The sequence below is a fragment of the Rhinolophus sinicus genome, chromosome 17 (assembly GCF_057876585.1).
Source record: "Rhinolophus sinicus isolate RSI-liver-muscle chromosome 17, RSI-T2T, whole genome shotgun sequence".
NCBI lineage: Eukaryota > Metazoa > Chordata > Mammalia > Chiroptera > Rhinolophidae > Rhinolophus > Rhinolophus sinicus.
In genome coordinates, this window is record NC_142517.1 from 130,770,756 (window position 1) to 130,914,934 (window position 144,179).

Consider the following 144,179-nt stretch of genomic DNA (forward strand, 5'->3'; position numbering starts at 1 on the left):
AAATTCATTGTCTATTCTTCTCTTTTGTATTACCACAGAAAGTAGCTGGAAAATAAATGATCTACTTTCTGCTTTTGAGTTACTTTAGAAAGCAGCTGTGGCAATAGCATAGCTAAGTGTTTTGAGGTTTTGGAATGATCTCTAGTTAATGACTAGAAAATTGCTCAAGGCCTGCATTCCACCGATACCCTCAGGTACATGGGCTGTATGGTATTACATAAGGTGATTGTCGTGGTTTTTATCCTGTCTTTTCTTCAAGTTGGGCTAATCAAGTTCAATAGAAATCAAAGCCTCGCTCTAAATCCCTACAAAGCCCACTGAGTTCCATACCGAGAGACACCAAACCCTACCACACAATGGCCACTAATCGTAATATTACATCGTTCCCCAATAAGCAGGTTCCACTCAGCAGAGGCGATTTCCTCCACACTTAAGGTCTCAAAGAGGCAGAGGACAGCATCACTCGGTCAGTGAGCGCCAGTGAGCGCCACATCCTCAACTCCCCTTTATAGCTTGTGAAGTCGCTCTCTCTGCTGCCTCCTTTAGCCGTGCCCCGGAAACCACGGTGACATTTTCCAGACATTGAGGGAGAACAGGCCTAAGAAAACTACAATTCCCGTCATGCCTCAGGGAGGTGTCGCCGACGCGCCGTAGCGGTTAGTCATCCTTCCTACAGCCTCCTTCCACTTCCGAGGCTGCCGGGCCTCAGGCCTAGTGGGCGCGCGCACCCACTGACTTGCCAACGAGACAAGGCACTGGGGCACGGTGCCGGCGGCGACGTGTGGTGTCATGTGACACGGGGCCTCTCCTCGCCCGCGCGCCTGCTGGTGTCCCTAGGGGCCGCTGACGGGTTTGCTCTCGTGCGCGGAGCGGGAGGCGGGGGACTGTGGGGGCCGCGGGGCCGGACGAAGCGGAAGGCGGGGTCAGCTCCGGGACCGCGGCGACAACACACCGAACGAGCGCCTAGGCCTGAGAGAAGCGATGCTGTGGTTCCAGGGCGCCATTCCGGCCGCCATCGCGACGGCCAAGAAGAGCGGCGCGGTCTTCGTGGTGTTTGTGGCAGGTGAAGGGAGCGGGGCCCCGAGATACGGCTGGGTCACTCCCTCCGGCCTACCTCCAACCTCAGGGGTCCCCAGCCTTTTCGTACACCGAGAAGCTGGGGCTGCCAGTCCCTGGCATTTCAGCGCCTCCCCGGTCCATTGGGCCCCGCGGGCCTGGCCCCCACTGCCCGCTTCTCCCGGCACCCGGGCAGAAGAGGCAGCGTCTCGGCCTCGCCCCCAGAGCGCGCTGAGCTCGCCGACAGCTCGGAGCTGAGGAAGGGGACGCGCCGAGCAGGCCCTCAGCCCAGCCCCGCTGCTCCCCGCCGAGCCTCGCCCGCGCCTCCCGAGGAGCTGGCGCAGACACCCCCACAGCCCCGTCCTGTGCTGCTCCATAGAGCGCTGTGTCCCCAAGGACCCACTTTGGGATGCTTTAGGCGGGGACAGGGACAGGCCATTAGGCAGTTGGGTTCGTAATTAGTAGTGGCCTCTCAGGAAGATAGCTGTGTCATCGGTAAGCAACAAAGAGAAACCACCTGATGTTCACGGTTATTGGCGTTCATATGTTCCCGAAACGCAAACATTTGAGCTTTATGTGGGTTTGAGTTTTTTCTTTTAATGATAGTAGGGGGGAATAATTGATAATATGGAATAGAATAATTGCTTTGTTGCAGGTTGATTATTTTTTCACCATTTGTTTAGAAGTAGACGTTCAGTCCTTGGTTCTTTTTTGTCTTCCTAGTCTAATATCTGCAGTTCCCAAAACGTGTATTAACTCATTTACGCTGGCTTACCCTGGGTTAATTTGCTTCGTATTTTATTACTTCCCTGTTTTTAAAAAGGGAAATTAAAAAGAAATCCTCTAGATTTAGAGTACACCTATGCCTCTACGGATTTGCTGAGTCCCATTACAGGAACTATATCAGTGTTTGTGACTACTGTTAATTTGAGGTGTATTGTTTGAAATATTTGTGTTTAATAACGGTTTACTTATTGTTAACTCATGACTCTTAGGAGACTACATAATAGCTCTATAACTTTATGCACTGCAGTAAGGAACAAGTTGTTGAAATACGAGTTTCACTTAACAAATTTAAAATTTATAGTTGTTTTAAGTTATGTTAAAATTTTAGCCCAATGCTGTTAATTTAGAAGAGCTTGAGTAGTTAATACTTTCTTATGCTGTTTTACAGGTTATATTTCACATAAACAAATAACTGCTGTAATCCTATGAAAAAACGTGGATTAAAAAAAGAAAGGATAATTAAATGATAGATACTATGCTTATTAAGAGTACAATAATTTGATGACACTTTAAGTTGTGTTTTTCACATAAAATCTCAGTTGATTTTTGTGGTAGGTAGAACAGGTTTTATTATCCCATTTTATAGATGAGGGAAATTAACATCCACTGTGGTTAAGTGACATGCACCAGGGTCACAAAAAGGATTTACATCTTGTCTTGACAATTTGTTTCAGCAGTTTCAAAAAAGTGCCTTTTTTTTGTTCCTTAAGGAAAAACCTGAACAACTGTAGACTTTATTTAATTACTGAAATTGGTGTAGAAATCAGGAAATCTAGGATTCTGGTAGTCATGTTTTTACAAAAAACACAATTGATGTCCAAATGTTCCTAGAAGGCACTCTTGGGCTAATCAGTTAATTTAAAAGAAGAAATGCTAGATATAATTAACGAATATTTGGAAACAGTAGTGCTAATTATTACAGTAGTAAAATAAAGTTATAGGTCTTTGGGGCTTTGTGTGTATATATGCATTCTTCAGTTAACGTTTTACTGATGAACACATATTATACTTTCAGAATTTCAATCACTGTTGAATGTTTGCATGAAGGCCGTTAGCAGTCTGTCAGAGAATCTGTCTGTCCCTTGACTCATTCAAAATACTGTTGGCTCTTCTAGAGTTTTAGGAAGTTAATCTCCAAGACTACCATGTTTCCCCAAAAATAAGACCTAACTGGAAAATTAGCACGAGCATGGTTTTTCAGGATGCTCGTAATATAAAATAAGCCCTAATGCGTCTTTTGGAGCAAACAATATAAGACCTGGTCTTATTTTGGGGAACTACAGTAGGGCTTATTTTATATTACGAGCATCCTGAAAAATCATGCTAGGGCTTAATTTCTGGTTAGGTCTTATTTTCGGGGAAACACGGTAAGTAGGATTAGTGTCACTTCAGGAATTTGTAGGCAATGGAGTCATGAAACTGCAAAACGTACAGGTTGTCTAGACCTTTGTTCATAACTCTGAAGAATAAAGCTAGAACTTGATTTTCTTAGATCTGAGACCTCAACATTAATATACTAACTCAGTAAAATTTTAAAAATATATAGCTGGAAGGAGTGGTCATAAGGGTATACTTTGGTTCATATAACCACTCAAGTGGGAAACATTTTAGACAACTTTATATTTAGTGGAATTTTCATTGATGAATTAAATATCATAGGTTTGATGTTAGGGTACTGGAGAGATTACTACTAGTGCAGCCAAAAAATTAACAAGGCTTTTGAAAGTATCATAGCTATGTAAATTGAAAGAGATAAAACTGAGAAAGATTTTGATTCTGTTCTTGGAAAGGTAGAATAATCTGACAAGGATCCTGAAGCAAAGGTGTCAGTTCACTGACTAGTGTTGTTAAGTGGGCTAAAATTTCCTTGACAGACGCTATTTACTGCCTTTTTGGGTTAAAATAGATCATAAAAATCTTTAGGTTTTTGACCAGTGGTGGTTTTGTAGGTTGGAATCGCTGGCTTTACTAGGGTCTGCAACACTTCACTTCTGAGTTGGTACTGTTCTCTTTAGCTACCTTTACTTTGGACAGTGTTGATAACACTAAGGAGACAATATTTTCTCCTGAAATTTTAGGCCATCCTAACTCCATATTATAGTTCTAATTTGATTAAAATAAGAAACCAAAGATACCGAAGTTGACTATTAACAACCTCGCTCAGAGAGTGTTAAGATAGCTCTCATTGAGTTAAGTGATTCCATTCAGCCTTACACCTCTTGGTCAAGCAGCTGCTGCTGACATTAGGCTGAGTCACAGACAGACATTAGTAGTGAGGATGTGACATCTGGGACTCTAACACATGGTACCACATCGGTGAGGGAGTGCAAAGCACCAACCTCAGCAGTAGCACGTCCTCCTTCCAGCGGCCTACTTGACATCCCGACTTGGATGCCTCACAGGAGTCTCAAGCCTGTCTATTTACTGTCTGAAGCTGTTTTTTCTCCCCCAGCGTTCTGCAGTCCAAGTACACGGCACCCCCTTACATCCACCTTAATAAACCCTAAGTGTGGCTGTCATCTTTCACTCCTAACTCTTCATTTTCATTTTATTTTGTGCTCCCTGTTGTTCGTGACATTCCTAATTACAGAGGCCTTTCCTTACACCCAAATTCTGCTAGTGAGCTCTTCTGGCTCTTAGCATGGCTCAGCCCTTTCATCCTTTAAGTCCTACCTTAAATGTCACCCAAAGGGCTTCACTGACCAATCTAAAGAGGTCTCATTATGTTCTCATAATTCTATTCTTTTTCCACAGCATTTATTACTATAATTATTTATGATTGTTTACTAAACAAGTACTTTTTTGTACCATTAGATTTTTAAGCTCCACTGAGGACAGGCAGTGTTTCATTTGTTTTATATTTAGTTTATAGCCCCATGCCTCACACGAAGTAAATGTGGAACAAACTCGTGAATATATGAGAGAATGAATAAATAGTATCCCTCATGCCTCACACTCTTCTCTAAGAAGTATTTGTAGTAAGAATGTTCCCATACAGCTATTTCCTAGGATGATAGTCTTGTCATTGATTTGGAAGAGATGCTCAGAATGATCTCACTGTAACTGGTACTTTTCCCCATCTGATTCTTCAACATCTAGGAGTCCCCTGATGGGCTTCTTTTTTTTTTTTTTTGGTCTTGGCCTTTAGATGCATTCTAGTCCCTATTTACTTTTCCATGGCCAAATTTTTCAAGCCCCTGTTCCTGGTATTCCTGGATCTCGTCTCACATGAAATATACTCAAATATGCAGCTTTAATCAAGTATTGTAAGCATGCCAAGACACTATACCAAAAAATTAGCTATTAATTTCACAAAATAGTTATTGAGAGCCTGCTATATGCCACTTATGCCAGGTTCTGTTGTAGGCGTTTGAGTTGTATCAGTAAATAAAAAGGAAAACAGCCCTTGCCCTTCTGAAGCCTGCCTGCTAGTGGAGGGAGACAATCAACTGTATACATAATACCGTGTTTCCCCGAAAATAAGACCTAGCTGGACCAGCAGCTCTAATGCATCTTTTGGAGCAAAAATTAATATCAGACCCAATATTATATTACATTATACCCAGTATTATGTTACATTATATTATATTACATTACATTATATAATATAGGACCCAGTCTTATATTAAAATAAGACTGGATCTTATATTAATTTTTGCTCAAAAGATGCATTAGAGCTGATTGTCCGGCTAGGTCTTATTTTCAGGGAAACATGGTATGTATGTGTGTATATATGTGTGTGTATGTATATATATACATGTACACACATATATGTATATTTTATCTTTCTTTTTTAGATTAGTTTTTAAATTTCTGTTATAGAGGACGAAGGGGGAAAAAACAGGAAATACAGGACATTTGCGAATAATCGGAGGGTGTAATTTAAAGTGGTGATTAGCGAAGGCCTCATTGAGAAGATAATATTTGAGCAAGGACTTAAGGTAGTTGAGAGTTAACCACGTAGATATCTGGGGCAAGAAAATTCCAAACAGAGGGAATAACAAGTGCAAAGACCTTAAAGTGAGTGTGTCTTTCATATTTGTGGAATAGAAAGGAAAGGAATAGCAAGAAATTAAAAGGAAATAAGGTCAGGGAGGTCACTGGACTTTGGCTTTTATTTTGAGGGAAATAGGGAACCATTGTAGGATTCTGAGCAAAGGGTTGATATGATCTGACTTTCTAAGGGAAGTTGCTGTGTTAAGACTAGATTGAGCAGGGAGACCAGTTAGGAGGTTATTATAATCACTAGGTGAGAGGTGGCAGTATAAATCAGGTGGTAGCAGTGAAAGTGGTAAGAAATAGTTACATTCTGGATATGCAGTTGACCCTTGAACAGCACAGTTTGAATTGCACAAGTCCGTTTATATGTGGATTTTTTTTTTTTTCCAATAAATGCATAGAGTCAAAAGCGATGCGGATTTTCGATTGTGTGGGCCAAGGGTTTGGCGCACCAGTCCTCACATTGTTCAAGGGTCAACTGTATTTTGGAGATAGAGTCAGCTGAAGTCAAAGGTAACTCAAGTTTTTGACCGAGAACTGAAAGGATGGAGTTACCATGAATAGATAACAGATGGGGAGGCTAAAAAGGTAGATTAAATTGGAAAAGTGGGGCCCACATGGAAAGAAAGCAGTTTCCAGAAGAGTATGTATACAATGATCTCATTTTTGTTAAATGAAAAATGTGGCCTGAAAACTTTTTATTACTAAATTGGCAAATGTTGCTCACCTTTGAGAAAACACTTGGCTCTGCTAACCTCAGAAATATTTTTTAATGACTTACTTGGGTAAGTTTCCCTCTGCCCATCAATAAGTGGTTATGCTAAAATTTGGATATTACATGTCTAAAATGGAAACAATCTCTTGATAGGTGTAACTTTTAAAATATATTGTCATTGAGGTATAACACAGTATATTAAGTGAAATATATTATGTGAACAGCTTGATGGATATTTACATATGAATACAGCTGTGTAATTGTCAGCCAATAAGATGTAAACATTTCCAGCAGCCCAGAAGGCTCCTTCCTGCTCTTTCCCAATAAGTAGCATCTCCACCAAGGTAACCACTATGCTGAATTCTGTCACCATAGATTAGTTTTGGAGCAGCATAACTTTTATGATTAGCATACCATAATAAAAAGCAAGTCCAGGACTGTAAACAGAATGTGCCTGCCTCTCTCTGTCCACCTTGGAGGAATTCTGGAGAATAAATGCTGTTCTGTGGAGGATATTGAACTCAAAAGTGCTACATAAAGAAAGAGTAGTGTACATTTATTTTCTAAAATCATGTACAGAAGGCAAAATAGTCACTATATATACATTTCTACCCATGACTTCTAATTATTGTGGATACTATTTGCATAACTTGGATGTCTTTTAGAAAATGCTGTGTATAATCTAAGTGGCAGTATTTTGTTTTTCATTTTTATTAATAATGCATATAGTCACTTTTCATTTTATGGGAAAATTCCGTTTTCAAATTTGGTAGAAAATAGTATTTGTGGGATCATATTTTATTTGAAGTTCCAGAATTCGAGGGAAAAGAATCAGCAGATACTGGCCTTGTGTTATAAGAATCCTTGAAATTTTTTTTTTTTAATTTATTGGGGGTGACAATTGTTAGTAAAATTACATAGATTTCAGGTGTACAATTCTGTATTATATCATCTATAAATCCCATCGTGTGTTCACCACCCAGAGTCAGTTCTCCTTCCATCACCATATATTTGATCAGAATCCTTGAAATGTTTTATAGGTGATGATGAGCAGTCTACACAGATGGCTGCAAGTTGGGAAGATGAGAAAGTGACAGAAGCATCTTCAAACAGTTTTGTTGCTATTAAAATCGATACCAAAAGGTTTGCTTATGTTTTCATTTTTAATATATTATATAGTCTTTGGTTGTGATTTATGGTGATGCTTGCAAATTATGAGAATGTTGATTTTTGTCTAAGGCATATTGAGGACTTAAATTCTGATTTCCATTTTCCAAATTCATCATATCGTGCTGAAAAGCTTAAGCTCTGCTAGTCTACCAAGCAGGAATACATTGGAAGTAACTATAAATCATTGAATATCTCTGAAAGTTTCACCACTCTTTTGGGGTCTTTTTTTTTTTTTTTTTTAAAGATTTTATTGGGGAAGGGGAACAGGGCTTTATTGGGGAACAATGTGTACTTTCAGGACTTCTTTTTTCCAAGTCAAGTTGTTCAATCTTAGTTGTGGAGGGTGCTGTTCATCTTCAAGTTGTTGTTCTTTCAGTCTTAGTTGTGGAGGGCGCAGCTCAGCTCCAGGTCCAGTTGCCGTTGCTAGTTGCAGGAGGCACAGCCCACAATCCCTTGCGGGAGTCGAACCGGCAACCTTGTGGTTGAGAGGAGGCACTCCAACCAACTGAGCCATCTGGGAGCTCAGCGGCAGCTCAGCTCAAGGTGCCGTGTTCAATCTTAGTTGCAGGGGGCAGAGCCCACCATCCCTTGTGGGACTGGAGGAATTGAACTGGCAACCTTGTGGTTGAGAGCCCACGGCCCATGTGGGAATCAAACCGGCAACTTTTGGAGTTAGGAGCATGGAGCTCTAACCGCCTGAGCCACCGGGCCGGCCCCCTTCACCATTCTTTTGGATCCTATTTTTAGGAATGAAGTCATTTAACTCAATAGGAAAAAGAACATTTATAGGTCCCTCATAGTACCTGATATCCACAAGTCTGTTTTATTTGTTCATCCATCCCTTCTCTGCCCCTAAATTTTTTTTTTTGTTATAGAAAATTTCAGACATACACAAAAGTAACAGAAGAATGTAATGAGTCCCCAGGTACTTGTCAGCTACTTTCGTAATTATCAACTCGTGGTCAGTCTTATTTCATCTATACCCCCACCCACTTCCACTCATCCCATATAATTTTGAAACAAATCTGTCATCGTATCACTTCATCTATACATCTCTTACTATGACTCTGAAAGATAAGCATTCTTAATTTTTTAACATAACTAATACTGCAAAGGCAAAATAATAATTCCTTAATATAAAATACCCAAATTTTCAATTGTCTGAGTCATAGTTTTATTATTAATTTGTTACAGTTTGTTTGGTTCAGAACCATGGCGGTCCACATATTGTGATGTGTTGAACTCTATCGTATCTTTTAGTCTGTAGGCTTTCCCTCTAGATGTCTCTCTGTGTCTTTTTCTTTGCAATTTATTTTGTGAAGAAACCAAGTTATTCATTCTGTAGTTTCCTACAGTATGGATTTTGTTGATTGCAGCCCTGTTAGGGTCATTTGGTTTGTTCCCCTTCCTCTATTTCCTGTAAATTGACAGTTGGATTCAGGCTAGATTATTTTTCTGCCTCAAGACTACTTCATGGATGGTGGTATGTCTTCCATTAGAAGGCACATAATGCCCTGTTGTCTCTCTTTATGATGTCAGCAGCAACCTAACGTCAATCATCAATGATCAAAGCCTAGAAACACTAATTAATTAGTAATTGCAAAGTGGTATTCCTGTCCTTTGATGTTGAGAATATCAGAATTAATAATGTTTGAAAATTATTTTCAAGATTAAAATATTCAGAAATTTACCTTTAAGTTTATAAACTTTATTTAAAAAATTTCAATATTAATAAAAACTTCATTAATTATAGTACAGCCTACCTCACAATAACTGTTACTAAACTATGTATTTATTAATCTATAATAGTTTTTTGAAAAGAATATTTTAATGTATATTGTACCATATTGCCTGTTACCTTCCAGAAGCACCTGTAATGGCAGGATGATTGTTACTGAGAATGTGGGAAAAAATGAGAATTTCAGAATTCTTGAGATTATGTACAGACTTATTTGTCTAGCATTTTTTAAAACAAATTTTTATTAGCGAATGCAGGGATATTTGTGTATAGTGATGGTTGTTTTTGTCACTATGGACTGCCTTCTAATAGACTGTAGTGTGTCTTTTAAATTATGAAAAGTAAGTTTTATTTGTTATACAACAATAACAAAATTACCTAATGTTCTAGGAACATTTTAGTGTATGTTTATTTATGAGATAGCCTGCATTGAAAATAAATCGGTAGGAAATGCATCAAAAGTTTAAAGTGGTTATTTCCGAGAAGGTAGGTTTCTTGGTAATATTTTTTATACTTTCCTATTATATTTTCAGATGTTTTTATGGTAATCATGTTTTATATTCAGAAAACAAAATTCTAGTTCTTGGACATATTAATTTATTCTTAGATTTACTCATCTACATTGATGAATATCTCTTATTCACATTGTAGTATGAAGTCTCTCTCCTATCCCTGTCTTTAACCACCCAGTTTCCTTTTCTCGTGGCAACCAAATCAAGAAAAAATATTTGTTTTCCTCCCATTTTTTTACACAAATGGTAGCGAGCTGACATACTTTTTTGTATCATTTTTCTTTTTATGATTGCATAATCAGTTTTTATTGCTGTATATTTAGGTTGTTTTGAAGCCTTTGTTATTACAAGTATTATATTATCACTTTCACAAGTAAGTCTTCTTGTTACAAGTTAAGATACTGTATTCAGGTGTGACGCCTGCTGAGGAAGCAACATGACAGATACTGAGTATTAGCCACCAAATCCAGCCACTAGTTCGTGGGGTACAAGAAAGAGTTCTTTAATCTGAAAATTATAAAACAAACCGAAAAAGGTCTGAAATAAGAATTGTATTTTTCTCTTTCTAGCTCATGGCTGTGAAAGGAACTAGTATTTTCAGAAAAATGCTTGTAATTGGTACAGTAAATTTTTATAAAAACAACTCAGTATTTTGGAAATACTTGCATTCGCTTAGTGATTTTCTGTTTGATTTTGTTTTACAGTGAAGCCTGCCTACAATTTTCACAAATCTGTATCCTTTCAATGAAGAATCTGCTCTGTATATATTTTGCTTGGAGGTTTACCTTTGTCTTGGTTGATTCGTGACATTCAGATATTACTCATTTTTATTTAGAATTCACACATTCTTGTTTATAGGAACTTTTCCTACTAAGTGTCCTTATTTGTTACAATACATTGTAACAAATGGAATCATAGGGAGTTTTTTTATTGTGAACATCTAGAAAGCAGTATGGGACAATTTGGAATGTTAGAAGTAGCTGGCAAGAGGCAAGATAGATGTAAAAGTTATGATAGAGGGGGGTGTAGTGGATGTTCTCCACTCAGACGTGCAATACAAATCCTAATTCACGTATCACATGCACTATAGGCATAATGATACAGTAGTTGAAATTATTTTGTAAATATGTTAGCTGATTATATTGTGAAATTCACAGATGATTTGTTTTGCTTTGTTGTCAGTAGTGTTTCATAAAATTATTCCCTTGTTTCCCATGAATTGTTAGACTTAATTAAACTGTACAGATCCTGTTGTGTGTGTTCCATCCAGTTTCTTTATTGGTGACAGTGGAATTCCCTTGGAAGTAATAGCAGGAAGTGTTTCAGCAGATGAACTTGTGACCAGAATTCACAAAGTCCGGCAGGTGAGAAGGAACAGAATTGTTCTTTGTATAAACATGTGAAAATGATATGCCAGGAACTCGACATTGGAATATTTTTGGAGCTGCTCTGTATATTCAGAAATCTGCCGTGTCATTAAACTTGAAAGGTAGTAAATACTCTCTTCCTGGGCTGGTTTTAAAAATAGCATTAGGAAGTTAGAGGTGCCTGTACCCAATACTTGGGTGACTTCTTATTTTTCCTTTTCCTACTTCAACCAACCACAAAATGTACATCACTCTTTGTTGCAAGAGAGTTGCTGTCACATTAAAGTACTAAGGGTATATTGCTTGGCGTGTTTTAAGGACCCTACTGTATTTCTCATTTGCATAAACTTGGGCAGGTGGCTAATGTAGCTAGTAACTTTTTTCCTTGAATTGTAATTTGAAGGAAAAGCAATGCTGTGCTTTATGCTCTTGGCACCTTGCAGTAGAATTCCATAGGATTATGTCACGTTTAGGATTATATACTTCAGACTTACCTACTTAGAAGTAAAGAGTATACCTTGACTTACTCATATTTTGGTCTCATCTACTATGTTAAGTTAGATTCTTATCTGTTATTTAAATTTCAATGTTTTCTCCCTAGATGCACTCATTAAAAGGTGAAACATCAGTGGCAAATGGCAGCCAGTCAGAAAGTTCAGTCTCTACGCCATCCACCTCATTTGAACTCAACAACCCTTCTGAAAACTCTCAGTCCAGAAATGTAGAGCTTTGTGAGACACCACCTCTTTCTCCTGATACAAAGTCAGATTCTGCAACAGGTAATTTTTAATGTACTCTTTTGGGTACAGGAGAAGTACTCCTTCACTTTATTTTAAAGGCCATGGATTAATATTCTTAAAAATAAAAATTTTGTATTTCTGTTCCTCACATTCATTTAACTTAAAATTTAAGGGTTTTCTTAAATACATGTGTTTGTCATTTAGTGGCAGAAGAGGATAAAGTCAGTCAATATGCCATTCAAACCCAAATAGGCAACAGTCCAGAAGAGTTGATTTGTAATATCTGCTACTGTACTGTGTTTCAGGGACTGTTGTTATGACAGCAGTTTTATAAATCTCTTCCCAGCCAGAGGATTTCAAACGATCCAAGTGAATTAATATATTTGGAATTATTTTATAACCTATAAAATATTATAAACAAGAGGATAGTATTTGCATTTTTAAAATTAGAATCAAAAAGTAATTGTGAACTAGAGCTTGTAGAAATAGTGGTGTGACTGAAGAGGGATTGATAGAAAAAGCAAAAGAAATTTATACTGTGTCCTGGGAATTGTGATCAGAGTTGTCTTGTGTAATGTAGTTTGTATTAGGCAACATAGGGTTAGATAAATCAAGAATATTACTATCCTAAAAGATGATCCTGCTCCATCATCCTGGGTAGATAATTATCAAGCCTCTGTCTGAATACATTTAATGACAAGAAGCTCATTACCTTGCCTAGGAAATCTATTCTATTGTTGAAGCCCTAGTTTTTAGGAAAAAACTAGTTGAAACTTGATGCCCTATAATTTTCCATTAACTTTAGTGCTTCTTATGGAGTTACACATAACAGGTTTTGAATATTTGAAGAACAGCTATCAGGTCCCTTCTCAGTAATCTCATTTTAGGGTTTTACATGCACAGATCACTCAAATTCTGGATGCGTACGGGACTGGGGGACTTATGAATGTATTCCATTTAGGTGTACAGCAGAATAGTCATCTTTTATATTTACCTGGATATTTATCATTTCCAAAATTTTTCATTCCTTTTGGAATACAAATGCTCCCTGACCTGTAATGGGGTTATGTCCCCATACACCCATCGTAAGTTGAAAATACCGTAAGTTGAAAATGAATTTAATACACATAACCTAGTGGACAACATACTTAGCCTAGCCGACCTTAAATGTGCTCAGGACACAATATCAAAAAAAACATTATCAACACAGGACACGTAGAGTATTGGTTGTTTACCCTCATGATCGCATGTCTGACTGGGAGCTGTGCCTTGCTGCCACTGGCCAGCATCACGAGAAAGTATCTTACTGCATATTACAAAACCAGGAAAAGATCAAAATTCAAAGTATGGTTTCTACTGAATGTGTGTATTGCCTTTGCCTCATCATAAAGTCAAAAAATGGTAAGTCAAACCATTTTAAGTGTGTGTTCAGTAGGAATGTGATCACTTTTCTTTAGTAATTAAAGTGAATGCCAGGGATATTCCTACCTTTATAACAGCAAAAAGTTTATCAAAACTTAAAGGTAACTTGTGGACAAGCTGAAAAAAAGTGCTGTATAACAATATACCGTATTGTGCCGTGTATAAAGCGCTCCCATGTATAATGTGCACCCACGTTTTCGGCCCAAACTTGCAGAGGAAAAAACCTTTCATTTTAATTTTTTAATTCAAATTTTTATTTGTTTACATTTAGGTGCTTGTTTTTTGTATTATAAAGGAAATTTAGCATTTATTTATTACTTTTAAATCATAAGCATAAATAAAAGAATTAAAAACATTTTTATAGATAAGTAATTAATACTACCGATGTATAATGTGCATTCTTATTTTTCCCTCACAAATTTGGGCAAAATGCACACTATACACAGCAAAATACGATGGTTAGTTGGATTTATGACTCATAAAGAAAAAGGGATAGCTGTCATACAGAGGAAGATTTCTAATGGTATGCCATAGAGATCACTGTCTGTGGAAAGGGTCGAAAATATACACTATACGGTTGTACCTTTATGGATGAAATAGCTTATTAACTTATCCAAGTGTTGCATTCAGTAGTGTGCTGGTAAATATGTTTAAAAAGGCTTTTTTTTTAGGGAAAAAAAAGCTTTTATTTGTAGTGTTTGCTGATTTCCAAGGTGTAACTACTCCTATGGCTGATTTCAAGCTGCCTAGATGAATGCAGAGGTAGGAAGAGATGTGCACCATTGGCTTTACTTAGTAATTCTAGTATTTCTACCATGGCTATGATAACTAAAGACTTACTATGTGTCAGTCTTAGTAAAAGTCTCAGCATTTTACTTCTATTAACTCATATTTCTCATAACAACTCTACGAGGTTACTTATCCCCATTTTACAGATGAGGCACAGGTAAAGTAACTTACCGACGTGACAGAATAGAACTGGAACCCAGACTTTGTTGCCCCATAGTCCTTGCTTTTACAAAGATCAAAAATGTAAAGAATTGAGTTGGTGGCGAGTAGTAAGGAAGGAAATGGCAGCAAAGGTTCTAGAAAGACGTTCCAGACTATAGCTGTCCTATACAATAGGCCAGGACAAAGTTCTATCCTTCAGGAAATTATTAAAAGAGTACTGGTCTGCAGAAGCATCCCTTAGGCTAGTGTTAAGTCTAGAGCAATACCCAGGATTAAACTTGGCCTTTAGAGCTTCACTGTTGAATACTGTACCTACAGCCACGTGTGGCTATATTAATTAAAACTAAATACAATAAAAAGTTTAGTCCCTCACCTGTATTAGCCTTGTATCAAGTGCTCGGTAGCCGACAGCATAGATATTGGACAATGTTGCTGTAGAGTGAAGCCTATTGTGTTTCCCCGAAAATAAGACCTAGCTGGACAATCAGCTCTACTGCGTCTTTTGGAGCAAAAATTAATATAAGACCCAGTATAATATATTATATTATATTATATTATATTATATTATATTATATTATATTATATTATATATTATATTATATTATATTTATTATTTATATTATATTATACCGGGTCTTATAATAAAATAAGACCGGGTCTTATATTAATTTTTGCTCCAAAAGACGTATTAGAGCTGATTGTCTGGCTAGGTCTTGTTTTCAGGGAAACACGGAACCTATAGCCGGGCATGCTTACGCTATTTTGTTGTATCCCCTCTTGACAGTTTTATATTTCTTCATGTTTTACCTTTGACCTTTATATTGGTAGGCTTCAACTGAGTAACTACCTTATTTCCTGTTGATATACTAGTATTGTGTCCAGATTCAAACTTCAGAATTAGTAATAGCTCATTTCTTATCTCTTGCTCCATTCTTAGGAAAAATATGTAATGTTTAAGAAACAAGATTAACAAATGTTGTAACCCCCAACCTTTATATCTTTTAAAAAGTGGCATTAAATGCAATATTCATATTTCTTTTTACTTAATAATTAAGGAGGAGAAAGTTCGAGTCATGCCACTCTGTCGCAGGAGCCTAATGGATGTTCAAATCAGAGATCTGCGGAGGACCTCACTGTCAGAGTGGAAAGGTTTGCTCTGTTTTTGGAGATAGTATTTTGTTAAAACAATGGTTTCTAGTTATTTCTTTAATTTGAGTAAAAGCTAAAATTACACAAATGAAGTTTCAGAATTCTGGGTTGAAATTTTTTATTACCTGACCAACTTTCGTATCCATAGAGATTACATTCTAGAAGTGAAGTTCTTCTGTATCTCTGAAATCATCAGTCATTTTTAGGTATGATCATTCTACGAATCGTTTTTTTTTAACTGGCATTTTGGTACGTGTGTGTTTCCATCTGTCACTTTGCTTTTATCTCTCTATGCTATAGGGTAAGTTCCAGATGGGCAAGCACTTCAGCTAATTTTATGACTATGTACTGAGACTGGGTTCTGCATAAGTGGATGTCTATTAAGTGTCATGTGTTATTAGATGGTCTAATAACAAAATACAAACTTCTGATGATTTCTTGTGGTTTCTAGTTGAATGTTTTTTAATGAGATAGTTATTAGCAAATCATAGTCTTTTATACTATAATTCTTAAAAGTTATATGAGTTAATGGTGTAAATGGATAAGCAGAAATATATTTAAATCTTGACATAAAACCACTTAGTGTTATACGGCCGTTAGGAAAAATTCCTAAGACTTGACATTTTCTTGTTCACATAGATAGTATGGAGAAACAAGGTTCAAAATGATTGCTGACAGTGGGTGTTTGAGTTCACTCTTGACTATAAAAATTGGCTTCATTTCAGCAAAACCGAGATTCTTGTTGTTTTCTCTAGGAGTTGGGGCAGGGCCAGGATCTTGAGGTGAAACAGGATAGATAGACCTTCTCACAGTGTGAGAAATGGTGGAAGGCTGGAAGAACAGCAGCAAGGAACCAAAGTTCCCAGGGGCTCAACCTCTTTTGTTTCCTTCTATTTCACTAACACCAAGTACACCACCGGCACCCCTCACTTGCACCACCCTGGGTTGAAGTAAAAATCAAAAATCAGAAAAGGATTTGGGTACTGGGAGGAATGAGAAGAAACACGGCAAGTAGCCTTTTATCATGGTGTGGGGTCAGGTGCTATTTAATTGCAGTGGGAATGGGGAGTTTCTGTTACCCCCCTTTTTTAAAAAATTAATTTTCAATTACAGTTGACATACAATATTATGTTAGTTTCAGGTGTGCAACATAGTGATTTATATAACTTATAAGTTTTGTGACTTATGAAGTGATCATCCCGATAAGTCTAGTAGCCATCTGACATCATACATAGTTATTACAATATTATTGACTATATTCCCTATGCTGTACTTTACATCCCCGTGACTATTTTTATAACTGTCAGTTTGCATCTCTTAATCCCTTTTACCTTTTCACCCATTCCCTCAACCCACCCCCTGTTGTTTCTTAGTAGCTTCCATTCTTATGTAAGGTAGTACCTGCTGTGTCTGCCTGTGTGGTTCTATAAATACAATATAATATACCATTTTAACTTAAAAAGTTATATGTATACTGGTGAATATGTGCTACATATAGTATAATGAATCATGAAGACACTTTAAGACATACAACAAAATGTTTATACTATCAATGAAAGAAGAATTAGGGATTTTATTTTATTTTTTTGCTTTGTTCTGAGGTTGCTAAATTTTCTTCATGGAACATTATTTTATGATTAGCATATCAAGTCAGAATGGGTCTACAGTTGTTTGAGATTCCTTAAACTGAAAAATAACTTTAATGTGCTCTTGGAAATGACATATATGCAATTTTTAAAGAAGCTTATGCTATTAGGACCGTACATTAAATATATGTGGGCTGGGATCTTTAAAAAAAAAAAGGATACTCACACCAAAATTGGATGAAATGTTGCCAGATTCTTAATAATGAAACAGTTTTCATTGGGAAACAACTATTCACTGCTTGGACAACTCTTGAAAAGTCCAGTTCATATGGTCATATAATTAAAATTGTATAAGTACTTCAAATTGTTGCTGAGATTAATTTATCAGATTCAACCAATAAAGCCTAGGTCCTGATACTAATTAATTCACAGACTGAGGTCCTGCATTTTATTCATCTGAGTTATACCCAATTAGGAATTTTGTTCCTTTTGTGGAATCTGATTCATTGACAATGACTAAAAACACCGAGCTATGTAATATTCCTATCCCAAATGTCCTCTTAGCTGAGCATTTCTATACCCTTAAGGTTGCCTTCATCTCCACTGGCCCCTGTCGTAGACTCGATCTGTTTTCATGCCTCTGACTCACTCATCCTCTACAAGGATATTGGACTCTGCAACCACAGCATGCTGCTGGTTTCCCTATCTCACAGCACTGAACTACAGTGCTTTTACTCAAACCACGTTAAGTTGGACCCATCAGTCCCTGTGGTGTATTCTGATATTTATACAGTTATGTAATACCAAGCTCTATAAAGCAAAATTCATGCATTTTTCTCTAACTTTGATGATATTTTAAAATATATTTCATGCAAATTAAAAGTTCAACCTTAAAATTTGGCAGGGCGGATTAGTAAATGTAGGATTCTCCTCTGAGGCTGTAGTATCTCTTTCTAGAGACCAAGTTTTTGGAAAACTAATTATTCCACACTAGGTCTTAGGCTTTTTTCTCATCTAGCTTGAAGGAAAAGTAATTTTGTTTGGGGAAAAGGTGACTAAACCAAATTGGTGGCAGCTCAGAAAATCATCCTATCTTATATGTAATGAGAACGTGGACTTTCTGTCTTGAACTGCCTTTTCTCAAGGGAAGTAAACTTGATTTTTTTTAAAAATGGATTGGTGATTTGTAATTGTGAGACAAAAACATTTTAATACTAATTAAAATATATACAGTGTATTATTTTTAAAGCTAAAAGATGTGAAATATAAATATTTTAGTGATTCAGATGAAAAGATACATCTTTTAGTTAAAATTCATTATTTGGTTTATATTATTATGTTAAAAAATTGGCAGGTTTATCAGGGAAAGATAATATATAGTACCATCAGTTTCCAATCTTTTATTTGGAAAGGTTTCAACCTCAAAGAGTTGAAAGAGAAATATAATGACTACCTTTTTTTGCTGATTTATTTAAAAGTTGCAGGAATCATTTTCATTTCACTTTAAATATTTGCATGTATCTCCTAATAATAAAAACATTGGCTGAGGCTTTGTTCGGCTCTGAGCAGGGGCTCCAGCCTGGGTTGGAGCCTGGGGTCTACACCCACTACCCATGCCCTGCCCCATCCCTTAGTCCAGTAAAAGAACAAGTAAGTGGTAGATTCCCAGATACAAATGTGATGAAACATTGGATTTGGTATGAAGATGAAGTGGGCTTTTCAACCAAATTAGAACAAAATTGCATCTCTTTTTCTCTGAAGAGAATTTTATAGGGGGTATGAAATTAAAGAATAGACATTTTCAGATTTTATTACAATACCATTATCACACTAACAAAACTGTAAACTGATACGGGAAGATTATCTAATACTCGATCATATTCATACTGCCCCAATTAGCCTAATAATATCCTTTATAACTTTTTTCCCCAAATCAGGATCCAATCAAGGGTCATTCATTGAATTTAGTTTAGTCTCTTTTAATCCAAAACATTTCCTTTGTTTTGTTTTTTAGTTTTTGTTTTCATTTTTCCTGATTTGGACATTTTTGAGTCGGCTAGTTGTTTCTAGAATGTCTCTTGATCTGGTCCCTGTTTCATCGTTCTAGATTCAAGTTAAACTTTGATGAGTACGTTACCTAGATAACGTTTGTCCTTCCCATTAGTCACATCAGGAGGCAGCTAATATCAGACGTATGCATTACTGGTGATGTTAAGTTTAATGATTGGTGAAGGTGGTGTCTGTTGGATTTCTTAATTAAAAAGATACCCTTTCCCCTAGTTAATAAGTTATGTGTGGGGTGATTCTTTGAAACTGAATATGCTATTCCTCAAAAACTTTCAACCAGTCGTTTTGGTATCCATTCATTTTTGCTTGGATCAGTTATTTCACTGGTACTTTAAAAAGGTGATTTTTTTTTCTAATTCTATTTTTTTTTTACATTTATTAGCTAGCTTTCATTCTGTAGAAAAGGGCTTTGATCCACCTCTTCCTATTTTCCACTTTCCCTTTTTTTCAGTCAACTTCTTATTGGACACCAGCACTCAGATCAAGAAATAGACAATTACCAGTGCACTTCATGCACTGGGGGCCTTAATTACTGCCTCCCTCTGACAGATAACCACTCTCCTGAATCCAACAGCACAGATGAGTTTTACTGTTTGTGAATATCATAATAGAATCTACCACATGCATTTCTTTGTTTGCTCTCGTTTGCGCAGCGATGTATTTGTGAGGCTCTTCTGTTGTTGCTGCCGCTGGTGGTAATAGTGGGTATGCTCTTATTGCTCTCATTGCTCTCGTTGGTCTGTTATTTGACTGGACCACAACTTATTATCCATTTTACTGTTGCTGGATATTGGAATTGTTTTCACTTTGGGGTCGTTATGAATAGGGCGCTATGAACATTCTTGTATGTGTCTTGGTGAATATATCTTTTGCGTGTATTTGTAAGAGTGGGAATTTCTGGGTCATAGATACTGGCCAGTTTCCCAAAGTTGTCATACCAACTTGTAACTCCCTTCAGCAGAAAAATGTTTTACAAATCCTTTTCATGTTACAAAATGTGTTACAGTTTATTTCTCTTATGATTCTTTTTGGTGCATAAATTGCCCCAAATTTGGCTAGTAGAATCCCCTTCATGCTGGGTCTTCTGTCCTTTTGACATATGTCTTGTCATTCTTTGAGCACCCCCTTGATTTCTGGCACAAGTTGTACAGCTGAGTTTTATAAAATGCATACGAGTACACTTGTGTAACCCAAATCCCTCTTAGAGAAAGTACCATTATTTTTTAATTGAGACGTAATTCACATACCATAAATTCACATGCCATAAAATTCTAAGTATAAAACTCAGTGGGTTTTAAAATATTCATAAGGTTGCGTGAGCATCACCACTATCTGCTTTCAGAATCATTAGTTTTTTTGTTTGTTTGTTTTATTTTTTATTGGGGAAGGGGAACAGAACTTTATTGGAGAACAGTGTGTACTTCCAGGACTTTTTTTTCCAAGTCAAGTTGTTATCCTTTCAATCTTAGTTGTGGAGGGTGCAGCTCCGCTCCAAGTCCAGTTGCTGTTGCTAGTTACAGGGGGCGCAGCCCGCCCACCCTTGCCGGAGTCGAACCGGCAACCCTGCCATTTGAGAGGACATGCTCCAACCAACTGAGCCATCCGGGAGCTCAGCGGCAACTCAGCTCAAGGTGCCGTGTTCAATCTTAGTTGCAGGGGGCGCTGCCCACCATCCCTCGCGGGACTTGAGGAATTGAACTGGCAACCTTGTGGTTGAGAGACCATGCTCCAACTAACTGAGCCATCCGGGAGGCAGCTAAGCTCAAGGGGCCGTGTTCAATCTTAGTTGCAGGGGGCAGAGCCCACCATTTCTTGTGGGACTCGAGGAGTTGAACCGGCAACCTTGTGGTTGAGAGCCCATTGGCCCATGTGGGAATCGAACCGGCAGCCTCCGGAGTTAGGAGCATGGAGCTCTAACTGCCTGAGCCACCAGGCCAGCCCCCAGAATCATTAGTTTTTAATTGATGAATTTCTTCCAGTTGGGAATCAGTTTTGGCATTGTTAGTTTTTATAAATGCTAGCCTTCAGTTTTTTGCTTTTATTTTAAACAATTTTGTACCATATTGCTTTTCGCTTCTGTGTAAGAGGTCAAGCATTTGTAAGCCATTCATTTATGTATTTGAAGATGTATATGGGGGGAAAGGAACTAATAGTCAGTAAGAGGTAAGACACTTAGAGCTGGAGCCACGCTTCTGATGGGCTTCCATGAACTCATCATGGGTTTCTCTAGGGATCAAGGGCCAGGCAGATAAATGACCACTTTTCTTTCAGGAGCTTTTTATTTGTTTGTTTCTACATTTCCCCGTTTGTTTTTAGCTAAATAAATATCCTAAATGTTTATATTAATATGATGTGTCTCAGTTAATGTATTTTTTTTTTAATTTTAAACTTTTGAATACAGATTAACCAAAAAACTTGAAGAAAGGAGAGAAGAGAAGAGGAAAGAAGAAGAACAGGTAAAGTTTGTGTATGGAGCATTGTTTTACTCTTCCATTAGATGAGGGAACATTTGATTGAGTTGGCAGACCTAAGATGGCTTTTGGTTGTAGCTCAGCGTTGCAGCACAGTGAAGGGAATTATCTGTCTTCTGTGGTACGATCATAGTGTACTTTTTTGTGTGCTTTTTGTAAATTTCTAGGAATAAATTGGTTTATCATTTCTCCGTCTGCAGTGAGTCTTACATTAAGTCTAAAGAGACTTGAACTAAAATTATTTTGGTTTAAAAAAAAATATTTTGGTTTGATGCAGATCAAATTTTTAGTTCCTTTTTATGAAAAAGTAGATTGTAGGCATTTTGCTGAATTTTTCCTCGGGTGTTGCTGCATTCTAGTGCACCATTCATTTTTCTCACCATGTGTACCTAAACTGCATCATCTCTTTCGGGTGCTAATATAGGATGGTTATCGTTTCTTCAAGCCACATAAATGACTGCCTTGTTGTCTTTGGAGGGTAACATATTTACCTTAGGAGCCAAAGACCTATATTTTGTTTATTTTCAGATTACATTGATCACATCATAATCTTAATAGAACCACTGGAAAAGATTTATAAATTGATAGACATTTGACCATTAACCCATACTGTTAAAGTCTACTGATGCCTTACGTTTTATGTAGTTCTTTTGTTCCTTTAGTTGTACCCAACACCTAGCTTTCCCTGCATACAGAATAATATCTTGGGCAAATTATTAAATTATGTTTTTGGCTCATAAAACTTACTTTCTCTTTAATTCAGAGAGAGATTAAGAAGGAAATTGAGAGGAGAAAAACTGGAAAAGAAATGTTGGATTATAAACGAAAGCAAGAAGAAGAATTAACGAAAAGAATGTTAGAGGAAAGAAACAGAGAAAAGGCAGAAGATAGGGCAGCTCGAGAGCGTATAAAACAGCAGATTGCGTTGGTAAGTATTAAGTTTATTTTTAATGCTTAACTCTAGAACATTTGTGAAATTTTTTTCCATGCGTAGTGGTTTTGGTTTATTACCAGACAGTGCACACAAAATAATAGTTTTTAGTGACTGAAAGAGAATCAGTTCCTTTTACTAGAAATTGTATATTGAATTAAAATACAGTTAAGATTAAAATTGAGATGATTTTTTTCAAAGTAATTTCTCTCTGTTACCAGTAGTCAAACAGTAGTTTTCAAAGATTCCCTAGAAAAGAAGCTAAGAATTGGTTACTTAGTAGTCAGTCTCCTCTAGTCGCAAGCATTTTTGGGGGGTGACATTCAAAGGTTTTAGACACATCAAGTAGGATCATTTTGCAACAACTGCTTTTAGAATTGAGCAGATGTAATGCATATGAAAACCATGCCTACCTTCATATTGTTTGTTCATTTGTTGATTCAACAAATATTTACCTACCATGTGCTAAACCTTGTTCCAGGCTCAGGAGGTACAGTAGTGACCAGAATCAAGTCCTTGTTTTTTTAATAATAACTCTGGTCCCTGGCAGTTGATAAAACTAAAAAAGTTCCAGATCCAGAGTGATAAAGAGAACATATGAGTGTGGCTTTAAGGAATTTCACACATGTATGTGTTTGTTCCTTGTGTTTGGAAATGCATAAATAGACCATTCTAGCAGTGAAAGATAATTAGCGTCTAACAATTGTTTTAAAGGATCGAGCAGAGAGAGCAGCTCGTTTTGCAAAGACAAAGGAAGAAGTAGAAGCTGCTAAAGCTGCTGCCTTGCTGGCCAAACAGGCAGAAATGGAAGTCAAGAGGGACGCTTCTATAAGAGAAAGAAGGTACTTTATTTCCTGCTTAAACATCTGTGTGTACGTGGCAGCTGAGGAGAACAGTTGTTGACTGTTTTTTAAAACTGATGTGTGCTGTGGCTAAAATAAGTAGTTCCAGTAGGACATACTGACCAGTTTGGCAGCTGCCAATGGTATTTGTTATTGAATGTGAATTTACAATATAACAGTGCTAAATACAGACAGACAGTCCCCAACTTACGATGATTTGACTTAGGATTTTTTGACTTTACAGTGGTGTGAAAGCGAGAAGCATTCAGTAGAAACTGTACTTCAAATTTTGAATTTTGATCTTTTACCTGCCTAGCGATGCGTGGTATGATGCTGGGTGGCAGCAGCAAGCTACAGCTCCCGGTCAGGCATGCTTTCATGAGGCTAAACACCCAATGCTCTGTATTCATTATGTTAGAGGATTTTGCCCAACTGTAAGTGTGCTGAGCACATTTAAGGTAGGCTAGGCTAAGCTATCCTGTTTGGTAGGTTAGGTGTATTAAATGCATTTCGACTTACGATATTTTCAGTGTACAATGGGGCTTATTGGGACATAACCCCATTGTAAGGCAAGGAGTATCTGTAAATGACTTTTAAAAGAGGGCTCAAGAAACCTCTTTTAAAAGACAGCAAGCACATACATCAAAATGATTATAGTGATTATCTTGTGTATTAGGAGTCTTTAGTTGTCAGAATCTCGAGTCACATAGGATGAAGCAAAAGAGGGAATCCGTGGGGTCTGCCATTGAGAGTCCCAGTGATGGATGTGGTTAGGCATAGTTAGATCCATGGGTCTAAAGGGTAATATCAGTAAAGCTTTTTTTTTTTTTCTCTCTTTTTAATCTCTTCATTTCTTTTGGTTTAGCCTCATTCTCAGAGAAACCCCTGTTAGGAGAGCCCAGGGCCTCATGGAACTTTCAGGATCTTGAGTTCCTGATCCAGAGAGGAGAGATGAACCCTTTCTCCCATAACCCATGTCATTCACCGAGGAGAATTCTGATTGGCCCTGCTTGAATGGTGTGGCCACCTCCAGACACAACTGCTATGTCTGCTTATATGGGCTGTCTGGTTGGGGTAGTTGTTAGCCCACCCCTCTGGTGAAAGAGGTGGAGGAAATGTTATTGATAATCATACCAGAATATAGCAGGGATAAGGCAGTTCCCAAAACAAAAGTATGTTACAAAGTCAAAAATTCAGATTTCCAGTACATCCTATTTGTTGGATTGTGGTTAATATTTATTTTTCTTCTCTATACTTTTCAGTATTTTTCATATTGGGAAATTAACAAGCATTACTTTCGTAATCATAAAAAATACTTTTAAAAAATTATTTCCAAAATGAATAAAATACTTATACTTAATAATATTAAGTCTTCTGATCTATGGAACACAGAATGCCTTTCTATGTATTTAGGTTTTAATTCTTTCAACAGTGTTTTCTAGTTTTCAGTGTACAAGCCTTATACTTTTGTTAAAATGACAGTACTTCTTCCCAAACTAATTTATAGATTCAACACAATCCCTATGAAAATCCCAGCTAATTTTTTTGTCGAGATTTTTGCAGAAATCTGATCCTAAAATTCATATGAAAATGCAAGGGACCCAGAATAGTCAAAACAAATTCGAAAAAGAACAAAGTTGGAAGGCTCAGGCTTTCTGATTTTAAAACTTAACTACAAAAGCTACAGTAACCAAGACATTGTGGAATTGGCATAAGGATGGACATACAGATCACGTAATAGAACTGAGTCTCCAGAAATAAACCTATGCATTTATGATCAACTGATTTTTGAAAAGGGTACCAAGACCACTCACTGGAGAAAGAATAGTCTTTTCAACAAATGGTGCTTGGACAAGTGGATATCCATTTGCAAAAGAATGAATTTGGACCCTTACCTCACACTGTATAAAAAGTTAACTCAGAATGGATCATCTATCTAAGTTTAAAAGTTAAAAGTATAAATTCTTAGGAAAAAAAAAAAAGAGGTGATCTTATGGTCTTGGAATAGGCAATGGGTTATTAGACATGACCAAATAAAAGCACAAGCAACAAAAGAAAGCAATAGATAGGTTGGACTTGATCAAAATTTTAAAAAGTTTGCTTTAAAGGACACCAAGAAAGTGAAAAGGGGGAGGGAAGACAAGGTGGAGGGGACTAAAAAGTACAAATTGCCAGTTAAAGAATAAGTCATGGGGTATAATGTACAGCATAGAGAATGTAGTCAATATCATCGTCACTATGCATGGTGACAGATGGTTACTAGGCTTATTTTGGCGATAACTTCATAAGGTATATAAATGCCTAATCATTATGTGGTACACCCAAAACTAATATAATATTGTGTGTCAACTATAATTTAAAAACAAATTTTAACAAAACGAAAATAAAGTGAAAAGAGAACCCACAGAATTCGAGAAAATATTTGCAAACCATGTATCTGATAAGGACTTATATCTAAAATAGAAGAAGTCTTACAACTCAACAGTAAAAAGCCAACAATCCAATTTAAATATGGGAAAAGGATTTGAATAGATATTTTTCCTGAGAAGATAGACAGATAGTCACTAAACACATGAAAAGATGCTCAACTTCATTAGTCATTAAAGAAATCAAAACCACAATGAGATACTACTTTATACCCTTTGGGGTGGCTACAATTAAAAAGACAGATAAGAAGTATTGACAAAAGTATAGAGAAATTAGAACCCTCAAGTACTGCATGTGGAAATGTATAAAAGTGAGTCACTCGCTGTACAAAATAGTCTGGCAGTTCATTTAAATGTTAAGTAAAATTACCATAAGATCTCCTAGGCACACACCCAACAGAAATGAAAACACACCTACACAAAAATTTGCATGCAAATTTTCAGAGCAGCACCTATTCACATTAGTTACAAAGTGGAAACAATCCAGGTACCCATCAACTGATGACTTAAGAAAGAAAAAGTGGTATATCCATACAATAGTTATTTGACAATAAAAAGAAATGACATACTGATACATGCTTCAACATGGATGAACCTTGAGATACTATTTCATACCCTCTAGGATGCCTACATTTGAAGAGATAGCAACAAGTCTTGGCAAGGATGTGCATCATTGCTGATGGGATTATAAAATGATGTAGCCACTTTGGAAAAACAATTTGGCAGTTCCTCAAAGTGTTAAACATAGTTATCATATAATCTAACAATTCTACTCTTAAGTATATAGCCAAGAGAATTGAAAACATGTCCACATAAAAAGCTGTACTTGAATTATAGCAGCATTCTTCATCATTGCCAAAATGTGGTAATAATCCAAATGTACATCCATTGAAGAATGGATAAACAAAACATAGTATATCCCATACAGTGGAATATTACTCAGCAATGAAAATGAATGAAGTACATATGCTACAACATGGATGAAACCTGAACACATAATGGTACATTAAAGAAGCCAGTTACCAAAAAGTCACACATCGTATGATTCCATCATATGAAATGCCTGCAATAGGCCAATCTACAGATACAGATGCCAGAGTTAGGTGAAAGAGAAATGGGGGAGTGCCTCCAAATAGGTTTGGGGTTTCTTTTTAGGATGATGAAAATGCTATAGAATTAGATAGTGGTGATGATTGCGGCACAACTGTTTTATTATTTTATTTTATTTTTCAGATTTTTTTGGGGAACAGTGTGTACTTCCAGGACTTTTTCCCAAGTCAAGTTGTTGTCCTTTCAGTCTTAGTTGTGGAAGGTGCTGTTTAGCTTCAAGTTGCTGTCCTTTCAGTCTTAGTTGTGGAGGGCACAGGTCAGCTCCAAGTCCAGTCATCGTGTTCAATTTTTCGTGCAGGGGGCACAGCCCACCATCCCTTGCGGGAATTGAACCGGCAACCTTGTTGTTGAGAGCTCACACTCTAACCAACTGAGCCATCTGGGAGCTCAGTGGCAGCTCAGCTCAAGGTGCCGTGTTCAATCTTAGTTGCAGGGGGCGCAGCCCACCATCCCTTGTGGGAGTCGAGGAATTGAACTGGCAACCTTGTGGTTGAGAGCCCACTGGCCCATGTGGGAATCGAACCGGCAGCCTTCGGAGTTAGGAACACGGAGCTCCAACCACCTGAGCCACCGGGCCGGCCCCGGGCACAACTGTTTTAAAAGCCAGTTAATTGTATGCTTTAAAAGGGTGGATTTTATGTTATGTGAATTATATCTCGATAAAGCTGTTCTTAAAAAATACAAATGAAAAGATCTGATGTTGTGAAAACTATTTTCATTGCATATTTTCACTTTCGTCTTCGCTAACTTTTGATATTGTTTGTGAATATGTAAAGATTCTGACTTAAATTTTCTTCTTTCATAGCACCATTGCAAGAATTCAGTTCCGTCTTCCTGACGGTTCTTCATTTACAAATCAGTTCCCTTCTGATGCTCCTCTAGAAGAGGCAAGGCAGTTTGCTGCACAGGTAAATTATGTCCTGAGTTATAATAAAGGTACATGAATAGGCTTTTAAAATGTAGGATGGAAAATTTTTCCAGCAGAATTTGAAGAATGTGACTAAGTCATGACCTGTCCCCAGGAGGGAGGCATAAGACACCTCTGGGGTGTTGAGCTTCTGTGCCACATGGGAGCAGCATGCCTGCTTGTCACGCAAAAATAGGAATTTGCTGATATTGTAGAATAGGCTCTGGAAACTTCATTGCTTGGTACGCTCCAATGGAGTAGTGAAAAGCAAGTGATTTTCCAAAGGTCTAATCTGAGGGAGCTGTCTCCTGTAAAAAGGACGCAGTTTTTCTTGGTCCTCTCCACATTTCCGGCAGGTTGCTTATAATGCTTTGGGGCTAGCCATTTTCCCACCAATCTGCCAGTTGTCTATGCCTAAAGATCAATAACCTTTATTTGGCAGCAAGTATCTTCCTCAGGAATTTACTTCCACAACGTGATGTGGCCTTACTCTGAATGGGTGTGACATTTGATATTTAGAGAATAAGCTCTGAGTAACTTTCAATTAGCTTTTATTTTCTGATTGATTCCTTACTCACAATGTATTCTAGGCAGCAGATGTCCTTTAGGATCTAGGCTCATTATATGTACCAGTATTTGTCTCACATGTCACTTCAAGGGTAAAACCAGAGTTCAGATCTTTCCACTAGATCTCTTCTCTGCATTTAGTTTGCTACCTCACCGATGCATCCCAAGAGAAGGATACCTATAAAGCTGTCTGCCTTCCTCTACTGGTGAGCTGGGCTGGACAATATAAACATTTATTTTGAGAACTATTTCATCTAAGCTTTATAGTATAACCAACCCAGATAGTTGCTTTTATTCTTCTTTTGCCTTGGAACCCCACTTGGGGCCTCCGAAGAGGGGTACCCCTGGCCTGAGTCTTAACTGCTTTTGCCACAGGTAAGTGGGACAGGGGTAAGGGGGTATGTATGAATCTTTGATTGCATCAGTTCTGTTAGAACTTCACTTCAGTAGAAGGACCTAATTTTGTATTGGGGTCTGTCCTTGTATGAGAGTGAGAACCAGGGGTATGTGGAAGACCTGCAGTGAAAAATTAGAAACAACAAAAGTATTAGTCTCTTTCTTTGGAATCTTCTGGATAAATAATTGTCTAATATTTGCAAGTATAGGCAGCTTAAAATTGCGAGGGCGATTGTGATGCTGCTCAGTGTAATTTCCTGGATCTGGGATTATATATACAGTGTGAGCTGATTATGGACCACTTACTTTTTGGGATGAAGAGGCAAAAATTCCTGATGTTATATATATATGAGAGTAATTCTGGGCTAGTCCAGATTTTTAATAAGGAATACCTATAGTCCAAATGTGTATTTGTGAGATATTAATGTAAGTTTGCCAAAGATAATTAAAACTCTCATGGTAAATTGCAGCATACTTTAAAGAGGTATCTGATTGTTCATTTTTATTCAGTTTATTTATATGGTGTTAGGTACTATATTCTTGCTATTTTATGGTCATTTTTGAGTTATAAAAGCTTTTAAATACTATTTGGATTTGACAGCTTTCAGCTACTTTTTGAAGCACAAAGTTTTTAATGTTTTTTGCGTTTACATTTAAGTGAACTTTTAAAATTAAGTCAGTTTTAATGAAAGTCATTTTGGATGCATATGAATATGGAATATCTTATTTTTAAAAGGCACCATTGTAATGTTTTTAAATTTATTGTTATGTTACAGACTGTTGGCAACACTTATGGTAATTTTTCATTAGCAACCATGTTTCCCAGGAGAGAATTTACCAAAGAAGATTATAAAAAGAAATTATTGGATTTGGAACTTGCCCCAAGTGCTTCAGTGGTACTATTGCCAGTATGTATTTTTTCCTCATATATATACTTTTTTTTCCTCACAGTTCTGTTTGTTGTACTCTTGATTGTTGCTTTTAATTAGTGGAAGGAAGGTGAAAGGTATACTATGGATAATTAAAATCCAAAATTATCCAGAAATGTTAGATCAATTTATTGTTCCATAATCCTGTGCTTTATGTATTTTGATTGCTAGTGAGACACTAAGTAACAAATAGTTTAATTTTCAACTTTTTTTCCTCACCTATTTTCATGTACAAAAAATGACCAGTAGGAGAACAAAAGAAATGCAGAGTAATCTACAGATTTAATGTCTTTTATTTGTCTATGACTCTCTTGTTTACCAAGTTTTTAAAAAACATTTAAACATAAAAATAACGTTAATTTTTAACATATTAATCCCATTTGATCCTTACAACAATATGAGAAAAAGAGGCTCAGAGAGCTTAAATGACGGCCAAGGTGCCACCTTAAGTGCTAGAGCTGGGATGAGAGAGCCTGGGTCTGCTATGTCTGCCTCTGTAGTTTTCCCTGCCCTGACCTAGAGCCCCACACCTAAAATAGTTATCCCTCTAATAATCAGAATTAATTACATTCACTGAGGTTTGAAACTTCCCGCCTTTTTTTAATTATCAAGAAAAAGATTTTTCTTAACAAAGTTACTAATTTCAGTACAAAAGTTTAGTTCTCTTAAAAATAATTGGTTCATTTCACTGAGAACTACTTTCTGGTTCTACGTTATAATTACTCCTTTTTAAAAAAAAAACCACCAAAAAAAAAACACAGAGCTCCAGGAGTCCCAGAAGTTTGTGTACATTTGTAAAACAGCAAAAGTTGGTAATTTTCCCTTTTTGAAGTAAACTAAAATCAATAGGACTTTCTCAGATAGAAGATTCACCTAGAACCTTGAGTGTGATGTGATTGGGCTGATGTAGTCTTTATCTGGGTTTATTCCTTAATTTTTAGGCAGGAAGACCAACTACATCCGTGGTACATTCTTCCAGCGGAGACTTCTGGGCCTTGTTGGGGACAGTACTCTACCCATTCCTTGCCATTTGGAGACTGATAAGCAACTTCTTATTTAGTAACCCTCCTGCACAGACCTCAGTGAGAGCAGCGGCTTCAGAACCCTCAAACCTTGCATCGTCTAGCAATTCAGAAAAAAGGTATCTGTTTTCCCCATTTGCAAAATATGTTAGTAATGCCCAATGCCTTAGGCAGAATGACGGGTACTTTGCCTTCTTTTATAAGGGAAAAAACCCAAATGTTCTGAAGAGTTATTATATCGTCTCTCTTGGGATGCTCACTTACCTGAGTTTTCTCAGCCATCTTTCTAAAACTTAATCTATGGAAAGCTACTTCACCTCTTCTGGTTTTATTATTTCATTTATTGAATTCTCTTCATCCCATAATTATAAAAATAGATTTTGTTTTTTTAGGTCCAAATAGTAATATTTTTCTTGTTAGCCATGTTTTGTCTGACAAGATATTCCATTAATTTCTCACAGTCATCTTGCATAATTTCTTTAGCTGGATTGTACTTTAGAGAATTTTAACCCTTGTGGTTCTTTGATCTGCTGGTTGACCATTTTCTCTGGGTCATTTAGAGAAGGGCCAAACTGAGGAAACTGGATATTCACTTGAAAATGGAGCCTTCAAAGTTATTTGGACTAGTCCCTTAACCAAGAGGCCTTTTATTGCACATGGCCACAGTTAGAATGGTAATACTAACAGACAACACTAATGATTTAGCTCATACTTCTGTTAAGATTTTGCATATTTGAAACAGGTTAACAGGAAATATTTTCCTAGAAGGTGAGATTACACTCCTTTCTAATAGCACAATGTTTAATAATACATACCTACTACTGTTAAAACGCTTAGGCCGTTAATAGGCAGTATAGCAAATCGTCGCACCAATCCTAAGTGATAAGTAATGAAAATCCTTGCCTCTGTCTACTATCAGAAAGGAGATGCCTAATCTTGTGTCCCACTAGTAGTACCTCTAGATGAAGATTCATGTAAATATTGTGATTGGGCTAAGTTAGCTTTTATCTTGATTTCTTTCTTAACTAGTAGGCAAGAAGACCAGTTATATCTTTAGCACATTACTCAAGTGGGGACAGTGGGAAATTCTTCTCTAGTCTTAGAACAGTATTCAAATTAGCCCTTGTTTGTGCTGAATTTTAGAACTCTTACTGAGCACTGGGTGGAAGCATTTAATTCTGAATTACTATACTATAGGATAGCTTGCTGTTGTGTGGGTTTTTTAAATTTTCAAAGAAGGAAAGAGGATTTGAGTTTGGGCAAAGAATGGGATGAATGTACATCTAGGAGTGTAAAATTTTATGTTCCACTATTCGTTTTCCTCTTTTCTTTTTGCTTTCTCTTTCCAACCCTTCAGAGTATTAGCTTAAACTTCACCTGTTTCCTTCCCATTTTCAGATAAATTCCTGTTTTTTCTTAATTGTGCAAATAAATTATTAAAGATTATAAAAGGAAGAAAAACTGCTAATTGACCATGTCTGTAAATTAGGCTATGAATGGAGCTTAGGATAGACTCTAGGGTGCTATGTAAGTTATAAATGTTTTAGTAGCTATATCAGCTTGCATAAATAATAAAGGAAAGATTAGTTGGCAGACAGTCCACTCTTCTAAAGCTTAAAAAGTCATCAAGAAATACATAGAAGTGGAAAATATGATTTGGCTGCGTTGGCTTGGAAAACAGATAAAGTTAAACTGCCAAAAAGGTATAAAGTCTAGTACTGCAATAGTAGACATAATTATCTCCCATGAACTTCCCTTATAGTTGCCTATACTCATGGAATAAAAAAGGAAACAGCTTTGTCTTACTGCTATTATTTTATGTCATCTTGTTTCTCCCTCTTTCGTTATATCAGGGAACCCGTCAGAAAAAGAATGCTGGAGAAACGGGGGGAAGACTTTAAAAAGGAAGGGAAGATATACAGATTGAGGACTCAGGATGATGGTGAAGATGAAAACAACACTTGGAATGGAAATTCTACTCAACAGATGTAGTATGATAAGTACAGTATGTGCAATAATCATTGTTTCTCTGATGATTTAATCAACTAAAATTCAACTGGAGAGGAGGGACTGCTTTATGTTTTCCAACTGATCTATAACTGTTTATTTCTGCTTAGTGGGTTAAAATTGAACTCAGACAAGTCAAGAGATAAAATAACTGGCTGCTAGGTCCTTGCATACGGTAACCAACTACTAGAAACCTTAAAAGAATCAAAAGGTCTTCCACAACCTCCCTTCATCAGCTTTCAGTTTTTCATATACCCATTAGTCCTGTGCTCTCAGATGATCCATTGTGTTTAGAGCAGTTTTGCTCCAGAACTCTGATACCCACACACAGTAACTGGTATGTCACTAATTTCATGCTAAGTCAGAGCATTTTAACTAGCCAATTAGATGATAATTTGTTTTCGCTCATCAGCTGCAAGCAAAATCTTGTAGTTTCTAATCTTAAACATTGAATAAAAAATCTTTTCCAAAAATTGTAATCTTATTTTTGCTTTTAAGTTTTGTTATCCTAGCATCTTTTTGTTGACCGGCTCTGTTGAGGTCACGTGTCTGATTTTTAACCCCCAGTACTGCCCTGGAGCTACCTCAGGAAAGTAGCTGACCACCTTACCTTAAATATCACTGAAGGAAGACATCTTCTGACACATACTGATGCTATGTTACTATCTCTCCTAATTCAGCAAAGCATCACTTTGTTTGCATAATGTTCTGGTCCTTCTTCTCATCAGATTGAAAAAACAGCAATCTACAGCTAGTCCTCACCTTTATACTGAAGTTTGGCTCTCAATAATCATACTTCAAAGACCTAAAGTACTTGTAGTATAGAACAAGAAGTATGGAATAAATTAGGCCTTTTGCTCATTTGGTTATTCCTAAGAACTTTAAAGAGTTCTTTATCTAACTTACATGTTCCTTTACCTACATGTTTTTGGTAGTGGAGTCCACTAAACTAATAGTGTTTGAAAAATGGACTAAGCATGACAGTTCCTCTTTTAACCTTCTGCTTTTAGATTGGTAGATATCACTCTTGAGTGAACATATAGAAGGACTCTATTTTGTAATGGGAAGAAGAAATTTTATCAAAGCAAACTCTCACCTCTGAAATAACACTGACTTTTAAAAATGGTAATAGTCATTGTTAGCAAGGAAACAGTGAGGCTGTGCTGGTAGCGGTCAGAATGAAAACTGGTAGAACCTTTTTGGAAAACATTATCAGAAACCTTAAATATTTTATACTCTTTGATCCAATCATTTTTTCCTAAGGAATGATCGTAAGTGCTGACAAAATTTAGGCATAAATATATTCATTAAGTGTTATTTATTTTAACTGAGAACTAGAAACCAACAAAATGCCTTGTGCAGAAATAATAAACTTTTGATGAGGAGAAATGGTACAATATTAATTCAACAATTCAATTTAATATATATTTATTAAGTACCTGTTATATGTTGGGGGGAAAAAAGCAGGATACAGAACTGTAGGTACAGTATGATCTTAGCTTTGTAAACCCAGTTTATATATAGATACTACTATGTATTACCATAATGTAAAGAAAAAAAAAAAGACACTAAACATTAGCAGTGGTAAGAGTGGTTATATGGAATTTTAGTTCTTTTTTTTTTCACCCTTACAAGTTTTCTCGATTTTCTGCAATGGTCATATTATTTCCATAATTTAAAAACTGAGCTTTAAAAAGAAAAATCAAGTAAGCATCCCATTTAAGGTTTGTCATCTTTAAAAATATGGCAAGCAATATGGGATTTAAAAACAAAATTGTCAAATGGGTGTGACCCTACTAATAACTTAGATACATATTTGCAAAAACTTGGGAGTACCTCAAGTCAGTTTACCTTGAATAAACTCAAATATACATCTTAGAGAAACATGGTTCACAATCTTTGAGTAAGAGGATCTCTCCTCAATTTTATATTTAAAAAAGTATACATAGTAAAGAAAAACTCAAAATAGTACAAAAGGCTATAAAATGAAAATGAAATCTCCCTCTTTGCATCTTACCCCCAGTTTTAGTCCTCTGAAGTAACCTGTATTAACAATTTCTTTTGTAATCTTCAGAACATTTTTATGCATAATAAGCAAATATGTAATCTTTATATTTTAAATAAATGGGATCAAATTATATATACTACTGTGCATCTTGCTTTTTTACTTTTATAGTCTTGAAGATCTTTCCCTGTCAGTACAAAGCTACCTCGTCTTAATAATGGCTGTACAGCATTTTACTTTATAAATGTACCCGAACTTATTATCCATTCTCTGGTGGTGGTCATTGGTTATTATAATTTTTTTTGCTGGTTTTTTCTATTACAAACATTGCTACAATGAATGTCTTTGTGAAGGCATCTTCTTAGCCTTGAGAATATACCTGTAGGATACATTTGTGTAACGTACTGAGTCACAGGGTGTTTGCAGTTTGGATTATAAAAGATGCTGCCAAATTGCCTGCTCTTCAGGCTCATGAGTTTACGCCCCCACTAACGTGTATGAGAATGTCGAGTCCCCATATCCTTACCAACATTGTATTGTACTTCATCGTTTTCAACATGATGGATGAAAAATTGTCTGCATTTTGAATGTACTGTGTTGATCATGAATGAAATTGAGCATCTTTTAACATTGGTCATTTTGATTTATTTCCTGAGAACTGCTTGTTAGTATTCGTTGCCAGTTTTTATTTTGTTTTCCATCTTTTTCTTACTGACTTATAAGAATTCTATGTGTATTAAGAAAATTAGCCCTTTGTCTGACATACGCTGTAAATATTTTCTCCCTGTTTATATTCTGATGAGTATGTTGTTGGTAACTTTTTGCCATAATATTTATGTGGTCATATTTATTATGTTTCTTGATGGCCTCTGGGTCTTAAGTCTTGCTTATATGAGTAAATACCTTTCTCACTTAAATTAATTTTTAAAAATTCATCTATCCTAGTATTCTCCTGGTTTCCTTATTTTTACATTTAAATCTGGGAAGGATCTGGCTCCCGTCCCCGTGCCTGTGATGTCCTTGAGCTCACTTGTTGACCCACCACCATGTATGGAGTAACCCATCCTTCCCACTGATTGGGCATGCCACCTTTGTCATATATGTAGTTGTTCCCTGTCTCAGCTCTCTTTTCCTTTGTTGGTATTTTTGTTCTCTCCTCTGTCTGCTACCAAAGTATTTTTTATAATTAGTTTTATAAAGTTTTAATATTCCCTCCCCCAGATTTATCCTTTTTCTTCGTACAAGTTTATTTAATGTGAGACTTTATACTGTTTTGTCCATGTGCCCCCCAAAAAAGTTGTTGAACTTTGATATTAATTTATGTATAATTGACTGTTTATAATACTGTCTTTCTACCCAAGAAATATCTTCACTGTCAGTTTAGGAACCACCTTCATTCCCATCTGACAAAGTTCCTGTCTATTGATGGAGAAAATTGTGCCCATAGTTCCTGACTTCCAGGTGGGGGTCCATGGCAGTGGAACATTTTCTTAGGAACTTTCTATAGATACAGCAGTTCATTTACAAGAAATAAAATTTCAAGCAGTTGAAAACTACTCTTCTTTTTCCCCAAGTTCTTTCTTATTTTTTTATTTTTCAATCACAGTTGACATTACTGTATATCAGTTTCAGGTGTACAACATAATGATTAGACATTCATATAACTTGCAAAGTGATCACCCCAGTAACTCTAGTGCCCATCTAACACCATACAGAGTTGTTACAGTATTATCGACTATATTCCCTATGTCTATTAAGGTACTCTGCCCATTTATTAATTGGATTGTTTGTTTCATTGATAATTGAGTTGTATGAGTTCTTTATATATTTTTGCATTATTAACCCCTTATCATTGGCAAATACCTTCTCCCATTCAGTAGGTTGTCTTTTCATTTTGTTGATGGTTTCCTTCACTTTGCAACAAGTGTTCAGTTTGATGCAGTTCCCATTTGTTTATTTTTTTCTTGTTTCTCTTGCCCAAGGAGACACATCCTAAAAAATATTGCTAAGAGTGATGTCAGAATTTAATGCCTATGTTTTCTTCTAGGAGTTTCATGGTTTCACCTCCTACATTTAAGTATTTAATCCATGTTGAGTTTATTCTTTTAAAGGTGTAAGAAAGTGATCTAGTTTCATTTTTTGCATGTATCTGTCCAGTTTTCCTAATACCACTTGTTGAAGAGATTGTCTTTACCCCATTATATATTCTTGCCTTCTTTGTCATAGTTTAATTGACCATATAGGTGTGGGTTTATATCTGGGCTCTCTGTTCTGTTCCAATGATCTATGTGTCTGTTATTATGCCAGTCCCATGCTGTTTTGATTACTGTAGTAATCTCTCCCATTATGTCCATTTATATATTTAGGTGGTCCTGTGTTGGGTGCATAAATGTTTACAAGAGTTATGTCCTCTTGTTGGATTGATCCCTTTATCATTATGAAATGTTCTTTGTCTTATGTTACAGCCTTTGTTTCAAAGTCTGTTTTGTCTGATATTATTGCCACCCCACCTTTTTTTCTGTTTTCATTTGCATGAAATATCTTTTTCCCTCCCTTTATTTTCAGTCTGTGTAGGCAGCATATGTACGATACAGGTCTTCTTTTTTCATTCCATTCAGCCACATTATGTCTTCTGATTGGAGTATTTAGTTCATTTACATTTATGGCAATTATTGATAGATATGTAGTTATTGTATTTTATTGTTTTCTGATTATTTTTGTTTGTTTTAAGGAGGGCGCAGCTCACAGTGGCCCATGCGGGGATCAAACCAGCAACCTTGGTGTTACGAGCACCGTGCTCTAACCAACTGAGCTAACCGGCCGCCCCCTCTGATTATTTTTGTAATTCTTCCATGTTCTTTCCTTAGTCTCTTACTCTCATCTCTTGTATGTTGATGACTTGCTACAATTTTGTATTTGGATTCCTTTTCCTTTATTTCTTATCTCATGTAGATTTTTGGTTTGTAGTTAACATGCTTCGTATATACCAAGCTGTGTTTATAACAGTCCATTTTAAGTTGATGGTCACTTAAGTTCCAACACATTCTAAACTCATTACAATTTTTTTTCACCCCCTCCCCATTTGTTTTTGTCATTATTTTTTTCCTTTGTGTGTGTGTGCGTGTGTGTGCGCTTTAATTTATTCTTGTAATTACACATGATCTTCCTACTTTGGTTTTATAACCTTTGTACTAGCTTTCCAGTTGGTTGATCCACTGCGTTTACTATTCGCCTTTGTCAGTGAGAGATTTTTTTTTCTTTCCTATGTTTTTTATCTTAAAGAAGTCTCTTTAACATTTCTTATAATACTGGTTTAGTGGTAATGAACTCCTTCAGCATTTTCTTGTCTGGGAAATTCTCTTTGATTCTAAATTATAGCCTTGCTGGGTAGTGTAATCTTGTAGTAGGTCTTTTCATCACTTTGAATATTTCGTGCCAATCCTTCCTAGCCTGCAAAGTTTCTGTGGAGAAATCAGCTGATAATCTTATGAGAGCTCTCATATATGTAACTACTATTCCCTTGGTGCTTTTAAGATTCCCTCTTTGTCTTCAACCATTGGCATTTTAATTATGATGTGTCTTGGTTTGGATCTATTTGGGTTCATCTTATTTAGGACCCTCTGTACTTCCTGGACTTGTATGTCTATTTTCCCAGGTCAGGGGAGTTTCTAGTCATTATTTCTTCAAATAAATTTTAAATCCCTGCTGTCCCTCTCTCTCCCTCTCTCCCTCTCTCCCTTCTGGTACCCCTGGGATGCAAATGTTGGTACATTTGATGTCCTAGATGGCTCTTAAGCTGTGTTCATTTTTTAAATTCTGTTTTCTTTTTGCTGTTTGTGTTGGGTGTTTTCTGCTACCGTGCCTTCCAGATCACTGATTCAATCCTCTGCTTCATCTTATCTGCTGCGATTCCTTCTAATGTATTCATTTCATGTATACTTTATTGCTGACTGGTTCTTTTTTATGGTTTTTATCTCTTTAAGTTCTCACTGAGTTTTTCTATTTTCCCCTTCAGTTCATTGAGCATCCATATAACAAGTGTTTTGAACTCTGCGTCTGGTAGATTGCTTGTCTCCATTTTATTTAGTTCTTTTTCTGGAGCTTTGTCCTGTGTTTTCATTTGGAACATGTTTCCTTGTCTGCCCGTTTTAGCTGCTTCCCTGTGTTTGTTTCTGTGTGTGAGGTAGGTTTGCTGTATCTTCTGGTCTTGGAGGAATGGCCTTATATAGTAGGTGTCCTGTGCGTGCATTCCCAGTGGTGTAGTCTCCCTGGTCACCAGAGCTGGGTGCTCCCTTGTGAAGGTTGTGTGTGCCCTCCTGTTGTGGAGCTTTGATTGCTGTGGCACATTAGTGGGTGGGGCTGACCCTCAGGCTGACTGGTGTGACTGACACCACAGAGCACGAGTGGCTTTAGCGAGGCTCACGCCAGCTGATTCCGCCTTTCAGGTGTCGCACTTGTGTAGCCGGTTGGGTGGTGCTCTGGTGTGGTCCAAAGCAGCCACCAGGTGTGTTGGTTCTGGAACCTCTTGGGAGTGGTCTGGTACAGGCCATGGTCAACTGCCACTTATGCCACACTTGGGGCCTCTTGGTAGGAGCTACAAAGTGATCTCAGTGATGTTTATTCTATAATTTAGTTGTGAAGTTGTGATTTTGATGTGGCCATGGGAGGAGGCAAGCACAAGCAAAGTCAGAAGGAGTGTCTGAATGGGCAATTCAGGGGCGCTCTCCAGTCTTAGCTGAGCTGAGACTTAAAAGGCATTTTCAGGAGAAAGGGCGTCCTAGGCGGAAGTACAAGTGTTTGCAAAGACACAAAGGAGTATGGGAGAATCAGGGACTTATATGCAGTTCAGAACTACTACAAATTGAGAGGAAAAAGGGAAACAGGTTAAGTGAACCAAGGTGAGATCACAGGGGCCCTGAAGGCCATACTTTGGGCCTTAGTCTGCTTGTAGGCAGGGGCAAGGCAGGAAGGACAGAAAAAGTGCAGTGGAATGAAGGGTCATTCGCAGGTCATCTCTCTTTGTATGTTATGGTTTCTCTGGCACAGGGAATATATAATGTAAGCAGAAAGCCTTGGTCCGGTGGGACGGCTTTGACGTCCCAAATGGCTTGTGTGACTTCGTGACCTCTGGGGAATCTACCTTCTCAAGGAGCATCATTGTAGGGGATAGGACATGTTCACTGTACCACTTGTATTTTCTGAGAAACACAAGCTGTGAGGCTGGGAGGGAGCTTGAAGAGAGGGCAGGAGGTGACACTGCTGTCCATCTAAGCAGTGAGTTGGTTTCTTATAAAAAGGGCTGCTATGGTTTTTACTCCTGTTCTGCCTTTAAAGTCTCTGAAACTGGGACCAGCCCAGTTAAATGAAGCAGCTCACAGAACCACTAGATGAGTTTAGTAAGTGCATGTTTCCATAAGAGCTGCTTGCAGGGTCTGCTGCGAACGCCCAAATGAATTCCTGATACTGGGGCAAGATGCAGATATCTCCATTTTAATCAGGGACTTGGAATCGTTCAAGATGAACACAGTCTCTAAGAGTGCAAGAAGTCTGGCAGGGGCAGAATATAAGATCCTAAAGAGTTTGTGGGCAGCAAAGGTAGATACAGGTCAACAAACGGTTTATTTTGCAGAACTGGAGGAGGTAGAAACATGGGGGTCAGAATGAAGAAATGGGGCTCAGTTCCTGGTGGCCTGGTTGTGTCTTCCGTTGCCTGGCGCGCTTACAGTGCATGTATGACAGTAACGCCACACCACAGATGCCGAGAAGCCCAAGGGAGAAGAGGACGTACAAAGCTGTCTGCGCTTCTGTCACACCGAGTGTCAGGCCCAGGAACGGCACTTTGTCCTCTCTCACGGGGCTGACGGTGGGTGCGGCGTCTAGGAGTACAGCAGAGGGCGAGTCACGCACTAGTACAGACGGAGACGGACTTACCGGTTGAAGTTCTCCTGTGTTAACCCCGAGCTGGATGGAGAAGTCGCACAGGTGCCCAGAGGGTGCGCACTGCTGGGGGCGCGTCCCTTTCCCAGAGTCTGAGCCTCTGAAGGAACTTCAGTAGTTCTATTTTTTAAACATCTCTATCAGCAGTTAGGGTATCGTCTAAACTGGGTGATTGTCTCCTACGTTGGTGTAGTAATTTATACTTTTTCAGTCATTCAGCAAACACGGCTCCTTACATTATGCCAGGCACTGTTGTTTCCAACAGTCATTATATCTGATTCTCATCAGCCCGGAACGTTTGCCTCGGGTCTTGCCCAGGCCGCACACCAGATTAGTGGTGGGACCTGGATGAGACGAGGCCTGCTGTTCCCAGCCTAGGGCCTGGTTTCTAGATGTCACATCAACTCTGAGTTAGCGCCTTTGTTCCATCCTAAGTTCATAATAAACTTTGAATGTAACAAAGAAACTAAATATTAGTTGAATGAGTGAAAGGGATGGAAAGGCAGAGAGGAGGGTAATAAACTAAGGTTGGTGCAAAAGTAACCGGTTTAGGGGTGGCCGGATGGCTCAGCTGGAATGCGAGCTCTGAACAACAGGGTTACCTGTTCAATTCTCATGTAGGCCAGTGGGCTGTCCCCTCCACAACTACATTGAGGAAAACGAGACGCTGCTGAGGGGTGGCTGACTGTCTCAGTTGGTTAGATTGCGAGCTCTCAACAACAAGGTTGCCGGTTCGATTCCCACCATGGGATGGTGGGCTGCGCCCCCTGCAACTAAGATTGAAAATGGCAACTGGACTTGGAGCTGAGCTGCGCCCTCCACAACTGGATTGAAGGACAATGACTTGGAGCTGATGGGCCCTGGAGAAACACACTGTTCCCCAACATTCCCCAATAAAATTTATTTTAAAAAAAAGTAACTGCGGTTTAAAAGGTTAAAAACAATAGCAAAAACCGCAGTTACTTTTGCACCAACCTAATAGAATACACAGAAAGGCCCTCTCGCCCATCACCCTCCGGCCTCAGTTGCGCCCAGAGCCCAGCTCACCTGGCTGGAGACAAGGGTGTGGCCCTGCCGCTGGGTCCGGGAAGCCGTTGCACCGGGTGATCGAAGCATAGAACTTGGCTGATGCTTTGGGAATCCTTGGCAGGGACAGGTCAGTGTAGTTCACAAAATGCAGACCAAACCTCTCTGCGAAGCCCGTGGCCCACTCGATGTTGTCCATCACACTCCAGACCGTGTATCCTCGAAGGTCCACCTTATCCTGCATAGCTGCCCAAACACAGGCCCCGGCGTGAGCTTCCCTCAGACTCCTGCGCCAGGCCTGCCGAGGCCGTGCCCGCCCACAGCTCCCCACAGCCGTCACGTCAGGTCATGGTGAGCTTGTTTTCCCCCTCAGAAAGCGGCCCATCCACTGCGTGCTCTTTGGTAGCTGGTCCTCTGTGATGGAGCTGCAGAGCCATCAGCGTTTTTCTACAAAGGCTCCCCTCTGAGGGGGAGTCAGATCGTCGGTAGACTAGTGTTCCTTATAGAAAATAAGTGGCCCTTGGAAAAGATTTTAGTTGGAATAGGATTTTCTAATCGTTTGTATTCACCGCTGTATTGCTCCTTCTCTTTTACTCAGTATTATCTACCTTTGCCTTGTCATAGGCCCATCCTGGGTCCTGCTGAGCTGAGAATCTCAAACTTTTGCTTGGGGAGCAAAAGCCCCTACAGGCAGTGCCCCCACCCATTCCTCCCGGCCTCTGCCCACATCGTCCTCAGGAGGGCACTGAAGGCAGGGACATCCGACATCGGTGAGCAAGGGGCGCAAATGGCTCAGGCCAGCAACTCAGGTCGAGCTGCGTCAGGGTTTGCTCGCTGAGCTTACATCGAGGAAGGAAGAAACTTAAGGCTTAAACCCAACAGGAGCAAGAAGCCTCATCTCTCATGGGGGTTCGTGGATGCAGCGCCACCTTAACTGCAGGCGTCAGCAGGTCAGCAGGTGTTTCCAACAGTGAAGGTGCATGGGGGGGGGGGGGATCATACCTTTGAGCGCCTCATTGATGTAACTGCGGAGGTAGTAGATCCTCGGAGTGTCTTTGAGGCTCGTTTCTCCCCGTTGGGATACTCCATTCTCTGTCACGTAAATCGGGGGGTTGTCGTACTCCTCCTTTATCCAGTTCAGGATCCTCCTGAAGCCAAACGGTGTCATCTTCAGCCAGGAGGAGCCAGAGTCTGGCCAAGTGCGATCTGTGATGGAGGCAACTCCCCTACCAGTTCAAACACAAGATTAGGTCTCCTTTTGTAAACCCAAGCGGCCTTTGCACAAAAGATAAAACAGGATTTATACTAGGAAAAGCCTTAGGTTTTGTCTAGTCTTAAGAGTCATAACAAAACCCAGGACAGACTGCCTCAGATTCTCTTTTCATAAATTTAGTTGCACTACTCAATGCTGGTGGACTTTGGACAAGCCCCTGAAGCTCTCTGTTGTAGCTTCCCACCTGTCCGGTGGATGGTCTCACTCATGGACCTCACCGTCCACGGGCTCACAGACCACACCGCACAGCAGATGTGGAAGGGCTCCGGGCTTCCCCAGCCAGTCTTCAGTGGGATGTGAGTGCTACGTCTGCAGAGAAGAGGCCCCGAGTCATCTGCATCTGGCCAGTGCCACAGGCACCAGCCATTTGTGCGGTGACAGAGCAGCAGGCCGGGACCTGCTTCAAGCGCCCCGGACCCTCCCTCCGTCCAGTGAGAGACGAGGAAAGGACAACAGGTTGTGCAAAGGAGTGCCTGCTGGGGGAAGCACAGGCTTGAACGTCTCGAGTCACATTTTAATAAAGACCAGTTATTTAGATACTTCTTACATCCAAACTCTTCAAAGAAAAAAAATTAGTTTTATCAGTAACTGGATTTATCTTGCTCAGCTGAACTGAATGTGGGGCATTTTGTAAGCTTGAGCGCAGGTCAGTGGAGAGACAATCCCAGGACCAATGAAGCAGCAAGAGTTCAGTGGTTGGTGCCCGAATGGGGACCAGCAGGGTCTTCTCAGCCCCCCTTCTGAGCCTGACTCTTGTGGTGTAGGCATTTGTTTTCAAAGAAACCTGGACAGTCACACCACTGAGATGCTTGTTAGAAAAGGAACGAAACTGTGTGTATATATAATCCTGGTTTTCTTTGGTAAAAAATAAGTGAATATATATGTATAAATATAAATATATACTATATGAACTATATATAATGTAAGTATACACGAGAGAGGTAGTACACCCTCCCACACACGTGTCCTTCTGAAATAACACACAAAAGAATTTCCTACTCTTGCTTTGTTTCCACCGTGAACATACATTATTTGTGCAATACAGAATGGTTTGACCTTTACCTTGACAAGGAAAAAAACCTTATTGTTACTTTAACTGAAATACACCTCGTAAGTGAAATTTGACAAAAAAAGGAAAACAAGGGAAAGTAAAAATTTTTCTGGAAAACGTTAACAATTCCAAGCACGTCTGTCTTTATGGAAAGCACCCTGGAAATCCCAGCCTGTAGCACGATGAGACTGACCGGGGTTTGATGGTGTCCCAGGAATGGCGCTCATCTTACAAAGCCCGGGGTGTAAGGCAGCAGGAGGCCGTGCAGGCCTCTAAGTAAGAAACGGGCAAAGGGGCAACTTACTGTCTTTTCCAGAGATTGTTCTAGGCGGGCCCCGCGGGGTGTCTTACCTGTCTGCATCAAAGGAAGAGATATTAGAGTCATAGTCGAGCTTGTAGGCCAGGACAGTGGTGTAGTGATTGAACCCAAAAAAGTCGTAGGTGCCTTTGATCCTCCTCTTCTCACTCTCCGTGAACTCCGGGAGCCTGGGGGGAAGGAGCCATTAGGGCGCAGGACTTGAGGAAGAGTCATGCTTCCTAGGACAGAGTCCTGGCGCAGGGCTGGGCAGCGCTGTGACTACAGGCACCGGTGGTGACGAGGGTGGTGACGGGGGCGGCTGGCCAGGAGCAAGGACGCCCTTCCAGCTGCTGCCGGAAGTACCTGCCGGAAGTACCTGCCGGAAGTACCTGCCGGAAGTACCTGCCGGAAGTACCTGCCGGAAGTACCTGCCGGAAGTACCTGAGGCTCCTCCTACCAGACCATAGACCTGCCTCCCTCTGTTACAGACCCTCCCTCTTCCTGTCAGCAAAATGAAACTGCAGATTATCTTTTTATAAGCCTCCCCTTCAGGGCCACACACACACACACACACACACAGACATATTATTTTTTATTTCCTTCAAAAATTAACATATGCAACTTCTGCTACTTACCATCTATGATAGATTTTGAAATCAAGAACATGTCTGAGGTACATAACTTCAGACTAACCCTTCATGTTTACAAGGTTATCTTTTATCATGTGTATTACCATAAGTTACTCTGTTTTTGCTGTGGTGTTGGCTTGTCTCTTTTCTCCAAAGTCTACTTTTATCAGTAGGGGAAATATTTTTACAAATTAAATTTACCGACCTTTTGAGCTTTGAACTTTTCTCCCATATTTTGCTACCGGTACACTTGTTTTTAAAAAAAACACTGGTAGGGCATTTTTCATGTCTAAGTGAAACTCTCCTATAAAATACGGTTAACAGGCACTTGCATGTAGCACTTACAGGTTCCTCTCAGCCAAATCTAACTACATACATCTCCTGACAGGGAGACCCTGGGCTGCTAGTTTCGGGTTGCCAAGCGATTGCCCTGCTTAGGCATCTGACACCTTCATCTTGACCTTTCTGTTACCATTAACCTGGGGGATCAAAACCTTCCCCACCTTAGGGTTTCTGGAACTTGCTGGCAGAACACTAAAGCCCGGTCCCTCACTGCCCTGCTCGAGAGCCAGCAGTGGCTCCTCGGGGCCCATGGCACCAAAGCCGAGCCCTGCCTGGCCTCCCTCCAGGCCCTCCACCCAGTGGCCTTGGCCCCCCTACTGCTCCCAGGCCAGTCCTGTGTTGTCCCCCTCCACACACCATCAGCCGCACAGGCCCCACTCACTCCCGCCTCTAGGTCGGTGCTCACGCGCTGCCCTTCCAATGGAATGCCCTCTGCTCTCCCAAAGGCCATTCATTGTCAAAGCCCAGCTCAGCTGATGTCCTTCCTTGACTGCTCCTAGGTCTACCTAGCCCACACTGATCTAATCTTCTGAGTTTTCTTTGCATAAAGAAATTGGGGAATAGAATTTCCTGGAGTAATGAGGGTTACTGTCTTCCTAGCTGGTGTGTCGGCAACTTGAGCCAGACTCGGAAGCTTCTCCTTCCATGGACCCTGCTGTGCTGGGCCCTGACCTGACCTGGGCACATAGTAGGCACTCGGCAAAGTGTGTCGATGGACAGGAGTGCTCACGTGCTTGTTGGAGACCAGAGTTGGCTGGTCAGACCTTTAGGCACAGCCTGCTCAGCAGGATGCCCTGACCAGGCCAGGATGGGGATTGGATTGTGGGATCCTCACAGCTTGGCTCTACGGGGGAGTCTGAGGGAAAAACTCAAAGCCTGTGTTAGGAGTTCCTGCCTTTTGAGCTATGGTACATGAGCGACCTTAGAGCTTGTGGGGATGTCCCTGTAAGCCCCAGTCCCTTTGTCCTCTTCCATACACCACACCTCTAAGCCCAGCTGGGTGACTCAACCAAGTATGGGCCCTGGAATCACACAGCCTGGGTTCATACCCCAGCTCCCTCATTAGAGTAAGATTAGATCTTACTCTAATCGTTGTGCCTCTTCTTTAAATAGGAATAAAAGTACCAACAGAAGATGGCTAAATGTTAGTTGCTGTCTATGTTGCTATTACTTCCTTCACAGGAAGAGGAGTAGGCCAAGAAGGACTGCTTTGTGCAAACTGTCACCACCTCCTGGCCAAATGACTAAAAGCTCACGTCTAGCCATCACCCACTGCCATTCACATTCACTCAAAAGGTGATAGACCAGGATAGGATGAGCTGGGACATTTGTCCTCGGAATGAGGTAGTGAGTTGATAAGAAATGGGTGCCCTTGAGGTAGATTTCCTGGCTGTTCTGGAGAATAATAACAATAACAGCCACTGCCTTTTGTCAAGCACATAGCGGTGCCAAGTCCTGGGCTAAGAGCTTACACACACGATCCTGTTTAATCCTCCCAGCAAGCAAGGAAGCTCAGAGATCCAGTAACTGCCTCAGACACACCTCTCTGACCCAAACAGCTATGCTCTCCCGACCGTGCTGTCCACCCAGGAAGCTCAGTTCCGCGCCACAGACCAAACTTCCTCCTGACCTTCTCCTGGCTGAGTGTGTGGACACCAGGACCTACCGAGACTTGTTGAGACCTGCGGCCAAGCTCCTATCACGGATCCGTGTCTTCATCACCTCGTTGTAATCTCCATTCTTGAAAATAGGATGTGCAAACCAGCCTCCCATAAACTGCGGGGGTGGGTGTTGGGGGGAGAGAGTCAGCCTCGGCATTAACAGGTGGGCACACCAGGGGACTTCTCTGCACAGAAGTCACTGACCTCAGACCACCCCACTCCCGCCCCCCACATTCTTCCCAATCCCCAATTTTAAACTCTCCTCTCCTGTTTGCATGTTGCAGCTTAAGTGCCTAAAGGTCTTTTCCGTAGCTGCAGTCTCACTGAGGACAGCTTGAGGGGTGATGAACTGAATTGCGCCCTGGCCCGGATTCAATACTGCCTTAGAAAGGTCCCACGGAAGTGGGGATAGACTCCAGGCCTCCAGGCGGCGCTCCCTCTCTTCACCACAGAGCGGGTCCTTCCCCATCATCATGTCTAAGGATCTCCAGTAACTTCCCAGGGAGGGCTGAGCTGCAAGGCTGTCCCAGAGGCCCCGGCAAAGAATCGTTTTTCATGGGCGTGGGATTCGCAACCTTAAAGTGGGAACGTTTTTATTTTCTTGAATGAGGTCTAGGCCACCTTTACCCTTAGGGAGGATACACGGAACCCAAATGCTATGATGCTGGGGTCCTGAGAGGCATCTGTCTCTCCACATCCTCCCCTCACCTGCTAGGTGATGCCCAAAGTGTGGGGTGAGGGCAGGCTTCCCTTCTCAAGCAGAGAAGAAGCTTGAAGCACACGCTCTGGGAAAAGAGGCTTCCATGCGGGCCCTTCCGCAGAAGCTGATTTTACTAGCGATGTGTGTGTCATAGTCCGGGGCTGCGATTTCACAGCTCACCAGCAGGTGTCTCCATGTAATGAAACTCCAGCCTAACATTTCCTGAGGTTTGGGGGGTTTGATTTCAGAAAACAAATTAGTGCTCTAATTCAATATGTTCTGTGAGTCTGGAATGAGGGATGCATTAAATTTGTTCCAAGACACCCCCCCACCCCGATTTCTAGCAAACAAGAAATCTAAGCGTTTACTTGCACTTATTAATTTAACCACCGTTGTCAAGTTTTCTTGTGAAGAGTTGGGCAAACCAAGGCCCTTGGTGTCCCCTCAGAATGCCACAGTCTGCAGGCTTTTCCACAGAGCCCAAAGTGGGGACCAGTCTGGAGAGAGACCCTTGCTCTCTTTCCTGACGCTGAAACATGGCAGAGGGTACCTTCTAACTCCTCCGAGACATTAATAGGAGCCATGTGCTGTGATGAGGACCATTCTCTCTCTCCTCTTTCAGGGCCCAGACTAAAATAGGGGCGGGTCATATTGTTGGCACCTACTTACTAGTGCCTCTACTTCTTAGGAGCAAAATTCCATGACCTAAAGATGCACGTCCTCATGTTAAACTCATGGAATTTGAAAATTAGGGGCACTAATAAGTTTCACAGAGTTTAAAGTTCCCAATTTAATGAATTCTTAGGCTGAGGAAATAAGATGCGATATTGACACCTAGAGGTGAGGTGTGACATTGCAGCCCGGCTCTATTAGCTGTAGAGTCAAACCAGTGATTGAAGAGACGGAATGTCTATTAGTTAGCTTCAAGCCTACGTTACACCCAGTAAGAACTACATTTATAAACAATTTCTTAAGACTTAAAGGAGGGGCAGTCAGTTAGCTCAGTTGGTTAGAGCGCGGTGCTTTTAACAACAAGGTTGCCAGTTTGATCCCCACGTGGGCCACTGTGAACTGCGCCCTCCACTAGATTGAAACAACTATTTGACTTGGAGCTGATGGGTCCTGCAAAAACACACTTAAAATAAATAAAAGTTTGGGCAAAAAAACTGAAAAGAGAACTCAACACCAACGAACTTCCATCACAGCAAACCCATGAGGTAGGTAGGTCATTTCCATTTCAAAGACGAGAAAACTGAGTCCAAAAATGTTAAGTGATTTTCTCAAGTTCACAAACTCAGATAATAGCAAAACAGGGCCTAGATCCTAAATCTTTGTTTTGCAATCTATATCCATTAGATCATGACAGGAGGGAAAAACAGGCAAGAGTAAAAATAATGCCCAGACCTGAACGTATCTCCTGGCTGCCTCCACATCCTCCTGGTTGGAGGGGTTTCTGGGCTCAGCCCAGTCGCTGTTGATGGTGATGGAAATCACACCACCTTGACTGGCGCGGTACTTGTCATTGTACAGATGCCAGGCCTCGGCGTGGGCCTTTATTAGGTTGTGGCCAACGATGTAGGGGGCCGTGCCAGGCCGCAAGGAGATTCCTGGAAACACACATGGAAGTCAACGAAGAATGAATGTGGCCAAGGGTGTCCCTCTCTGCCTGCAGGCGTCCACTATGTGTTTGGGAAGAAGGATGCAGATTTTGGTGTTAGGAAGGATGGCATTTAAATCCTGACTCTGCTTCTTACTAGTGGGTCGTGTAACTTTGGGCAAGTAATTCAGCCTTTCACTTTCTTCCTCTGCAAAATGAGCAACGGAGAGTTCTTGTGAGAAGGAAACGGAACTGTGTACGTGAGCATCCAGCAGCCCTGTCTGCACAGAGAAGGCCCTTGGTATATGGTGGTTTCTGTACTCCCCCCCCCCCCCAAAGAGTGGCCCCTGTCTTCAGCAAAGTACCCAGAGAGTGTGTACCTCAGGTGACAACCTGGCACTCTGGGGACCCGCTGTGAAAGTAAGGCTTGGAGAATACAGTTGATAGAAACAGCTGACAGAGCTGCCTCGAGGGCCAACATTGTGCGGCCGCCTCTTGTGTGCTGAAGGAATGGTGAACCAAAGCGCCAACCAAGGGCCAAGGGAGAGACCTCTGGTAACGAGTCCAAGCTGGTCTCCCCGTTGCTCTTTCCAGCTTTTACACGTGATCATGAGGGATCACATGGATGAACACAAATTTACTCTTAAGCTCAGAACTAGAGAAAAGGAACACTGAACGCTTCTGAAGGGGGAAGAACAGGCCACAATCCCTTAATCAAACCTCTTTGGGTCAAATCTGTTTTGGAATGAAAAGGCATTTGTGTCTGAGAAGAGTAATAAATTGCATAAAGGGTATGTCCCAGCCGGGCCTGGGACAGCTCTCCGTGACTAACAACATGAACGTATCTGCAGCAGAACTAAGGAACGTTCACACCGAGTGGGGTACAGACCAGAGCAGCCTCATGTTGGTTCAAGTCAGGCTGAGCTCAGGGCAGCCACACCAATTACCCAAAACTTTGGGATTTGGGAGTTGCAGGAAGCAGACTGGACCTGTACTGCCTGATGAATTGCCCTTTCCTGCATCAATTAGGCTACATCTCTGATTTCAGGGAGCTTCCCATTGGATGCAGGTCAGTGGCGCAGAGCAAGGAAATGAAGCCATTTGGAGGCACTGACACGTGAAATTCACATTTAGCAAAAGTGGTGTCAGCAGGGGAAACTGCTGCCTGTCACACACCCCTGAGCACGAGGCCGGGATTCTGAGGCACTGACCCCAGGGCTCTCGTGGCCTCCTCCTCCAGTGCTACCTGGATTTCTTGTCTCACTGGTGCTAAGAATGCCACACCCCAGAGATCTGGCAAGTTGGGCCTGGACCTTACCTGGAGCTGCTGTCCCATAGCCATAGCCCTGGTAGGCAATGACAAAGGGCTCATTCAATGTGATCCAAAACTTCACTTTGTCCCCCAGCCTCTGGAAGAGCACATCTGCATACTCTTTAAACCGCTGTACGATGGTCTCATTCTCCCAGCCTCCGACATCCTGGAGTGCCTGGGGCAGGTCCCAGTGGTAAATTGTCACCTGCAAAAAAGGAAGAGCAGTTCCATCTACCTACTTTTCATGGGAAACCAGTGATGTGATATGCACCAGCATAGATGTAGACTGCTAAAGCTGAGACTGAAGACAAAAAGGCTCAAAATGTATTTGGTGGCAGGGGGAGGGCAGCACACATGTAGATCTGAGAAGCCTGGCTTTGCGTCCCAGCTCAGCTCAGGCGCTAAGACCTCCACATGACGGAATCACTGAGGCCTAACTCACAGGCCACACTGACAGCTCTTCTGTACGTGTTAATTGCAGTTGTAGTTAGGGATCAGGACCTGCCCGCATAGACTTCTGAGAATTGGAGACTCTGAGGGTCTCCGGAGGCTGGAGCCATTCTCCTTGTAAAGGGACACCCCCAAGGACATCATCTAATGTGTCTGGAGCTTCTGCCTGTGCTGGGAGGAAGCTGTTGGTTATGTATGTGGTTCCTGTCGGTTATGTATGTGGAGGCCTTTTCCTCTCTCCGCCTTCCCCTTGATGCCCCTGACACACATCATCTTGGCCAAGCTGTGGTCTCCACTGTCCTCAGTCTGACCCAGGCCACTGACTGATGATGGTCAGTGGCCCAAGTCTTTCCCTCTGCCTGAAAAACCTTTTCCTTGCCTGCCCGCCCATCCCAGTTCTCTTCTTTGAGACCCCCTCCTCCCTGAAGCTCCCTGGCCACAGCGCTTTGCCTGTCTGCAGTGTCTCAGTGCCCTCACAGGCTACAAAATTGTCTGGCTCTGAGTTTTGTGCTCTCTGACGTTGTTCTGGATTGTTGTATGTGATGAATCTCATTGCCCACCCAAATCATGGGGTCCTGCAGGACAGCCGCTCGGCCACCTTCTCTCCCATTAATGCCTGGCACGCCCCGTAATAAACTCTGCATGGCTGGTTCATTCCTGCAGTGTTATCAGTGTGAGGAGAGAAGTCCACATAGGCTTATTTTCCCAGAGAAAAGGGGTGGTAAGAGGGGATTGTAATGTGGGGATTATGGATTGACTGCTGTGCAGAACTTCCAACCACAACAGCAGAGCAATCACATAGCTTCATAGAACCCGTGCCCCCCAGCGCTTTAACTTATAAATGGATCAGGGGAAAAGGAAAAGTGTTCTTAGTCTTTCAAGTAAAGTTTAAAATTCTTGATGGTACCAAAGTAAGCCCACAAATGAGCTTCTGTATTACGCACAATAACTCATGGCTTACAAAGACACACACATTTGTCTCAGCAATTCTGCTCCTAGGACCATATCCTACAGATAAACTTCCACCCATACTAATTGCTGTATGTCAATGGCTATTCGTCATAGTATTGGTTATCATGGCAAAGGAGGGGATATGTCATAGGGAAGAGTGCCCATTAATAGGGAAGTAATTAGAGAAGTTAGGTACAAACAATTCCACATAACAACGAACAAATGTGGAGACTGTATGGATATGGAAATACCTGTAATAAACACTGTCAAATAAAAGCAAGTACCAAACTGCATGTGTCTTATCATTACGGAAAAAAAGAGGGGAAAAGGGATATACATCCACACATATACACATCTACAGGCTTCCATACACAAAAGAAGGACCTGAAAACCTTGCAAACTTCATTGCCCATATGGAGGGGAACCGGATGATGGTGGGTCAGGGATAGAGGGAAAATCTACACTGCAGGCGCTTTTACACTTTTTGAATTCTTCACCAAGTAAATTTGTTGACAATTCAAAAATTAAATTTGAAAACAGCTTTGGTTTACACAATAGCTGTGCTCTCTGCCCAGCGGCCTCCCCCTTGTGGACAGGCCTGGCCAGGGCCCAGCCTCACCTGGGGCTTGATGTTGGCAGCCAGCAGCGCGTCAATGAGCCGCACGTAGTAGTTCAGTCCCGCGTTGTTGATGAACTTGGTGGTGCCATCAGGGAGGACACGAGTCCAAGAGATGGAAAAGCGATAGTGGGACACGCCCAGGTTCTGCAGGGCGACCACATCCTCAGCAATCTTGTGATAACTGTCACAGGCCACGTCTCCGTTGTCATTATTCGCAACCTTCAGTGGTGTGTGAGCAAATGTGTCCCAAATACTGAGTCCTTTGCCATCTGCTCTCCATGCACCTTCAATCTCAAGATGACAAGACATGGTCTAATTAATTCATGCAGTCAAGCCACCACAAGTTTCTTTCTGTCGTCAGGAGAGTTCCGAGTCAGGACGTAAGTCAGCGTCACTTCTGGGAGTTGTCAATGGCCACTCTCCGATTTCTGAATTCCTACGGCTTCCTGTACACACTTTCTGTACATCGTGGCACTGTCGCCCCACATCATGCAATTACGCACGTGCTGACTGGCTTCCCACAGGCATTGGGTCTTTCTCATCGTGTCCCTGTAGCTAATGTAACAGTGTCTGGTGTAGGATGAGTGCTCATGAAAAGTTTGAATGGACAATTCTACGTGTCCAACCCCACTCATGGCCGAACAAATACCAGTGATGCCAAGTGGGGCAGCAGCATTTCTAATCAGGACATGTGTCACTGTTTCTGTGCTGTTTTGTTGTGTTTTTGTTTTGTCTTCCCACCTATCTTAAGGGGAAACTGATTATAAGCCGCTGGGAAAACAACTGCCTATAGGCTTAGGTAGTCTGACAGGTACAATTTCTGTAATTCACTTTAAGACACTTCAGCATATATGGTGTGACATTATGTGACTGGATTCCAGGGTAGTGCTGTCATTCTGGCCTGCGCAGCCCCTGTGTGAGTGGCAGGGCCCAGGGCCAGCAGGAAGGTACCCTGTGTGGGCTAGCTGGGTGGAGGAGATGTGCTCAGTTAATGCAGGGGGATTGAGCAAATAAGTGATTATGTTGAGGATGTTAGGAGCTAGGTTTCTTCCCAGTGGAGAAGGAGTACGAATGTGGAAAACACGAAAGCCAGCATCAACCCTGTGGAGTTGGATTGGAACTGGAGGTATCAGTGTGAACTCATGGTTTTTAAGATACATAGAGATGTGGGTGGATGGAGAAGCGTATATGAGTGAGTGTGTGTGTGTGTGTGTGTGTACATGCAGGTACTTCCTAGCTTGGTGCACCGAGGGGGACTAGCAGTAAGGACCCCCCAGTAGCAGTGAGCAACCTCGCACCCAGATCTTGGCTTCTAAATGGCCTTATCCAATAAAAGGAGACAGGGCCCATTAGAACAATGGCTGACTATAGCACTGAGGCACAAAAGGTACAAGATGAGCCTGGAACACCTTGTTGTGCCAGAAAGAATAAGGGAAATGATGAAAAAATAATGGACCATGTCAAAAGAACACAGGATCCAGCTAAAAGCATGCCACCTGGCACAATGTTGGATGATTTGAACATGTAAATACATAATGATAGCAAAAGTATAACCCACCGAATAAAATAGGACTCCATAAAGCCATATATGTGTGTGTGTGTGTGTGTATATATATATATACACACATACATATATCTCCAAAAAAAGTATACAGGTGGACACTTGGGTCAACATTGCTCAAGCAGTAGTTCGCCATAACCAGAAGTATCTGGACGCTGATGGTAACCACTTTGAGCACCTCTTGTAATTGCAGAAGTCAAACGTGACCTGTATTCATCTTTTGTTTTCGGTATATATTGAGTATCACTATATATATATATATATATATATATATATATATATATATATATATATACCAAAAAAATGTATACACACTTTAAGAAAGGAAAACTGTATTAAATTGTGATAATATGTGATTATATATATATAGATAGATATGTGTACACATATATGTCATATATATATATATGTCACTCTTTGCTTTTTATTTTCTATTTTTCTGGGGAAAAGCAAAACCATCATATTTTCTGTATGAGTAAGCTTCATTCGGCATGAATAAGATACAGCATATTGTTGTTAGGACATCAGAAAAAAAAACCCAGGCCCACGTCACAGCCATTTTCAGCAAATTGCCTACTTGGAGGAGACTAGGTAAGAAATAAAGCATCCAGCCAGAACCTTCACATCTACATGTCTTGGCCTCAGGGTCTCTGCCCTGGCTCCTCCTGCCCATCTTGCCTGCTAACACCCCTCCCAGCACAGCCCTCATAACTTTATTGGTCTGCCCGAATTTGGAATGTGAAGAAGCCGGGCTGTCCAGGAAGAGGACCTCTCAGAATTCCCCCCACGGCATGTTGCACATAGACTCCCACAGTCTATGAAACTCCCCCGTTCACACCTGCCCTCCCCGGCACCACGCCCAGAGCCTGGCACATAGTAGGTATGTAGTAGATGTTGTTGAAAGGCCCTGAACTCCTTACCTGATACGCAGCGGAAGCTGCACTCCAGGAGAAGCCCTCGGGAAACTGACCGTAGAGAAACTCGTCTTCCTTGGGCAGTGGCATGCCGTTGTTAGCTATGACCTCTGTGTAGTACCTGGCAGAGGCTCTCGCTGTGCGAGGCCTATTCACATTATTGAAATCAACGTGGTACAGTCCAAACTTCACTGTGTAGCCGTTCAGCCACTCAAAGCTGTCCATCAGAGACCACGCGGCATACCCCCGAAGGTCTACACCATCGCGCCTGTAGGCTGGGAACATTCCAAAGGGAGCAGAGCAGAGATTTACCCTAGGAGATCGGGAGCCCAAGAATCCCAGCCAGGTTCTGGCCCCTCAACTCCGACAGTCGTCCTAAACCACCAACCTGTACCCACAAATAACGTATGTCATAGATCATCCTGCATGTCTTTGTTTTCATCAGCACTGATGCCCAAATAGCAAGAATTAATGACTGAGTTTTGTAAAATCCAATCCTTTTGTTGGGGTAAAGGGATGTGAATTAGAGAAGAGTTTCTTGCTCTGGGGTGAATGGAACCCCTTGAAATAAAGCTCCACACCAGCAGAAAGCTATCTGTTGTGTGCACTGCTGTTTCCCCAGCACTTAGAATAGAACTTTTCACATAGTACTTCCTCAATAATAAATGAACAGACCCATGGAAATATTCTCGTGAGGTCTGTGTGTGGGTACATTTGGGGAGATGACCATAGCTTTTGTTCAGATTTCCAAAGGGCCCTGTAACCCCAGAAAGAAAAAGAATGAAGGAGTTAGAGCATAAGAGAGAGAGTGATGGTTTGGAATCCACTCTGCCAAACCATTTCAGACACATGACATATGGATATTGGAAGATTTTGCAAGGGGGCGTGAATCCTCACATACCTTTCAAAGCTTCGTTGATGTAGGTTTTGTGGTAAAATATCCTTTCAGTATCTTCCATGTTTGGATTTGTCAGCCCCGCTCCATTTTCAGTGATGTAAATGGGAAAGCCACCGTACTCTTCCTTGATCCAGTTGAGCAGTCTCCGCAGGCCCCAGGGCGCAGCTCTGTCCATTGCTGTGGAAGGCCACGAAGGGTCCTGCTCTTCAACCGTCTCCTGGTCGTCTACGTAGGAGGGCGGGTTTAACGTGGGTGTCGTGTGCTGCACGATTCTGGAGGAGTAGGTGTTGAGACAGAACACATCAGCCGTCGCCCTGATGTACCTCTTCTCCTCCTCAGTGAAACTTGGTAGGCGGGACGTGGCTAAGTGCTGGAGTTCACTCCTGTTCCCCACTTTCCACTTCATGGCGTCAGGATAGTCTCCGTTTCGGAAAATGGGGTGGGCGAACCATCCCAGTGAGAACTGCAGCATTCGGTCAGCTGCCTCCACATCCCTTGGGACCTCCGGTGACTTGGGTTCCGCCCAGTGTGTACTGAGACTCAAAGAGATGACCCCCTTCTGCTCTGGCCTGTATTTCTCATCATAAGTGTGATAGACTCTGGCATGGGCTTTGAGGAGTGCGTGTCCAATCCTGTAAGGTGCCCAGCCTGGATCCTTCACATTTGGGGGAAAATCTCCTGAGCCGTAACCCGACCACGCATGGTATGCGGGGTCATTAAAGGTCAGCCAGAACTTGACTCTGTCACCATAGGTCTGGAAACAAAAGTCTGCATAGCTGTTAAATAACTCAATCAAGGAATGATTCTCCCAGCCTCCAATATCCTGGAGAGCCTGGGGCAGGTCCCAGTGAAACAGTGTCACCATGGGAGAGATGTTGCTTGCCACCAAGCCATTGATCAACTTGTTGTAATAATCAACACCTTTTTGGTTGATAGAACTATTTCTCCCGGTTGGGAAAATCCGAGACCAGGAGAGAGAGAAGCGATAGGCCTTCACCTTCAAAGCTCGAAGCATATTCAGATCGGCATCCAATTGGTTATAGCTGTCACAGGCTATGTCTCCAGTGGCATTATCTTGCACATTGTTCCCTGGTGTGTGGGTAAAGTTATCCCAGATGCTGGGGCCTTTGCTGTCAGCGTCCCAAGCGCCTTCAATCTGATAGGCTGATGAAGACACGCCCCACAGAAAGTCATCCCGGAACGTGCCATGGTAGAACAAATCCCTTTCAAACTTGGGTTCGTTGGAGAACTTTTTCCAAATTACTTTAGACTTGGAGGGTACCTCAGATGGAAAATTAAAGGCTCTGATTTTAGGGGGGAGGTTTGCTGTACTGGGTGGTGGCAGTCTTTTTACTACCTTGGTGAGGAAACCATTCTTTTCAATGATGCTGGTGAAAAAATAGGCAGATTTCCTGGGAGTCCTTGGCTTGCTGCTATCGTTGAAGTCAACATGGTGCAGCCCAAACCTCTGGCTGTAACCAGAGGACCCTTCGAAGCCGTCGATGAGGGAACGAGCAATGTAAGAGCGAACATCCACTGAGTCCTCCTGGACAGCTGTGGAGAAAAACAAACGAGTTATTTTAAGTCTCTGTTGCTGATGTTGCCTTTTAAAGGTTTTCCTTTTGACATGAATGTTTTGGAGAGGACAGGTTACTCCAAAAACTAGTCCTCAGAATGAAAGTGCTTATATGGGAAATCCACAAGCCCATGAGACCACATCTACGGCCATAAATCTCAGTCCAAGGGAGCGTCCCTGACTTAAAATGAATAATGGAGAGAAAGTGCCCCACCTGCTAGTGTCAGGACTCTTTGGTTTCATATAGAATATATAAATCATTTCATCTTAAAAAATGTGCTTTTGATTTTCCTTGTTCAACAATATTGACATAAAATGACCATACATTCCATGTTAAAAAAAAAAAAGAGCCTAAAGAAATGTATTCCCTGGTGTAGTGGGTTGAGTGGTGGTTCCCAAAATGATATGTCCAAGTCCTAACCCCCAGTACCAGTCAATGTAACCTTATTTGGAAAAAGGGTGTTTGAAGATGTAATTAAGTTAAGGATGTCAAAATGAGATTGCCCTGCATTAACTGGGTAGGTCCTAAATCCAGTGACAGGTGTCCTGATAAGAGACACAGAGGAGAAGGCCATGTGAAGATGGAGGCAGAGATTGGAGTGATGTGACCACAAGCCAAGGAAGGCCTGGAGCCCCCAGAAGCTGGAAAAAGAAGCAAGGAAGGCTCTCCCCTGGAGCCTGTGGAGGGAGAACGTCCCTGCTGACATCTTGATTCCAGACTGCTGGCCTCCAGAACTGTGAGGAAATAAAGACAGTCAACACGTCAACCAAGAACCAGAGTCAAAGCAAGGCAATGGCTGTGGGCTCCCACTGGGAGCCAGCAATGAATTAATCCTTGTTTTTATCAGATCACACAGCCTCTCAACAAACATTGATTGTATAAGTGGGAGGAAAAGTTGCTCATTTATTCAATAAATACTTTGTCTCCAGGCTGTGCCAGGCTCTGGAAACATAAAGATAAAGAAAAGACTCATAGGTCAGTAGGTAGAGTGAAGAGCTGAGTCAGAAATAGAAAGGCCGATGGTTCCACTCACTGGATGTTCAGATACACCATTTAATATCTCAGAGCATCAGTTTGTACAGTTGTCCCATGAGAATAATATCTGTCCCTATTTATTGCATAAAGCTGTTTCAAGGATCCCTTGAGATAATGTCTTAAACGGATTCCAAGATTATGATGATTACAGAATTGTAACCTTGATGCTGACCAGAGTACAAGTGAAGACTAAGAGAGGGTGCCTGCCCTCCCTCAGTGGGATGTGTGTCTCTATTCCTTACCGCAGTGCTCAGGGCAGGTGCCCCGTATCAACTCTTTCTCTTTGATCTACACAAGGCCTTGAAATCTTCTCATCACAGCCCTCTAGGCAGACAACTATCCACTATTCACTGATTAGGACTGACAGGAGATGAAACATATGTGCCATTCCTTTTCACTTGGAATAAAAAGACATATGAAACAGTGTGTTAGGTAAGAATGAGACTGTAGAGATGGATTAGTGAATGATATGGAATGTAGATTTTATAGCCAGGTAAAGGAGATGAAGATCAATGTGGCTGGAGCAGAGAAGGAAGATTTAATGGGTTGGAGTCCCATCTTAAGTGTCCTCATGCCATCCTGTAATGCCATTATCACCGTATATTGCAACCTTCTGTCTGTATCCCTCTGTCGACTATGAGTCCCCTATGGGAGAAGAGAATGTTTGTTCAATATTAAACCCCCATTGTCTTACACAATGTCTGGCACATTATAGGCAGTCAATAAATACTTGTTCAATAAATGCATTAAAGATGATGAGCCTTGATGAGTGACTAGGACTCAGATGGCAGAATGTAGAAGGGAGACCTAAGAATCTGGGAGCAAAGACTTGAGGCCTTTGAGGGAGAGAGTTAGGAGGCAGATGGGAAAGACTCACACTATTACTACCAATACTACTTTTTGGCTTCATTTCCTTGGGAGACTGTCTTTCTCCCATAAAACAGAACTCAGAAGACTTGAAGAAGCACCGCCCACCTCCCAACCACCAGCATATCCACCATTCTTACCCTTGAGCACTTCGTTGATGTATTGATTGAAGTAGTCTACTCTCACGGAATCATCAAAGAGATTTTCATTTTCCCCTATGGGCATGCCATTCCCAGCCAGGTAGATTGGAACTTTTCCTCTTGTGTATTCCAAGGATACAAACTGCAACAGCCTCCTTATACCCCAGGGCACCACGCGAATCCAAGGGGATGAGGTCTGGGGCCATGCAGGGTCCACATGCTGTGAGAAGCCGCCGATGGCATCATAGCTGGGGCTGCAGGTATCTTGTTGGGCCTTGCTGATGAGGCGGGAAGTGTAATGGGACAGACCCAGAAAATCAGCGGAGCCTTTTAGGAGCTGCTTCTCTGCCTCGGTGAACTCAGGGAGCTGGGCCACAGGACTGGGGCACTGTTTGTTTATCTGTTGGATCTGGGCCCTCAGGGCAGCCGGATAATCTCCATCCACAAAAATAGGGTGTGCAAACCAGCCCAGCATGAAGTGCAAGAAGCGTTCAGAGGCTCTCAGGTCTTCCAGGCTCTCTGGGGCCAGGGGTTCAGCCCAGTCTGAGTTAAGCACAATGCCCACTCGCCCCTGCTGCTGTAGGCGATGGTGGCTGTTGTAGTGGTGCCAGGCTCTGGCATGAGCCTTGAGGACCAAGTGAGTCACCTTGTGATGAAGAAATAAGGAAACACAGTGCTTAGTGACAACAGCAATGTCAAAAATAGCATCAACAAGCCAACAGCAAGTCAACAGCAACGTTAACAAGTTAACACAAATGTAAATAATATCAGGAAGTTAATAACAACAGCAACACTGAAAATGTCAACATCAATAACAGCAACACTAATAACAACAATACCATTAAATCATCAACAACTTAACACCAATGTCAACAAATCAACAAAAACATCAAGTCAACATTAACAAGAAGGTGAGACTAACGCTAATGATGTCAACACGTCAACAATAAGGACAGTGCTGACATTAACACCGCCACCAGGGCCCACATAGCAACAATGTGGTTAACAACGGCAACAAGTCAACCAGCTTCTCCAACAAGTCAGCACCACCATCACCACCACCATCAACAGGTCAATAGCTACAGCATCTACCACCGTATTAACAGTAACCATTGTTAAGGAATTCTCTCACGTCACCCTGCCAACAACCTTAGGTGGCAAATACAATCCTCATTACCACCATCCAGAGAGAGAAGAAAGCAGGCAGTCTGACTCCAGGCCTCTATTGTCACGGACAATGCTATTCTTCCTCTGTTCTCTGTAAGTACTTATTGCCTAATTAGTCAATAACTAATTGGGGTGGGGGAGGATCAATTTAGCTAACACACAAAGGAGGGTACAGTTCTTTCTGGCTTACCCATTCATATTTCTATTTAATTAAATCTACAACCGTGAATCTCTTTGTAGACATAACTGATGGTCTCACAAAAGTCAATAGCTTTTCTTGGTGGAGCACCAGGAGAAAACAGGGGCAAAAGCAGGGTGTCTGGAGTACATCAAGCCTAGATTTGAATCTTGACCATGTCACTCACTTGCTCAGGAAACTCAAGTAATCTTCTCTCTCAACTTCTGCTTCCTAGTCTGCAAGAAGCAGGTAATTATGGATCCACAGAGGAAGATTAAATGCCATCGTGTATATAAAGCACCAAGCAGAAAGTTAGAGTGCAGAAACTTGCTACTGCTCAGCTCCCTTTCCTTTTTATCATCTGAAGATGATGACACATACTTTTGAAGAATTTTCTTACCAAAACACGCCCTAGGAAGTAAAACTCCTGACTGGTTCTCATGTCCCAAGTGTTAGTGCTTAACTGGGTCCTAAACCCCAACAGTAAGCGGTGACCCCCTCCAAAGGCAAGAATGCTTCCCTCTGCACTAGTGAGACAACCATCAGAAAAATCATTGTGACGGCATCACTACATGGACAAGTGTTAATGACAAGTGAAGTAAAAAACGAGCACTGGGGTGAGTAGGACGTGTCAGTGTAGATTCAGTGATCGTAACAAATATGCCACATTGGTGGGGGGGATGTTGATAATGGGAGAGACCAGGGGGTAGGGGGTAGATGAGAAATCTTTGCATCTTCTGTTCAATTTTGCTATGAACCTAAAACTACTCTAGAAAGTCAAGTCTATTTCTTTAAAAAAAAAAAGGCATTAAGCTAAGTGCTCACTGTGATTGCACTTTGAATGCAAGGAAGCCAAGACTGGAAGGAAACACTGGTAAGAATCATGAGGAAAATCTCTTCTTTGAAGTTTGTCCGTGATGGTATTCTAATGTTTTAACTAATAAGTAAAAGCACGAATTGAGGGAGAAAAGTGAGATGGACTTTCTCATTAACGTCTCTGTAGAAAAATCTCAGGAGCCACAGTTGTAGGGACCAGAAGCCTACAGAGGAAAGGTTTGGCTGATTTTTACAACACGGAGACAAACAGAAAGGTGCAAACCTTCCATTTTCAGAAGTCCTGTCTCTCTCCTTGGGTGCACTCACTTACTCAGAGCAGAATGGAAAACTTGATTTAAGTGATATGATTTTTGGCATTTCAATGAGTCATTTATTCATAGTATTCCAGCTCATTCTAACTGGGGACATTTAGAATTGTTCTCCAATTTTCCTAGGTGTGTTAGTATCATCTTCCCCAAAAGGTTTTAACATCTTGAGGGCATAGGTCGTATATCCTCCTTAACACCCAGCATGGGGCACAGTAAATACTCATTTCAGAACAAAACTCATATGTGGCAGGGGGAAGCCAGACTAACATGTCTACCCTAAGGAATGCTGCCAGGGAGAGCTGGTGGGTTTTCTGGGAGATTTTGAAGAAAAGGAAAATGATGGAAGAAAGCCATATTAAGCCATTGTAAATTTGTCTCCAGTATATACATCCCCTTCTTGTTGAGATGATACCCTGACTGCCCTCTGGAAAGCCAACCCCTAGGTCCCCGCCTCTCAACCCGTGTGTTGAGGGGTAGCGCTGGGACCTGGACCCAAACCAGTCAGTGCGCACAGGCCCCTAGCCTAGAGCCAGTGATTGGTTCAGGGATGGACATGTGACCCACAGGGAGACTTTTGCTGGGAATGCCAGGACAGAGGCATGTTTTCTTTCCTGTTGGTCTTGAAATATGAGGGCAAGACGGCTGCTCTCATATTTGAGGGCAGGGCTGCTGGCTACCAGGTAGCCCAAGAATAAAGCCAACGAGGGGAGCAAGAGAAGAAGAAAAAATTGGGACCTGGTAACATTGTTTGTGGTCTGATCAAGCTTCACTCTGATCAGCTAAAACCAAGACTTTTCAGTTTCCTGAACTCATAAATTCCCCTACTTGCTTAATTAAATTTGGGTTGGGTTTTCTGTCACTTGCAACTAAGAGTCCTGGATCACACATAAAACTCGCATTGGAGTCCAGTAGATGTGGACTCAAATTCTGGCTTCAAACTGCTTGCCACTAATGACGTCATCCTTCTGAGCCCCAATTCCTTCATTCATCAGTGCTGTTCTGAGGATGTAATAACTATCCTTAAAGTGCCAGCACAACGTTTGGACAAAATAAGGTAATTAACAATGTATGGTAAATCCCTCCCTCTGATTTCCTTTAAAGGACAAAAAGTAAACACTCGCTGATGGGAAGATAAAATGACTTTCTTCCAGCCAAATATCCCTTCTCCTTCAGTGAGTAGGAGCTGCAAAGATGGGCAGTACCTTAAAAGAGGCCACTCCTGGGTCAGAGATGCCTGGTGCGTGTTGGCCAGTGCCATAGCCTGCGTAGCTCATCACCCACGGCTCGTGGAAGGTCACCCACAGCTTCACACGGTCCCCAAAGGTAGAGAAGCAGAAGGCTGCATAGTCCAGGAAGGCATCCACCACGCTCTCATTCTGCCACCCACCGTGATCCTGCAGGGCCTGAGGCAGGTCCCAGTGGAAGAGTGTGGCCATGGGCTCGATGTGCGAGTCCAGCAGGCTGTCAATCAGCTTGTTGTAGTAGCTGACACCCTGGGGGCAGGGGTTACGCCCGTGCCCAGTGGGGAAGATGCGGGACCAGGAGATGGAGAACTTGTAGACCTGAGCCCGGAGGCCGCGAAGTAGGGCGATGTCAATGTCCGCCTTGTGGTAACTGTCGCTGGCCACCTCTGGCGTCGCTTGGCCCTTGGTGGCCTTCTGGGGCCTGAGTCGGTCCCAGACACTTGCCCCTCTTCCATCCTCAGCCCAGCCTCCTTCCACGTTAAAGGCTCCCGTGGAGACGCCCCAGAGGAAGCCTTCAGGAAAAACATCCTGCAGGAAAGCATCCCTTTCTGCCCTGGACTGGTTAGCAAATGTTTCCCAGACTCTCCGATAGGCAGAGCTGGGCGGCGAAGAGGCCACTGCAGTCTCGAGGTCCTGCTCCCGGGCAGCTGGAAGGCTCAGGCTGTCAGTGAGAGAACAAGACGTGCTACAGGATGGAAGTGACATAAAAGGACATAATGAGTAAGGACTCTGTGAGTCACAGATGCCCCTAGACTGATGAACAGCGACAGTGTGTTCAATCAGTAAAGATTCCAGAAGCTCTAAGTGGAAAGCCAACCCCACAAAGCCACGGGCAGGAAGTGACTGGCAAATAGGAAAATTGTTATTATTACCCCTTCTTAGATGAGTTACCATTGCTCGTGCGTGAGTAGAAATACTGTACCGACTCTACTGCTCTCTGTATTAGATTACCCGTGAATACTGGCTTCAGTTTTGATACCATATTTTTTTCTTCTTACGATGTATTGTTTATCAACATAGCTAATAATAACGTTGACTTCAGTTTATTGAACCTTGATTCAGTGCCAGCCACTGTGATAAGAATGTATATATGTCATCTCATTTAAATCTCACAGTACAGTTATGAGACAGGTACTATAATTATTTACCTTGGGTCTGCCTAATTTGGGAAGAGATTCAGCACACAGAGCCTCTGTCTCTAAGCCCGGCCCCTCCAGCTGCCCCTCCTTCATCCGACCCCCGCCACACGCACTCTAAGCCACCTCAGGGCATCACACATAATGCTCTTTTCTCCCTCCTCTGGGGAGCAGTGCTGCGTCCCCTTTTCAATCTGGTGTTACAGTCATTTGTGGGCCTGTCTGCTTCACCTGTGAAGTCTAAAATTCTTGAGTGAGAAAGCGCTATTAGTCCTCTCAGAAGCCCCCTCCTCCTGCAGGTTCTCCATCAACACCCGCCTGAGTGAGGACCCCCCGCCTCACACATTGTCAGTTTAACATGAGCTACTATTGGACCTTCACTTCAGGCAAAATACCAAGAGATCAAGGTGTTAAAAGAACCTTGGAATGGGTGTCACATGTCATCTTGTGGTTGTGTAATCACTAAGCTCTCAAGGCTTTCCTTTCATTATGACCTCAAGTTTTACCCTCTGAGAAGACACAGCCCAGCACTCCTCAGCGGACTCCATGTAGGGTCAGGGAGCAGTCACTCCCTGCTCACTTCACTGTTTACACTCCTAGCACAGAGGCTGACTGGCAGCAGCTGCTCAGGGTCTGTTGATCTGAACGGCTGGTTTGAAGTGAGCTGAGTGGACTGCCCAAAGGAGCTACGGCTCAGGACAGCCAGAGCTGGGAGAGGAAAAGTACAAAGAAGTGGTGAGACGTAAGGTTATGACCTTGGACAGAGCCATACTAGAAACGTCTGAGGTGAGACATTGACCAGGAGAGCTGTAGCTGAAGATCTGGGCAGACAAGTCTGTGTCTGGCCTTCTTGATGTGTGGTGCGTGCAGCTCCCGTGTAACACACTCCCACGGAGTGCTGAGGGCTCTGGGGACTCCCAGTGCTGGTTTCCACACCCTCATTTTCTCGCTCACTCAAGAAGCACACGAGGCATGAGTGATATAAATTGTGCGATAACCTCAAATCTATTCTTTTCTTAAGGATGATATGTACAAATGTTGGTACCTTAGTCATCCGTTAAGAAATTATTTGCAACCCCACCATAAATTAGAATCTCTGTTCTGAGAATACTACCGAGTTAGACTCCTGTCCCACTGTAACAGGTGGCTTTCCTATCTATGCTGTCCCCTCATGGGGGAGATATCACATTCTGCATGAGGAAACGGGTGCAGAGAATTCACCTCACTTACTCAGATCACGAAGCTTCAGTGGGATGGTCAGGTCTCTCTTCAACCCAGCCTGCTCTGCCACAAACTCACCAGATCTTAAAGTAGAAGGCTGGGTTCAAACCCCAGCTCTGCTAGTTGTGTGCACTTGTGTGAACTGCAAGGTGGCCGAACGACAGGTGAGAATGCCAGAATCGTGTAGGGCCCAGAGGAAGACTCGGTGAGAGACAGGCTCTCCCAGCTTTCCCCTCTGAGCCTTCATCACTCCTCCCTACAATGTCCACAATGAACTCACTGGCCCGAGAGGCAGATGACAAAAGTTCCATGAGATCACACATGTGAAAGAACAGCAGAGTATTTGGCAAATATCAGTTATTGACAGTTTGACAGGAAATGTAACGTTACCTTTCCTTGGAACTTGATGAACAGTTCAGGAATATATTAATATCAAACCCAATGGTGAGCACTTGGTCTTTATTTATGGCTGTAAGAGAGGAAGTTTAATTAACTCCACCTGAAGCACAACCAACAATATGGATGACCACAGTCAAGTTTTCCTTACTTATACAACACACCCAAACTCCAAGCAACGGTTCCAAGTCCCTCTGGAAAATTCCACGGGGTAGGAATTTAAGGAGGTCAGAAGTGGTTCCTACCTACTTATGACTTGGAACAGTGGCTCTCAAACTTCCATGTACCACCTGCAGAGTGTGTTAAGCACAGATTTCTGAGCCCCCTCCAAAGTCTCTGATCTGAGGTGCGCTCCGGGATGGGACTGTCTAATGAGCTCCCAGGTGATGCTGACACTGCTGGTCTGGAGACCACACGGGCAGAACAAATGATTTAGAAGAACTCAAACATCAGAAAAGGGTGGAATTTTAAAAAATCGTAGTAGACTGTACGTTAAACCTAAAACCAACCATTCTAACCATTTAGAAAGGGAAAGGGACGGACTTTAAGAATAGAAATTGTTATGCCATGAAAGGTGAGTTAGGGGGAAGGTTATTACGTGGAATCTATGGACGAGTTTCATGACATCTGTGAAACCAGCTCGGCACTGGTTACAGGTGGTGGAAAGGGCACTACTGAAGGTGACTGGACTGACTATCAGGGTACCAGGGATGTACCCCCTAGGCCCCTTCCTGCAGAGTGTCTAGAAGCCCTGATCCTCATGATGCCTTAACAGACCCCACCTTTCCCTTGACCTGATTGGGCCAGAAACAACCTCCTGATCCACAGCCCACCAATCAGATTCACTCTCAAGAATCTGAAGAAATACTGAGCAGATGGGCCACGTGCTGTGGGTCTTAGACATGAAGGTTTGATGAGGTGCCTGCCAGGGCCAAGTGCAAGTTGAGGTAATGGGGAAATGAACAAGGGTAAGCCAAAGGGGTGGGTCGGGGGAGAATGGCAGCCCTGCCAAGGAGGGCAGGGATGAGAAACCATGGAGGGAGGGGTAATAGAAGGGGACACACGGGCTCAGAACAGTCCCCATATTTACACCTGACACCTGATGCCTGATAGTCTTTATTTCCATAAGACCAAGGCATTGTTGGCACCTTTGCACAGAACCTCCTGTCTTTCTCAGGTCAGTGGGAACTAAGGGACCAACAATAGGAAGACGAGGGACACTAAACCCCTCTGGGATGGGCTCTCGGACCAGCCCTCCTCAGGTCCCCCCTCCCACTGGAACCCTAGACTTTCATGATTGCTACCCCCTCACGCCAGTATACCAGCTGTCACTCAAAACCTCTCCAGTGATGTCCACTTACTTTCCAAAAGGCTGGAGAGCAGTCCAGCTGGGTTCTTCCTGGTGGAGGGGCAGTCCTGGAGTTTTAGACTGAAGATGAAAACTTCCACTTTCGGCTCAGCAGTCTGAAAGAGATAAAGGTCAGCAAGTGAACCAAAGCTGCCTAGAGTAAGTCTTTTGCTAACAGGGACAGCTTTTCAAAATGAGAAGCTGTGAACACTCCGTCTGGTTTTGGAAATTACCTCTAGCCACCTCTGTCAATAAAGGGAGCTGACTCTGGAGTCTGAAGGAGAAAGGTCTACACTCTTCAGTAACACAGGCCACCCTCCCTACTGACCCCCACCAAAAATACAGGTTCATGTGTGCCTTCCTCGCAGGCTTACGAGGCACCTCCTAGAAGCAGGCATTGCCTTAGAACCAGGAACAAGGCAGGCAGCCCATGTCAGGGGACCGTGTTACTACAGGAAGCTGAATCAGGTGCCCCCATCACAATATGTATGGATATCTGGGCTTTGCTTCAAAACAGTCTGGCTTGGGAGGAGGAAGTTATGGTTTAGTGGAAACAAGATCAGCTACGAGTGGAAAGCTTTTGAAGCTGGGGACGGTTTCCTTGCACTTTTCTTTTTACTGTTGGCTATGTTTGCTGTTTTCCATAATAAAAAGGAGCATAATTAAAATTGGAGCAGCTGTAATATTTTCTCCCATTTCTAGCCCTTTCAGTGTCCAAGGAAACATCTCTAGGCTGACATGTTGTTTGACGTCACTTCAAACGACCTTTTTGGGGTTGGGTTTGGTTCTTTTTCCCATACTTTTCCCTCCTCTAAGTAAAGGGCACTGAGAGATACCAACAGCAACTGCTTAAACAGGAGCCAGGCACATTCTTTGTTTTCTCAGAGCCTCCCCTCACAGCGCCCCTTCTTTACAGATGAGACGCCTTGAGCTCTGAGAAGCCGGCTAAGCTGAGCGGGACCACAGCGAGTGGCGCTGTGATCACATAGCCTTGCTCTCTCTGTGCTGGGTCAGGGCCCGCGAGCAGCCTCCTAAGGCAGCCCAGCGCTTTCTCCTTCCTGAGCGACCAGTGCGCGCCTGGGGCCGCTGTGCCATCACAGGACTGGAGAGCGGGCGGGAGGAGCCTTCTACCCAGAGGGGAATTCCCGGGCGAGCAGAGCCTTTTCTGATACGTGGACGTGGGACCCCCTCGTGGACCACTGCAGAGCCTGTGAATGTGCCATGGGCACATTTATCCACGTGCTGGGCCTGTGATGTCCTCCGGCCCTAAGACACCCATGTGCCCTGAGAGGGGCAGCTGCGGTTCCGGGGCTCAGAGGGGCAGGCAGGCGCTCTGGGGAGAGAGCAGGCGACTGCGAGTGGGCGGGGCGAGGGCTCCTGCTCCTCCTGCCCTGACGTCACCCTCTTCCCTGCAGCCCGCAGGAAGAGGTCCCTTCAAGGAGAGTGTGGGGCCGTGGGATGAGGAGGGGGGGTAGCTGGGAAGGAAGCTGTGGGCAGTGCGATTCAGGTTCCTGTGGACACGAGTCAGCCCCGCTCCTTGGAGAGAACTTGGCTGTTCTTTCTGTCCTGGGTGTGTAACTGTGGGAAATGCTACCAGGCGTGGAACGAATGATCCCAGACAGGGACAGTGTCCTCTCCAGCTCAGGTCTCTCCTCACCACGGAGTGGTCATCCTGAATCTTTGGGGGTCTCTCTGCGCTGTTCAGTGCAACATCTGGAATTTCATTCCCACCGAAGGCAACAGCGGGAATAAAGACCCTTTGCTGCAGGGTGTCATAAATGGCTGCTACGTTTGACAAGGGAAGGCTTTACCATTCGGCTGGCCGGCTATGGACTGAGGGTTCACAGCTTTACCCAGACACTGCTGGGAGCAGGTCTTCTTGAGAATGTTTTGATGTAAAAAGGGAACCGCATCCCTTTGTAAACCACATCCTCAAGCAGAGATCGAGACACTGATCTGTTGAACGCCCCTCTGGGGCATGTAGCATCTGCCAGCGTAACCCAGAAGGTTTTAAAATGTCAGTAGGTCTCAATCCATTAGCTAAGCAACAAGCTCTGGCTGAATTCCTTGAGGAAGACAAAAGACAGATTTCAGTTCGTCACAGGCGGCAGCACCTTGAAGACACCACAGGCCTTGAAGACACCGCAGCGCTGTTCAGGCCCACCTGTGCAGGCTTTGGGTCACAAGCCAGTTTGGGCTCAGGTGAGAAGGCGTTTATAAAAACAACTAAACACATATATGACTGTCAAAAATGCCACCGTCATGATACTGTTCCTAGCACATTGGACTGATTTTGGTTTTAGAGGCAGTGTGGGGTCATGAGAAAACCCTGGTTCCAGTGTCAGCTCGGACGCTCATTACCTGGTGTCTGATGGTGGTTCAGTTTCTTAAGTTCTGGGTGTCCTGGGAGGATAAAGTGCCCCATACAATGCCTGGGGTACAGCGGGCACTAAAATCCCAGCAGCTGTCACTCAAAGGTCTTGTGAAAGCATTTGCTGCCTTTGATGAGATCATCTTATTATTTGTAGATGACAAGAGCAGCGGCATCTACACAGGTCAGCTGGAAATACACAGACACAGGGATGGAATGGAGGCTAACTGGTCCATGTCGAGCCTCCTGCCTCAGGTGAAATGGAGGTTCCACCTACTGAGGATTTGACATTAATGAGCTTGGCCTTTTAATGGATAATTCCTCTGACAACCCATCCTCCTTGGTGGTGGAGGCGGTGGGATCAAAACCAGGAGGCATAGGACTGAAAGCAGAGGGGGAGTAGCTTTGTGCCCGAACCTACAGAGGGAAAGTAAGGCCTGGGTGAGTTCCGGTGGTGTCTGTAGAGAAAAGCCTGTGACCAGGCAGCTCTTCAGGGGTAAGTATAGGAACACTGCTAGGACTCAGGAGGGCGGAGAGAAACCACTCCCCAGTTCTTACATAATTTGTTATCCCATCAGGAGATGGGGAATGGTCAGGACTCCAGGAAATTAGGCAAGGAAGTTGCACAGCAGTGACCAAGCATAGGAGAGACAGCTAATTGTTGGGTGGGAGGTGCCTAACATACTTTCTCTAGTAAGTCAGAATCTTAGACTTGAGAAAAACATTACCGGTACAGGAAGAAGGGGCCCGAGGTTACAGGAAGGCCCCAATAACTTGTATCTGATTTAGTAGACCTGGGTGTGAAATGTTTTTTTTTTCCAAATTGTGGCAAAATATATATAACATGTAATTTACCATCTTAACCATTTTTAAGTAGAGTTCAGTGGCATTAAGTACATTCACCATCCATGAAATGTCTTTTTTAATGTCCTCAGAATGAACACTGGAATTTTGATTCTCTGTAGATTTCTATACAATAAAGCAGAAGACCCTTGTAGATATTTACCTTAACGAGCCAACCCTCATTATCCTTTCCAGGGACGACTGCCTAACCTCCCGATGTTCTCTAGTGATGTTCTCAACGGAAATCTCCCCACATGCAATTCTGCAGGTCTGCTGACTGTTGGTGGCAGTTCAGTTTATTGTTAACCGAAGCATTAAATGTCGAATATGCTGTCAGGAACCTTTGCCACTCATCATCAATGGGAAATGGTTCACCTTACCTGTAATTTACTCAGCTCCTGCAGCAAACTTGCCTCACTTTGGCATTTGTAATACAAATCAAGAGAGAGGAAATCGACTGCGTCCTAGAAATAAGTAAATAGGGTCATTAGCGCATAAGCGATTTCAAGATAAAGAACTGCTTAGAAGTGTTCTCTTTTGTTTCTCCTATTATTAAATTGAATACTCCAAAGTAGGATTTTCCAAGGGAAAACAGGTGGTGGAGAAGCTGTGGACAGAGTAGAATATGTGTGTGTGTGTTTGTTGTGTGTGTGTTTGTGTGTGTGTGTTTGTGTGTGTGTGTTTGTTGTGTGTGTGTTTGTGTGTTTGTTGTCTGTGTGTGTGTGTGTTTGTTGTGTGTGTGTGTGTGTGTGTGTGTAGGACTATGTGTTGTTGGGGACACATCAGCTACGTACTCAGCAAAGCACTCGGTACACAGTAAGTGCTCAGTAAATGCATATGAGTAAATGAATGAAGTACTGTATGCCAGATGTAGTGGATTCCCACCAAGTAAGTGAGCACTAAGGGAGTCAGAGACCAGAGCTGCCCTGGGCAGCAACCTCCTCACAGCCCGCCCCCTTTGCCAGGACAGAGGCAGTGGAGCTCTCAGCCACCTGCGGTCCCACAGGGACCTCTGCAGACCCTACCAGGGCACTGAGTTTTGTTTTCATTGTAGGCAACAGCCACTAGCTACTTTCAGGCCACAAATTTAAAGCCCACCCCAGGTGGCCCTAGCCTGGCTCATGCGATTGTCTGAGAACGGAGCTCTGGCGATCCTGGTCTTGGACATCTCTGTCCGTGGTGCACTTAAGGACGTGCCCCTCCACCCTGTCTCTGGCCTGCATATACCCTAAGAACTCAGATTCAGAGTCTAAACGTGTAAACATACTACTGTGCTTCCCTCCCCGGCTTTCTCAGCAAACCACCGCTGTCCTTGCCATGACTAGATCCTCACCGGTCTTCTCCCCCTCAGAGATCATCTGTGCCTTCTGGACAAAGGCATCTGGTGACAACCATGTGCACTGTGGACCTTGGGTGACTGGTTCCCTATCGTTTTCCCAAATTGTCGTCGGTGTTTATGAAACAGTGCACACACTTGCTCCGCTTTGGCGAGTGCCACTCAAACCTTCCACTACCAACCCTCTCAATTCCCTACCACACATAGTCACTGAGTTTCTGCTCTTGAAAGTCACTGTGTTGGGTACAGGGGTGGGGATCCACATTTAAAGATGAGTAAGAAGCTGACAACTTAATAGAGAGTGTTAGCACCGATTACATGAAGAAAAGGCAGAAAGTTAGAAGTGCTACAAGACAAGTCCACACCAGAGGCTCAAACCTTGGTGGGGTTAGACTCACATGGGAACTTGGGAAGTCTCTGATGGCCCAGAACTGTCCTTCTGAAGCAGGGCCCTTTGGGACCCCCGCAGAAGCGGCCTCGCAGGGTCCCCCAGTCTCACCTTTCCTTGACCTATAGCTTAATAGATCATCCCCCTGTGCTTGAGCTCAGAATGTCCCTGTCCCAGGTCCTTGTTTTAGAAAATGACCCTGAAATTTATGATTAATACCCTTAGGCTTATTGATCACATTCTCTCTGGTCCAGCATTCTTTCCAGACTACTCCCTCATTGTTCCTGGGTTGCCGATGCCACCACAGAACCACGTTGCCAGAGGGAAGGCTCCATGCAGACCCCCAGAACTGCCAAGTGTTTAGAGGAACGCCCAGATTTTCCTTTAAATACCCCCAGCCAGTCTGAATGTTAAGGCAGTTTTTGGAGGTGTCGACCGCTGCCTCCTCAGACCCCTGGTGCTCTGACAATAACTGCTTATCCTGTGGCCCAGCTCCTGTGTGGGTCTGTTGGCTGAGCATTGCAGGCAGCACCAGCCCCGGGCTCCGTTGGCCCCCGCTTTCACTTCCACGTTGCACCTGGGCCTCTGGGCGCTTTTACTAGTCCTCCACGTGATTCTGACACACACCAAAGCTTGGCATCTGCTGGGCTACACAAACGGCTATGGGTTTCAAGTGGGGAGAGACCATGTCAGGTTGAGTGAGGGAGTGTTATTCATTAATAAGCAAGGCCTCCTGGTGCACATTCACATGGATGTTAAAAATGGGTAGAATTTTGTTGGAAGAGATTTTTGAGGAAGGCTCGGGGGATAAGGAAGGACACTGAGTAGGGACTGAAGGAGAGCAAAAGGAAAGCACTGGGCACTGGGAACAATAAGAGGTGAGGTGAGGTGAGATGAGGTGAGGCGAGGCGAAGTGAGGTGACAGGGTGAGGCCCTGAGCAGTTTGCACCAGTTCAGGGGAGTGTAGCTTCCCCTTCCCAGCAGGGGACTGAGTGAAACTGCTTTTGGAAGATGATCCAGAAGCACCATGTGGTGAGGCTTAGGGCAGAGAGCCAGGGTCAAAGGCTACTGCTTGACAAGCACTTTTATGATCAGCACTTTGGTCGCCCAAGTTTATAACTGATAGCAGTTATTGCCCCTTGTAAATTAATTTAGATGACATTCTGACTGTGCAATCAGCCAGGAAGCAGGTCATTTAGAACCTTATCACGTCTGGATTTTAAGTCCCTGAGCTGATAAGTCGGAAGACCAGACGCTGACATACGGGGCCTCCACCACGTCACAGACACCAGCGTCTGTTCTAGGGCAGTTCTATCTGTACAACACCCTGTGCCCTGTCAATGCCACAGAACCACAGATATCAGCTGTTTTTACTGATGGCTTTCCACGCTGCCCAGCAGCCGATGTCACAAAGGCCAAACAAAGCTATTTAATTCTCAGGTGTTTTATCTGTTCTTACTAAAATCATAGTTAAAAAGTTGTATTTAGAGGAGGTAGAAACCAGGATGGGTACTCTAGCGAGCACAGTATTAAAAAGAAAACAAACAAAAAACCCTTTACCTTAACAGCAGCTTTGCTATATAAACTGACCTCTCTGTAATAGCTGTTTTGGATTCTTTTAATCAAAAATCAAAGAAAGCAGAGGCCTTTGACTTCTTTGTGTAGGCAAAAGCTGACATTTGACCCAGCAAGGTCTGGGCTACAACAAATGAGATTTTGTTTTAAAGTAATTATGAATCTAGGGAAAGTATTTTACTCAGCATGGACGTTTCTAAATGTCAAGCCAACAAATACTTCCCTTATTTTCTAAAATTAAAATCACAACTGCCCTCAGATGTTACAGATGCTTTTTCTTTTGCCTGTCCTCACCTTGGCAAGCGAAGATATGGATGGTTCTAGCAGGAGCTCTGAGAGGGCTTCCGCTCGCAGGACCACAGAGAGCTTTCCACCTGAAACCAAGCAGAGGAAGGAGCTGCAGGTGAGCGAGGCAGGAGGCTGTGACCACAGAAGCCACTTGAGAACTCGTTTCTTATTGACCTTTCTAGTCCATGTTCACTCACTTAAAGATTTCTGAAGAATTATTCACATGACTTTACCGTAGCTGAAAGACTTTAGAAAATAAATTGGTTTAAAAAATAAATGTTCCTTTAGAGAATGTTTCATATAAATTAGGACTCTGAAACACAGGAGATTTATAAAAACCTTTTAAGGGAATAAAAACAGTTACCCTGTCCAGCCCCCACTCGACCCCCCACCCCGCAGTGTAAAAGGAGGTAAGGAGAGAACTGCTTCCTCAACTTCTCTTTAGCATGTGGGAACAGTCCTTTCCCCCTTGTTTTTTTAAGCTTTTATTTATTTTAAGTGTGTTTTTCCAGAATCCATCAGCTCCAAGTCAAGTAGTTGTTTCAATCTAGTTGTGGAGGGCGCAGCTACAGTGACCCACGTGGGGATCGAACCGGCAACCTTGTTAAGAGCACCGCACTCTAACCAACTGAGCTAACCGGCCACCCCCTTAATTTCTTTTTAAAGGCTAGGTGCTCTCAGGGAGCTGCTGTTACCTGTCCTCATTTGCTGTACAAACATCAGTTCAGCCCCTACTGTGCCCTGAGGGGAAAATAGGAAATATAAACATATGTAACGTGCACCTACTTGCTTTGACATTTGATGGGCTAACAATGGTGCTCAAAGTTGTGTACCTCAGAACTGCCTGCCTGCTTGTCATGCGGGGTCTCTGGTCCCCCTCCATAAGAATGCAGGATATGGTGAGGCCAAAAAGGAACACCCATGGAGCCATAGATAGGGGAGTCGTACCACTATATTCTCCCTGGCGGCTGGGTTGGAGACACAGGAAGCAGGAGCCACACAATGAACAACCTGCCATCCGCTTCTCTGACAACCAACCAACAACCCCACTTGCTAGCTGCAATCTGCTTGCTAACCGCACTTGCTAACTATAATCCACCATCCACTTCTCTACCAGCCAACAAATGCCCTAGCGTAGCCATGGCAGTTATATTAATGGCTAATGGCTAACCGGTAACAACTGATGACCACCCAGCCACAGCGGATGGCCATCTGATTACAGCTGACGGCCATCTAATAACCGAGCCAGCACCTTTCCATGTGAGGCCGAGAGCCTGGAAACAGCTCTCTGGGACTTGTCAGCAGAATGGGGCCAGCTCCCTTTTAACACGCTTCTCTGCTGCTTCTGATGCAGTGGTTTTCAGACAACTGGAAATGCGGCTATGGGCTTGGGATCCCTCAGCTGTCTGTATCGCTCTCTAACTCTCTGAGGTGCATACGTCTTTATCTCTCACTGGATTGTATGCTCCTTGAGGAGCAAAACCTAAACATTTCTTTAATCTCTCCAAATATCAAGCTTAGGACTGAGTGCATGACAAGTGCTCAGACCTGCAATTTGGAGACACTAAACAAAAATTAAATAGAACCAGTTTGAGACTTAAACCATAGAGCGTATGTTTGACTTTTCTCCCTTTCATTTAAGTTCCATACGGGAGAAAGATCTCCACAGCCAGTGAAACCACCACTACCAACCAGTGCCAACTACAAAGTGCCTATTTTGATAAGCATAATGGGACTTTGAAATTGTATGAGCAGGAAATATACTCAGACACATTTAGTCCCCATTCTGATAAGATAATGCTGTTTTCCAGTAATTTAATGATTGTGCGATGGATTCACTTCACCTTCCACAGATTAACATGCTTCAGTCTATCATGATGTGGGCGGACAAAGAACATATGTTCTCAGTTTGTACTTAACATTTTAAACTGTACATTTTAGTACCATCTCTAGACCAATGAAGTAAAACAAGGGGGCATTAATCCCGAAGCACAATTAACCGACAAATCATTTCTATTTGAATTTGCAAGTTGTTTTTAGAATTGAGAGTGAACAAAATGTACCTGAAGTTCTGTAAGGCTGACAGTGTATCTTCTATTTTGAGATTTAAACCTCTAGTGTAATTCGAGTTAACAGTGTAGGTTAGCTTGGGACTTTTTGAAAGTTTTTTTTTCCTTTGGTTCCCTTTTCCCTGCCAAACCTTAACGATTCTGTTTACTATATATTTACTATGCATGCCAGTTTCCATGATTCTATTTACTCCAGGCCGTATGCAGACCGGGCTCAATAACCCGGGATCTTCTGGACAATGACTTGAAAGAAGGTTTTATGTCTGCATAAGATCCACTCCTATCCCTGAAACAAATCTGCCTCTGGGAAGCGCCCCTTTTTCCCAGGAGTTGCCTGACCAACTTTCCCTTTCCTTCATCGAGTGCCTCTCTTAAACTATAAAGCCTTCTGGCGGTATTAAGAATGGGAAGGCAGTCCCACTGTCTTCCCCTAATGCTGGCATTTTGGAATAAACCTGCTTTTCTTTCCACCAATCTTGTCTCCTGATTTTTGGACTAGCGTACAAGCAGCTATTTTGGCACGGTAACTATTCCAGAAATTCTTACATCATACAAAATCATCAAACTTCCCCAATATGGTTCCCAACTTGTTCCTTGTGCAAGCATAAACTATACTTCCTCTAAAAATATGTTGTGATCTTCCACACAGAATAGCCCCTTTCTATTTGCCCCTTTCCCTTTTGCCCCAAATGCTTCAATAGAAGGAACCTGGTCAATACTGAACGGCCAATATCAATGCTTTAAGCCACTACTGCCAGGGGTGGGGTGGGGATGACTAGTGTTACCCTGGATTGTGTCCCAGTGTCGTGCCAGTGGAGGACGCCGTGTGTAATGCTGCACTTCCCATGAGAGGGGCGGCCACGCCCCACCTTCAACTCTCTTCTTTTGTATCCTCCCCAGTGTCAGCACATTGAATACATCAATAGGAGGTTTATAATACGACATATAAAAAGATCAGAAAAGAACTTTTCAAAAATTGTGGTAAAATATACATAACAAAATTTACCATTAAAATTTTTCAAGTGTACAGTTCAGTGGCACTAAACACATGAACACTATTGTGCAACCACTACCACCATCCATCTCCAGACCTTTTCCATCATCCCCAAGTAAAACTCTGTATCCATAGAAGAGTAATTCCCATGTTGTCCTCCTCCTAGCTTCTGGTAACCAGTATTCTACTTTCTGTCTCTGAATTTGATTATTCCAAGTCCCTCTTATAGATGGAATCATACAATATTTATCCTTTTGTGCCTGGCCTGTTTTACCTAGCATCATGTCATCAGGGTTCATCCATGTTGTAGCGTGTGCCAGAATTTCATTTCTTTTTAAGGCTGAATAATATTCCGTTGTACGTATATTCCACATTTTGTGTGTCCATTCATTCATCCATGGACATGTGGGTTATTTCCACCATTTGTGAATAATGCTGCTATGAAAATGTGTGTATGAATATGTGTTCAAGTCCCTCTTTTCAATTCTTTTGGGTATATGCTCACAGGTCCTAGATCATATGGTAATTCTATGTTTAATTTCTTGAGGAACTCCCATATTGTTCTCCATAGTGGCTATATCGTTTTATCTTCCTGCCAACAATGCACAAGGATAACGATTTCTCTATATCCTCAACACTTAGGATTTTTCGCTTTTTGTAAATAGTAGCCATCCTAATGGGTAGGAAGTAGTAACTCACTGTAGGTTTGATTTGCATTTCCCTAATGATTGTTGATGTGAAACACCTTTTCATGTACCTATTGCCATAGGAATACCTTCTTTGGAAAAAAAATGTCAATTCAAGTCCTTTGTCCAGTTTTTAATAGGGTTGTTTGTTTTGCTGTTGTTGAGTTCGTTTGTTTGTGTTTTAAAAAATATTTTCTGGATATTAATCTTTTATTAAATATTGCAAACATTTTCTCCCATTCTGTCGGTCGCGTTTTTCCTCTGCCGATGGTGTCCTTGGATGCACAAAGATTTTTAACTTTGATAAAGTCTAATTTATTTTATCTTTTGTTGCCTGTACTTTTAGTGTCATAATCAAAAATTCATTACCAAATCCAACTTCATAAAGTTTTTATCCTAATGTTTTCTTCTAAGACTTTTATAGGTTTAGCTCTCATGTTTAGGGCTTTGATCCATTTCAAATTAATTTTTTGGATATGGCATAAGGGTAAGGGTCCAACTTCCTTCTTTTGTATATGGATATTCAGTTTTCCCAGCATCATTTGTTGAAAAGATTGTCTTTTCTCCCACTGAATGCTCTTACGACCCTTGTTGAAAATCATTTGACCATATAGGTGAGGGTTTATTTCTGGGCTCTCTTCTATTCTATTTGTCTATTATAAATTTGCCTTATGCCAGTACCACACTATTTTGATTACTGTAGCTTTGTAGTATGTTTTGGAATCAGGAAGTGTGAGTCCTCCAACTTTTTCTTTTTCAGGATTGTTTTGGCTATTTGGGATTTCTTGAGATCCTGTATATATTTAAGGATAGATTTTTCTATTTTTTCAAAACCGTTGTTGGGATTTTTATAGGGATTTCATTGCATCTGTAGTATTGACAGGGTAGTATTGACATTTTAACAATATTATGTCTTCCAGTCTATGAACAAGGGATGTGTTTCCATTTATTTTTGTTTTCTTTAATTTCAGCAATGTTTTATAGTTTTCAGTGTACAAATCTTTTGCCTTCTTGGTTAAGTTTAGAAAGGAACTTTTAAAAAGTATTTATAAGAGGGAGGATAACTCCCCACTCCTTAAGTGTGGACTATGTGTAGTGACTTTCTTCCAAAGAGTATAGTATGGAATGGATGCAAAAAGAGACTTTACAGTGGAGATACCTGACAAACATTACCTCGGCCAGGTGGCCAAGATTAACATCAGTAGTCATAAATCATGTTGATAGTATGTACCCTTAATAAGGTGCAATGAAAATGACACTTTATTCTGTGATCTTCCTCCCCCAAACCTATAATCCTAGTCTATCCATGAGAAAAAGATCAGACAAATCCCAGTAGATACAGTCACAAAAGACCACATATTATATTATTCCATTCATGTGAACTGTGCAGAACAAGGAAATATATGAGACAGTTAATTAGTGGTTGCTAGGGCTGGGGTGGGGGAGGGAAATACAAGGGTAGGAGGGTGACAGCTAAAGGTTATCAGATTTCTTTTTGAGGTAATAAAAATATTCTAACATTGACCATGGTGATGGCTGCACTTATCTGTGACTATACTGAAAAAAATCATACTAAAATATACTAAAGACTTTAAATGTGTGAATTGTGTGGTATATAAATTATATCTCAAGAAAGCTATTTTTAAAAACAGGCATCTTACAAAATACCTGGCCAGGATTCCTCAAAAGCATCAATCAGATTATCAAAAACAAGAAAAGTCTGAGAAATTGTCACGCCCCAGAGGAGCCTACAGCAACAACATAATTAAATGTAATGTAATGTAATGTAATGAGATCCTGGAATAGAAAAAGGACATTAAGGAAATCTGAATAAAATATGGACTTTAGTTAATAATAAGATATTGATATTGGTCCATTAATTGTAACAAATGTATTGGACTAACTTAACATGCTAATATTAGGGGAAACTGGGTTCAGGAGAGGGGCATATGGGAACTCTCTACTATCTGTTCAATTTTTCTGTGAATCTAAAATTGTTGTAAAAAATAAAGTCTATTAATTTTTTAAAGTGTTGATTAAAAAGGAAAAAAATTCATACAAACTAAGAATGTCTTTCAATTTTACAGATTATCTCTGACTTTTTAATGATTGCCCCCCAATCATTAAGAAAAATCATAGTCACAGAAAATGACTCCCCAAAGAATGAGCATGGAAAAAATGCACAATTACCTAAGAACTTTGAGGTTTAGCAGGGAGGGGAAAGGGATGAAAACATTTGAAACTAGAAATTCTAAAAAATGAAGAACCAAATTTAAGTAATTGTAAAAAGTACCATTAAAAATATATCAGAAAAATCAACTAAAAGAAAAGACTGATAAGTTTGTGTTAAAAGTAAGAACTTCTGTTCATCAAAAACTCCATAAAGAGAGTGAAAAATATGACATGAACCAGAAAAATATTATCATTACATACACCCAATACAGATTAAAGTTAAGAATGTATAAAGAACTCCAACAAGTCAATAAGATCAACGGGAATTTTAAAGAAGAGGAAACAACTATGGCTAATAAACATGTGAAAGCATTCTCAACCTGAATAGTAATCAGGTAAATAAGATACAAAGAAATACTTTCAAATCCATTAGATTGGCAAAAATTTATAATTCTAGAAATTACAAGTGTTGAAGGGGTCAACAAGAACTCATACGTTGCTCAGGGAAATATAAATTGGTACAACCACAGTGGAAAACAATTTACATTCTCTCTCAAAACTAAACATTTGTATCTCCCACAATTAGCAATCACTTGTGTATATACACAAGAGAAACTCTTGCACATGTACAGAAAGAAACATGTATAAGAATATTCATAGTAGCTATGTTCATAATAGCAAAACTTGAAAACAATTTGAATTTCCATAAGCAGGAGAATAAATTAATAAATTGTGGGAAAAAAATTTGGCTTAGTCACACAACGGAATATTATATAGTAGCAAAAAATAGTGTACTATAGCTATATTCAAAATCATGGAAACATGATTTTGTTTGAAAAAAAGGAAGCCCTAGAGGACTACAAAAAGTATAAAACGGTTTTATGGTGTTCAAAACCAAACCAAATTAAGTACAATGTTGTTTAAGCATATATGCACTTAAGATAGAAATTATATTTTAAAAAAGTAATGGAATCACAATGAGATACCATCAGAATGTCTAAAATAGAAAAGATGAGAATGCCAAATGTGAGGCCATTGCAATGCTCATACACTGCTAGTGGAAGTGTAAAGTGGAACAACTGTTTTGGAAAACTGGCAGTTTCTTAAAAAGTCAGAAACATCTCTACCTTATGACCCAGCACAGCAATTCCACTCCTAGGTATTTATCTAAAACAAATGAAAATATATGTCTATACAAAAACTTGCATAAGAATGAATGTTGATAGAAGCTTTATTTATAATAGATAAAAACTGGAAACAGCCCAAATGCCCTCCACCTGTGACACATCCATAATAGAATACTACTTAGAAGAAAAAAGGAACAAATTACTAAGGCAGCAACAAAATGAATAAATCTCACAAACATCATGCTGAATGAAAGAAGACACACACACACACACAAAAGAGTACATGCTGTATAATTCCATTCATATCAATGCTGATAGAAATCAGATCAGTGGTTTCTCCTGGGGGTAGTTTGATTAGGAAGGGATACAGTTGATCGAGACGGGCATTTTCTGAGGTGTTGGTTAATGTTTTATAACTTGATAAGAGCATGGGTTACATGGCTGTATGTGCTTGTCAAAACTAATCAAACTGTAAAATTAAGATCTATGCATTTCACTATATGTGAATCATACTCTGATAAAAAATTCGTAGGGAAAAATCAGAACTGTGTTTCATATTGTATTTTCTAATAAGCAGTAAATGGAAATTTACTACTTTAACGTCTTTTTAAAAAACATGGTGAATGTGCTTTATTTGATAAAATGCCACCTTTTCTGTAATTAATTTTTTAAAATTTAAAATGTTTAGCCTTGTACCTTTAAACTATTGTAGACACCAAATGAGGTGAAAAGCCAAAATTGATTCTCAAAACTGGTGTACCTCAGGTTCACTTAGGGAATTAATTAAAATCATAAATGTTCAGGTGCTGCCCAGACCTACTGAATGAGAACCGTAAGTTAGCTATGAAGCAGGAACAGGGACAATTGCAGCTACGCTCTTCTCTCTACCTATCAGCATATCATTATTTTACCTTTGTATTTGTGTGTCTCCTCTGCGGGAATGCAACCTTCAACTAGAATGTATAAGTTGCTTTGCATAACAAAAAGGGAAGGGTGAGTGAGGTAGGACGGGTCATCTTGAAGCCTTGAAAGAGTCCAGGAGTCAGGGCTGGATAAGGAGGAGGACAGGAAGATAATTGGTGGCGACACAGACTCAAGACTGGGCAAGAGGTACTTAAAAGATACCTTTCATAGGGAATGCCGGGCACTGTGCAATCTACTTCCATTGGGAAATCTTCACCGCAGTATTTATTTCTCCCTAAGGACTAGGTAGGACGGGACTATTGAAGGTGAGTTGGAAGGAATGCTGAGTGCTGCTTCCAGGAGGATGGGGGGAAAGTGGGTGATAAAGGCTGCTGGTGGGTCCGCCAGCGGGGTCATGTGTACTCACCTTGAGAAGCATATTTTTCATGGTAAATCTCATAGGCTTTCCTGTGGGCGTCAGTGAGGGTCTGGAGATGTGAAGATCTTGATTCCTGGTGGGGAAGTTCCGTTATCACCGCCTCCAAGTCACTAAAAGTGAACCAGATCTCAACGAGGTCCCCAAAGGACTGGAAGGCGAATGCAGCATAGTCAGCAAAAAGATCGGCAAAGACTTCACTTCCCTGGATGGCGCCGGCGGGGAGGGTCTGGTGGTGCAGAGTGACCAGGGGCTGAAGCTGCGCGGTCCTGACGGCCGCGAGGAGTCGCCGGTAACACTGCACTACTTTCTGGTCTGGCTTCTTGGAGCTTCCTGCCGGGAGAAGTTGGGCCCATGGCAGGAATACTTTATAATGGGTGGCCTTACTGGCATGAACGCTACTCAAGTACTCTGGCAGGAAAGTGGGCAGTGGCTGGTGACAAACGTACATGTCTTTGTCCCCTGCTGCAAAGTTGGAACCCTGGCTTCCCAGGGGACTGCTCAGGTTGTGCAGCAAGTCATAGGGCAGAGGACCAGCGGCTGAAATGAAATTTCTGTCGGATGCCCTGTCCAGCGCCCAGCACGAAACACTTAGGAGGACAATAAAGGCTAAATTCCAAGGCAGCTCCATTTTCGAGGAACGGTTAGGAGGAATGTGGAATCCTTACTTTATAATGACAGCTGAGGTTGTAAAATACGAAATGATTATTAACACTTAATATTTAACTCGGTTATCTATAACAATGAAACCAGTACATAGTTCACCAATGTTATCTCACAAATGTAAAGACGATAAGAGATAAACCTCAGACGGGTCACCCAGTTTAAGCAGGGGAACCGAGAAAGTGTCCTAAGAAAGAAGTTCTCTACATTTTTGTCTTATTTACACATTATTTTTAAATTTGCTTACATAACAGAACAAAAGGGAGTCCCTTTCCAAACTTTTTGTCCCCTTTAAAAATATGTAAATAAATAATGAACACATTTTGTAAAAGATTCAAACAATATAGAAACATATATGAAAAATTTGTAAGTTCCCCTTCTCACACTCCCCTCCCCTTCCTATGTAAGCATGTTCAACGCTGCTTCCTTCTGGTTTTCTTTCTCTGTGTAGCTTAATAGTTATTAAGGAGTTGGAATACCTGGGTTTAAACCTCATCTGGAGAAAGTTACTTAATGTCTCTGTGTCTGTTTCTTTATCTGTAGAATTGAAATCGATAGGTTGTGAGAATTAAATGAGGTCATTCTTTTTAGCACGTTTAGAACAATGCAACGCAATGATAGCTATTACCCTGTTTCACTGGAAGAAGACACTCAAGAGATCTGTCCATGGCTTCAACGGATTTGCCAAGATGAGGAGGCTGCAAAAATCAACAAGGTTTCAGTTAAGATGGCAAACACTTTTAACGTGGGTGTGAATGAAGATGACATTAAGAAGCTCCTAGAGGTGGTTCCAGAGGAATTGACTAATGAGGAGCTGTTGGGACTGGAATAGGAATGCACAGCTGAGAAGAGGCCAGAGAACTGCAGGAGAAGAAAGAGAAGATGAACCCCCAAGGATATTCACAGTGAAGGGCTTAGCAGCTTTTGCAGACTTCAACAAGTTCCTTAAAACGTTTGAAAACGTGGAGCCCAACATGAAAGGTTTTCACTGATGGAGAAGAATGTCCATGGTGCACTATCTGCTTACAAATTTATGATGAAAAAAGTAACAAATCAAGCAAACCCCCGTGAACATATTTCTGAAGAGAATGACATCTCCTCAAGAAAAGCCCCTGGCAGATCCTTCAGGAGATATTCAGAAGAAGGCATTATCGTAGGAGGTGACAGCTCCATACGTGTTATTGCCCATGAAGACCTTCCAGTGGGACAAGACGTGGAGGTGGGAGACAGTGATATTCATGATCTTGACCCTGTGTAGGTCCAGGCTAATGTGTGTGTTTAAATAGAAAAAAGCTTACAGAATAAGGATATAAAGTATTTTTGTACAGCTGTACAATGTGTTTGTGTTTTAAGTTATTACTAGAGCTGAAAAGTTAAAACAAATTAAAAGTTTATAAAGCAAAAAAAGTTACAGTAGGCTAAGGTTAATTTATTGAGGAAAAATATCTTTAAATAAATTTAGTGTAGCCTAAGTGCAGTGTTTATAAAGTCTGCAGTAATATGCAGTAATGCCTGAGCTTTCACATTTCACATTCACTCACTGACTCACCCAGAGCAAACTTCCTGTAAGCTCCACTCATGGTAAGTGCCCTATACAGCTGTACCACTGTATTTTGTACTGTATTTTTATTGTATCTTTTGTATGTTTAGATGTTTAGATACAAAACATTTACCATTGTATTACAACTGCCTACAGTATTAAGTACAGTAACATGATTTATAGGTTTATAGCCTGGGGCAATAGGCTACACCATATAGCCTAGGAGTATAGTAGGATAGACCACCTAGATTTGTTTAAGTGCACTCTATGTTGTTTGCCACAAAATTGTTGCAACAAAATTGTCTAATAATGCATTCCTCAGAAAACATCCCTGTCAATAAAGGATGCATAACTATGTGGCTTTTATTATGTTGAGGTACTTTCCCTCTATACCTACTTTGTTGCGTTTTTATCATAAATGAATGTTACATTTTGTCAAATGCTTTTCTCTGCATCTATTGAGGTGATCATATGATTTTTATCCTTCACCTTGTTAGTGTGGAGTATCACACTGGTTGATTTGTGGATGTTGAACCTTCTTTGCATCCCTGGAATAAATCCTACTTGGTTGTGGTGTATGACCCTTTTAAAATGTATTGAATTCTGTTTGCTAATATTTTGTTGAGGATTTTTGCATCTGTTTATTAGGGATACTGGCTTATAATTTTCTTTTCTTGTAATGACCTTCTCTAGTTTTGGTATCAGGGTAATACTGGCCTCATAAAATGAGTTTGGAGGAGTTCCCTCCTCTTCTATTTTTTAGAAGAATTTGAGAAAAATTGGTATCAAATTTTTTTAAATATTTGGTAAGATTTACCATTTAAGCCATCTGGTCCTGGACTTTTGTATTTGGGGGTTTTTGATTATTGATTCAATCTCCTTACTAGTAATTGTTCTGTATAGATTTTCTATTTCTTCATGATTAAGTCTTGATTGTTTCTAAAAATTTATCCATTTCTTCTAGTTTGGTGAATTTGTTGCTGTATATAATTGTTCATGGTAGTTTCTTATGATCCTTTGTATTTCTGTGGTATTAGTTATAATATCTCCCTTTCTGATTTTGAGTCCTCTTCTTTTCTTAGTGAGTCTAAAGAAAAGGTCTGTCAATTTTATCTTAAAAAAGAAAAACTTAGTTTCATTGATCTTTTCTATTGTCTTTTTTTTTTTTTTAAATTTTATTGGGGAAGGGGAATAGGACTTTATTGGGGAACAGTGTGTATTTTCAGGCCTTTTTTTTCCCCAAGTCAAGTTGTTGTCCTTTCAGTCTTAGTTGTGGAGGGCGCAGCTCAGCTCCATGTCCAATTGCCGTTTTCTAGTTGCTGGTGGCACAGCCCACCATCCCTCGCGGGAGTCGAACCGGCAACCTTGTGGTTGAGAGGACACATTCCAACCAACTGAGCCATCCGGGAGCTCAGCGGCAGCTCAGCTCAAGGTGCTGTGTTCAATCTTAGTTGCAGGGGGCGGAGCCCACCATCCCTTGTGGGACTCCAGGAGTTGAACTGCCAACCTTGTGGTTGAGAGCCCACTGGCCCATGTGGGAATCGAACCAGCAACCTTCGGAGTTAGAAGCATGGAGCTCTAACCGCCTGAGACACCAGGCCGGCCCGCTATTGTCTTTTAAGACTTCATTTCATTTATTTCCACTCTGATCTTTGTTACTTTCTTTCTTCTACTAGCTTTGGGCTTTGTTCCTTTTCTAGTTCCTTGTGATGTAAAGTTAGGTTGTCTGAGATCTTGTTTCTTGCTGTAGGAACAAACCCATGAACTCCCTTTAGAACTTCTTTTGTAAGATCCCATGAGTTTTGATATGTTGTATTTCTATTTTCATTTGTTTCAAGGTACTTTTAGATTTCTTTTGATTCCTTCTTTGAACCATTTATTAGCATGTTTTATCTCCACATTTGTGAATTTTCCAGTTTTCTTGATAATTGATTTCATTTTATATGGTCAGAAAAGATGCTGTGATTTCAATCTTCTTAAATTTGTTTTGTGACTTAAATATGATTCATTCTGGAGAATATTCCATGTGCGCTTGAGAAGATCTGTTGCTTTTGAATGGCATGTCCTGTTAAGTACATCTGGTCTAATATATCACTTAAGGTCAATGTTTCCTTATTATATTGTCTGGATTGATGAAAGTGGGAGTATATTTAAGCCCCCTAGTATTATTTTATTTTATTGTTTTACAGGACTTTATTGGGGAACCGTGTGTACTTCCAGGACTTTTTCCAAGTCAAGTTGTTGTCCTTTCAATCTTAGTTGTGGAGGGCGCAGCTCAGCTCCAGGTCCAATTACCCGTTGTTAGTTGCAGGGGCACAGCCCACCATCCCATGTGGAAGTCAAACCGGCAACCTTGTTGTTAAGAGCCCGCTCTCCAACAAACTGAGCCATCTGGCCACCTGGGAGCTGAGAGGCAGCTCATTGACTTCATTCTAGTTGCGGAGGGCATAGCTCGCTGGGCCATGGGGGAATAGAACCAGCAGCCCCATTGCCCAGAGCTCGCACTCTAACCAACTGAGCCACCCGTCCGCCCCCCACCTCCTACTATTATTGTATTGCCGTCTATCTCTCACTTTAAGTCTATTAATATTTGCTTTATATTTAGGTGCTGCTATGTCTATATTTGCACATTTTGTTTTCCATGTGTCCTGGAGATATTTCCATTTCAAACACATTTACCCCATTTTTGTTTGTATATCCCATAGCATAGGTAATCACAACTTAGGTAATCATTTTCTTATTGATAGATATCTGTTGGGATTTGGTTGAAAATACATTAAAGTTATAAATTGGTCGACAACTTCAATATTTAAGTAATCCCATTCAGGAACATGTTATTAAACACTTATCTAATTTTCTTCATAATGTTCCATCATCCATTAGCTTCTTCACCTTCTTGACAAGTAATATGTGGAGGAAGAGGGTATGTGGAAATGTAAGCACACTTATTCAGATGTGCAAAAACTGACATTTGTTCTAATGACCTCACCTTGCTCTGGAGCCCCCACTCTCACTAACTGTAGAATTGGGAAGGGGAGGACAGATTCACCAAAAAGGAACTCATTTCCTGAGCTTCACCTTTTCCTTTGGGTAAATATTTGATCAAATTAAAGTTCAAATTCCAGGCTGTTTCTCTGCTTTCAGGACCTCACGACCATATTTTCTTTATCAAATTAGGAGTCAGTACAGGGCGGAACTCTTTCTTGTTGTCTCCTAGACAGGTTTTCACTAGAATGTTGTTCCTATCGCCTGTTACTGATTGTTCTGCCTGATATTTATCCATTCTTTATACTATATCTCTTAACTGCCTAAATAGGAAATCTGAGATCCTGCACCCCAAGATTTCCTCATCCCTGCAGCCTCTTATGCCCTTATTAATTAGGAACATATGCTTTTTTTCACTGTAATTATTTTGACATTCAATATTATTTTATATTAATTTCAGTTATATAGCATAGTGGTTAGACATTTATATAATGTAAGACGAGATCCCACTGACCAGTACCAACCTGGCACTATAGATACCGGGGGTGCCAAAATAATATATATATAAATTTTAAGAAAGGAAAAAACTATTAAAACTGTAATTATATATATATATATATATATATATATATATATATATATCAATAACATAAGATGCATACAAGTCATGTTTGACTTCTGCAATTACAAGAGGTGCTCAAAGTGGTTATCATTAGCGTCCAGACACTTCTGGTTAAGGCGAACTACTGCTTGAGTAACGTTGACCAAAGTGTTTACTTGTATACATTTTTTTTGCAACCCCTGTAGTTATTACCATATTATTGACGATATTCCCTATGCTTTACTTTACATCCCTATGACTATTTTGTAACTATCAATTTGTACTTAATCTCGTCACCTTTTTCACCCTGCTCCCCAACCAGCCGCCCATCACACCAATATAGTACCCATGACACCATACATAGTAACTACAGTATTGACTATATTCCTTATGCTGTACCCTACACCCCATGACTACTGTGTAACAGCAAATTTGTACTTCTTAATCCCTTCCCCTTTTCACTCACCCCCAATCCCCTTCCCATCTGGCAACCATCAAAATATTCCCTGTATTTATGAGCTAGCTTCTATTTTTTTATTTAGATTCCACATATGTGAAATCACATTGCATCTCTTTCTCTGTCTGACATATTCTACTCAGCACAATACCCTCCAGGTCCCTCCATGCTGCCACAGATGACAAGAACCCATTTCCATCCATGGTCGAGCAATATTCCATTGTATATAAGTACCACCTACTCTTTATCCATTCACCCACTGATAGACACCCAGGCTGCCTCCACATCTTGGCCATTGTAAACAATGCTGCAATGAACATATGGATGCACTCATCCCCTCAAAGAGGCATTTTTGGTTTCTTAGAATAAATATCCAGAAGTGGGATTACTGGTTTCTTCTTTATCTCTTGTTGTAGCCTTTGTTTTAAAGTCTATTTTGTCTGGTTATAAGTATTTCTACCTCAGCTTTTTTTGTTTCAATTTTCATGAAATGTCTTTTTCCCATCCCTTTACTTTCAGTCTCTGTGTGCCTTTTGATCTGAGGTGAGTCTCTTGTAGGCAGTATGTGTAAGGGTCTTGTTTTCTTATCATTCAGCCACCCTATCTTTTGATTGGAGCATTTAATCCATTTACATTTAAAGTAATTGTTGATAGACATTTTATTATTCATATTTTTAATATACCCCCCCCCACCCCGGTCTTAAAGAAGTCCCTCTAAGATTCCTTGTAATACTGGTGGTTTGGTAGTGATGAACTCCTTTAGCTTTTTCTTGTCTGAGAAACTATCTGTCCTTTGATTCTAAATGATAACTTTACTGGGTAGTCTTGGTTATATGTCCTTCTTTTCATAACATTGAATATGTCGTGCCAATCCCTTCTGGCCTGCAAAGTTTCTGTTGAGAAATCAGCTGAGTCTTATGGGAGCTCCTTAGTGGGTAATTCATTGCTTTTCTCTTGCTGCTCTTAAGATTTGTCTTTAACCTTTGGCATTTTAATTATGTGTCTTGATATGGGCCTCTTTGGGTTCATCTTGTTTGGGACTCTGTGCTTCCTGGGCTTGAATATTCATTTCGTTCACCAGGTTAGGGAAGTTTCAGTCATTATTTCTTCAAATAGATTTTCAATTCCTTGCTCTCTTCTCCTTCTGGTACCCTATGATGCTAATGTTGATATGCTTGTTGTTATCCTAGAAGCCCCTTAAACTCTCAGTCTTTTGGATTCTTTTCTTTTTGCTGTCCTGATTGTTTTCTGCTACCGTATCTTCTAAATTGCTGATTTGATCCTCTGCTTCGTCTAATCTACAGTTGATTCCCTCTAATGTCTTCATTTCAGTTTTTGTAGTCTTTATTTCTGACTGGTTCTTTTTTGGTTTTCTAACTCCATTTTTGTTTCCTCTTTGTTGAAATTCTCCGTGAGATCATTGAACATCCTTACAACCAGTATTTGGAACTTTGCATCTGGTAGATTGCTTGTGTCCATTTTGCTTAGTTTTTTCTGGAGCTTTGCTCTGTTTTGAGACGTTTCTTTGTCTCCCCATTTTGGCTGCCTCCCTGTGTTTGCCTGTATGTATTAGGTAGGGCTGCTACGCCACCTGGTCTTAGTAGAGTGGCCTTATGTAGTAGGTGCCCTATGAGCCCAATGGTGCAGTTTCCCTGGTTACCAGAGCCGGGTGTTCTAGGTGTGTTCCTTGTGTGGTTGTGTGTGCCCTCCTGTTGTAGCTTAGCCTTGGTTGCTATTTGCACATCAATGAGAGGAATTGATCGAGGCTGGTCATGACTACAGTGGAGGAGCTTTGGTGCAACGGCTGACCCTACAGAGCAGGGTTCGCTTTAGCGGGGCTCTGGTGCCTGCCCAGTCTGCCTTTGGGTGCAGTCTTTGGAGACTGCCAGGTGATGCTTCGGCTTAGTCCGAAGCAGGTCACCAGGAGTGCCAGCCCTGCGGCCTTCTGGGAGGAGACCTGCTGTAGGCCAAGTTTAGCTGCAGCCCATGACTTTCTCTGGGCCACCTGGTATGAGCCACTAAGTAACCTGCAGATGGCTGCTGCTTGCACTAGGCTTAGAGTTGCCTCGAGAGGCCAATCTGGGAACTGAAGTTGGCTGTTGCTGTGCCAGGGTTTAGGGCAGCTAAACCCTGAAGTACAGGACACGCCAAAGCCAGATGCTACTTGTTTGGGTTTTGTGAGATTTTTATGAAAAATTTCAGAGATTTTATGAAAGTCCGCAGCATAAGATAGGTAGGTTGCACAGAAAAGCCACTGGAAATGGCTTGGGTATGCCTGAATGTTGGGTGGGGCAACTGAAAGATGATAACCAGTTTGATGGCGACTCAGATATGGGGTCTGCCTGCGTCTGCATGCTGGGAGGGGTGAGGGCTCAACAAAGACAATGGCTTCTGCCAGCTCCTCTCTCTGGGAGAGAGCTGCCCCTCCAGCACTCACTCTGAAGCCAGACAATTCAGTTCCTCCCCATATGCCCCTGACACCTTTTGAGCGGCTGCTCAGAGTGAGTGAGTCCATCATCAAGTAAGGCCGTATGGGGCCCCTTTAAGAACACCTGGGAGTGCAACCACCCTGTCTCAGCCACAGTCTCGGCTGGTTTTCACAGCCAGAAGTTATGGGGACTTCTCTCCCTGGCACTGGAACTCTGAGCTGGGGAGATTGCTGTGGGGCTGGGACCCCTCACTTCTCCAGAGGGTATCTCTGCAGCCAATATACCTCCCAATTTTTTTTTCAAGGACAATTTATATTCACTTGCTGATGCCTCTGACTAAACATACTTCAAACATAGCAGAAGTTAGAGAGTCTGTCAGGTGAAGCCATTTCTTGCCAACAGCTAAAGGTGGTCCACGAAAAGTGATGTGAACATCTTTAAGCTGAGGCCCTGGCTTGGGGCAAACAGCTGGTGGATGGACCTGGTCCTTCTGGCCTGGATGGGGGGGCCTCCGAGGAACTAATGGTTCTTATACTTATGCTTGATGTGCTTCCACAGCCCCTGGTTGATGTATTCATACATCAAGTCTGTGCCTTGATCGAAGGCTTGCTGGAAAAATGGTGCCCACAGCGATGATAAGGGTGAAGGTGGAGGTTCTACGGAACAGCAGGGAGTACAACCTCCCAGTTAACTTCAGGACCACCATGTTTCTCCCTTCCTCCCAATTTTTAATGGTCACAACCAGTTCTGTGCCTCTGACCCTCCTACTATTCTCAAGGTGGCTTCTTCTGTATGCCCTTAGTTGTAGGGCTTCTGTTCAGCTAGACTTCAGGAGAATCTCAATGATGGGTGTTCTGTAGTTTAGTTGTAACTGATGTGGTCCTGGGAGGAGGTGAGCACATCGTTTACCTACTCCATCATCTTAGCTGGAAATCCTCAGGAACATAATTTTGAAGGAGTTTATAACCCTGCATCTGCTAACTGTGCAACTTTATCCATTTCCAGTGCCCCTCACCCTACCTTGCCAGTTACTAACTCACATACCACATATAAACATTCCCAACTGGTCCTGCAGGCCCCAGAAGCTATCTGTTGTTAAAAGCTACAACAATAGGAACTGCTACATCATCAACTTACTGATCATAACTAAGTCTCAGGGAGTTAGTATCATAAACAGTAATAACTTTTACTTGGAAGAAAGCCATAAAATTCGGTGATGGTTTTTAATATAGAAAATGACACATTTCTCTTTAAAAAGAAAGACAGAAAACAAATCTTAGCACACAGAAGTTAAAGCAACTATTAACCAAAAAAGTACAATAAACTTAAAAGGCCCCCTTAGCCTTCATACTAATTCTAATAAGGACTCCTCCTCACAGGAACCTAATCCTGAAGGCTTACCACGTCATACTTCCAACCTCTTGCCCCAGTTTAAAAGTAAAAGGGAAAGACTCATATTCACAAGTAGATGGAAGCAATAATTCCAGTACAGTAGAAATAAATCCAGTAGATAACTTCCGAACAAGTTACTTTATTCTGATGAAAAAAAGTAGTAGTTAGCAATTCAAAAGTTATCTTCCAAGTAAGATACCACATACATAAAGTCATTAATGGACTTAAAAGCATATGACAGAAATGTAACACATAGGACCATCAATTTGGTTCTTGTTCCTCAAAAATAAATCCTCATGTAGCATTGCTCCCAAAAACATTTCTCTTGCTGCTAGAGCTCCATTCAGACTCCAGGCCAGGAGGCAGAGGGACACTGTTTCTCTGGTTATTTTCAATACCTCAATCTTCAAGCAAGTAATTAGGGTTAACTACCAAGTAGGGATCGTCTTCATAGCTCTCACTTCCTTCTGTGGAGCCTTTTAATCCAGCTTGGGTGAGCTCAATTAGAACATGATCCTGTGAAACACAAACATTTGTTCTCAGGTTTCCAGCTGTATTATAAAAATGCCCAGATACACAGGCCTTGAGCTTTCTTCTGAGTGCTTGCTACCAGCAATTTCTTTCATTTCCCCTCCAGAAACTCCGAGAAAAAGGACTAAAGCTTAAAACCATTATCAAGGTTCTGATAAACCCCCTTCCCATTAGGTAGATCTTTTGACACCATAAGCCTCCTTTAAAAAAATTAAGAAATATATAAGTAAGCTGAACAGACGTTGTGATTTTATTAAGATTTCCTGGCATATTACATCAAGTACGTGTAAATATAATTTCAAAAAAGAACATAATACATGAAGTTTAAGATTATTTAAAATCCTCTGATAAATATGTTCATCATTCTGTTTATCACTCTGACAAAAGTGTTTAGTTTTACTTAGTATTATGCTAATTTTAATTACTGGCCACTGAACTCTTTCATTTACCATCCATTCATTTAGAAGTAGAATCTAAAGATAATTAACATGAAAAAATTTTCATTCTTATCTATGAGCTAATAAATAAAAGAACATGTCATGTGGCTCAAAAATCTTGTTAGATTTCAAGCCTATGATGTACCTATGAGTCAGCTTAAAATGTCCACAAATGAGAACTCTTAGCCAAGCTCATATGGAGGAACTCAAGAAATAGTTATTTGATTCTAAGAGGTGTGGCAAAGTCCCACAGAAAGACCACTAATGACACTAAGAGGGACTGGACACTTTCAAGCACTCTGTGTACTAATAATACCCTCACAGGAAGAACATTTAATCAGGCAGTACAAGTTCTCTAGTCTTTTGCATTGAGTTAGCTCAGCCAGTGAGTCGAACGTAAAAAGGTAGTACCAGTTTAGATCAGTTATTTCATAATGTGTCCCAATGTGGATTTCTTGCATGGGTCATTTTATCTTACACTGATCCCTGTTGAAAGCTGGCGAGTCATCAGCAGCTGGGTTTAAGTTCACAGAACCAAATAAGATCACTTAGGTAGTGAATGTAAATAGAAAAGAGGTTTGAGGACTGAGCACAATACTCCATTTAAAAAGTGACAAGAGAAAGATTCAGAAAAAGAGACTAAGAGGTAATAACCAGTGAGATGGGAGAAGACCCAGGAGAATATGTTGACTCAGAAGCCAAGTAAACATAATATTTCTAGAAGGAGTGATCAACTGTGACAAATACTGACAGGTTGAATACTGAGACTGGCCAATTGATTTGAGTAGAGAAAGTATGCATGAAATGGTCCTTTAACACCTTGCGTACGGCGGGGTTTAAATCCCTCGTGAAGATTCTCGTGATCCGTACGCAACGTGTTAAGACAGTAGGAGAATGAATTGACTAGGGAAAAGTAATAGCATAGGGCAGTGCTACTGTGAGGTCGATAAGATAGAAGTATCTACTTGAGATATGTGGTCATGAATTTAAATAAGAACGGGCACACGGCTGTATGTGCCCAGATACTTTTAAGTGCTTGGATATAGGTACAAAGAATTAAATTTAACCAAGGCTCGAGTTTTGCAAGTAAAACAAAGAGTGAATGAAGTTGAAAGTAAAAGAAAAGAACAATGACTGGGATGGACCACAGAATGTAAGCTGGGTAACAGAGGTAAGCATATGAGGAAGATGAAACGTAGAAAATAGGTAATAGTGGTCAGGATGTTTGAAGGTTTACGGTAATGGCAATAGAAAGATTAAAAACACTCAAATAAGAAGACCCTAAATCCACCTCCCTAGATATAACTTACATTTTGCTTTTTTTTTTTTAGCAGAGGAAATAAGTCAATTAATTGCTGTTAACTTTTACAAATCACAATTCTGACTAGACCCCAATGATTCAAAATAAATGAACATCTAATGAACCTACACAGATATGAGGCATGAGCTCCCTCCCTCATTAATACCCAGGCAAGCAAGTTCTGTACGTACATAGTGGATGAGTCGATAAATGACTTTCTCTATGATTCTCTTTTTATTTATAAGTTCCTCTTCAGAATCTATTTCTGATTCAATTTCCTTCAAGTACCAGTTAACAAGCTCACTCCTCTTTAATGCCGATTCATCCTCTTCTGCAACAAAAAAATACAATTTAAAAGGATTAAATTATCTTTCTAGCAAATTGTATTGTCAATCCTTGGGGTTTGCATACACAAGATAATGTACAGATTAGATAAACATCAACAAGTCAGCAAGTACATCTGCTGAAATAAGGTTTGCAACATTCCAACATAAGTCTGAAATAACTTGTCATATTACTTGTATGACAGTATGCCTGACTTTATCCTGAAAAGAAAAATCGAATCAAATAGATTATAAGAAACAAGTTTCTTAAAGCTACTAAGACTTCAAAGTATGAAGGTGTTTCCTTCACCTTCTTATGCTTTACGTGTAAGAATGTTTGCCAACAGCAATTGAAGCATAAACTAGGAATGAAATAACACCAAGCAAAACTTCTTAAATATACCTTTTCCTCTTTGGAAAAAGGAAGACTTTATGGAAGTGAGGTCAGCTGAGAACTAACATCCATGGGTATTCACTCAAAAAAATAAAAATTAACAATTTATTCCAACAAGATCTATCCATGCTGACTGAACTGACTGCTTCTTGGAGTCCAAAGAACTCTAAATTCACAAGAATAGTTGGAACCTGGATAACAACTATCATAGAAATAAAGTATAATAAAATTCTACTTAGTCTTGATTCTAGCAATTGCTACTAAAATGCAACGTCAAAATAAGAAAATTCTAGCTTTACTGATAATAACGCCTTTGAAGTTTTATTATGGTTGCGTAGTAAGCATTCAAGATCACTGATAGATTTTGCAACTTTAAGCAAAATGACGCATTATACAATGAAACCAATTTTACCATAGGCTAATTGATAGAAACAGGAGTTGAAGTTCCTATGGCATCTGATCAATGTTATAAAACTAAACGGCATTATTTGAGGACCTGCTGTACTGAAACTTCAGTGGTTTGCCCAAATGTTTCTTCCTAAGTGACCTCCTTGGTTTAAAGTTGTGCTCCCTCATACTGGACTAAAGAACAGCTGTCTACCTTAAGACTGAGAACTAGTAACTTACGTGGCTGGGTGAACAGTCTTTCTTCTTTTTAAGGAAAGGAAGAAGACCTAGAATTTATCTATGGAATGCAGTGTCTGGGTGCTAATCATATCTTTACCCCATCAATGGTCTGCCATGCTGAAAACTTAGTTGCATGAGAGAGAAAGAGAATAATAACGAAGTGTAAATGTGAACACAAGAACATGTGAGCTCCCAAATCTTTTTATGTGAGGCGGGAGTAGAGGTAAAATCTGTTTGTCCCATTGGCCTCTTTACTGCCTTCTCTCCTCCCTCTCACTGGTCCATAGTTCTCAGGAAAATGAGGGCAGAAATTACAGAGCTCTGATCTTTAGTAAGCGAAGACAATCTCGGCGTTCTTTTACTCCATCAGATGAGACACTGTTGACAGAATCTGAAGGCCAGCAGATTGGAACTTTTAAAGAATGACCTGATGCTTCACCACCAAATTAAAGTTTTAAGCACGATTCCTTGATTTCATAATTTTTCCTTCTGCCTTGTGGCTAACTATAGGTTGATAAACTTGGAATAGCAGATAAAGCAGTAAGGGTTAAGAAATGTACTAGTGTCCAGATATCACACTTTACCTGTGGAGAAATGAAGGTTTTACTTCATTGTACTTATGCTGACAGAGTATTCTGAGTTCAATTACTTGCCTATGAAATATAAATACCCTAGGAGTTCATACATTTTAAATAAAGCCATTGTAAGGAATAGTGATTTTGCATCTGTAGTAACATTTAAATCTTATGTTATCAAACCCCAAATTATGCTTTAAAACTATTAAAACTGGCCAAGAACATTAATAATAAATCATAAACCTTTGTCTGACAACAAACTGGTGGGGAAATGTCCCAGCTGGTAGATATGTTGATACCTGCAGATCTTTGCCAAAGTGAGCTTGTCTAAAAATTCATCATCTCTTCCGACCAAACACAATTTTCAGCCATCAGAGGTGGTTTATGTGAATATAGTTCACGTAAATGACTGAGCACATGAGCCACACACACTAGGTAGAACCTCACCTTCTTCCATCTTTCTGAGGTGAAGCACAATAAGGTTGGAGATTCGGCAGTATTCGGAGAAGCCCAGTTTTAAGGAGGCTTTTGGCACAGAATCTTGGTTTATGTCTTCACCGTGGCCGTTGATTTCATTCACAGGAGCAGGGCTGTCAGCATGACCTAAGTGAAACATCAACCACCTGAATCTTCTTCCTGTGCCTCCAACACTCCCTTATCAAATGTTTATAAATATACTACCTGTATTTTAATACCAATTTCAAAACAGGCACAGAGGTATACTCAGTATTTAAAATTTTTACAAATAAAAATTAAAAGCAAATTTGTAAATGCCACTAGTGAAGACAAACTAATTTGGAAGGAATGGGAAGAATGAGAGATATAGATTTCATAATGTAAAAGTGCATTTGCAATATTATCCACAAATTTTTAAATTCGAATTTTTTGGTTTTAATATACTCAAGAAAATGTTTTTAATTCAAAAGCAAAATAACAATATAAATAAGGCTGGGGAATTAGGAAGTGTGATCAAACTATACGGTGAATGTTTAAGTTAAAAAAAATTTATTACAGTAAAAGACACATTCCCATTAATCCCCCTCAAAATACTCCCCTTTGCTTTGAATACACTTATCTCATTGTTCTTGCCACTTTCTGAAGCAGTTCTGGAATTCCTCTTTTGTGAGTGTCTTTAGTTGTGCTGTCGTGGCTACCTCCACGTCCTAAATCGATTCAAAATGTTTTCCTTTCACGGTCACTTTGACTTTAGGGAAGAACTAGAAGTTGCACGGTGCCAGATCTGGTGAATAAGGGGGACGAGGACACACCGTAATGTTTTCATTGCACAGAAATTGCCGTATCAGAAGTGATGTGTGACACAGAGCGTTGTCAAGATGGAGAATGAAGTAAAGACACTCAAAAGAGGACTTCCAGAACTGCTTCAGAAAGTGGCAAGGATGATGGGATAAGTGTGTTCGAAGCAAGGGGGAGTATTTTGAGGGCTATTAATGGCAATGTGTCTTTTACTGTAATAAATTTATTTAAACATTCACCATATCTTTTGATCACACCTCATAAGGCCACTCTCACCACTTTGGTGTGTTTTGTCTTTTAAGCGTATATATTTTATATCAACTAGTTGAATTTTAACTTGTAAACCGTTCATACAATTCAATATCCATTTTTTCTCTTTTGCTACATATGTAAACTTCAAAACCATCCACTAGTGCATTTTTACCATGACATCTCAGAGAACATCTAGTCCCTAATTCCAGAACAGTCATAAGGACAAACATCTCACCATTGATGCCACCTGGTCCCTCATCTACCTCCATCTGGGCCTCTTCTTCTTGATCTAAATTGACATCAGGCGTTTCCACACGGATGATTGATTTGTTTAGTAACCTGAAAGCTTCCTTCACATGTTTAGGCTGGACCTAAACCAATCAAGATGAGGTAAATTGTTAAGTCAATCCCCTTGATATACCAAACAGATTTTCTTCATAGGAAATTACAGTGGTATTATGGTTTTCTCACACTCTCCCTCTCACACACATAAAATATGGTAGTACCATAAATTTACCAGGATGGCTCAAAAGACCAACAATATCGAGTATTGGGGAGAATGCAGAACAACTTTTATTCACTGCTGATGAGAATATAAATTGATATAACCATATGGAAAACTGTTTTGGCAGTCTTTACTAAACTGAACACATGTACAACCTATGACCCAACAATTCCACTCCTAGGTATATATACCCAACAGAAATGTACACATATACACATCATACTGAACAAAAGACATGTATATCCCATGAGAACCCAAATTGGAAACTATCTAAATGTCCCTTGACAGAAGAATGGGTAGATCATTGTGATACATTCATTGATAGATTATCATTAAAACAAACTATGGCTACACAAATTACAGATGATTCTCTTAGTGTTAATGCTGTATGAAAGAAACCAGACACAAGGGAGAACATATTCTATGACTGCACTGTATAGACTGTAGAAGCAGGAAAAAACTAAGGTGACAGAAGTCAGAATAATGGTTAACCTTAAATCCTCACATATATGGTCAAACAGTCTTTAACAAGGGTGCCAAGATCACCCATTGGGGAAAGACAGTCTCTTTAACAAAAGGTGTGGAGAAAACTGGATATCATATACAAAAGAATGAAGCTGGATGCTTGCCTTACACAATATAGAAAAATCAACTCAAAATGGATTAAAGACTTAAAACTCTAAAACCATCTATAAGAAAACAGAGGAAAAGCTACATGACATTGGATTTGGCAATGGAGTTTTAAATATGACATCAAAAGCACAGGAAACAAAAAATAAAATTGACAAATGACACTCTAGCCAATTCAAAAACTTGAGTATCAAAGGAAACAATCAATGAAGCAACCTAAAGTATAGGAGAAAATACATGCAAATTATATCTGATAAAATATCTAAAACAAAGAATATTCATTAGAGCATTATTCACAATAGCCAAGAGATAGAAGCAACCTAAATATCCATTGACGGATGAATGGATAAAGAAAATGTGGTATATACATATAATGGAACATTATTCAGTCTTAAAAAAGTAAATCTTGTCACAGACTACAACATGGATGAACTTTGAGGACATTATGCTAAGTGAAATTAACCAGTTACAAAAAGACAAATAGCACTATGACTCCACTTGTGAGGTACCTAAAGTAGCCAAACTAGAAAGTAGAATGGTGGTTACCAGGGGAGATCGTGTTCAATGGGTAGTTTCAGTTTTGCAAGATGGAAAAGCTCTAGAGATCTATTGTAGAACGATATGAATATAGTTAACACTGCTGAACTGTACATTTAAAAATGGTTATGATGGCAAATTTTGTTATGTGTTTTTAACCACAATTGGAAAAAAAGTTGAAAACAACCTAATTAACCATCAGTAGAGAATGGTTAGAGTACCATGTAGTCATTAAAAACAGAGAAAAAGAATAATGGTTATCTTTAGTGAAGGGTAATAATAATTGTGAGGAAACAGAAAGGGAGGCTTTTGGAGTTCAGTAATTAATGTTCTACTTCCTGATCTGGGTATAGGTTACACAGGTATGTTCACTAAAGTTAAAAAATAAGCTGTACACTTGTAATTTTTGCATTTTTCAGCATGTATATTTTGCTTTAACAAAAAAGCTTACTTAAAAGAAAAATGAAATGTCTATGTTTTGGGGGGGATTGCTTTAAGGCCTTTTACAAATAACCAACAGTCTCTCTAAATCTACAGATAACAACAGATAAACCCAGTACAGCGGTCTTTTTTTTTAAATATGCTAAATTCAAGGAAACTTTAAGTTATTTAGTCAATATCAAGACATATTCTAGTAAACGTAGTGGTCTATACAACTAAACAAAGAATACTTTGGAAAAAGAAAAAGATCAAGTTATTTATGGGAGAAAAATTAACTATCAACGGCTGGCCTCAGATTTCCCCATAGCAACAGTTAATGTCAGGATACAGTGGAAAAATTCACAGAAAAGAAAGTATGTGCCAAAGGTTGTACATCAAGCCAAACCGTCATTCAGGGAAAAGCTACAAATAAATCATGCTGAACATAACACTAAGAGAATATTATTCTCACGAATGTCTTTTTATTACTTTCATCAAACTCTTCTTAAAAAAGGGCAAATTTTAATCAGCCAAGAGATGGATTAGGAAATCAAGGCAAAATAATCTCCACTGAACCTTGCATATATTTAGCTACAAAACTAAAACTAATGTGGGAATTAAGAGTAACAGAACACAACTGAAATGGTATATGCACTGAAGATAAGTAATATTAACGAATAACAATGGGAAGGGAATGGAAGAGAACAGGAAGACCAGAGAAATAAATTTGCTGATTGCCTCTCTTCTGTAATAGATGAGTCAAAATATGGTAAATCAAGTGATAGATAAACATATCTGACTGCAAAACGGTAAACATTAAGATATTATTTACTAAACTCGGGGTTGACAGGGAGGGGAGTCGGAAATATAAAATATACTAATTTTATCACCGTTCACAGTAGGGAACCAATAGATAACTAAGGGCATAATATCAAGCTGTAATAATAAAAGTTACCACTAAAATAAAACGCAAACTTTCTGAATAGCAAACTGCATGTATAAGCAAAAGCAAAGAGGTCACATAATGAAAAATCTTTTCAACTATAAAAAGAAAAAACAAAATAAACCTCTCACACCACTAAATATAAATATAAATGGGTTTAACTTATGTATTAAAAGCAAAAAGATGTTCCATTTGAGTCAATAAACAACTCCATGTTCTGTGTGTGTGTATATACACACACATATACATATGTATATGTATATATATGATACACTTAAACTTATTGGGAAATGCCAGTAAGTAAAATGTTAGGCAAGGTATACCAGACAAAGAAAGTGGAGTTCATGCCAACAAGCATCAATGAGACAAAGGCACACACTAAAGTTAGAGGGTACAAATCACAATGAAAATACATATATCAGTTAAGAGAGCAACAATATTAATGCAGAAATTACAGGATAGACGAATACAGAGACAATAATTACATTATTGGTAGAGAAATAAAAGCTATTAAGACTTAATTTAAGTCTCAATTTAGAGAAGATACAGACCAAAAAATCTATAAGAAACAGAAGGCCTATATAACATAAGGTAATCTCCCCCTTTACACACACACACACACACACACACACACACACACACACACGAGGGTGCCAAAAAATGTATGCACATTTTAAAAAATGAAAAAACTATTAATTATAATATTCAATATACTACAAAAGATGAATACAAGTCACGTTTGACTTCTGCAATTACAAGAGATGCTCAAAGTGGTTACCATCAGTGTCCAGACGCTTCTGATTACGGCGAACTACTGCTTGAGCAGCATTGACCAACGTTGACCATCTCTTGAAATGAGTATACATTTTTTTGGCACCCCCAGTGTGTACACGCGCACACACACACACACACACACACGCATACACACAATTTGTATATTGTAAACAGACACTAGGCCTTTCTTTAAAGTTCCCATAGAACATTTATGAAAATTGGCATCAGGCTACAAAGAAAGCATCCATAAATTCCAGAAAAACACAACCTAAATTAGAAACACATTATTTTCTTATCACAATGTAAGAAAATTAAAACAAGCAAACAAAAAACACATTCTAAATCGACATTAATAAACTATTAAACAACTCTTAAGAGTGGATAATTTTCCAGGAAAATTTGGCTTACCAAAACCAACTCAAGAAGAGATAGAAAATCTAAACAAGACTGATTTCCATGGCAGAAATTAAAAACCATGAACCAAAATTATACCAGACTCAGAAGGTTTTGAGAATTCTTATTATAAAATTGAAAACAATTTCAATATAACAGAAAACTGTTTTAGAGGAAAAAGGGGAAAACTTCCAAAATTTTTTCAGGAAATAACTATGGTTCCAAAACAAAGACTGCAAAAACAAACAAAAACACCTAGAGACAATTTCATTTTTGACCATTGTTTTAAAAATTCTAAATAACAGCAAATAGAAGCCAGCTGCATTAAAAGACCAAGTAGGATTTATTCCAGAAATTCAAGGATGGCTTGATATTAGAAAGTCTGTAAGTTTATTTTCCACATGAATAGATCAAGGAGGGAAAAAATCATGATTAACTCTATAGACACTGAAAAGACATCTGGTAAAACAATCTTCTTGCTAAAAACATTCAAAATAGGAATACTAAATGTCTATTTCCTATTGATAAAAACATATCTCAGCCACAGAGGCCAAGAAAAAAATGGCCCAATGTTGTTATTATTATTATTACACATTGTACTGCAATTGAAAAAGCCAAAGTAAAGTAAATTAGTGGAGAAAATGGGAAAAGATTAAAATAAAGTTTATTTTTCATTAAGACTGGAAAGAAGAACATATGCCATTATATCATTTGCAGATAAGAATAGTATCTGGAAAATCAAGAGATTCACTGAAAAATTACTACAAACAATAAAAGATGTCAGTAAGGTACAAAACTAGCATACAGAAATCAATAGTTGATATATACAAACAATGACCAGTTAGAAAAAAAAGAAAAAAGTCCACCTTCAAAACCCGAAAGGGAAAAATATAAAATAATAAATTCAGTAAGAAATATGCAAAAACTATATGAAGAAAAGTTTAAAATCTACTAAATGAAACAAAAGAAGGCTTAAGTGGAAAGACATTGACGGCTGTGGCAGTCATCAGTGCTGCTCACAAATGTTTGCTTCTCTCATTCTAGGCAATCAACAGGAAGGCACATCTTGATCCACTTGGATTTAGGCACAGCCGTGTTAATTAATCAATGAAATGTGAGCAGCAGTGCTGTGTGTCATTTCTAGACAGAAGATTAAGAGAAGGCATGTGATTCACCATCTTTTCTTTTCTCTACCTTTTGTGATCAAGGAAGCGTATGTCAAAAAAGAGCCTTCTATCAGCCTGAATCGGAATGACATGAAGAGCCCCGTGTTGACATAAGTAAACATGTAGCATGAGTAAAAAAGAATTTCTGTTTAAAATGGCTGAGATTTTTACAGCAGCATAACCTAGATTCTAACTGCTATACTGTTTTCTTGGATAGGAAAAAACCATCATAAAGATGTTAATTCTCCCTATTAATAAATTTAATGTTCTTTCAATAAAAATATTGATAATTATTTTTAAAAACTAAGTCAGCTGATCATTAAATTCATAACAGCCAAAAAAGAATAATGCAGTGGAACTAGCTGTACATTGAAAATATAAAGCCCCATTGATTAACATATTGTGGTACTAATGCAGGAGGAGAATGACAGACCAGTGGAAGCGAACAGAAAGTCCAGAAAGAGATCCTAACAAATCCAAGAGTTTAATATATAATAATGGCACACCAAATCAGCGCGGAAAAGATGGATTGTTCAATAAGTGGCTTTGGAACAACTAGGAAACTAGCTGAAAAAGAATCAAGTGATTCATACCTACATCTTACAGCATAATAAATACCAAATGTTTGAAAGATTTAAGTACACACAACAAAAACATTTAAGAGCATGAGGAAATCCTGAGAGAATTCATTTATAATCTTACAGAAGGGAAGGATTAGTAAAACAATAAATAAAAAATACACAAAGAATATGATCATAAAGATAGAAAGGCTCTTAAATACATGTAAACATACTCAATTTCACTCAGAAAATATATTTGTGTATATATGCATATACATGTGTGTGTTTATTTTCATATCGTGGATTTGCTACCTATTTAAAGACCAAAAAAAAGGAGAGAAAGAAAAATCTATTAAAGATTCCCAAGAAGGGGTGCCGGTTAGCTCAGCTGGTTAGAGGTTGGTGCTAATAACACCAAGGTGGCCAGTTTGATCCCCGCATGGGCCACTGTAAACTGTGCCTTTAAAAAAAAAAAAGGTTCCCAAGACTCCTCAGTTCAATGACACTCAGGAAACATCGCAATGGGGGAAAAAAACATACAAATGTTAGCATGGTTTAACACGTTGCGTACGGATCACGAGAATCTTAACGAGGGATTTAAACCCCGCCGTACGCAACGTGTTAAGATTTCCCTCCACAACCTATTCCTTTTCTGCAGATTCCACTATATTCTGCCGGATACCCTATGCTCTTGCTAAACTTTCCACTCTCACTCATTTTAAAACTGCCTATCAAAATCCTACATGCCCTTCAGTAATCAGGTTTAAATGTTGGCACCTCCCTAAACCCTCCTCATTCTTTAGGAAATAATTAATTGATCTCTGTACTCTCTCTTTGCTGGTGACACTCCATCATAATATCCACCCTCCTATAGTTCACATGCTTAATTAAATACGTCTTGCTCCTCCACATTATCGGCATTGGAAGGAAGGCAGCGGCTCTAATTCATCTCTTATCCCACAAAGATGTCCGTTAAATGTCAGGTCAATCAAAGAATATTAAATGAGCTAGTGTGAAAGTACTTTGTAAACAGTAAAGCACCCTATCGGGGAATTTGAAAAATTAAAAAAGCCAAAAAAGTGAATCTATGGAATAGAAATTGGTGATTGAAGTCAGAACAGTGGTCACTTCTGGGAAGTGGGCTAAGGCTGAAAAAGGGCAACAGGGAACTTTTAGGGACAGAAATGTTCTTTACCTTGAGAGGGACGGTCAATAAGGATATATATATACATAAACGTCAAAGCTATACATTTTCCTCTGTAAATTATTCATCAACCATAGCATTAACATTAACATAGCCAAACACTTTTTTCAAACAAAACCTTACATCATCTAATATATAAAGCTAGGTAACAGGAGGGTGGCTTTGCTTGAAACAGAGATGAAGGCTTGAATGCCGTTCCACACTGCTCACCAGTTACTCCCTAAGTACCCACTGACATGTACCTGTAGAACCCAGGATTCAGAGAACAGTTTAATAACCACATATTACACATACCCATTTGAGGCCACAGGCTCTATTATTATAACTGCATCCCCAGCCCTGAGGCCTAGTGTGTTGTAGGGTTTAAATAAAATTTTCTTGAATGAATGGCATTAACAGTAACTCACCTCTGTATGTACTCTATAATCTATGGCACGGTTATTTCATTACTATTAACCTAACTTGCTTGACAGCAATCTTCTTCAAGGGAGAAATACCTAAGACATGTATCCTATGAGCACTCAACAGTTATATAAAAATAAATCTGCAGCAAATGCTAGCATATCCCACACCAAAGAGGAAAACATGCTTATAAGCCATGACGTTCAGTGACTCTGATACCTCATCACAGCAGTGCATTCGAGCCATTGCCTCCGAGAGACGGATCATGCTCTCCAGCTGCCGCACTGTAATCCTCCACGACGACCTGGTTACTCCAGAACCATCCCTCTGGCGGAGACGTTTATACTGCTCCACAATGAAGTCCTCCGACTCTCTGGAAATCTGTTCCAGAACATCACTGAAGTCAGAGCACTTCTACTCGGTGGGAGCTGTGTTAAATACAGGGTTAAGAGCCTTCCAGGCGGAGGCACTTTGGGGAAGTGACAGTCAAAACTCTGAAACTAACGACAAGGAATTAGTACTGAAATGCCTTTCAACAGAAAACTAATGCTCAGGAAGCCTGTGAATGTCATGTATTAATTTAATGAGCAAGAAGGCAGCAGGATTAGTATGTAAGCAAATGACCATTTCTAAGATACGTAACAAGCTGAAGCAATGGAATAGGATGTACTATCTTTCCACCCAAGACGCCAGAGCTCATTAAACGAATGAATGCTCAGGCGCTATTCTTGAAACTCAGTTAATTAACTCATGCTATCTTTGGGAAAAAGATATATACACACACACACACATATTTATCAACTATGTCAGTAAATATTATTTGTTGAGTAACAACAAAGTGAGGCACACTAAAGAATCCTTAGTTTTTCAGAGCAAGGAACTCAGCGTATTAAGCATGCCAAGGTCACAGAAGGACTGGTACAGTCATGGAGAACAAATGTCTCTTTATACACAAGTGACCTATAACCCTTAGTTTTAAATGACTAAAGCCTCTTTTGGGACAGCGAGAGTCAATCCCAATATTGTGAATAATCAAGTGAAGATGGAGAATTAAAATCTAAGGGTAACTCCTCCCAAAAGTCAAGCCAACAATAGCATAAAATTCTAGAATCAACCAGAATCACAATCTATTTTTCGCATTCTAGTTTAGGAAATGACAAATAAAACAGATGCATTATGGAGGTTTATTTCAAAAATAAATGTCCAAGTGAGTATCCTGGATCCAGTGCAGATTCAATCCAATGAACTACATCAATTACTATAAAACAGTCATCCATGTTCATTCACAATTACCTACAGGAATCCAAGTTTTTCCTCAGAGAAACATATGAGAGCATCCAGTAGACTACTGCTTTAAGCACATACACATTTTTATGAATCTTAGGAATGCTTGAAATAAAAGGATGTCCTACTTTATTAGGTTATTCAAAATCTTCACCCATAAAAAAGTTTTTATTAGTACCTAACAAGTAAAAGAAATGGAATTGTTCAGATTATTTTTAAAATTTCCTTTTCTCAACTCTCTAAAGAAACAAACTATTCTAAAAATATAAACAAAAAGACCAACCAACCAAACCAACCTTAAAAAAAAAAATCACCAAACAAGTACAGGTTCAATGTTTTTCCATATAACCCTTTTGTCTAAATGCCACATTAATATACCCACTATGCTCTCCCTATTCCAATACAAACAGGACAGGTTACCTTTGGCTTAAATTGTCTTGCAAAGAGAAGATACCTCCTGATATCATCAAGGGAATAGACACGATCAATCGAATCCTCAATTCTTGAATGCAAGTCTACTATACGTCTGGCAATAGCATAATCTGTAACCTAATTCAAAACAAAGAAACCACTTTGATCAGTCACAGCAATATCCACTCTAGACTGTACCAGGCATTAAGAAATTATTTATAGCTAAAAATAAGCTCTAATGTGCCACTGAAAGATGTATTCATAGGTGCAAAGTTTCTGAGGAAAGTTTGGTACCAGTTTCATTCAAACCCACGTTTAAATATATATACATATATACATATATACACACACACACACACACATACCCTTGCCCCACTCCAAGAATATTCCTGAAGGAATTAACAGACTTTAATAACAATAACAGAACAAAGATTTCTAGGGCCCTCAGTTATGTCACACTATTGCCTTAAGCATGTCTAAAAGTATTTACTCATGCAGCTCTCATAAAAACCTTATGAGGTAGGTAATTATTATCCCTATTTTACAGGTGAGTAAACTGAGGCCCAGAGAAGTTAAATAACTTGTCCAACATCACAGTAAGTAATGGAGCCAGGATTTGAACAGCCTAGCTTCAGAGTCTGTGCTCTTAGTCACTACATTATCTTGCCACTTGTTATATAATCATCACAGAATTATTTGACATTGAGAAAACTAAAAATCATAAAAATAATATGTAATTTACTCTAAAATGGTACAGAAAAAAACATCTTTACATGTAGATGTAAAGAGAGCAAATGATACAGCAAATGGGGCAAAATGTTAACATGTGACTAGAGTAAAGGTTACGTCACATGCACTATTTTATTTCTTGCAACTTTTCTTTAAGTTTGAAACTATTTCCAATTGAAAAATTTTAAAAAAAGTAATGGATCATGTACAAACAGAAATGTATGAAAATCAGGGGCTGGCCTGATGGTTCAGGTGGTTGGAGTGCCATGCTCCTAAAGCCATGGTTGCCGGTTCGATTCCCACATGGGCCCGTGAACTGTACCCTCTATAGCTAAGATTGTGAACAACAGCTCTCCCTGGAGCTGGGCTGCCGTGAGCAACTGGAGGTGTGAGCTGCCGTGGGCTGCTGGGTGCTGCCAGCATCGTGTGAGTGGCCGGCAACCATCGTGAGTTGCCATGGGCTGCTGTGTGCTGCCATGCGCCTCCATGAATGACCAGTGGCCAGCGTGAGTGGCTGGCAGCCAGCATCAGCTGCCGTGAGTGGCAGACTGGTGACTGACAGTCTCAGCCGGGGGGAACGCAGGCTCATAATACCAGCATGGGCCAGGGAGCTGTGTCCTACACAATTAGACTGAGAAACAACGGCTTGAACTGGAGTAAGGGGGAGGGAGGCGGAAGAAGGGGGTAAAAATATATATGAAAATCAGACAACTTCTGATTTTCTATGGAGGGCAAGTTGGGTAGGGGTGCGTAGTAGGTGAAATAATTACATGGATTTGTGAAGGAAAAAAAAAAACACCAAACCAAAACATAAAAACCTAAAATTCTGCAAACATTCACATAATGAAAGGCAGCTTTCATTTAGAAAATATTTAAAGTTTTGCTGTAAGCAAAAGGTATGCATTGTGTGTAATGTAATGTAGGGCCTCCATGCTCAGCAATGAACAGTACAGCCTACAATATTAATTTCTTACAGAATGTCATTTTGCATTTATTTCTGTGCACATGACTGAGCTCTACAATGTTATTTAAGTCTAAGTATAAATAACTAATAATGTTAGAATCTAAGTAAATCCACAACTTTACACTCAATCTTAAAAATGTTATATAATTAAGGGGAAAAAGATGATACACACAAGTAACAACTTTGTAAGATACAGGAAGACAAATGACTCTTGATTGGCAGGGGGGAAGAAATGTCTTTGGCATTCCAATTTTTTTCAAGCTTACTAAAAAAAACCACCCCAATAAAACAAAAATTCTTACAAAATATTAAGAAGTATGGTTGGGAATTAACTGTAATGTTTCCTTTTTCCTTTAGAGAATTAAACAGTAACAAAAACAAAAATCTTGATATTCCTCAACATAATTAAGTGGAATCAGCATTTCAAGTGACTTTATTTTGAGTTGCTTAATAAACCTTTGCCCAATCCTGTGCCCCTCTGAGGGAAATAAAAGCTCAGTGCAAACAACAGGCACCAGCTGTTCAGGAGTACATCTTCAAGCCTCGTCTCACTCAATTACTCAAATTGGAAATAACAAAGGAAGCTAAGAGCGACAACTCATCGTTACCTCATTACATTCATCCACAAGTATAAAGAAGAGATCAAATCGGGACATGATGGGAGCCGACAAATTTATATTCTGTTTCAATGATTTTGATCTGTCATAGTGTCCACCGATTGGGTTTGCTGCTGCCAAAATGGATGTCCTGGCATTCAGAGTAGCCTGACCACAAAAGAGAAAATTGTGACATAACGTTTAATCTCATTCATAATTAACTATATGCAAAGCAAAACACCAAGCTGTCACACAGCACACAGGCACTCCCACACCATGATGGTGGTATGCCGTGCACACCCTGTAAGTCAGCAATTGTTTGTTAGGAATTTATCTTGCAGCTAGGTACAGGAAGAAGTATGTTCAAGGATGTTTAATACAATATTGTTAGTAACCAAAAGGCTGGAAATGACCCAAATGTCACTCTGTAGGTGTCTAAATGGGGTGCACACAGTTGAAAGCCATGCAGTAATAAAAAAGCTGAGTGGGTCGAATACGTGTTGGTATAGAAAGATTGGCAAAATAAAATTATGAAGTTAAATGAGCAAGAACAAAACTATTTGTATTATGCTTATTTGTATATAAAATATTCCTAAAAGGGGCATACATTCAGCAGATATTTCTGAGTATTTATTAGTGCTGGGAGTTGCAGGTGAAGATTTCTTTTTATATTTTAGTGTACTGCTTAAATTTTCCCTAACTACTTGAATGTATTACGTTTGTTTAAAGTTTGATTTCTCTCTAATGTTGGTTACAATACTGTACAGTCATGCACCGCTTAACGAAGGGGATACATTCTGAGAAATGGGTTAGGCGATTCCGTGGGTGTACGAAGATCAGAGTGTACTTACACAAAGCTCAATGGCACAGCCCACTACACACCTAGACTGTGTGGTAGAGACTACTTACTGTCCTGGGCTACAAGCCTGTGCAGCATATTACTGTGCAAAACAACACGAGATTTAATCAAGCACGAGAGAAAATGATGCAATTGAGAGATGAGGTCAACATGAGCTGTATGAGGCTGCTGCCCATGTAACACGGCACACTGTTTTACAGCAAACTTTTTTTAGAAGTTGAAAGAGTATACTCTAACAATAAAAAGTGCAGTATAGTAAGTACAAAAAAAAAAAAAATCAGTAAATAGTCATTTATTAGTGTATTATATACTGCACATAATTGTATGTGCTGTACTTTATATAACTGGCAGTACAGTACGTATGTTTACACCAGCATCACCACAAACATGTGTTGCGTTCAGATATAAGGACTAAGACATCATCACAGGAATTTTCCAGCCCCATTATAATCTCATGGGACCACCAACATATATGTGGTCTACCACTGACCAAAACATCATTACGCGGTATATGACTATTCTTACAATTTTAATTTAAATAATCTGTTGACTTTTTTTGTTACAGTTGGAAACATGCTTTATCAAAGAATTTATAGAAGCTTTGTGGAAATTGTGACAAGTGAAACGCTGTAAGTTTCACCAGCACCCTCTACTTTCCGTCATAGCAACACATTTTCACAGTACCCTAAATGGCACCTATAATTTGGATTAATAATCCTCTGGGCTGTTATCCATTTCATGTTGAAAAAACACGGTTTATCCAGGTGAATGTCTGTAGAGCTACATTAACCCACAAGGCTAAGGCGTGATGCAGAGGGACAGCAGTGGACGCACGTACCTTCACTCCTGCTTTAGTGATGGAGATGGTCTGCTGTTCCATAGCTTCGTGAATAGCAACTTGATCCCGCACGTCCATCTTATCAAATTCATCAATACAACATACACCCTGTAACCAAACAAATCCAGCATAAGAAACTGCCCTTCAGGTGTCAAATGGTAAGTAAACTCAAAGTCTGCACCAGAGACCTTTCCATATTCTAAACTAAGATAGCTAAGTAGGCAACCCTAACTCCCTTGACTAGAGTAAGATTGGTTAATAGATCCCAGAGCTAGGGGGAACCATAAGCTTTTGCCTCATTTTATACTAAGAGCAAGACTAAAAACATAGTCATTTATTGCACTTTTACTCAACATAAAAACCTTGTGTGAATCTGAGTCAAAATATTCTGGGTCACCTTGGCATCAATTTTAGGCTGCAAAAGTGAAGGGTGAAATGGAAACAATGTTTAGAAGCGTGTATGGCTACAACTAATATGCCTCAGATCTAAATAATCTATGTCAAATACACTTAAATTGCAACAGACGTATTCTTAGAGGTGTCACGTTCTGGAAAGGAAAAAAATGCTGGGAATTCTAATAAAAGCAACCACACACGCTCAGGGCAGGCAATACTTTCCAGAGACTCTCAGAAGGCACTAACTAATGAGGACAATCCCAATTAAATTCTAGATCAATAAAACTGAATTATTTACCAAACATGCCATTTGTAAAGGACATCTTTTCAATAGAAACTTATAGATAGAGTAGGGGATATTCTTTTCTCCCCCCCCTTCTTCCACAGGGTAGGGGATATTCTGATTTCTTTATATCCAAGAATATAAAAATGTTCTTACATTATCAGCCAGCATCAAAGCTCCAGCCTCAATGACAAACTCATGAGATTCTTCATCTCTCACAACAGCTGCTGTTAAACCAGCAGCACTGGATGCTTTGCCACTGGTGTAGACAGCTCTGGGGCTGAACTCCTCTACATGCCTGTGGAAGGTTATCATATTCATTACTATTATGCATCCTTTCCAGGATTATCAGCTGACAGCACTTATGTCAGTTAAGAATCTAAATTTATTAAAGAAAATCTGAGAGACATTAAGCATAAGCAATCCATAAAGACTCATGCCATAGACTGAATAGAAAACCTTTCTCCTCTGGCCTTTTAAATACATTTAAATTCATTCCTGTCAAATATAAAGTGAACTTCACACGTGACAAAAATAACAATTTTAAAAGAGGTCTTTAATAATAAACAGTTTAGCAACAGTGATCTACGAGGAGATCTTGCACTTAAAAAATGAAACTAGATGTGAGATTTATTCTAAAAATGTAAGACTAGTTTATAAGCAAAAAAATCAGTAACATGCCATATTAATAAAGGATAAGAACCAACTTATAGATGCAGAAAAAGCATGTGACAAAACCGAACACCCCTTCATAAAAACTCAACAAGCTAGGAATAGAAGAGACATTTCATCAATCTGACAAAGGGCATTTATAAAAACCCACTAACATTATATTTAATGGTTAAAAGGCTGAATGCTTTCCCCCTAAGATCAGGAACAAGACACAGATGTCTACCCTACCACTTCTATTCAACATACTGAAAGGTCTAGTCAGGGCAATTAGGCAAGAAAAAGAAAAGGGCACCCAGATTTGAAAGGAAGAACAGCCATCACAATTTGCAGATAACATACTCTTGTATATAAAAAATCTTATGGAATCCACTCAACACTTAGAACTAATAAATGAGTTCTTAAAAGGTTGGAAGATAGATCAACAATCAATTTTATTTCTATACACTTGCAACGAACAACTCAAAAATGACAATAAGAGTTCTATTTACAATAGCATCAAAAAGAATAAAAAATAAGGGCCGGCCCGGTGGCTCAGGCGGTTGGAGCTCCATGCTCCTAACTCCGAAGGCTGCCGGTTCGATTCCCACATGGGCCAGTGGGCTCTCAACCACAAGGCTGCTAGGTCAATTCCTCGAGACCCACAAGGGATGGTGGGCTCTGCCCCCTAAAACTAAAATTGAACACAACACCTTGAGCTGAACTGCTGCTGAGCTCTCAGATGGCTCAGTTGGTTGGAGCGCGTCCTCTCAACCTCTCAACCACAGGGTTGCCAGTTCGACTCCCGCAAGGGATGTTGGGCTGCGCCCCCTGCAACTAGCAATAGCAACTGGACCTGGAGCTGAGCTGCGCCCTCCACAACTAAGACTGAAAGGACAACTTGAAGCTGAACGGCACCCTCCACAACTAAAATTGAAAGGACAACAACTTGACTTGGAAAAAAAAAAAAGTCCTGGAAATACACACTGTTCCCCAATAAAGTCCTGTTCTCCTTCCCCAATAAAATCTTTAAAATAAATAAATAAATAAAATACTTAGGAATAAAATTAGCAAAAGTGCAAGATTATACCTAGAAAACTATAAAACATTGTTGAAAGAAATTAAAGAAGGCCTAAAAATAAATGGAAAGATATCCCAGGTTCATCGATCAGAAGACTTAATATTGTTAAAAAGCCATTAAAGCTCAAACTGATGTACAGATTCAATGCAATCCCTGTTAATATCACAGCCAGCTTCTTTGTAGAAACTGACAAGCTAATTCTAAAATTCATGTGGAAACTCGAGAGACCCAGAGCAGCCAAAACAATCTGGAAAAAGAATTGGATGATTCACACTTTCTAATTTTAAAACTACAGCGCTAGAGTAATCAAGATAGTGTGGTACTGGCCTAAAGATAGACATAGAAACTAATAAAATAAAACTGAGACCAGAAAAATCTTGTATTTATGGTCAACTGATTTTCAACAAGGGTACTAAAACAATTTAATGGGGCAAAAGAATAGTCTTGATGCTGGGACAACTGGATATCTACATGCAAAATAATAAAGTTGGACCTCTACTTCAAACCATATATAAAAACAAACTCAAAGTGGACCAAGGACCCTAATTTAACAGCTAAAATTAGCCCTAAAGAATCAAAAGCAGGGACTTGCAGACACATGCACACCCATGTTCACAGCAGCATTATTTGCAATAGCCCAAAGGTGGGAACAACCCAAATGTCCACCGATGGGTAAGTGGATAAACAAAATGTGATAAATACATACAATTCAGTCTTAAAAAGGAAGAAAATTCTGAGACGTGCTACAACATGGATGACCCATCATTATATTACACTAAGTAAAATAAACCAGTCACAAGAGGTCAAATACCGTATGATTCTGTGTATATGAGGGACCTAGAATAATCAAATTCAGAGAGAAAGTAGAATGGTGGTTGCTAGGGTCTAGGGAGAGAGGGATATGGAGAGTTACTGTTTAATGGGAACAGAATTTCCATTTGGGAAGGTGAACAAGTTCTGAAGGATGTATAATTTACCACACACACAAAAAATGGTGAAAACTAATACACCAATGTTTATAGAAGAATTGCTTATAAAATCCAAAGTAGAAACAATCCAAATGTCCCTTAACCGATGAATGGATAATTAAATGTGGTGTATACATGATAGAATATTAGTCAATAAATGGAACTGAAGTACTACTGACGCATGCTCCAACATGGCTAAACCTTGAAAACATGCTAAGTGGAAGAAGCCAGTCATAAGTATATACAGTATATAATAGTATATATACAGGATTACACAGCATATTAATTCCATTTACGTGTCCAGATAGAGACTCTAAAGTAGATTAGCATGGCCTATGGGTTTGGGTGAGAGAATGAAGAGTGACTGCTAGTGGGTACAACATTTCTTTGGGGGAGATTAAAATGTTCTAATCTGACTTGAATTACGGTTGTGTAAATCTTGTGAATATACTAAAACCACTGAATTGTACACTTTGAAGGGGTAAATGCTGTACGTAAATTATATTGCAATAAAGATAAAAAACAACCACTCGCTAAAAAGTCTATTTCTAAGACCATCAAGTATAATACAATACTGTTATCAGAGAAAACATTGTAGTACATCTTCCCATGGTGGTGGTGGCAGATGGGGGCAGAGGGAATGGAGAGAAAAAAAGAATTCCTTTCAACATAGGACTATTGTCTTTAAATCTAGAACTCAGTCCCTGATATACTTGAAAAAAATACATACTTAATTAGAAAACTCCGAACCAACTAAAAATGTTCTATATTCTAAAACAGTGCCATGTTGTAAATTTCCCAAAGGTATCTTGATATAAAGAATGCATGCTTTGCAGTCAAATAGATCTGAGTTCTAAGACTCATGGCTCAGCGTCACTTGTCTGCTATGAGAAATTGGGCAAGTTATTGAGCCTCAAAGTTTTGTTTTCCTCCCTGAAAAAAGAGGATATTACATGCCTGCCTGGGCGCTGCAAGGATAACACACAACACACACACATATACAGTACCAAGGACATAGCAGGTGCTCAAAACCTGGTTGTTACTATTTTGACCTCTAAGTTTCTTAAAAGTTTGAAAGTAAGAACTTGTAGTAAGAACACATGCTGATAAGGTTAGCATAAAATGTCTCAGCCTCATTGCACTGCTTTTGGAAAAGCGTGTCCTGTTTAAGAACCTTAGAGATCTTTGTATTCTTAGTCTCAGCAATCCTCTGCCTAGGAATTTACCCAAAGGAAACAAAAAATATAAAATAAAATAAAAATTTACACACATCACGGTGTGCACTGTATCAATACGTATAATCATTAAAATAAATTACAACAGGCTAGGGAAATGATTTTGTAAGTTATAGTACACCAACCAAAACAATTGTGAAAATAAATACAAAAATATTGAGGGTATATTAAAATTAAAAATATGTATGCTGTGACTTAAAACCATGAAATACATATTCCTGTACTCAAATGTTATGCAAAGATTAAGAGTCCTATATGTAATTGGGATTACAGGCAATTTTCCCCTATTCTAAAAAACTGTAAACTGTTGTTATATTTTATTAAACAAATTACAGTGTATTTAATCTAAGTGAGTTATACATTCAACATAGTCATAATTTATACTCCTGCAAAGTAAAGGCACACTGGTTGCATTCTTGGTGGCAGAGAGCCAGGAACTGTGCACATGTTTTTCCTGCTATACTACCTTAGGCAAACACTCACTTGAGAAACTGGCTCTTAGCTGTACTTGGGTCACCAACAATGCAAACATTTATGTCCCCTCGAAGGGAGGTTCCTTCCCCTGTTGTCTTTGGAACACCACCGAAGAGCATCAGCAGGACACCCCGTTTTACTTCATCACTGCCTGAAATGAAATCCCAAGGTGTTTTTCAACATGAGGTTAAACAGCACCAGAAACAACAAAGGCATATTTACTCATCAGAAAAGCAGACAGCTGAAGCAAAGCTGACATGAAAAGACCTCTTCTTAACACACTAAAAAACTTTCATGATCTAATCTGTGTGCTTTAAGAAATCACATGTTGCTCTTTTATAATCATTATTTCGATTTTAAGTTTATGCCACAAATGGATAGAACTCTTACCATGTATAGTAGGGAACAAGCTGGTACAAAGATTGTGGTATAGGTTTTTATCTTGACTCATTTCAAACACTTTCTCCCATTCCTTCACAGTCATTTGGTTCTTAATGCTCTCAGCTGTCTGTTCCTCATCTCGGAGCTCTTTCCCTCCAAACTGAGGGATGAAGAAGAAAGGAAAAATGTTAGTATAGAAATAGTCAAAATAATGTGAAAGAGAAGGAACTCAACTACAAACAAAATATAGTCTGAGAGGTCAATTTTAGAAGCTGTTGCCTATAAAAGCGTTTTATTTTTTTTAAATCCCCAAACTAGTAAGCCCTAAGTTAATCAAGATCCTGAAGAGTTTGTTATTTGTCCAGTGAAATAAAAACAACAAAAAAGCTACCACCATTGTTTTATGTTGCGATCTAAATAAATTTGAGAGCTCAAGAGATGACCCATAATAAAATGTTAGCCAATAATATAAAGGTGAAAATGAAGTGACAGAATATTATGTTCTCTCTTTTTCCAATTCTGGACTATTTTCAAATGCTTTCTCTCTTTTTTCCCATTCAGGACACAGAATCAAACTGTAACACCAGGGTCTATCACTCTCAGGAAGAGCAATGTACTTCCCAGAACACTAAATCTTTTTATTTGTACTTTCTCTAGGAGCATGACCGAGGAACTGTGCTAATTAAAAATCAAAAACTCCACCATGGATAATTTGTAATAACGCATTTAAAGCAATGAGTTCTTACATATGAAAACAAGTAAGACTTTTCCTCAAGGTCAGAAAGACAGACATGAAAAGATTTGGTTTTAAAACTAAAAAACCAAATCTCAACTCAACCCCGTACCTTTAACACTCACTAGAGAACTCTAACTTTGTGGCAGCCGTAGGGCATGTGTTTCTCAAGCTTTGCCATTCTAGTAAGAGGACTCACCCTTGGGTTGGTTGGAGCAACACAGCAGGCCAGAAAAACCAGCCTGTATGAAAGGTCCCTCACACCAAGGGCCCGAAGTCCTCGAATGCCTTCTGTCTCATAACCGTCAACACCAGTGACACGAGAATTAGTTTCTGCACGTGCTCCTGAAAGAGTAAATGATAAGCTGTTTCGTAGCTCAAATACTGAAGGTTCTAAGAATCAAAACTGCTCAAATAAATGAAACCTATAAATCTAAAGATTTCATTTAGGCTGAAATTTTTCAGACCAATACCTTTTGTAGCAAAATCAATTTGTCTTTTATTCTCACCATATTTTCTTATTCACTCTCTGATTGGTAGCCAAACATCAGACAAGGAAGCCACAAGAAGCCAGATACCAGGCAGTTCATGTTAACAGAATTTGTTACATTTGAGCCACAAATGACCAACCTGGTGTGCTAAGCTTAGAGACATCAGGCACAACAATCAGTGTCCCTATAAAGTCACACTTGTCACCAGCTTGAGCTGACTCCACAGCTTCAGCCCGCAGGATCACTTCTAAACTTCGAGGGATACTTCCTCGAGGAAGCTCAGCTTGAGTCTCTTGAATACGAACCTGTAACAAAGACAAACGGCCAAGAATAAGAGATCTCCTTCAAATGCCACATGATCTAAATTAAATGTCACAAATATTGGCATATTTGAAACTACCTTACCGTTTGCAGGTTTTTGACATGTGCCAAATTATCTTAAAATTTTCTACCCTAAAACCCCAGTTTAGTAAGAGATTATATCTATTTAAAATCTTCACTTTTACTCTCATTAAAAAAGTTTCTTTTTTCCTTTGTTCAAACTGACTATGCAATTTAATATCTGTTCTATGTTCCATCCTCCTCTAAATTTTCATGGAAATTTTATGAAAAATTTCACATACTTTAAATCCACAACCTCCACCTCAATGCAACTGTTAACATTACTTAGACACACTTACATTTTTACTGTATTATTTCAAACAAATTGTAAAAATCAAGATACTTCCTCTGTAAATATTTTAGCACTCATCTCCTAAGAATATACGTAACCATAATACCATTATCACACCAAAAGAATGAAATAATATTTAATTCCATAATGTGTTCTATTATCTAGTCCATCTTCAAATTTCCCCAATTGTCAAAAATGTCCTTTATTACAGATGTTTTTTTTTTTTTTTTCAAACCAAGACTCAATCTATTCAGTTTATATGGGGTTGTTACATCATGTTCTTTTTCAAATATAAAGCACCTCCCATTCAAAGTTTTTGGTAGAGTATGTACTTCTTATAAACTAAGTATCAAATTAATGTAAGAAAAGTAAGGACTGATCCGAGGTGTTGGTGGACATCATGTATCTGGTAACGGGGTTTGTTGAGCCAAGTGGGCAGTTTGTGAAGGACTCAATTAGGCTGGTTAAAAAATGCACCAAACCTGATAGAAAAGAATTCCAGAACGTTGGCATGGCAATAGCAATAGGATTTGTTATAATGGGATTCACTGGCTTGTGTGTGAAATTGATCCTTATCCCTATTAATAACATCATTGTTGGTGGCTGAAATACCTTTTCGAAGAGGGTTTTTTTAATCTTGGGGATTGGTGAACCAGTGAGGACTTGAGAAGCTCATAGAGTAAAAGTTTGCCTATATATTTTGTTTTTCTCTCATTATTTTCCTTCCAAGACATCTATTTCTAAATTAAAATAATTTCACACACAAAAAGGACTAAAAGCTGAATGAAATATTAATTATTTATCTTAGTCTGGTACTCATTTTTCCAGGCTTTAGTGCTTGAGCTGCTACAACTTTTCTTTCCCCTTTGGAGACCCCAGCATTACTAAGTCCTGCAGAGACCTGAGACACTCCCGTGTCCCCCTTTATTCTTACTGCTATCATTCAACTCTAGCCCATGTACTACAACTTCCAATTATTAGTCTCTTGTTAAATGCAAACCACTGTCCCATTAACCTTCCTTTAAAAAAGAAAAATTCACATGCCCTGAAAATATATTTCCCTTACTTATCAAGATAGGTCCAAACTTCTCAACCTGAGAGCTAAGGCTCCACGTACCTCCATGCCTCATACCAAACCATCGCTCAGATGCTCTCCAATGCGGCTCCTCTACTTCAGTCATGATAACCCTCACTGCTATTGCCAAACGTGTCCATTTGCACCTGTCCTTTTATTCACACCTTCCTCCCTCCTACCCACCAACTCCAAGTCTTACACCAACAGGTCTCCACTTCTCCAAGGTTTTCTTAACTCTAGATAATAATAGTTACTATTTATTCTTTAACAAATACCTTTTGTCAGTCTGAAGAAGCTTACAATCCAAGATATTAAAGGTTAAAACACATTTATGTACTGATAAATTTGTATTAAGAATTTTTGGCATAACTCTGTAGTCACATTTGGTAATCCTTGCCTTACAGAAAAACTGACTTTAACATTGCCTAAACAAGCGTGTAACAATAATCGCAGTGCCTAGAAGCGAATTATTAGCATAGACAGAATCTGACCTTAACAGAAGTTAATAAATACCTTTTGAAAATCGACAAATCTGGATTTATTTGTATCGAGCAGGAATCTCTTTCTGTTGGCACAAACTGGATTCCGGCATATGTTTGGCTGCGTGTATTTGAACTGCTGCTCCACGTCCTTGATCACTGTCTGACAGTCCAAGCACAGGAAAGTTCCGCTCACGAGCTCTGGGTGAACTGGGTGCGTCCGCACCACCTGCCCACTGATCCGAGTGAGCAAACCGATTCTGGATGCGGTGAGCTCCCGAATTCTGTTTAAAGACGGATGTCCCATTGGTGAGTAAAGGACACCAAAAAAATGAAATTTTAATTATAAAACAGGATGATCCCATCTTTGTTTTATATGCAAATATACCTTTTGTTTATCTACAATTTCTAAAAAAGTACGTACTACTTTCATAATAAAGGTATCATGGGAAAAAAATTTTAGTCAGAAGTTCAGAAACACTTCCTTTACTTCACAACCCATTTTATATTAAATAACTTAGTAACTTAAGTAATTTCAGTAAAGTTTTCAAACTATTCAATTTCTTCCAGTAAATTAGTTCTTTAAATAACTGTGAAAGGGAAAAACTGTTTAAAAGTTATGCCATTTAAGCTTTGACAAAAATTTCCAAAAACTCGTTTTTTGTCACAATTTGTGACTGTTCTCAGTTTTCATATTTTCTCATTTGAGTCATTTTCCCCAAAATGTTCTAAAAGGTATCCTAAAATACCACAATACTCAGAAATTGCTTTACTTAATTTACTTTCCATTTCAACTCCCTAGAAAAATCTATTTCTCCAAAATAAACTTTTTGGACAATTGGGTATAACTTACAGATTTAAGATGACAACCTCCTGCATTTTCTGACAATTAAGTGATCCCTATACTATTTGGTGAATCGCCTTTCTTCCAAAGAAGGGTTTCTTACTTGTGTCTGGTAGATAGGTCTTGGAATGCAACATAAAAATCCTTGGCAAGAGGGATCTCTTTACGGTCTTTGATGAAGGTTTTCACGGCCCGACACAGGTAAGGATAAACTCTGAAAAGGAAACAAAAAAAGATGAACTGACATCCTCGAGAGGCTTATCACCTAGGCCTCCTTCCCCCACATGCTTGCCAACAGCTGAGACTAAGTAATTGCATCTGGTTACAACCAAGCCTTAGAATTTAACTATGCAGGACACCTCTATTATCTAGTTCAGGTTTAGGAGCCTTTTTCAATCCTCTCCTATCCCACCACAAATAGATCTAAGACAAAAGAAACATAGAAGATAAAATGCTATACCCGAATATCTATTATCTTTAAAAATAACCATTCAGCACACATACTGCAGGCCACTTGTCTAAAATGATGCTACCTCTCAACAATCTGGGGGGTTTACGATCTAGCAAGGCAGCCTCCCATTTGGTGTCAAGGTCGAGTAATTTTTCTAGGTTTAATTCTTCATTGGTAAGAAGTAGATGAGGGCAGGGGAGGAATGTGTGTACTGATGCAGAGCAAATTGGCAGAACGTCCCATTTGACTGTTTAGACTGAAGCGTGCATATTCTCTTGATGTAAGTTCCCAGCAGCAGCTGTAGCTTGGTTTAAGCAGTGGGATCTGAAGTCCTCTGAAAAATTAGGTACTTTCAGGAGACACAATTGCTGCATGACCAGTGCATAAGGTATGGCCAGAAGTGTTTCTACCACCAGCCCTAATTTTCTCCCCCTCTCTCACTTGTCAGTACAACTTTTCCTGTTGCATAATTTCACAATGAACTCTGCTGCTATCTCTCCAATTATTCTTGACGGTCAAGTATGATTAGAAACATGGAGACAAGGCCTCTATATCCGGTCTACAGGAGTAAGGAACAGGACTACGTCTCCTTACTCCTGGGTCTGCATTTCTTTCACAACTGTCCACAATGTTTATTTTAACTTGATTTTATTTATACAGATTGTCATATTTTTTTAATCCAAATACAAAGATTTGTGTTAAAAGGTGTTTCTTGCTTTACACAGCAATTAAAATAAAAACGAAAGCCTAAGTTATTAAACACAATGATTAATTTCTGCCCCAAAATACCAATCAGCTATTCAAATGTTTTCAAGGGATTTTACATGACACAGAAAAATATGTTTTACTTGTTAAGTGAAAAGGGCAGGATGCTCTATCGTATGATCCCAATAATTACATATACACAGATACACATCAACATGTGTTAGGAGATCCTTAGGAAATGCTGCACTTGCCGACCTGAAAGGCTCTTGGAACTTTGTTGCAACAGACCTGCTAACGATGGTCACCTATGGGTGGGGGATCACAAATGTACAGATGATTTTACTCTCCCTGTTCTTCTCTACTTTCTAAATTTTCTACAATATACACTGACTTTTATAATTTAAAAAAATTAAACTTCAAGAGAAGAACAACGTCACTGCTGTAAAGACATCTCTGATCAAGAACAGGATCCACATAAACTTTTGCAAAACATCTATGGGTGTGCGTGGGCATGGAAAATCAAATGAATGACACCAACAGCACTGAATGCCACACACAACTTAAGTAAACGATCCTCATAAAACTTAGGAAAACTATATAGAAAGCTAAGGTTTTCAACATGTGAAAAATAGTCAGCTCTAGAAAGGCCTAAATTATTAGTTCAGAGCAATACTAAATTGACCACTGGCTGTATCAAAGGGCCTGTGTGACAACTGCCCTTCTGACTCACAAATGAACACTTCCTGTCCAAAAAGAGCTGGCCTCCCCAGGCTCCAGACCTATTCAAAGTCAAGAAGATTAATACACCATACCTATAGAACTCTTCTTGAATCGTGGTGGAAAGTTGTTGGTTAAACTGCTCCAGGTCCACAAAACTCACAACCAATGTATTTCTCTCAGGACGTATTAGCTCTTCTGCTAACTGCAAGTACTTAATTTCTCCATCGCTGTTCTGGAACCTGGGGATACATGCAAGTCACATTAAGCTGAAGAATTAGGCAGTAAAAAGAAGACTCCACATGACTGGTAATTCAATGTATTGGTTAAAGATCATCAGCTTTAGGGTAAGACAGGTCCGTTTTAGTAGTATGTAACTTGGGGCAAGTTTCTTATCCCTTCTAAATCTGCCACTCTCCTTTTTGAAAAAAATTAAAACAACATGAAAAAAAAAACAGATTAGGACATCACTTTACCTTCTAAGGTTACTGTGAAGATTAAATGAGACAATGCCTGTAAAATGTTGTATGCAGAGCCAAGAACATAGAAAAACTAGATCTTCAGATTTTAACCAGAATTTCTTGATTTAATATTTTCTAAACAACAAATGCTGACTACTCTTTTACTATTGTTATGTATAACTAAAATTGGGAAATGTTAAATCAAGAAATTCAGGTTAAAATCTAAAAACTCAATTTCTATCGAGAAGACTGACAGATTAGTTGTTGGGTTAAGAACCAGAATAAAGGGGGCCTGCCTGGTGGCTCAGGTGGTTGGAGCGCCATGCTCCTAAGTCACCGGTTTGATTCCCACATGGGCCAGTCTCTACAGCTAAGCTTGTGAACAGCTATCCCTGGAGCTGGGCTGCCATGAGCAGCCGATAGCTGGCAGCGGACAGACCGACGACCAGCAACTGGCTGCGGACGACTGGCAACTGACTGCCTGGGGAGGGGGTGGGGAGGACAACACACGCAAGGCTCATAAGACCAGCATGGGCCAGGGAGCTGTGTCCTACACAACTAGACTGAGAAACAACAGCTTGAACCGGAGTGGGGGAGGGGGGGCGGGCGGGCGGGGGGGGGGCTGGGGGGGCGGGCGGGGGGGGCTGGGGGGGCGGGGGGGTGGAAGAAGGGAGGGGAAAAAACCCAACAGAATAAAAATACACAGAAATAAGATTCTTCACTGCCCAAGACCTCAGAAAAATGGGAACACACACACAATATAAAGCTGGTGTGTTTTTTCCAAAAGTATCATACAAACACATTTGCTTTTCGTTCTTTTAACATAATATGCAGATTAATTTTGAGGCAAAATCAATTCCTCCTTCAAATACAGCATGTTCTAACTCTGTTAAGATTTACTGAACGACTCTGCAAAAGCACTATGCCGGAAGTAACTGAAGCTGCAGATGAGTGCTGTTCCTGCCTTAGGGTTGAGGGTCGACACTCTCCGGAGACACTCCTACTAAAGAGAGGTACAAGACTACCTAAATGTCCGTCACAAATGATTAAAGAAAATGTGGTATACACATGCAGTGGAATACTATTCAGCCTTAAAAAAGGAAATTCTGCTACATGTGTCAATATGGATGAACCCTGAGGACATTATGCTAAGTGAAATAATGATTCTACTTATACAAGATATCTAATAAAAGTCAAATTCATACAATCAAAAAGTGGAATGGTCATTGCCAGGCTGAAGGAAGGGGGAAAATGTAGAGGTACTAATCAACAGGTAAAAAGTTTCAGTCAAGCAAGATGAATAAACTCTAACAGATCTACTGTACAACAACCCTGTACCTATACTCAACAATATATTGCAGTCAAAAATTTGTAAAGAGGGTAGATCTCATGTAAGTGTTCTTTCCACAATAAAAGAAAAAAGAAAAAAAAAGGTGGAAGTGCAAGAAATGTGATAGGGGAATATAAACTAATTCTACCTAACATCTAGAAAGGCTTCATGCATCTAAAAGGTGGCACTGGAATTCAGCCTTGAAAGACTTAAAATCTGAAAGGAAAACAAGCAGTAGATAGACTGGTTACAGATGTCTACAAGTACGTGGCAGTAAGAAAAGGTATGGAAGGAAGGTGGATGATGACAGGCTGGCTGTGGGAGATGAAACTGAAAAGAGGAGCTGTGAAGAATTTGGACTTTTTCCATAAGCAATGGCAAATCAAAGTTGGTATTCTGAAAGAGAGTTAGCATTTTTTCCCCAACAAAGGACAGGGATTATTTGTTTGGTTCATCATCATCCCTAGCATCTAGCTGCATGGTAAGCTGCAAGGTAGTGAAGGTAATGATATCACTGATTGAAATGAAACATGAATTGAGGACCTCTGTAATGTGGTGTGGTGGCTAGGTGGGATTAAGGATGGGATTTACATTGAAGATGAAGTGGCTGACAGGTAAAGATCCTGGAAATGGTATTACCAGATATAATGGAAAATGGCAACTTGGGAACATAAGGGTAAAAAGGTTTGGTGTTGTCTGATAGGTTTATCAGGTTTCACAAAGGAGGTGTGAGTCTTTAACTGAGCTTTGAAGGATGACTATGTCACGCAGAGAATAACATTGCCAAAGGTAGGGAAATATAAATTATGGTGTTAAGTAAATCACAATTTTGTATTACAGAATTATTCACAATAAAAGTGGAAACAACCCAATGTCCATGGACATATGAATGGACACAGAAAATGTGGTATACACATACAATGGAATATTATTCAGCCTTAAAAAGGAAACTCTGGCACACGCTACAACATGCATGAACTCTAAAGACATGCTAAGTGAAATAAGCTGGTCACAAAAAGACAAATACTTAATGATTCCAAGCATATGAGGTACTGTCACACGCACAGACAGAAAATAGAACGGTGGTTGTCAGGTGCTGAGGGGGTGGGGGGAAAGGAGAGGAATTGTTTAATGGGTGCCTAGTTTCAGTCTGGGAAGAGTTCTGGAGAAGGACGGTGATAATGGCTGCATAACAAAGCGAATGTACTCTGTCTACACTTAAACAAGGTTAAAGTGGTACATTTTTTTTAAAGTGGTAAATTTTATGTTATGTATATTTTACCACAAGTAAAAAAAGGATTCATAGGACATTCCAAAATGTTCACACTTCATCCCGAGGCAGCAGAACCCACGCTCTCAAGTAAAGAAGTGAGTATCTACACTAAAAACCGTTAACTGGAGGCAGTGGTGTCAAACCAGGGAGCGGGGGTTAGGAGAGGCCAGGAGCCCAGAAGGCAACTGAGAAAAAAGTGGGGGGTGGGGTTTGGAAAGAAAGGACAGAAAGGAGTACGTTCAGCTACTTTTAAGCAGGGAAGGCTCACCCTCACCCCAGCACGTTAGACCACAGGGTCCACTCTAGCACTTTCATCTCCACAGGCTCCCGGGTGGCCAGGGACCTCGGTGCCAACACCAGGGTCCTGGTTGTGTAGTCCCTTCGGGCGTCTGCCGTAATTCCGGTGACAGTTCGGCTTCTCGCTCGACCCTGCCCACGTGTGGCCTAGCGGGACGTTATTTATCCTCCCCGGGCCTCAATTTCCGCCCAGGTAATCGGGGGCGACACGACCACCAGCCTTAAGGTAGTGAAGACTGAATGGTGGAGTAAAGCGCGTAGCCTGGGGCACAAGAAGAGCTTGAGGAAGGGTTCGCCATGATTTCGCCCTTGCAAACCAAGCCAGCCGGTCCTAGCTCCTAGCCGGGGCCTGGCTAAGCCCCACGCGCCGCTCCCCACGGTGCGCGATCCCGGGTCCGGAACAACCGCCGGCCACACACCTCAACCCTGCCCTCGGGCACTGGGCTCCCGGGTTCCTAAAGCTGGGAGGGGCGGCTCGGGGAAGTTCGGCGAGAGAGGGCAGACCGCTGACTTACTCCTCCAAGAAGTCCAGGAAGAGCTTCTGGCACTTCTCCGCCACCTCGTCGCGGACTTCCAGGCGCTGGCTGCCGGCGCCCGGCTCCGCTGCCGCCGCGAGGTCCATGGCTGTACAGCGTCCAGGGGCAGGCGCCGACCAGCTGGGCCGCCACGAGTCGCCTCTCCCCGACGCGGCGACTTTGCGCTTACCGCCGCCGCCGCCTCAGCTCCGCCCCCGGGACGGCCGGAGCCAATCGCGAAGCAGGAGCACGGAGATTTCGCGCCAAACTTTCCGGAAGAACGCTGAGACCTCTCCCTTAGTCCCGCCCACGAAGCGGGGATTTCGCGCCAAAAGCAAAAACCTGCTGAAACGGGGGTGGGGGTGGAGGGGGGGGGGTGTCAGCCTGCGCGCCTGCGCAGTGTGGTTGGGTCCTGGGGAATTTGGCTTCTAGAGCATGTTACAGAGGTCATATCATTGTTTGTGTGGCTTTTAAAATGTTCTTCAAATCATTCCACTGACATTAATTGAGCAGTAAGCGTAGGGCTTTGTGGAAGAGAAAAATGAGTAAGACTCAGACCTTCAGCTTGAGCCGTCTAATCGGAGGAAATAAACTGTAAACCAGGGTAAAACATTAAAAGAGCGAACATGGATGTATACACAGTACCGGGGATGGGGAGTTGGCATAGTTATGCTGGTAGTGCTGACCCGGGAAAATCAGCGAAATATTTGACACTGTTGATTAATTGCTCTCTTAAACGCACTGCTTGCTTGCGACCTCCTGATTTTTCTTCCCCCTTCTTTGGTCATCTTTCTCCGACTTCGTTTCACTTGTTTTTTCATCTATCTCTTTGGCCATTCTTGTTTAGCCTCCTTTATAAGCGCCAAGTCTTCTTCAGTGAGTCCCCTAAATATTCTGGTCCCAGAGCCCTCCTTTCCCATAAAGGAGCTCTCTTGGGCGACTCCCTGCAGTCCCTTGGCGCCAATTAACATATGGGTGCTGATGACTTACAAATGTGTGTCAACAGCCGATACTGTTTCTTGAGCCTCCAGGAGATTAAGAGAAGCCTGGACCACTTTCAGTTTTTGAGGCCTTCATTCAGCACATTAAAAAATGTTTTTTTCAATGTCAAAGAGGGTGACAGAAGTTACAGTAATTCTTTTAACACACACACTTCACAAGATATTCACAAGGTTTAACAAAAATGCTCATTGCTAATGTACTGTCATGTATGGGAGATTGTATGTATTACCTCATTTGAAGACGATGAGAACCCTTGAGGCTCTGTATCCATCCTCAACCCTTCCCAGCTCCAGAATCTACCTGCCTATGGACATCACTACTTGTATGTATTTTAGGAACCTCAAACTCAACCTGCTTCATGCTATTCACAACCCTTGTCTACTAGGAATGGATCCAGGAGATATTTAGGAGCAGTATGCTGACCAGGTTGCCTAATACTCTCGAAAGGCCTTACTCTTTTCTTTTCCATTTTTTACCTTCTCTTCATCTTCTATCCTCGGGGTAGATTTCTCAGAACTAAAGTCCCATGTACCGAAGGAAAAAAAAGAAAGCAAAGAACAAGAGTGTAGAATTACAGGCTAATTTGCAGCTATGCCCATTTGAGAGAAACTTGGGACTTCCTCTTTTCAACCCTCCACACCTCACAGGTCCTCTCTTCCACCTTCAGACTTCACCTCTGGACCAGAATAGCAGGTAAGTTCGCCAAGTGAGGGTTGTGGGATACCTCAGGAGGAGGGTGTGGGTTATGAAACAGCTCTGTGCTGTATCCCAGGAGTTGTACGCCTCCATGTGTGTGTGAGTGTGTGTGTGTGTGTGTGTGTGTGTGTGTGTGTGTGTGTGTGTGTAGGCCTGAGACTGCTATCCTTAGAAGGGCCTGCTTGCAAGGTTGGCCACTGGCTAGCATTTGGGAGCTTGACTGGTAAAGAGTTCCCTACACTGGTATCATATGACACCTCCCATAAATGATAAGGATGGCTCACTGTGCCTAAAATGTTTGTACAAACAGTGTGGTTTATGCTGAACATCTTCTGAGTAGTATTTGGAATCTTGACATGTGCTAGGTAGGTGGTGCCTATTTAACAGCACCAATAAAAACTCTGGGCTTTTCTAATGAGCTTTCCTGGTAGAAAATGTGGTATGCGTACTGTCATAGTTTGATGCTGGGGAGAAATTAGTGCATTCTGTATGAGTCTACAGGGAGAGGACTCTAGGAAGCTTGTACTTAGTTTCCTTTGGACTTTGCCTGTCCCATATACGTTTTCCCTTTGCTGATTTTATTTTCTACCCTTTTGCTGTAACAAATCATAGCTGTGAGTACAATTTTATATATTGAGTCCTGCGAGTCCTAGCAAATCATTGAAACTGAGGATGGTTTTGAGGACCCCCAACACAATATATGTGTTTTTTTTAACTTTCTTATAATAGAATTTCAAACATACACAAATGTAGAATAATAAAATAATGCCATTGTAATTTTATAATAGTCCAAATAGTATATAATGAACTCCCATTATATAACCCCAATAACCATCAATGTGTGGCCAATCCTGTCCCAACCACACACTCCATCTGCTTTTCCCTCTCCATTATTATCTTAAAATTTTTATTTAGATACTAATAGTTGCAAAAGATAGTACAGAGTTCTCATACATTATTCTGTGCCCATTTCCCCCTATTGTTAACATTTTACTTTACTATAGTACATTTGTCACAACTAAAGAACTAACTTTGGTACAGTACTATTAACTAAACTCCATACATTAGTTGGATTTCACTAATTTTCCTCTAAGGTACTTTTTCTTTTCCAGGACCCCATCCAGGACACCACATTACATTGAGTTGTCCCGTCTGCTTAGTCTCCTCTGCTCTGTGAAATTTCTCAGACTTTCCTTGGTTTCGATGACATTGATAGTTTTAAGGTATACTGCTCAGGTATTTTGCAAAACATCTCTCAATTGGGATTTGCCTGATGTTTTTCTTTTGCTTAGACTGTGCTTTGGGAGGTAAAGCACAGAGGCAAGCACAGTTCTCACCACTCCCTTACAGTTTTGAAGCAAATCCTATATATCATATCATTTCATATGTAGATATTTCAGAATGACGACAACATAAGGGCTCTTTTTCCTGAGACGTATGTTTGGCTCGGAAGGAAAATTCCTTCAAACAGCTGTAGCAGTATGGGTTGATGGTGCTGACTCTTTTAAATCTAACCAATATTTTGCTAACTAACATTTCAACTTACTTTGAATAAAGCCAGCAGATTAAATTTTTACATGATTTATTTTAGGTGATATGCAATATTCAGTAAGATATTTATCAAATCATATTAGAAAAAGTTTCTTCCAAACACAGTTAATCTTCATCTTACAAAATATTTAATATATCCTACCGCTTATTAAGAAAGTAAGAAAATTATATGCTAGCTGTGATATTATTTTTTTCTCCCCGCCCTCCCCTTGTGATAAGTTATTTTTAACAATAAATGACTAAATGTATTTTTAGTCATTTGTCTTCCTCTTTAGTTACTTAAAAATATGAGAAGTTTGATCATGATGCCTACCAAATTAGTGGAGAGGGCAGTAGGATTGATGGCAGTTTTTACCTATTTTTATATAATACTTATTTAATTTTTTCCAAAAGCTGAATACCAGAATTAGACACACACACACACACACACACACACACACACACACTACTAAAAAAATATTTAAAACTTGCGTCATACTTCTCAATTCTTAATAATATCATTTTAACTGTACCTTACATTATACTGTTAATTAAGAAATGAGAAACTGCATATAATTTTACTTGTGTTTTTACAGCTATTATAAAAATTGATTAGTTAATGATATTTTATATCTATATTATTTTAATATTTATTTGATTGCTTTTATAATCATCAGTTTTACAAAATGTGTTCCATATTTTGTCTCCCATTTTAGACTATTTCTTGAAACAGGTGTTACCATGTTTGTTTGAATTGGAAAACAAAGTTGGGTTTTTTTTCTAACAAAACAGTAAGTGTGATTTAGCTGATTGATTTACAATGAGAACAACCTTTGCTAAGTGGGTTATGTAGTGGACATTTTCTAGACATTGAATAACCTAAATCTTCAGCTCCAAGGTTTTGAGCAAAACATATTTCAAGAACATTATAAAATGAAAGCACTCCATTTAAAAAATTGTATAAGCAAAGGTGTGTTGAAATTAACAGGATTTTTTTCTTCTCAAGTTTAGGAGAGATTTGGGCAGCAGAAACAGATTGAGGAATCCTCACAAGAGATGGTGGAGAAGTTTTAGAAGTAGATGCAGTCACTCAAAAAGCATCTGAAGAAAGAGAAGAAGGCAGGTCCAAGCATAAAACACTGGGGAATATCAACATTTCAGGGGAAGCTGAGGAGGAAAATGCCACGGGAGAAACTGGGAAATTATAACCAGAGAAATAGGAGGAGAACCTGAAAAGTCAAGAGAAGATTCTAGAACTAACTGTTGTCAATGGTGAATGCTGCAGAGCTGTCAAGGAGGATAGAGGCTGAACATGGTGGAACGAGTTTCAGGAATATGGAAGGGGCAGAAGTGAGACTGTAGGGGCGTGAATGGAGGTGAGGAAGCAGAGTGACTGGCAGCCACTCTTGCTAAGTTGGCCTGCAAACAGAGAGTGGACTGTGAGGGATCTGCTCTGCTCTGTGTATGTTGAGAGGCTCTTGACACAAGCTTTGGAGCTTGAAACCAGGGGTTGTTGGAGAAGAGGTGCAAGGAGAAAGGCAGCCAGCCAAGTCAGCAGTTACTCCTTCCCTCTGAGAACCCAGGAGAAGAGGGGAAGACTACACGGGCCTCATTTTCTGTGATGGAATATGTGAGTGTCTCACTCCAGGGAGGCCTGCTGCTCCCTCTTCCACTTATATGGCTGGAGTCACCACGTACGGTAGGCAGGGTCAGGGGCTGCTGAAATCCAGTCCAACTCTATCAGCCAGCCATTCACCCTGGAGTAAGGAGAACTTTGTTCCGAGTTAGGGGTGCCAGATAGGCTGGCAGCTTCCCTGTATGTAGCCCTTCTCTCTCCAAGAACATTAGCCTTAGCTAGTCCCACTTCTCCTCCTCGAAAGGCAAGTATGGAGAAGTCTTTTGCTTTACACAGATGTGTGCAATAAAGGAGCATTCACTTAGAACTGCACCAGAATCCAGTCATATCTGGAAGGACATTTTGTAAGTCTAGTAAGTGGGATAACTTAAACAGTTAAGCACATGAACTCTGGATTGGAGTCCTGACTGCACTACTTAAGTGATCTTGGGTAAGTTACTTCACATCTCTGTGCAAGGGGTTTTTATCTGTGCGATAATAATAGTACCTGCTGATAGGGCTGTTGTAAGGATTAAATGAGATAATATGTGTAAAGTGCTTTATAATATGTGTAAATATGCCTGGCACATATTAGAGATCATACTCATTCTATTCAACCCTGCTCAGGTCTGATTCATTATAATGCCATTTGTCTCTGAAATATTTGACATAAAAGTGTACTTATATAACATAAATGCATTATGGTGCACCGTGTGTGTGTGTGTGTGTGTGTGTGTGTAACCTTGTGTGGAGTGCTATTAGGAGTGCTCAGCCAAGCAGAGCCACTGAGGCCCATTGGCCTGTGTATTCTGTACCAGTAAAGGTTAGTTAGCCCAGTATATTGCAAACTGCCCACCATCTGCTGAAGTTTGTTCTGCAGCTCAGCTGTATTTAGGACAAGCATTTGGAGATTGGTGGAAGAAGGATGTTAGGAAGAGCATCATAAACATCACAGCAACTTAGGAGGAGAGACTGAGAATGGTACTATGACGTGTGCCTGGGAGAAACTATGGTGCAAGGTATGTCTTTTTTTTTTTTTTTTTTTTTTTTTTTAATTTATTGGGGTGACAACGGTTAGTTAAGTTATATATGTTTCAAGTGTACAATTCTGAAATACATCATCTCTATATCACATTGTGTGTTCACCACCCAGAGTCAGTTATCCTTCCATCACCATATATTTGATCCTGTTAAGGTGTGCCTTAACTTCAGAGTTTTTAAGGAGGCCCAAGAACAAATGCCAATGTTCCAGGAATGCATTTTCCTGAGAACTGTTCTATGAGGACCCACGCAGGGCTGATTTTTGACTGGCACTCCCAAGTCCAGGGCCCCAGAGACCCCTTACTAACATGGGATATGCATCCATTATTATGAGACCTGTCTCCTTACTGTTTCACCTCCTCCGTGAGGCTCTCTGACCTCCCCGCTTATGGTTTCCCTCCTTTCTCGGAACTCTCTGGAAACATTACATCACCCAGTTGCCACATATAGTTTTCTTTCCTTGTTTAAAAAAAAATTTTTAAATTGGGGAGTATTGGGGAACAGTGTGTTTTTCCAGGACCCATCAGTTCCATGTCAAGTCGTTGTTTTCTAGTTGTGTGGGGCACAGCTCAGCTCCAAGTCAAGTCCTTGTTTTTTTTTCTTTTTTTTTAATCTAGCTGTGGAGGGCATAGCTCAGCTCCAGGTCAAGTCGTTGTCTTCAATCTAGTTGTGCAGGGCGCAGCTCACTGGACCATGGGGGGATCGAACCGGTGATCTTTGTGTTATGACCACTGCGCTCTAACCAACCGAGCCAACCGGCTGTCCCCTAGTTGGTTTTCTTTTCATGTCGTTATCTTTTGGCTTGATGTCAGACATTTTTTTGACTGATTAAAATGGGGAACTTGGGAAATTGAGTTCTAAGAAACAAAACAGTACATTTTCTTAATTTTTTTTTATTATGGAAAATTTCAAAAATACAGAAGGTACCAAAAAATGTATACACATTTTAAGAAAGGGAAAAACTGTATTAAAATTGTAATAATATATACCAATAACGAAAGAAGAATACAAGTCATGTGTATGTATTTTTTTGGCACCCTGGTATAAAAAGGTAGAGATGGTAGGATTATGCACCCCCATGTATCCATCACCTGGTTCAAGCTTGTTGGATCTATAACCTCACCATCTTCTGATGTCAGCTTATTTGGGAACAAACTTCTGAAATCATATAATTTCTTTTGCAAATGTCCTACTATGTATCTCTGTGTATCTCTAAAAGATAAGCACTCTTTTTAAAAAGTATACTCACTATATCAGATGCTGTTTTGCACCCCTCAGGTCCCCCCAGGCTCACCTGTCTCTCATTCCATTTCCACGAGGGCTCTTAGGCCCTTGCTGGTGTCTCCTGCCCTCTGTGCCTCTCAGGCTTCGCTGTTGTCACCATTGAGGAGCTGGCTCATGCCTCTCAGAAGGACCCTGGAGGAGAATCTTTGATCAATGGAAGAGGAGAGTCAGTGGTTAAATTTCTTCTTCTTAACCAATCCCCCACCAAATGGATATTTGTGTTAGGTTAGGTTGTTTTCTTTTCCCACCCTTCTTTCCCCACCCCCACCCCCATGAAAAACAACAGTGAAATAAACATCTTTGTATCCATGTGTTTCCGGAGAATAAATTTCTGGAAGGGCTGGTTCTAAGTGAAAGGGAATAAACACTTTACATTTTCATAAATTGCCAAAACTGCTTTTCAGTAAGATTGTACAAACTTCTCTTACCAATGCACAGGGCATTTTCATTTTAAGTGAAATAAGAACCTTTAGGTAAATGAATTAGTTCTGACCTTAGAATTACAGGTTGCAGTCTACTGATAGGAAAGGATTATTTGGGCAATAGAAGGTACCTGGTGCCCCTAAAATCTCGGCAATCCCTACCCCATACTTGCTCCATTCATTCATTCAACCATACAACACATACTTAATGAATGCCTACTATGTATGCTCAGCAGTAAGGTAGGTACTAGTGATACTTCAGCAAACAAAACGGAGTCCCAGTCTGTCATGAAGTTTATATTCTAGGGGGCCAGGCACACTGGAGCGCACTGAAGCCTGATATAATTCATTCCTTCTTGATATTGAGCCTCAACCAGCCAAATTGTTACAGTTACAATTTTGGGCATGATTATTACCTACTGTTTCACAAAGAGATAAAACCGTCTCCTTGGCTTGAATTGAAAAAGGAAATTTCAGACCTCATATTTCAAGACATGGATTCGTACTCTTCATGTGCAATGTGGCAGGCTGTGCAGGCATCCTGGGTTAATTGTTCATCTTTTATTAGCCCCATGAGACTCATCTTGGGCATAGCAGACTGGTGGGTTGACAGGTAGCTCAGAAAAAGATGCACTTACAAGCAGTTCAGGTGGAACCAAATGAAACATTTTCCTGATCTGAATGCCAGTCTACCATATTATTCTAAAATAATTAAACAAAACGGCAAACAATCACAAAAAGCTGATGCTCCTATCAGCAATTAGGATTGTATGAGTAATAGCAACTTTTTAGAAAGCTCTGGGTTGCACAGTATGTCAGAGGGAACAAGGATGGCTAGTTTAATTCCTAGCAGGATTTTAGCTAGAATGTCCAAGGGTGTAGCATGTGTGGGTTTTGTTGTTGTTGTTATATATATATATTTTTCCAAGTCAAGCTGTTGTCCTTTCAGTCTTAGTTGTGGAGGGTGCAGCTCAGCTCCAGGTCCAGTTGCCGTTTTTCTTTCTAGTTGCAGGGGGCGCAGCCCACCATCCCTTGTGGGAGTCAAGGAATTGAACTGGCAACCTTGTGGTTGAGAGCCCACTGGCTCGTGTGGGAATCGAACCAGCAGCCTTCGGAGTTAGGAGCATGGAGCTCTAACCGCCTGAGCCAACGGGCCGGCCCCTGTTGTTATATTTTTAATTAACAGGAACAAAGGACTATAGTGCTTTGTGTTGCTACTGGTTTCTTCTGTACTACGGGTCTTCAGTGTATGCATTCTGTCCTTGGGTCATCAGCGTGTTGGGGTATCCTGCAGTGGGCAGCCACTTTTGTAGATAGGGCTCTTAGAAACTTACAACCTAATGAGGCATGCAGGATACAAATACAACTGCAAATTACGTACATATGCAAATATGCCAAAATACATAAAGTATAAAGTGATATAAAACTAGAAAGTAAAAATGGAGGATTCTAATTAGGATATTTTCTATAAAATGAGATAATCTATTGGGAGGCAAAATAATCACTGATTCCTCTCTTCTTCCATCTGTATTATTTCCAGATTTCTATCTTTGATATTACTAATTCTTTCCTCCATCTGGTCAGCTCTATTACCTAAGCTGGCTATTTCATTCTTTGTTTCTTTTATTGAGCTCTCATCTCCAGAATTTCTATTTGGTTCTTTTTAAAAATTTCATTCTTTTTGGAGAAATACTCATTTTGTTCTTTGATTGTGTTTTTGAGTTTATTAAACTGCCTGCCTGTTTTCTTGCATCTTGTTGAGTTTTTTCAGAACTGCAATTTTGAATTCTCTGTTATTTAAGTCACGTATTTCCATGTCTCTAAGTTTATTTTTTGGAGAGTTTTCATTTTCGTTCTGAGCTGCCTTGTTACGTTGTTTATTCATGGCAATTAATGAATTATTATTTCTCTGCCTGAGCATCTATAGGAGTGGGTTCTGCAGCAGGTTGATATGAAGAGGTCTTTCTTTTGCTTTCCAGTAGGTGTTGCTGGAATGTTTTCTCTCCCACTGCAGCCTTTTATTCTTTCTCACGCTGTAGCATTTTATTTTCTCTTGCACTGTTTCAGCTTCTCATGCGATGGTAGGTGGCTTCTCCTCTGTGAGCAGTTTGCCTAGGTTCTCAGGGCACCACCTCTGTGGGAGGATGTGGAGGGCATAGAGTTCTGAGCTTCTGAAATCCCAATGCTGCCTCTGTAGCCCCACGTGGAGCCTGTGTCTCAGCAGCTCTGGTTGCCCCCGCAGGGATCCGCCCAGAAAGGTGGGGGCGGGGTGGGCTGTGAGAGGCGGCTGGTGGGCTGGTGCGTTTGAGCATTGGCGACTACCAGCCCACAGCTCTCTTTTCCCTACAGCTCTTTCCCTGTCTCCAGAATTATTGGCTGTGGCTGCGGGGACTGTCACTCCACTTCTCAGGGCTGTAGATATTCTGTTCTTTAATCTGATACTGCTACTGTTTCTTGTGGAGCCTGTTTCACACACTGGGAGGGTGGAGCTGGGGCGAGCCCTGGAAGCGTGAGTGGGTGGGTGGGAGTCGGTCAGGCTACCTGTCATTGTTTTCTGTTTTCTGCTTGGCAGTGAGGGCTTAAACCACAGTTCTTACCTGAGGTCTCTGCCCCAAATGCTGGGTTCAGCTGTATTAGATGCTGGTCCCTTAGGCAGGACTGTGGGTCACAGGGAGTGCACCTGCAGCCCGAATTCCTCCCTCTCCCGGAGACTGCAGTGAGCCCTGGACTGCATCCCCCAGCTTGTGTCCTTGTACTTCCCCCTTCCCTCCTTCTCTGCTCGCCAGACTTGCCCACCTTCAGGTGATTCGACTCGTGTATCTCTCAGACGTGCTTGTGTGTTGCTTAAGTTATCTTTTGTTGAATTATAGCTATTCAATGTGTTGTAACTTCCAGGGGAGATTTCAAGAAGCAGTCTTCATGCCACCATTTCTGTGACATAATCCCCCTCCCGTCTTCTATAAGGAGGTCTCAGCAGAGGTACCAAAGACTTCTGCCCAGGGCCTTGGTAGAGACCTAGGAATGAAAGTGCCTAGGCTAGAAATGTAAATATGTGAACAGTAAGACCAGCCAAAGGGGTCTGAGCCCTTGACTTCACCTCTCTTCAAACACTGCAGTGCACTGGTGTGAGGAGGGCAGCTTTCCCCCATGAGGCTGGCCAGGTGAAGCCTTCGTAGTTCCCTATGGCCAGGCCTGAAACATCACGTATATTTTCAACAAGGAGCCAGACTCCTCAGTCAGTAGATCCCATGGTATTGTGCTTACAGCTTTGCTATAAAGTGGGACTCAGCCTGAGTCGTAGTGTGAGATTCAATGTTGGTGCATCAAATTTGTAAGCCCCTGGATACTGCTGTTAGAAGAGGCCTTGTGGGTAGGAAAGAAAAACCCATACTTGAAGTATGCATTGAGTCAAGTCAAGGTGAATCGCTGTCCTTTCAACTTGCTGAAAAGTGAATCCTTGGTCTCCTTAAGAGATGGTGCCATACTGGGGCTCAGCATTGATTTCTGTCAATGGCAGATAGGACATTTGGCAGTGAGAGTAATTATATCAGCCTTGGTGAGTGGAAACTCATACTGGCCCCATAGCCTCTATCTTTGTCACCTGGCTACTCTTTCATGAGCCTACTGTGCCAGCTTTGTGACTGATGAGAGAGTCTGGCTGACATCAACTAGCCAAGTCATTCTGTCTATCAGTGCTGCTTCTGTGGTGGATATTCTCTGGTGGGCATTAACATGTGATACTAAGATACTAAGATCTTTATATTTTGTACCTACTCCCAGAGATCTATCTGTATGTCTTTTCTTTTTCTTTCTTTTTTTTTTTTTTTTAAGATTTTATTGGGGAAGGGGAACAGGACTTTATTGGGGAACAGTGTGTACTTCCGGGATTTTTTTCCAAGTCAAGTTGTTGACCTTTCGATCTTAGTTGTGGAGGGTGCAGCTCAGCTCCAGGTCCAGTTGCCGTTGTTAGTTGCAGAGGGCGCAGCCCACCATCCCTTGCGGGAGTCGAAACCGGCAACCTTGTGGTGTGGTTGAGAGGACGCGCTCCAACCAACTGAGCCATCTGGGAGGCAGCTCAGCTCAAGGTGCCATGTTCAATCTTAGTTGTGGGGGGCACAGCCCACCATCCCTTGCAGGAGTCGGGGAGTCGAACCAGCAACCTTGTGGTTGAGAGCCCACGCTCCAACGAACTGAGCCATCTGGCAGTGGCCCATGTGGGAATCGAACCGGCAGCCTCGGCATTAGGAGCACGGAGCTCCAACTGCCTGAGCCACTGGGCTGGCCCCTTATGTCTTTTCTGTAAGCTTCCTTCTTCTCACATTCCAATCTTTTTCTTTCCTGGCCTGTGACTAATCAGCCTAGCCATTCACTGATGCCCATGAATACACGCAGTCTTACCTTGGGCCACTTCTCTTCCTCTACAAACAGATGGCCAGAGGCAGGCCTTGGGAGCATTTCAAGTCTTTCAAGGCCACTCTTGAGTGGTGGTAGCACAGCAACCACAGCTACTTTTTGTCAGCCCAGCCATGAACCAACCATGGCTCTTTTGCTCCTCTACTAGCCAGCTGGTCCTAAGGGAGTCTCCTTTGTCCCCTCTGTCCCCACACATGGCCATGAGTTTGAGCTGAGGAGAAGCACAGAAACGATAGTGGTAATGACAAGGGGCTCTGGGAGTCCTGCTTATCTAGTTTACTTGGGCCTTGTTCTATTCATGCCCAGTCCTAGATGTATCAACCACTATCTTTTGATGGACTGCTTTTGACCCTTATGATATGGAGGATCTGGTAGAAACCGCACATAATGGGGAGGTCTGGCTGCATGGTCACTTGATGTCCTATAGTCAGGTGCTCTATTTCCACCGAACCCTGTAGCAAGTTCTCTATACAGATGGCATAGACTTGCTCCAGGAGCTAAGAGGTCTATGTTGTGATTCCCCTATGGGGGCCTCCTATAAACTCTACATGGTGCCTTTTCCCACCACGAGATACCACGAGATACCACGGGTTCTGCTGGTTAAAGCGCAGTCTGGACCTGTGTAAGAGTCTTCTTCTGTTCTAGGCACTACTCAAATCTGACGGCATTCCATGTAGATAGGTCAGAACAGTATTCTGTGAAGTATTCAATAGTTATGAGTTCCATGTATTCTAGACTTGGAAAGTAAACATAAACTAGGATATTATTACTATTATTACGCTTTTTGAATGTCTTATAAAAAGTGGGGCAACTATAAAAATGTTATGGATGGTCTTCTGTGATTTCTTTAAAACCATTCAAAGAATGTTTTACTTTCCTATCACCTTAAAACAAACAAACAAAACCTTCAGCATTTCAAATGCTAAAGTCACACAAGCATTTTCAAAATCCAATTTGTATATATATTTAGCACCCACCATGTCTGCCTGCCTTGTTAAACACTCTGGTGATAGCAATAAGAATACAAAAGAATTTTGTAATTAGCATTTTAATGCTTCTCACAAGTGGAAAATTCAATTAGGTCTGGTTCTGAAGGAAATATCAAGCTGAATATGTGGAGGCTGTGACTAATAACCAGTCAGCACAGCAATAATGCTATGTGTGTATGTCAATGGTTTCCCTTCAAATTGGAAATGTTAGCTGTCCCCATTTAGATCCAGTGACAGCCCAGATGCAGGAGTCTGTTAGAGCACAAAGCATGTTCTGAGTTACTCTATTTAACAAAGCAGACAACTAATCTCATTTAATTCCTGAAACTTGTCTCTGTTCAGCAATTCCTTAATACAAATTGCTGCATGATCAACTCTTCTTTCTTATAACAGCTTTAAAGAACACTCATACAGAGATATGTCTGCCTGAATATATTAAAAGTAGAGTAATTAATTTGAATACTTTTATAAAGATTTGGCTAAATTAGAAAAATGAGTAACTATTTTGAAGCTCAAAATAATCCATCAAAATATACAATCTACTTATTTTTAAAAGCAGATAGGAAAAAGGCAAAAGGTTAAAAACAACATTACTGTTTATGTCCTTTCAGACTTCTGAGTACATATACCTTTTTGGGTATGTACATATCATTTTCCACAAACAGTGTGACATGGTATCTGTGTGAAGGTCCTGGTAGGAAACACTCAGAAGTATGCTTGAAGGGAGTTTTGTGAAGAGGCCATAAATAAAGGTTTGGGATGGTGAAGCACCCTAGAGCTAGCAACGATAGGAAGCTATTACCACCTCTCAGCCTGACGGGGCAAAGAAAGGGAGTAGCACCTGGGACCTGAGAAGAAGCTATGGCTGTAGAGAGGAAGCTGTGACCTTCTTCTCAATGGAAGCTGTGGCCCTCTGGAGAGGAGAGAAGCCATGGCCAAAATGTGGTCCAGCAGAGAAGGAAAATAAATATCCTGAACTTTCTCTTCTCCATCCATGTGATCTCTTATTGGTGGCTTCCAATGACCAAATCCAATCAGAAGTCATTGGGAAGGATCCTGGTTGATATGATCTGTAGAAGTTGGCCTCCCAGGGCACACAGCAGACTGGAAAAAGGCATGAGTGGGGAGGGGAAGGTGGCAAATCGAGAAATGTCCAGCTTACCTGAAGAGCTCTCAATGACAATGAATATATATATATATATATATATATATAGTCTTGGCTTTGCATGATTCTGATAAGTAAAAATTTTTTCAGTTACTGTTCATTAAATTATACCAGTCCCCTAACAACGTGGTTCAAATTGGTATATTAACTAAGTAATTGCATAAAATACAAACTTCACTGCTAGCTCTTCAGTCCACAGATCACTCCGTAAGTAACTGATGTTCGTCATGATCAGTGACCAATCATGTCACTTCTTTCAAAGTCTGTCAGTGATTGGTCACTGCTCATATTAAATATATACAGACAGCAAAGTATGTAGTTTTGTTGCCTCCTTGTTTCCCAGAGGAACTCATGTGACATTTTACAAAAACAGGTAATTGAAAGAGGTCATTGACTAACAAAGATTAAAGTGCAGCAAAGAAACAAAAAGTGGTAACTCCATAAGTAAAATGTGAATTGAATGTAAATGGAGTTATAGAAGAAATAGCTGATTATGGGGGTGTTGACACTGTCACTGTTTGAGAAAGTCCAGATATGCAGCCAGAGGAACTTTGTGAAGATGAACTTACTGACCTAAACAAGGAAAGTGGTTGTGATGGAATGAAGATAGCTCGAAGGAAGTGATAAAAGCAGAAAATTTCACATTAAAGGAACTCTTGGAGGTATTTCATGACATTGCAAAAGGATAAAGTGTTGGAAAAGTATATGAACTTAGGGAGGAGTATGATAATTCAGTGAACCATAGGAGAGATGGTCATTCCATAATGTAACAAGGGAAGGAAGCACTGTTCAAATTACTCTTTATAAGTTTTTGTTTTCACAGAAGAATAAAACACTTTAATTCTCAATGTTTGTTTTAAATTATAATGTACTAAATAAATGTTTTACTATCTTAGTTCCCTATACACTTATAACCAAGAGTTAAGAGAAATTTTAGTATGTGACAAATTTTAAAGGTCAGAGAATAGTCATAGTTTTCACCTTTGATTATTAACATTGCTTTGCAGTTTTGGTTTGTATGGTCATTTTTAGGGTCTTACACAATTGTGTAAAGCAAGGACTGCCTGTATTGTGGTTTTTTTTTTTTTTTTTTTTAAATATATATATTTTTTCTTTATTGGGGAAGGGGAACAGGACTTTATTGGGGAACAGTGTGTATGTCCAGGACTTTTTTCCAAGTCAAGTTGCTGTCCTTTCAATCTTAGTTGTGAAGGGCGCCGTTCAGCTTCAAGTTGTTCTTTCAGTCTTAGTTGTGGAGGGTGCAGCTCGGCTCCAGGTCCAGTTGCCGTTGCTAGTTGCTGGGGGCACAGCCCACCATCCCTTGCGGGAGTCGAAACCGGCAACCTTGTGGTGTGGTTGAGAGGACGCGCTCCAACCAACTGAGCCATCTGGGAGGCAGCTCAGCTCAAGGTGCCGTGTTCAATCTTAGTTGCAGGGGGCAGAGCCCACCATCCCTTGTGGGACTAGAGGAACTGAACTGGCAACCTTGTGGTTGAGAGCCCACTGGCCCATGTGGGAATCGAACAGGCAGCCTTCGGAGTTAGGAGCACGGAGCTCTAACTGCCCAAGGCACCGGGCCGGCCCTGTATTGTGCTTTTTAATGATTAACATTCTATAATATGGACAAAGCATTATTTAATGCCCTATTAATGAAAATTAAGGTTGTTTCCAATTTTTTCACTGGTATAAATAATGCTGCAATAAATATCCTCATAACATCATTTTGTACCCATGTATTGTTAGGATAAATTCTAAAAGTGAGGGTTTACGGGGTCAAAGGCTACGCACATTCACATTTTGGTACATACGAGTATTGCCAAAATACCATCCAGAAAGGCTGGCTGAGAGTTTACAATCCACTAACAGTTACACTCCACTAACAGTGTCTCAAAGTTCCCAACTCTCCATCCTGTGGGGAACAATAAGCAAGTTTATTGTCATCGCCAGTTTGATATCTCGCTGGTGTTTCAACTGGGTTGCCAGGGAAGATGAACATTTTGAAGAAGTAAGGCTTTAACGTTATTTGGAAAAGAGTTCCCTTAAAAGATTATTGACGTTGAAAGTAGACAGAGCATTTATTTGCTCTAGGGACATTTGGCATCTTTAACCATGAGAAACTGCAGCAACCACCAGTCCAACTTTCTGGGCAATAATTAAGAGGCTGGCAGCTCATTTTAATTAAACAAGGTACAAACAAACTATGATTTGAAGCAAGAGTGTACAAAAAAGTGGCACGACTTTGCAAACATTCACTTAAAGGAAAAATATTTTTTTAAAGTGTTAAATATGTTTCAGCTTGCATTAACACTGTTTTACTTCAGAAAGTACTCTTACTATAAATAAGTAAAAACAAATCTGAAGTGCAGGAAGTTACGCAATACAAGAGACAGTCCATGACAAAAGCCTCAATACAAATTTGATTCTACTCCAGCAGAACCCTTTGCAACAGTCCAGAAGACAACTTCCTGTGGAGCCTGCTACCCTTAGCAACTGCAAATGTCAACTGGGCAACAACTTAGTTTGAAAACGACTGTACTACGAGATAGCATCTACTCATTGTTTAAATAGTATTTTCTTCGTTCATATTATAATAATCTTCCTCAAAATGGTCCCAAGATTTTACATGTGATAACTCCTTCTATATGAAAACATGTCAAGAATGGACAAAAATAGGACACAGGCAAAAAAATTTTGTAGGGCAGTATGATAAAGAATTTATCGAAAGGTATAAATGACTGCATAACTGCCACCAAAGAATGTATGAATAAAAATAGGCATAAATGAGATAGGCATAAACTAGTAAGA

The 144,179-nt window shown here is 40.6% G+C and overlaps 3 protein-coding genes and 2 pseudogenes across 3 annotated transcripts; 2 read left to right on the forward strand and 3 right to left on the reverse strand.

Moving 5' to 3' along the window:
* Nucleotides 1-690: 690 nt before the first annotated feature.
* On the forward strand, nucleotides 691-35,006 carry UBXN4 (UBX domain protein 4). The gene is made up of 13 exons (XM_019731152.3): nucleotides 691-1,063; nucleotides 7,597-7,699; nucleotides 10,681-10,709; nucleotides 11,222-11,340; nucleotides 11,945-12,122; nucleotides 15,512-15,605; nucleotides 21,660-21,714; nucleotides 22,493-22,657; nucleotides 23,375-23,502; nucleotides 27,844-27,946; nucleotides 29,685-29,816; nucleotides 30,779-30,978; nucleotides 32,713-35,006. Exons 1-13 carry the CDS (start codon nucleotides 982-984, stop codon nucleotides 32,849-32,851), a joined length of 1,527 nt encoding a protein of 508 aa, XP_019586711.2. The 5' UTR covers nucleotides 691-981; the 3' UTR covers nucleotides 32,852-35,006.
* A 5,334-nt stretch (nucleotides 35,007-40,340) lies between these two features.
* On the reverse strand, nucleotides 40,341-83,363 carry LCT (lactase). The gene is made up of 17 exons (XM_019731126.3): nucleotides 82,724-83,363; nucleotides 74,352-74,431; nucleotides 71,139-71,222; nucleotides 67,558-67,660; nucleotides 66,191-66,269; nucleotides 63,402-64,128; nucleotides 59,710-60,355; nucleotides 56,094-57,644; nucleotides 55,199-55,467; nucleotides 52,718-53,008; nucleotides 50,704-50,902; nucleotides 49,193-49,395; nucleotides 47,094-47,203; nucleotides 44,510-44,644; nucleotides 42,837-43,060; nucleotides 41,856-42,080; nucleotides 40,341-40,747 (listed from the first exon to the last, which is right to left on the reverse strand). Exons 1-17 carry the CDS (start codon nucleotides 83,361-83,363, stop codon nucleotides 40,527-40,529), a joined length of 5,787 nt encoding a protein of 1,928 aa, XP_019586685.3. The 3' UTR covers nucleotides 40,341-40,526.
* Nucleotides 83,364-91,754: 8,391 nt separating this feature from the next.
* On the reverse strand, nucleotides 91,755-92,113 carry LOC148754851 (cytochrome b-c1 complex subunit 9 pseudogene; annotated as a pseudogene).
* Nucleotides 92,114-92,909: 796 nt separating this feature from the next.
* On the reverse strand, nucleotides 92,910-127,427 carry MCM6 (minichromosome maintenance complex component 6). Its single transcript, XM_019731162.3, has 17 exons — nucleotides 127,218-127,427; nucleotides 123,437-123,583; nucleotides 121,572-121,682; nucleotides 120,659-120,908; nucleotides 118,537-118,702; nucleotides 118,106-118,251; nucleotides 117,183-117,333; nucleotides 116,802-116,943; nucleotides 112,543-112,684; nucleotides 111,708-111,815; nucleotides 110,023-110,178; nucleotides 107,731-107,859; nucleotides 106,246-106,407; nucleotides 98,728-98,863; nucleotides 97,434-97,589; nucleotides 95,259-95,398; nucleotides 92,910-93,315 (listed from the first exon to the last, which is right to left on the reverse strand). Exons 1-17 carry the CDS (start codon nucleotides 127,322-127,324, stop codon nucleotides 93,199-93,201), a joined length of 2,466 nt encoding a protein of 821 aa, XP_019586721.3. The 5' UTR covers nucleotides 127,325-127,427; the 3' UTR covers nucleotides 92,910-93,198.
* Nucleotides 119,471-119,677, forward strand: LOC148754852 (protein transport protein Sec61 subunit gamma pseudogene; annotated as a pseudogene).
* Nucleotides 127,428-144,179: the final 16,752 nt, after the last annotated feature.

What these genes read in the sequence shown, in the direction of transcription:
- LCT (XM_019731126.3), bottom strand. Translation starts at nt 83,363, where the DNA reads ATGGAGCTGCCTTGGAATTTAGCCTTTATTGTCCTCCTAAGTGTTTCG. An exon ending in CATCAACGAAGTGCTCAAGG is followed by an intron (nt 57,645 to 59,709) that starts GTAAGAATGGTG and finishes TTTTCTCCACAG; the next exon opens with CTGTCCAGGAGGACTCAGTG. An exon ending in TCTTCCTTTGATGCAGACAG is followed by an intron (nt 43,061 to 44,509) that starts GTAAGACACCCC and finishes TTGAACTGGTAG; the next exon opens with GGGAGTTGCCTCCATCACAG.
- MCM6 (XM_019731162.3), bottom strand. Translation starts at nt 127,324, where the DNA reads ATGGACCTCGCGGCGGCAGCGGAGCCGGGCGCCGGCAGCCAGCGCCTG. An exon ending in CTTGTTCCCTACTATACATG is followed by an intron (nt 116,944 to 117,182) that starts GTAAGAGTTCTA and finishes ATTTCATTTCAG; the next exon opens with GCAGTGATGAAGTAAAACGG. An exon ending in TCACTAAAGCAGGAGTGAAG is followed by an intron (nt 110,179 to 111,707) that starts GTACGTGCGTCC and finishes TTTTGTGGTCAG; the next exon opens with GCTACTCTGAATGCCAGGAC.
- UBXN4 (XM_019731152.3), top strand. Translation starts at nt 982, where the DNA reads ATGCTGTGGTTCCAGGGCGCCATTCCGGCCGCCATCGCGACGGCCAAG. An exon ending in GAATTCACAAAGTCCGGCAG is followed by an intron (nt 11,341 to 11,944) that starts GTGAGAAGGAAC and finishes TTTTCTCCCTAG; the next exon opens with ATGCACTCATTAAAAGGTGA. An exon ending in AGAGGAAAGAAGAAGAACAG is followed by an intron (nt 21,715 to 22,492) that starts GTAAAGTTTGTG and finishes TCTTTAATTCAG; the next exon opens with AGAGAGATTAAGAAGGAAAT.